We start from the raw sequence: 144,179 nt of genomic DNA on the forward strand, positions 1-144,179 counted from the left end.
TAACATCACACATTACTTACAAAATGTTATCAACTCCGGTAATAAACAAAAACTGATGAGAAACTTCTCCTGTGGTAGAAAACACAAGTGAGTGGGGTGCCTAGCTGGCTCAGTCGGTTAAGTGTCTGACTTTGGCTCAGGTCATGATCTCACAGTTCGTGGGTTCGAGCCCCACATTGGGCTCTGTGCTGAACACTTTCTCAGAGCCTGAAGCCTGCTTCGGATTCTGTCTCCTTCTCTGTCTCTGCCCCTCCTCCACTCGCACTCTGCCTCACTCTGTCTCTCAAAAATAAATAAATGTAAAAAATAAAAAAAAATTTTAAAGAAAACACAAGTGAGTTGGAACAAGTTTAAAGAGACATGTAGAACAAGAACCACCTCTCCGGTCTTAGGTAAGTTATTCCAAGCTTCAGCTTGCTCCTATATAAGAGTTAGCCTAGAGTAATGGTTTTCATGAGGGAGCAATTTTGTCCCCAGAGGGTATTTTGCAATATGTGAAGATATTTTTGGTTACTGCAACTGGGTGGGGTGGGGTTTGCTACTGGCACCTAGTGGGTAGAGGACAGGGATGCTGCTAAACATCCTACGATGCAGAGAGCCAACAATAGTTACTCAGCCCAAAATGTCAACAGTGTTGCTGCTGAAAAAACTTATTGTAACAGAGCCTTGCTCTTCAAAGTAAGGTCCTAAACCAACAGCATCAGTACTACCACTGGAGAACCTGCTAGAAATGCAGAATCTCAGGCCTTGGGGCACCTGGGTGGCTCAGTTAAGCGTCTGACTCTTGGTTTCAGCTCAGGTCATGATCTCACGATTCATGGGTTCAAGCCTTGCATCAGGCTCTGTGTTGGCAGCATGGAGCCTGCTTGGGATTCATTCTCTCGCCCTCTTTCTGCCCCTTCCCTCCTCGTGCTCTCTCAAAATAAATAAATATTAAAAAAAAAAAAAAAAAAAGAATATCAGGCCTTAGCCAGGCCCTACTAAACTGATCTGTAAATACCCAGGTGATTCATATGCACATCAAAGTCTGAGAAGCATTACTGATACACAGTTTGTATCTACAGAAATTTCAAGTCAAGTTAACGATCAGCACTTTGGGATTTTTTTTAAAGCTCCCCAGGTGAATTCTAATGTGGAGCCAAATTTGAGAACTCCTACTCTACAGGATTACTAACGTCTCTCCCATGCCACCATTATATATACTACGTGAAAATATAAAAATATAAACCAACAAGGTAGATCTACATTAATTTTTTTTCCTACTGTATTTTAATAAACACTTAATGGGGCTAAATTAAGGAATATTAATTACCCTTTATTCATTAAAAATTATAATGATAAAGTTATACAGACCTTACTTTCTAGACTAAGAACAAAACCAACTACTGATGAGACATCTAATTTAATCTTGAAAATCATCCCCCCCAACAACTAATCTTCCAAAATATTGTTATGATGGCTATGTAAATCTTCCACATTGGGTAATTTAGCCTTCAAAGGCATAAGTGAGAGAGTTCACTGAAGAAGACGTAAGCAATGATAAGAATGCCAACTCAAAGAGTAAACACCAACACCCAAATAGTAGACAGTAACAGAAACTTTAAAGCATGAAACATATAAAGAAAAGTTATACAAACTGTACAGCATTCCTTACCTGGGTATTTTGGAAGTAATGCCTCCAGAGAGGCCTAATTTTATCTTGACCACCAACATCCCATACCGTGAAACAAATGTTCTTATATTCTACTGTTTCCACATTAAAACCTACAAAGAAAAAAAAGACAGTGGTGCAAAATGTCATAAAGAAAACAGACCCCTTTATTGTGAATTGCCTCAGAATTGCTTTTTTAAAGTCCTACTAGATAATTAACAAACTTAAAAAGAATCTAAGCCAGTTATAATGATAGATATATGCCACAGGACATTTATCCAAACCCACAGAATGCACAAAACCAAAAGTTAACCGTAAGGTAGACCATGGACTTTAGATGATTATAATGTGTCAGTGGGGTTCATCAATTATAACAAATGTACCACTCAAATGAGTGATGTTGATAAAGGGAGAAACTATATATACATGAGGGTAGGGAGTATATGGGAAATCTCTGTACCCTCCTCTCAATTTATCTGCAAACATAAAGCTGCTCTAAAAAATAAACCTTAAAAAACTGTTTCAAAATTAAACCATATTCTATTTCACTTTATAACATACTACTATGATATAAATTAAACTCATCTGTAAACTTTCTTACCAATGGTAGGAATGGTGGTGACTATCTCCCCTAACTTCAGTTTATACAGAATGGTCGTCTTGCCAGCAGCATCCAATCCAACTAGAAAAAGACATTATAGATTTTAAATCTAGACTAAAAGCACATACTAAGAATTAATTCTACAATAAATTCATAGTTTGAAAGCAAAAGTCAACTGGACAAGGCACAAATGAGTTAGAAATGAAATTACTTCATTTCTGATCCCCAAGAGCAACATTTGCTACACAAAGCCTTTCCGTTTTTCTTTCTAGACCTAGAGAGACAACATGTAGTAGTGAAAAGAAAAGAGTATCAGGCTGACTCAGGCTCTAGTCTCTAGATTTGCTTTGCCACAAACTAGTTAACTGCCTTTAAACAAGTCACTCTAGAAAACGGAGACCAGAGAAATTAGGTATAAAACAAGGAGAGACTGAATCATTTAATCTAAGATCTTTTCCAATTCAAGTTCTTATTAATTCTACGAACTACTCTCATTTTTAAAAACACAAGTCACAAACTGAATCGGAAAACACACAAAAACAAGTGAATAAAGGAGCGCCTGGGTGGCTTAGTCTGTTAAACATCCGACTCTTGATATCGGCTCAGATCATGATACCAGGGTGGTGGGGATTGAGTCCTACTTGGACTCTCTCTCTCCCTCTGCCCTGTTCCCTCATTTGCATGCTCACCCTAAAAAAACCTTTTTTTTTAATTAAAAAATTCAAAAAATGGGGGTGCGTGAGCAGTTCAATCGGTTAAGCATCCAACCTCAGCTCAGGTCACGATCTCACTGTTCGTGGGTTCAAGCCCCACGTCAGGCTCTGTGCTGACAGCTGAAGAGCCTGGAGCCTGCTTTGGATTCTGTGTCTCCCTCTCTCTCTCTCTCTGCCCCTCCCCCACTCATGCTCTCTGTCTCTTAAAAAAATGAATAAACATTAAAAAACATTAAAAAATATTAAAAAATAAAAAAATTAAAAAGTGAATAAAAATTATCTTTAAAAAATATATAACCATGCCCTAGTATCCAAAGGAAGATGGGGCCAATTTTACCCCTATTTATATCCATTCCTACATCAAATGCACAGAAATGAGAACACAAGATTGGTTAATTTGGGTAACCAAATAGCCCTATTATATTCACCTCCAATGTAACTAATGTCTAAATTCTTTAAATGACTCCTTTGAGGCAGATACAAGTAGGGAAGAATGCGCTTATTTCTGAAGAAAAAAAATCCATACTGGAACAAGATGGTATATTTCTTTATTACACTGATAGTAATGAGCAAATTAAATGTTCATTCTAAGTATGAATCTCTCAAAACCTGCATATTCTACATTGTTTGCTAAACCCTTCCAAATGAAAGGCCAATATCTAATAGCCTCATCGAATTTATCACTATTCCAAGGACATCACATTTGCCCACCTAGATTTACACTATCCCAGATTTTGAAATGAGTTCAACTGAGTATTGATTTAAGCAAGGATGCTTTCTAAATATTTAAATCAAAGCATGACTTGGCACATTAACAAATGCTATTAAGTTGAAAAAACAGAGAAATCACCCCACTTACCTAAAACAGACCTAAAGGCCACAGGCAATTTCAGACCTCCTGTACCCATGTAACAACCGTTTCTTTTTTTAAAAAAAAATTTTTTTTAACGTTTATTCACTTTTGAGAGACAGAGAGACAGAGCACGAGCAGAGCAAGATCATAACGTGAGCCAAAGTCGACGCTCAACCAACTGAGCCACCCAGGTGCCCCGTAACAACCGTTTCTGCTCTATACCCTACAAAGGTAGCTTTAAGATCTCTCTGGACACTCAAGCAATTTATATCTTTATATCTTGTGTCCTCTAATCAAATGGTGTTCCCTACTTCTTCATACTCAGATATTCAGGTTTATTCTTTCCAAAATACTATGACACTTACTAGTCAGAGTGAGCAGCCAAGCCCTCACTCACAGGCATAAGAAAAACCACTGGCACCAGGAGGGGTTTTGTTTTTTGAGTATGGGACAGTATCAAAAAAAATCAGGAAACCTAATTCTAAAATATACACAAAGAAACAAAAGAAACTGCCTCAAATTTGACACCTTCAGTAAAAATACAGAAAATGAAGAGTAGAACAAAATGATGGGTTCCTTGTTCAAAAAAGCGGTCTCTTGGAAGAGTCCTTCTCAGGTGATTTTGATAAAAAAAAAAAAAGTTTTTAAATGTTTATTTTTAACAGAGAGAGAGACACACACACATGCACACACAGCACAAGTGGGGGAGGGGCAGAGAGAGAGGGAGACACAGAATCCAAAGCAGGGTCCAGGCTCTGAGCTTGATGGTGGGGCTCGCATCAAACTCACGAGCTGTTAGATCATGACCTGAGCCTTAAGTCGGACACTTAACCGACTGAGCCACCCAGACACCCCTTAATCAAATTTTAAAATAAAGCAAAATTCACCCTTAAGTAACTGAGTCAAAATATGATTAAACCCAAGTCAGAAGAAGTGAAACTGAGATACTGATTAGAAAAAACACGAGGGGCACCTGAGTGGCTCAGTTGGTTAAGCATCAGACTCTTGATCTCAGCTCAGGTCTTGATCTCAGGGTTATGAGTTCAAGTCCCAAGTTGGGCTTCATGCCCAACGTAAAATAATAATAATAATATTTAAAAATACATTTATTTAAAAGAAAGAACAAACGAACATGAGTTAGGTTTCAGAACTATGGCACATGCCAATCAAACTGAGTCAAACTGAACCTCACACCATCACTGAAACAATTTAAATACAAAAATACTAACAAGGAATGGAAGAAACCCAAGACAAATTATGATTATATAACTATCTTAAGTTCTAGAAAAGCAGAGGTAACCCAATTTTTTTAAATGAAAGCGTTACACCCACTCATGTACATAACTAATATTCTTCTATTTCTACAGTTAGAATTTTACACAATAAACATGCGTTACTTTCATTTAAAAAAAATCCCAAATAGCAGATTTCCTTTATTAATATGTTGGACTGGTTACATTTCCTAATGAATCTATCAGGAAGATGACTGCTTTAAGAGCCTTGAATATATTTTTTATGACTATTTTTAATAAAAAAAATAAGGGAAGGAGTATTTACAAAATAATGCAACCATAAGGCTTTTTCAGCAAGTTATTTTTATTTTATTTTTTTAATTTTTTTTTTTTTGAGACAGAGAGAGACAGAGCATGAACAGGGGAGGGGCAGAGAGAGGGAGACACAGAATCCAAAACAGGCTCCAGGCTCCAAGCTGTCAGCACAGAGCCCGACACGGGGTCTCGAACTCATGGACGGTGAGATCATGACCTGAGCCGAAGTCGGACGCTCAACCGACCAAGCCACCCAGGCGCCCCTCAGCAAGTTATTTTTAAAATAAAAATTGTGGGGTGCCTGAGTGGCTCAGGCAGTTAAGTGGCCAGCTCTTGGTTTCAGCTCAGGTCACAATATCAAGGTTCATGGGATTGAGCCCCAAATCATGCTTTGTCCTGACAGTAGGGAGACTGCTTGGGATTCTTTCTTTCCTTCTTCCCTTCCTTCCTTCCTTCCTTCCTTCCTTCCTTCCTTCCTCTCTCTTTCTCTCCCCCCCCCCGCCGCCCTTCCCCAACTTGCACCATGCTCTCTCTCAAAATAAGTAAAACTTTAAAAACTGTAGACAACAATTAAATGGCTCACAGCCACATATAAGATTTTTAAATCACCAGAGTTTCTTTTGAGTTGCACCCAAAATAATAGTGTTGTAATAAATGCAAAGCAGAAGTTTTTAAAAAGAAATTTCTACTGCGAGATTAAAGATGCATAAATTAATGTGCTCCATCACTTAAAACTCACTGTACAGTTCTTTACTCAAAAATGTGTTGATCTAACAATTTTGCACTACTTTAGTCATTTCTTAGGTATTTCCTTAATGTGGCAATATTTGGCAATGAGATTTCTCCACAAAATGAAACTATAACCAATTCTCAACTAGCCAAGATAAGACTCTAATCTGTACATTCCAGTAATGTCCTCCCTCCCTTCCACCCCCATAAACAAGTCACTGTATTGAAAGATATACTGGAATTACTTGTTCTCCTTAACTGAACCTGCACTTTGACCAAAGTATTAACAGCAGCAAAACTACCCCCAAAATCTTTACCAATCGTTAAAAAGTATGTCTACTAAAATGTAGCAGCAAAAAATATTCTAAGTTAAAGAAGCTAGATCCCAGTGATCTTTACTTAAGGAAAAAAAATGCAAAAAAGAGACTTAGATGAAAAAAGTGTATTTTCAGATGGGTAAAATTTCACATAGGATTATTTCTTCTTCATGTTTTCTTTTATCTTGAAAATTTTCTACACGAAAGCTTGAAATCAACTTCACAATTATTTTAAAATAATTTAAATTGAGTGCTTACTGTGTTTTGAGCACAACATTGGGTGGATTCCACACATTTTTATAATATAAATCTCACAACTATCCTCCATTTTTCACACACAGCATCTAAGGTTCAGAAATGTCCCCAGAATCACAGGAGTAGAACAGGTATGCAATACCACAAGTCTTATAGAGAAATTAGATCTCTCATTCAAAGCTGATGGGAATGTAAATGGTGTAGCTGATTTGGAAAAGTTTTGTCAGCTCCTCAAAATGTTAAATATAGTTAACACAGAACCCGACAATTAAAATCATATGCCCATACAAAAACTTGTTTTCAAACGTTCACAGCAGCATTACTCATAAGAGCCAAAACGTGGAAACGATCAAACTTCCATCAAATGATGAATGGATAAACAAAATGTGGTATGTTCATATTATGGAATTACTCTTCAGCCATAAAAAGGAATGAAGTACTGAAACATGCTATGAGCTTTGAAAACATTATGCTAAGTGAAAGAAGCTAGATACTAAAGGACATATATTGTATGGTAACATTATGTTAACTATCATGGACACACAAATCCATAGAAACTAAAAGTACATGACTGGTTGCAGAAAGAACTGGGGAAGAAGGGGAACAGTAACTGCTAACGGGTATAGAGTGTCTTTCTAGGCTGATTAAAATGTTCTAGAATTAAAACTGGTGGTGGTGACACAAGTTTGTGAATACAGTAAAACCTCTGAATTGTATACTTTAAAGGGATAAATTTTATGTTACATGAATTGCATCTCAACTTTTTAATTAAAAGAAAAACAAAAAAACCCCCGAAGTATAGGCCAAAGCTCTCAAAAGATATTTATATATTGCTACCCTGCCTTTAGTTTTCTCTGATGGACACACTGTATCTTAAAAGGTATTTTATCTAATTCCTCAGAAGTTTGACCATCAAACCTGAAAGCGAGGCTGCCAGGTGAAAAGAAAAATTATAATAAGCTTAAGTTTTACTTCTATCCAATACATCAGAAGTATGTGCACTTTGATCAATGTGTTAATTAGCAGCAAATTATCAGTTGAAAGCCATTTGCAATAATGCCAGAAGGTGCATCTAAAAATTGTTGTATCAACTTCTAGTGGCATCAAACTAAAGACTTTTGCCTTTTCTGTTTCCTTAAATCACATAACTAATCAAAAGGGCTTTTTTTTTAAGCCTGATAATTATGTGTTCAACCAATGACCTGAGAAAATGCTAATATGCTAAGTCAAAAAGAGAGAACAGAAATATCCTCTCAAAAGCCTGAAAGTAAATATAATAAATGTTAACAACAGTGAAATGGTGGAATTATAGTTATCACTTTATTCTTTTCTCATATTTTTAAAATTTAACAAAAAGGACATGTTGTTTTTATTTATTTATTTTTTAACGTTTATTTTTGAGAGAGAGAGACAGAGAGACAGAGTGTGAGCAGTGGAGGGGCAGAGAGAAAGGGAGACACAGAATCCGAAGCAGGATCTGAGCTGCCAGCAGAGCCCGACGCGGGGCTCAAACTCATGAGCTGTGAGATATGACCTGAGCCAAAGTCGGATGCTCAACCAAATAAGCAACCCAGGTGCCCCAGGACATGTTATTTCTAGAATGAGGACAAAAAAAAATTAAAAATCACACAAGAAGTGTATTTACAAAATATGCTAGGGAAAAAGCATGAAATGCCACTCCTCAGCTTGAAGCCTCATTTAAAATATTAGTAACATTTTTCAAATTGGCAAATAGAGGAACCTCCCGTGCCACCCCCAAAAAAACAGTCACAGTCACATATAAGGCAATACAAAATTATACCGTAATTAGCAATCTTTTAGAAAGCAACATTTTTTCCACCTTTTCAATAGCAAGAAACTTTCAAGTTCAAAGAGTGCAGGATTAATAATTCCTCTATAGAACCTACATTAGTGTTTTCCAATGTAAACAAAACTTGGGGGAGTCATCTACAAAAGTACATCTTACCACAGATCAAGACACTGGAGATCAGTCTAAAAATAAGATAATGCAGGGCTACATGAGAAATCTAAGATGGAAATTGGTCATCTTTGAATTTAAGCTCAATAATATAATTCACGAGTGATTTCCCCAAACAAAAAAAAACTATACAATTTCTGCCAATCTATACATTACATTTGAAACACTGTATTGGTTTTTAATTACTTAACTACAAGCTGTAACTTCAAACATCTTTTAAAATTACTTGAACTTTCTGGGAGAACACGTGTAGGAATAAAATTTTAAACTTAACAGTAATTTGGCAAACCAGACTCATGAGCTAACTACTACCATCTTTCAATAACACTTTAAAATGATAAAGTCTGAAAGTCACTTACTCAAGAAGGTATGAATTTCATGTGAACCTTATAAAGGAAAACAAAGCCCACATACCTGCCAGCGAACATTAATATGAAAACAAACAACAAAAAAACCCAATTAACTCCTAATTCTTAAACTTGAGTGGGGCCTGCCCCATTCACCTTAAGAGTGATTATTTATGCAGACACTCATAAAGCTAGACCAAAAAAAAAAAAAAAAATCATTTATCAAACTTCCAAATCACCTCTTTCCCTACCCACACACATATCCTTCCAAGGTTATGCTTCATCTGCTGAGTTACTATAAAAGTTGACCTTGTGACTGAAGTGTTTTTAATCAAGGAAATCTGATTATCCCAAAACTAAACTGCAAAACAAGTATAGGAAACCTGAGCAATAAAACATTTAACATAAAATGAGTCCATTCCAAATCATGACTTCGATCCCTTGCAAAGTTAAATACTTTTTCATTTTCTTTCAGTCATTATTTTTTAGGGGTAGGGGGAGAAATGCTCCTCTAATATAGTAAATTTAGGAAAGTTCTTAGAGCATAATTCTACCTTTCTTCTCCCTCTGAAACTTTTAGCCATCACAGAAAACTTAGAATGTGAAACAGCAATTGGTTTAGAATGTATCTTAAGTAAAAGGACCAACTTAGTACATTTCCAGGAACACAACTAGGTACTAATTTCTTTAAGGAACAGCCTGGAAATTCATTTATCACAGTCCAAAGTCCTCCCAATGACTTCAGATCTTTTTCAGACTGTCAATTTTCAGCCACCTTAAAAACTTAATATGCTTGTCCTCCTTTAAAAAATTGTCTCTAAAAAATGAAATCTAAGAAACTTTTAAAGAGAAAACATTTGGACATCTTTCTGAATGAATTATTAACAATTGTTCCACGAACTGTGAAGAAGCTGGAATAACAGTTAAGTGAAAAAAGACCTAAATGTGTATGTCCTTAACCTTCATACACCTCCAATTACTGAATCTTGCTTTGGAAAACTTTCAGTGGTAGGAGAACTAGAAAATAAAACTTCCTCCCCACTGTGGAAAATCTAACGAACCGACAAGTTTCAACGTTTAAAGTTAGAGGGCTCCTTGTGGCATTACTCAGGCCCACACAGCTTAGCTGTGATGTAGAGACTACTCACAGCAATATGGGGGAGGGGTTGCTCCTATCACCCAAGTGACATGCAAGCCTCTTCTCCCTCAGCTGGAATAACTAAAAACAGAAAAGCTGGCACCGAAAAGCAGTGTTTTAAAAGCCTATTTCCCAAACAATTAAAAAAAAAACAAAAACCCGCTTTGTAACTGTTATTTAACAAGGCTACCCTAAAGTTGAGTGTCGGGATGTTCAGTTACTGGAAATTTGTTACCGGCTTAAAAAAAAAAAATAGCTTTAAAAGTTTTTTTTTCATTAAACCTTAGTCAGCTAGATAAAAATCAATTGAAAACCAAAGAGCATAAACCAAATATATTTAGTTTTTGAGAATGGCCAAAAGATAAGGGGACATTAATAAGGAAAAGAAATAAATACGAAATGGAATCCAGCGCGAAGTTTGGCGAAGTGAGCGCTGAGGACTCCGGACTCTTCTGAAACCTTGGGTGCTCCCTGACCACCGCTCTGGGCCTGGTCACTTCCTGGCCCGGCCGGCTCCGGGCTCCTGGCGACGGCTCGCTCACATACCACTGGAGTGTGCAGAGTGTGTACACGGTGCAGAAAGGGGGAGGAGGAAGGCTAGAGTTGTTCTGCCTCACTTCGGACCGCTGCCCACACCGGAGAAGAGACGAGCCAGACCGCACTCTCAGAATGGGCCTCGCCAGTGTCTTCCGGGCTTAGCGAGATGGGAGTTCGCTTTCCCCACATCTGCGCCCGATCTTGTGTAGCTTTCAGTAAGATCAAGTAGAGAAAACCACAGCCACAAGGAAGAAACCTTGCCCCGCGGCCCTGTCCAGTCCTGGGGCGACCGCCCACCTTTCGCCCCATTGTTCCCCGTTAAGAATTCCTCCTGACCCCGAGCCCGCCGCCCCTCCCCCACCACCGCGGGCGGAGGGGCAAACAGGCCCCAAGGCGGCCCCTAGCACCCAGACCCGGCCTTACCCGATCCCTGCTGGGGCCTGCCCTCGGTTCTCGGCCCCTCACTCACCCATCAAAATGCGCATCTGCTTCTTGCCGAAGAGGCGGGAGAAAAGGGAGGAGATGGTGAGGCCCATGGCAGTAGTGGCACTTGCGATGGGCAGGAGCAGAAGGGGTTTTGGGGCGTCCCCGGGCCTTCTCTTTTCACTCTCCCGACAAACTGAGCGAAGGAAGACGGGCTGAAGGAGAAAGAAGGCGACAGACACGGCTCGCTGGCCGGCGTGTCGGACGAAGCTCCAGAGCAAGAATTAACGGGGCGAGGACCTGCTCGACGACTGGCGCGGCAGCTCCGGTTCTGGCGTTTTAGGCTTTTGCTATGCCACGTCACGCGGTAGCCGCGGCTACTCCGGCGGCGGCCCGGCCCCTCCAACGCGGACAGAATCGCGTCACCGCCGCCCCAACCCCCTGCGCTTCCGGTGCTGCCTGAACCACTGCGCCTGCGCACGAAAGGGATTGGCCAACTTCGGGGACGCGATTCTCTGGCAGTTGTCTCCTCCCGGACGTGGACCATCGGGGCGACGCCAGTTAGCACATGCGTACTGGGAGACGGACAAAGTCCCACAATGCCCTGGCTGGTCACTTCCAATCAGAGTCTAGGCGAGACGCTTCCGCCCGGATAAATACTTTCAGGAGGCTGTTGTCCTTACTTCCGGAAAGGCGCTCTGTGCATTGTGGGTTAGGAAGTGAACCTTTTCTTCCTGCCTTTGAGCGACCTACTCTTAAACTGAATGCCCGCTGCGGACTCCCCCGTCCACGAAAGTACACGTTTCGTGCGCAGCACTAGGCACTTCCCCTAGTGGAGAAGTGAAGACGGGCCCTGCTTTTCCAGGAGATAAGTGGTTAAAAGCTGTCCTGCAGAGATAGAGGCTGTGGCCTAGACGCATTGACCTCTCCGCTCCAGGTCGTAATGAACATCCCCTAATCTTATGTCAAGATGAGATAGCTGTGAGACATTTTCATCGACTAGTGCAGCTTTTTAAAGAGAAGCCAACGAGGAAGGATTGTTTTTCGTGTACCTTTTCTCTCTCTGAACCCTGGAAAGCTTATTTCTTATTTTGAGAAAGTGGAAAGCCTTCTCACTTTGAAAAATATTTCTGATCTTGGGGCACCTAGGTGGCTCAGTCGGTTAAGCCTCGACTTACTTCCGACTTGTCTTGGGTCATGATCTCTCTCCCGGTCTGTGGGTTGGAGCTGTGCTGATGGCTCAGAGCCTGGAGCCTGCTTCAGATTCTGTGTCTCCCTCTCTCTCTGCCCCTCCCCACCTTTCGTTCTGTCTCTCAAAAATAAACATTAAAAAAATTAATATTTATAAAATTAATGTTTTCCTGATTACAAAATAAGGTATATATCTTATAAAATTTTTTTTAAAAGCACGTTCCCCATAATCTTCGCCACATCACCATTTCCTCTACACCGTTTTGCAGTTTAGGATTAGTAGCTCCTCCTACCTACACCTCTGTACCTTAGTTAAGTCCCCATCACCAGCCCTTCAGATCTGTTTAACTCCCTTGGAAAATATTTTATTGATCTCACTAGATGAATTACTCAGGCTCAAAGAATCATAGCCTCTCTTCATTGTTACGATTTCACACTTAATATTATTGACAAACTTCCTCCCTTTCCTCCACCCTTGTCTGAAAGCGCTGAGAAGCCAGGACCCTAGTCCGTTTTTATGTATCATTGTATTCCCCGGAGTTGGCACACCATGACACTCAAATATGGTTGAGTGATAGAGGGATGGCTGAATACACTGTTATAGCCATACTATGTAATACTATCAGAAGTTAGAATAATACAGAATTATATATTCTAATGAAAAGGTCTCCAAGACACAGCTAGTGGAAAATACCAAATGATGACTAAGCAGTGTGAAACAATATAAAAGTGTGGATTTCCCCTGTGTGTGTGTGTGTGTGTGTGTGTGTGTGTGTGTGTGTGTGTAAATGCAGAATAAGAATTTTGAAGTGGAATCTGTTGTGGTGATAGAGGTTACCTGTTTATCCTGTTTGGAGGGAGGAGGGGATCATTCCCAGAAGTGAGGGAACCTGGTTTTGCTGTAGTAGTCAAAAGAGAGCTTAGTCTGTACTTTAACATTTTTGCTTTATTGAAATATAATTTGTACATGCAATAAAATTCACCAATTTTAACTGTACAATTGTATGAATATAAACATGTATACAGTAGCAGAGCCAATACCATTATCATATCAATCATTTTTAATACCCCCAAAAGTTCCCTCATACTCCTTTATACTCATCCTCTTCCCTTACCTTCAGCCCTTGGCCAAACACTGGTCCTTCCCCAAATTTCATATAAATGAAACCATACAGTATGTATGTAGTCTTTTGTGTATGGCTTTTTTCTCCTAGCATAATGATTTTGAGATTGATCTATGTTATAGTGTGTATCAATAGTTTGTTCTTTTTCACTGCTGAGTGGTATTCCACTGTGGATATACAATTTCTTTATCCGTTCACCAAGTGATAGGCTTTGGGTCATTTAAAGTATTGAGATTTAAGGAATAAGACTGAACACTTGAGTACAAGTGTTTGTATATCTGTATTAATTTATTTTTACAAGAAGTATCCATGCATTGCTTTCATAATTTAAAAAGTAATCTTTGAATTTGATTAATGAGTCAACCACTGTTTGACATAAGTTCTTCCACATTTTCCTCCATGAAATACTAACATGTCTACATAAATGTTAATGGGATTTTATACTGCTAAGCAACCCCTTTTTTGTTTAACAAAATACTATGGGCATTTAAAAATATCAGTACTTGGGGTGCCTGGGTGGTCAGTCAGTTGAGAATCTGACTCTTGATTTTGGCTCAGGTCATGATCCCAGAGTTGTGGGATCAAACCACATGTCAGGCTCTGTGCTGAGCATGGAGCCTGCTTAAGATTCTCTCTCTCTCCCCTGCCCCTATCCCAGCTCACAATCTCTCTCTGAAAGAAAGAAAAAACGACAAAAGAAAAAGAAACAAAACAGTAATTATAGACTTAACTCATTCTTTTTAATAGCTGCATTCCATTGTAGGTACATAAAATAACTTACTTAACTGATCTAGAAGATTATAAAACATGCATACTCTTGGATCTTCGAGGAATTTATGGTAATGAAAGTTTCCCTCAAATCTGTTGTCTTCAAACAATGTTTATTACATCATTGTTTGTAATGGAGGAAACTGGAAATATCAATTTTTTAAAAAAAGAAATATTTAGGGGTGCCTGTCGGTTAAGCATCCGACTTCGGCTCAGATCATGATCTCTCGCTTCTCTGGGTTTGAGCCCTGCGTCGGGCTCTGTGCTGACAGCTCAGAGCCTGGAGCCTGCTTCAGATTCTGTGTCTCCCTCTCTCTCTGCCCCTCTCCCACTCATGCTCTGTTTCTGTCTTAAGTTTAAACAAAATTTTTAAGAATAAAAAAAAAATATTTAAATCGCCCTCTGTTTCTTTCTCTTGCTGATCACTAGTCCAGATACTCCAATTTTGCTTTTTCTAACAGTGCTATCCTAGGAGGTTCTGTAGATGCTTATTTCAAACAGTACATTCTGCCAGGTGGGGTTGAATAAGAAAAATCTGCAGGGTTTGAAAAAGAGGAAGATATTTTGTATTCTTGAAGGTCTGCTGAGGAAAGCTCCATTTGGTAGAACTACCCTCCAGAAGCTGTCATTTCTCATAATGACCCTGAGCAGTCAAAAGCAAAAACTTTAGTGGATAATAAGGTAAAGCCATTTTATCTACAATGGATTTATTCTGCCCTTTTTAAAAATTTCCAGATAATTCCAGAAATAACAATGTTAAGTAAGGTGAAATTAAATGTAATTAAATACACAATATTTAAAGAGCACCAGAGAAATGCAAAGAGAAAGCAATTGGTTTTTACACTCAGACTTTTAAACTCTTTAAGCAATTTAACAGAAATGTTTATTAATTTCTGGTGTGAAGCAAAATACTATTTAATTTGTAATAACTGAAAGTCTATATAATTACCTGAGAGATCCACACATATTCCTAGAATTTAACTTAAGCAGAATTAAAGACTATATCTCCCTTGAAAAGAACCTTACTTTGCACTGGAAATACATGTAATGAGTTGCTTAGCAGTTGAGTAACTTAAAATTACATTTTGGAAGCTTGTTAGATTAAGTAGACTTATGTCTGTTTTGCATTTTATATAGAATTCTGTAAAACAATGTTCACCTGATTCTAAGGTTCCTCCCAAGTTGACTCTCTGAATTTCTCAAGACAAATGAAAATGGGTTCCCTTCCTCATACCTTCTTCCAAATCTTTTTTTTTTTTTTTACATTTTTTAATGTTTATTTATTTTTGAGAGAAAGATAGACAAAGTGCAACTGGGGAGGGGCAGAGAGAGAGGAAGACACAGAATTTGAAGCAGGTTCCAGGCTCTGAGCTGTACAACGTGGGGCTCAAACTCATGAACCAGGAGATCATGACCTGAGCCAAAGTCAGACACTTAACCAACTGAGCCACCCAGATGCCCCACTTCTTAATCCAGGTTTTTGGTTTAATTAAGCAAAACAGATGGAAAGAATTCTGATGTCCATCTCTAGCATCTAAAACCTAAAACAAACAAACAAAAAAAAACCAAAAAACAAATGAAGATGTCAGAGTAGAATTTTCAGATTTCCATTTAAAATATGCTATACAGGGGCGCCTGGGTGGCTCAGTCGGTTAAGCGGCCGACTTCGGCTCAGGTCATGATCTCGCGGTCCGTGAGTTCAAGCCCCGCGTCAGGCTCTGTGCTGACAGCTCAGAGCCTGGAGCCTGTTTCAGATTCTGTGTCTCCCTCTCTCTGACCCTCCCCCGTTCATGCTCTGTCTCTCTCTGTCTCAAAAATAAATAAACGTTAAAAAAAAAAATTAAAAAAAAAGCTATACATCAAGTAGCTAATAGAGGTAACACAACAGGATGTCAATGGCCTACTGAAATGTCTCTATTGTAAAGATAAGGATAATCAGGATCAGAGAGGTTAAGTAACGTGCCAAAGGCCTCACAGCTAATAAGCAGTAGAATTACATATAAGAGGGGCACCTGGGTGGCTCAGTCAGTTAGGCGTCCGACTTCGGCTCAGGTCATGATCTCCCAGTTTGTGTTTGAGCCCCATGTTCGTCCCTGTGCTGACAGCTTGGAGCCTGGAGCCTACTTCAGATTCCTTGTCTCCCTCTCTCTCTGCCCCTTCCCCTCTCATACTCTGTCTCTCTCCCAAAAATAAACATAAATTTTTTTTTTTTTTTTTAGAATTGCAGATAAGAACCCATTTCTTCTGATGTCAATACCCTTTTTTCTTTCCTTTCTTTCCTTTCCTTTCCTTTCCTGGAATGAGTGCATGACCAGGGGAGAGGGGGCAGAGGGAGACAAGAGAATCTTAAGCAGGCTCCACACTCAGTGCAGAGCCCAACTTGGGACTTGATCTTATGACCCTGGGATCATGACCTGAGCTGAAACCAAGAGTCAGACTAGGCCACCCAGAAGCCCCTGATGTCAACACTCTCTCTCTTTTTTGAAAAAAAAAAAAATGTTTATTTAGAGAGAGAGAGAGAGAGAGAGAGAGAGAGAACAAGTGCCGGAGGGACAGAGAGAAAGAGGGAGAGACACAGAATCTGAAGCAGGCTCCAGGCTCCAAGCTGTCAGCACAGAGCCCGATGCAGGGCTCAAACCCACCAATTGTGAAATAATGACCTGAGCCGATGTCAGACGCTCAACCGACTGAGCCACCCAGGTGCCCCACAACACTCTTAACCACTATTCTCACTGCCTTCTTTTTGAAAATGAGAAAATTGAGCCCCAAAGGGAGAAACTGCTATTGTTTATTAATCATTTACCATGTAGCAAGTCCTATACTTCATTTAATTTAACAACTATGAGGAAGGTGTTATGAGGTTGCCCCAACTCTAAAGTGTGTATTAAAAAACAACATACTACATTATATATGTTTTCCTCACCTCTGATTTTTTTTAAGATTTTATTTTTCAAAGTAATCTTTACACCCAACTTGGAGCTTGAACTCACCACCCTGAGATCAAGAGTCACACATTCTATGACTGAGTCAGCCAGGTGCCCTGATTTATGTGTATGTATACATATGTATACATATGTGTACATATATATATTCGTTCCAGTTCTTTAGGTTTAATAATGTAATTACTTTTGCTGATTGTTGTCTATATTCCATTAGAATGCCAGTTTCTTGGGGCACATGGGTGGCTCAGTTGGTTGAGTGTCCGACTTTGGCTCAGGTCATGATCTCACAGTTCATGATCTCACAGTTCATGAGTTCAAGCCCCGCATTGGGCTCACTGCTGTCAGCACAGAGCCTGCTTCGGATCCTCTGTCCTCCTCTCTCTGCCACTCCCCCACTTGCTTGCACACGCTCTCTCTCTCAAAAATAAACATTAAAAAAAATGCAAGCTTCTTAAAGAAACCATATCCTTTGAAATTTTCAAAGCACTTGAGACTATATATTATATAAATAGTGCTAATATATTTATTTAATAGCACTCACTATATGCCAAACATCATGCTTAATATACGTTATCCCATTATTCTTTTTTTTAATGTTCTATTTATTTTTGAGAGAGACAGAATGAGCAGGGGAGAAGCGGGGTGGGGAGGGGAGGGTGGGAGCTAGGATCTGAAGTGGCCTCCGCACTGACAGCAGTGAGCCCAATATGGGGCTTGAACCCACCAACCACAAGATCATGACCCAAGCAGAAGTCGGACGCTCAACCGAGCCACCCAGGTGCCCCTCCCGATATTCAACAGTTTAATCCATGTCATTCACTCTGTTCTCTGCAAGAATGACTCAGCTCTGTTTCTAGTCCACTTGTTAGTAGCACAATAGTATAATTTTCTTTTCACCTCATTTCCTCCCAACCTATGTAAACTCCATTTTGATATCATTTCTGACTGTAATTCATCACTGATCTTGCTTAAAGCTCACATTCTCTGAACACTGTTATTTATCTGCACCAGTGGAAGAGTATAGAGTATCTGTACTTCTACAAAGAATCTTGCCCACCCACTTTCTCTTCCAAAGGGGAGTGGCATGTGAACTCCCAGAGTCTTTGGATAGTTTGGCCAAACCTGTTACCTCTCAGCATCTCAAAGCTTCTGCCATGTAGTTAAGAACTTTCCTTAATTTCAGTGCCTTTTATTCAGTCTTCTTTTAAAAAAGTTTTATTGATTCTATTTGTTTTTGTGGGAAGGCTTGTATATCTGGATCTATGCCCTCGTCTTTCCTAGGAGCCAGAGTTTTGTTTGTTTTTTAACAATTTTGGTAAATCTTATTAAAGTCAACACTTACCTACTTCCCCAATTTAAAATACTTATGCTTTATCTGTTTCATAATGGTGGCATAAATTTTATACATATCTTAAAAGTTTCTTACAGGAAACTTTAAAAATAAGGAATGAACTACTTGATTAGTTTCCTTCCAAGTATTTACAGTAGTCACATTCCTGACTTCCAGAAGAACTGGTACTCTGGTTTTCTGTATGCTTTAAGCAGAGTGATTTTATAGTAGGTACATAGCCTGAGGCCACGAATTCTACTTAAATTTGTATTTACTATTTAACATATAAAAATTTCACATTTAGCTTAAAACTATATGTCTGACAACTATGTACCATAGCAACATTAAGAAGTACGTTATTTCACAAAACCTTCCTCTTCTTGCCCAAGTCTCTGTCTCTCCTGACTATATAAATATTTCAAATATCTCATAATTACTGACGTATCTTTCATGCTACAAAGCATAGAAATGAGTGAATTTCCTTGCAAAATTTTTTCCTCCAAATATTAGATTTACTGACTCACGTAATCCTGTCTTTGTGGTTTATGATGGTTGAGAGTCTTAGTGAAATAATCACCTAACGGTCAATTCATATATCTATCTGGTTATCAAATTTTAACATCCACCAGAATTCTTTGGAGGGCTGTTAAAATCAGATTGCTGAGACTCTTGCTTCTAGTCAAAAGTAAGTAACAAGGACCAGATCTACCCTCTCACCTAAAATAATAATTTTTTTTAAGGTAGCAAAATATACAAAACAATGGTTTTCAAGACACTAGATGCCAGGCAGTGAAGGATAGTGATTCTTGAGAGACCAAAAACAAATGCTATGAGCCCTGAACCTGAGACTGCCCCAGTTTACTATCTTGAGGGTATTTTTAGGCCACAGTATAGAAAGGAGAATAGAGGGTAACCTGGTGAACTCTGAGCTGTAAGTCTGGGGAAACCAAACTTTAGGATGGAATTCCAGAGAGAAAGGAGCAGCACAGAAGGAAAAAAACAAAACAAAACAAAAAACCCTTATACAAAACCCTTGTACAGATCTGCAGAAGGTTCACTGGAGTATCCAGCAGAGTACTGATCAGCAAATGCATGTGAAGAATGACCCAAAGCCCAGGAAAGAACCATCAGAAAGGAGATTAAAAGGGAAAAGTGCCCAGGGTTCGTTGGAAACAATGCCTGTTCCTATTAGCCAGATTGGAAAAACTCATAAGATAGTGGCTAGATTCAAGAAGGTCTTGCCTCAGTAGCAAAGAATAATTACTTCTACGCTGAGCACTGGTTGGTGGGAATGCAAACTGATTCAGCCACTCTGGGAAACAGAATGCAGGTTCCTCAAAAAGTTAAAAATAGGACTACCTATGACTCAGCAATTGCAATACTAGGTATTTACCAAAAAACCACAAAACCACTAATTTGGAGGGATACATGCACCCCTATGTTTATAGCAGCATTATCAACAATAGTCAAATTATGGAAAGAGCCCACATGTCCAACGACAGGTGAAAGGATAAAGATGTAGTATCTATATACAATAGAATTTTACTCATCCATAAAAAAAATGAAATCTTGCCATTTGCAACAACATGGATGAAGCTAGAGAGTGCTAGGCTAAGTGAAACAAGTCATTCAGATTTTCTGTCTCCCTCTCTCTTTACTCCTCTCCCACTCATGCTCTCTCTCAAATATTAAAAAAATTTTATAAAAAATGTTAAATAAACAAACTGAGTGCTTCTTTGGGCCTACTCAACAAATCATAAAAAACTGAAAAGGACCAAGTTATTTTCAAGTAACTGATTTCTAGAACAAAGCTCAAGCAAATTTGTAAGAACACAAAAATATCCAACACTCAACAAGGTAAAATTCTGACATTTAACCTAAGATTCTCAGGCATGCAGAGTCAGGAACACATGACCCATAATAATGAGATAACCAGTTGAAACCAATTTAGAACAGACACAATGTTATCTTAAATATAAGTAGAGACACGGAAGACATAAGACAAACCAAGCTTCTAGAAATAAAAACTACAATGTCCAAGATGAAAAATGGACTAGATGGAATTTAACAGATTGGACAATACAGAAAACTAATGAGCCTAAAGGCATAGCAGTAGAAACTATCCAAAATGAAATACAGAGAGATACAAGAGTAACAAAACAAAGCATGAAGAGTATCTGTGAACTGTAGGACAACCTCATACAGACTAACACATGAGTAATTGAAGTCCCTGAAAGAAAGTAAGGGGGACAGAAAAAATACTTAAAGAACTATGCCCCCAAATTTTCCAAATTTGATGACAACTATAAAGCCACATATACAAGAAGATCAACTACCCCCAAGAACAAGAAACATGAATAAAACTACATCAAAGCATATCATTATTAAATAACAAAAAAACAGCAATAAAATCTTTTTATTTAAAAAACATTTTTTAAAGCTTATTTATTTATTTTGAGAGAGAAAGAGAGCGTGCAAGTGGGGTAGGGGCAGAGAGGGAGAGAGAATCCCAAGCAGGCTCCTGCTGTCAGCACAGAGCCCTATGCGGGGCTTGATCCCATGAACTGCGAGATCATGACCTGAGCTGAGATCAAGAGCTGGCCACCCAACCAAGTGAGCCACCCAGGTGCCCCAAAATTTAAAAGCAGCCAAAGAAAGAGACTTATTAACTACATAAGAACAAAGATAAAGATTATGGTCACATTTCTCACTGGAAATAATGCAAATAAGAAACAATGGTGTAACATTTTAAGATACTGAAAGAAAAAAATGCCAATTTACAGATCTATACATAGTAAAAACATCTTTTTTAGTCACATATCTCACTGGCAATAATGCAAATAAGAAACAATGGTATAACATTTTAAAATACTGTAAGAAAGAAATGACAACTTACAAATCTACATATAGTAAAACCATCTTTTTTTTCCCCAAAGATTTTAAACTCTACACCCAACATGGGGTTGAACTCACAACCCTGAGATCAAGAGTCCCATGCTCTACCAACTGAGCCACCCAGCCACCCCCACAGTAAAAACATCTTTTAAGGATATTCAAAATAAAGATATTTTCAGACATATGAAAGTTGAATTAATTCATTTTAGGGTGCCTGGGTGGCTCCAGTATCAGGAATGAGAGAGCCTCTCATATCTAAAGTTTATACAGATAGTAAAAGAATAATGAGAGACTATTATGAACGATTTTATGCCCATAAATGTGACAGTTTAAATAAAACTGGCAACTTTCTTGAAAGACACAAACTACCAAAGGTCATTCAAGAAGGAATAGATAACCTTAACAGCTTTATATCTACTCTTTAAAAATTGAGTATAAAAGCCTTTCCACAAAGAAAACTCAAGGCCCTAATGACTTCACTGGTGAGTATCACCAAACTAAGAAATACAGAATACCATTTTTTTTTAAATTTTTTTTTTTTAACGTTTATTTATTTTTGAGACAGAGAGAGACAGAGCATGAACAGGGGAGGGTCAGAGAGAGGGAGACACAGAATCTGAAACAGGCTCCAGGCTCTGAGCTGTCAGCACAGAGCCCGACGCGGGGCTCGAACTCACGGACCGTGAGATCATGACCTGAGCCGAAGTCGGACGCTTAACCGACCGAGCCACCCAGGCGCCCCCCTTTTTTTTTTTTAGAATACCATTTTTTTTAATTTTTAATTTTATAGACAGAGTGTGAGTGGGAGAGGAGCTGGGGGAGAGGGAGAATTTTAAGCAGGCTTCACACTCAGCATAGAGCCCAACATGGGGCTCAATCCCATGACTCTGGCATCGTGACCTGAGCCAAAATCAAGAATCAGACTCAACCAACTGAGCCACCCAGGTGCCCCTACAATACCGTCTTGATACAACTCTTCTAAATCACTCTGTGAAGTCTGATACCCAAACCAGACAAAGGCATTACAAAGAAACCACAAACCAATACCCACCATGAACACAAAAGCAAAAATTCTAAACAAAATTTTAGCAACTCAAATCCAAAACTGTATTAAAAGGATAACACATCAAGACCAAGTGGGGTTAATTCCAGGAATACAGTTGGTCTAACTTTGAAAAGTCAATGTTGGGGAAAGATGGCGGCGTAGGAGGATGCTGGGCTCACTGTGTCCTGCTGATCACTTAGAGTCCACCCACATCTGCCTAAATAACCCAGAAAACCACCAGAAGACTAGCAATGGACTCTCCAGAGCCAAGCATAGACAAGAGGCCCACGGAAGAGAGTAGGAAGGCCAGAGAGGCAGTGCGGGCTACACGGACTGGCAGGAGGGAGCCGGGGAAGTGGAGGGGCAGCCCGCCTGGCAAGGCAAAGGCCCTGAGTCTGGCTTACAAAAGTGGAGGGGCCGGACTGCGTGAGTTCTGACAGCCAGCAGGACTTAACATCTGGAATGTTATAAGTCAACATCTCTGCTCGCAAAGTGGGAGGGTGAGAGGACAACTGGAGGGAGAGGTGTTGAGCCCCGGAAGACAGAGCTCAGCTCCGTGGGTAGCAAAGGTGCTGGGAAGCGCCATCTCCCTCTCCCGTTCCCCAGCCGAAATCCCAAAGGGAACTAGTTCCCCTCACAGAACTTGCTTGCACCACACAAACATCCAACGCTGTGCTTCTGTGGATCCATTGCTCCTACGGATCTGCCTGCCTCCTTCCCAGTGCTGCAGGGCCCTTCCCACAGGGGACCACCAATGGCAAACCGAGCTAAGCTTGCCCCTCCCACCCCTGTGCACCTTGCGGATCCACCCCGGCTAATACGCCAGATCCCATCAAAGAAGCACCACACGCCTGCCAGTATGGAAGTAGCCCAGACAAGGGCCACACCACTCCACAGTGAGTCCTGCCCCTGGGAAAGGGGGAGATAAGGTACACACCAGTCTGACTGTGGCCCCAGTGGTGGGCTGGGGACAGACATCGGGTCTAACTGCAGCCCCGCCCACCAACACAAGTTACTCCAGACAGCACAGAGGTAGACCCCTGCAGTTCCGCGCCACTCCAGGGACTATCCAAAATGACAAAACAGAAGGATTCTACTCAAAAGAAACTCCAGGAAGTAGCAACAGCTAATGAATTGATCAAAAACGATTTAAGCAATATAACAGAACAAGAATTTAGAATAATAGTCATAAAATTAATCGCTGGGCTTAATAAAGTATAGAGGACATCTAAGAACCTATTGCTACAGAGATCAAGGGACTAAAAAATAGTCATAAGGAGCTAAAAAATGCTATAAATGAGGTGCAAAATAAAATGGAGGTGACCACAGCTAGGATTGAAGAGGCAGAGGAGAGAATAGGTGAATTAGAAGATAAAATTATGGAAAAAGAGGAAGCTGAGAAAAAGAGAGATAAAAAAAATCCAGGAGTATGAGGGGAGAATTAGAGAACTAAGTGATGCAATGTAACGAAACAATATCCGTATCATAGGAATTCCATAAGAGGAAGAGACAGAGAAAGGGGCTAAAGGTGTACTTGAAAAAATCATAGCTGAGAACTTCCCTGATCTGGGGAAGGAAAAAGGCATTGAAATCCAAGAGGCACAGAGAACTCCCTTCAGACATAACTTGAATCAATCTTCTGCACGACATATCATAGTGAAACTGGCAAAATACAAGGATAAAGAGAAAATTCTGAAAGCAGCTAGGGATAAACACGCTCTAACATATAAAGGGAGATTGATAAGACTAGTGACAGATCTATCTACTGAAACTTGATAGGCCAGAAAGGAATGGCAGGAAATCTTCAATGTGATGAACAGAAAAAATATGCAGCCGAGAATCCTTTATCAAGTCTGTCATTCAGAATAGAAGGAGAGGTAAAGGTCTTCCCAAACAAACAAAAACTGAAGGAATTCATCACCACTAAACCAGCCCTACAAGAGCTCCTAAGGGGGATCCTGTGAGGAAAATGTTGCAAGGACCACAAAGTACCAGAGGCACCACTACAAGCATGAAACCTACAGACATCACAATGACTCTAAACCCATATCTTTCAATAATAACACTGAATGTAAATGGACTAGATGCTCTAACCAAAAGACATAGGGTATCAGAATGGATAAAAAAACAAGACCTATCTATTTGCTGTCTACAAGAGACTCATTTTAGACCTCAGGACACCTTCAGATTGAATGTGAGGGGATGGAGAACTATCTATCATGCTACTGGAAGTCAAAAGAAAGCTGGAGTAGCCACACTAGACAAACTAGACTTTAAATTAAAGGTTGTAACAAGAGATGAAGAACAAATTATATCAGACAAACTAGACTTTAAATTAAAGGTTGTAACAAGAGATGAAGAAGGGCATTATATAATAATTATAGGGTCTATCCATCAGGAAGAGCTAACAATTATAAATGTCTATGCACCAAATACGGGAGCCCCCAAATACATAAAACAAGTAATCACAAACATAAGCAACATTATTGATAAGAATGTGGTAATTGCAGGGGACTTTAGTACTCCACTTAAAGCAATGGATAGATCATCTAGACACAGGATCAATAAAGAAATGAGGGCCCTGAATGATACATTGGATCAGATGGACTTGACAGATACGTTTAGAACTCTGCATCCCAAAGCAACAGAATATACTTTCTTCTCGAGTGCACATGGAACATTCTCCAAGATAGACCACATACTGGGTCACAAAACAGCCCTTTATAAGTATAAAAGAATTGAGATCATACCATGCATACTTTCAGACCACAATGCTATGAAGCTTGAAATCAACCACAGGAAAAAGTCTGGAAAACCTCCAAAAGCATGCAGGTTAAAGAACACCCTACTAAAGAATGAATGGGTCAACCAGACAATTAGAGAAGAAATTTAAAAAATATATGGAAGCAAATGAAAATGAAAATACAACAATCCAAATGCTTTTGGATGCAGCGAAGGCAGTCCTGAGAGGAAAATACATTGCAATCCAGGCCTATCTCAAGAAACAAGAAAAATCCCAAATACAAAATCTAACAGCACACCTAAAGGAAATAGAAGCAGAACAGCAAAGACACCCCAAACCCAGCAGAAGAGAAATAATAAAAATCAGAGCAGAAATAAACAATATAGAATCTAAAAAACTGTAGAGTAGACCAATGAAACCAAGAGTTTGTTTATTGAAAAAGTAAACAAAATTGATAAACCTCTAGCCAGGCTTCCCAAAAAGAAAAGGGAGATGACCCAAATAGATAAAATCATGAATGAAAATGGAATTATTACAACCAATCCCTCAGAAATACAAGCAATTATCAGGGAATACTATGAAAAATTATATGCCAACAAACTGGACAACTTGGAAGAAATGGACAAATTCCTCAGCACCCACACACTTCCAAAACTCAAACAGGAAGAAAAGGAAAACTTGAACAGACTCATAACCAGTGATGAAATTGAATCAGTTATCAAAAATCTCCCAACAAATAGGAGTCCAGGACCAGATGACTTCCCTGGAGAATTCTACCAGACATTTAAAGCAGAGATAATACCTATCCTTCTCAAACTATTACAAAAAATAGAAAGGGAAGGAAAACTTCCAGACTCATTCTACGAAGCCAGCATTACTTTCATTCCTAAATCAGAGACCCAGCAAAAAAAAAAAAGAGAACTACAGGCCAATATCCCTGATGAATATGGATGCAAAAACTCTCAATAAGATACTAGCAAATCAAATTCAACAGCATATAAAAAGAATTATACACCATGATCAAGTGGGATTCATTCCTGGGCTGCAGGGCTTGTTCAACTTTCGCAAATCAATCAATATGACACATCACATTAATAAAAGAAAAGAATCGTATGATCCTGGCAATCGATGCAGAAAAAGCATTTGACAAAATTCAGCATCCTTTCTTAATAAAAACCCTCGAGAAAGTCGGGATAGAAGGAATATACTTAAACACATAAAAGCCATTTATGAAAAGCCCACAGCTAACATCATCCTCAATGGAGAAAAACTGAGAGCTTTCCCCCTGAGACCAGGAACACGACAGGGATGTCCACTCTCACTGCTATTGTTTAACATAGTGTTGGAAGTGCTAGCATCAGCAATCAGACAACAAAAGGAAATCAAAGGCATCAAAATTGGCAAAGATGAAGTCAAGCTTTCACTTTTTGCAGATGACATGATACTATACATGGAAACCCCGATAGACTCCACCAAAAGTCTGCTAGAACTGATATATTAATTCAGCAAAGTCGCAGGATACAAAATCAATGTACAGAAATCAGTTGCATTCTTATACACTAATAATGAAGCAACAGAAAGACAAATAAAGAAACTGATCCCATTCACACTTGCACCAAGAATCATAAAATACCTAGGAATAAACCTAACCAAAGATGTAAAAGATCTGTATGCTGAAAACTATAGAAAGCTTATAAAGGAAATTGAAGAAGATATAAAGAAATGGAAAAACATTCCGTGCTCATGGATTGGAAGAATAAATATTGTTAAAATGTCAGTACTACCCAAAGCAGTCTACACATTCAATGCAATCCCAATCAAAATTGCACAGCATTCTTCTCGAAGCTAGAACAAGCAATCCTAAAATTCACATGGAACCACAAAAGGCCCCGAATAGCCAAAGTAATTTTGAAGAAGAAGACCAAAGCAGGAGGCATCACAATCCCAGACTTTAGCCTCTACTACAAAGCTGTAATCATCAAGACAGCATGGTATTGGCACAAAAACAGACACATAGACCAATGGAATAGAATAGAAACCCCAGAACTAGACACACAAAAGTATGGCCAACTAATCTTTGACAAAGCAGGAAAGAATATCCAATGGAAAAAAGACAGTCTCTTTAAAAAATGGTGCTGGGAGAACTGGACAGCAACATGCAGAAGGATGAAACTAGACCACTTTCTTACACCATTCACAAAAATAAACTCAAAATGGATAAAGGACCTGAATGTGAGACAGGAAACCATCAAAACCCTAGAGGAGAAAGCAAGAAAAAACCTCTCTGACCTCAGCTGCAGCAACTTCTTACTTGACACATCTCCAAAGGCAAGGGAATTAAAAGCAAACATGAACTATTGGGACCTCATGAAGATAAAAAGCTTCTGCACTGCAAAGGAAACAACCAACAAAACTAAAAGGCAACCAACGGAATGGGAAAAGATATTTGCAAATGACATATTGGACAAAGGGCTAGTATCCAAAATCTATAAAGAGCTCACCAAACTCCACACCCAAAAAACAAATAATCCAGTGAAGAAATGGGCAGAAAACATGAATAGACACTTCTCTAAAGAAGATATCCAGATGGCCAACAGGTACATGAAAAGATGCTCAACGTCGCTCCTCATCAGGGAAATACAAATCAAAACCACACTCAGATATCACCTCACGCCAGTCAGAGTGGCTCAAATGAACAAATCAGGAGACTATAGATGCTGGCAAGGATGTGGAGAAACGGGAACCCTCTTGCACTGTTGGTAGGAATGCAAACTGGTGCAGCTGCTCTGGAAAACAGTGTGGAGGTTCCTCAAAAAATTAAAAATAGATCTACCCTATGACCCAGCAATAGCACTGCTAGGAATTTACCCAAGGGATACAGGAGTGCTGATGCATAGGGGCACTTGTACGCCAATGTTTATAGCAGCATTTTCAACAATAGTCAAATTATGGAAAGAGCCTAAATGTCCATCAACTGATGAATGGATAAAGAAATTGTGGTTTATATACACAATGGAATACTACGTGGCAATGAGAAAGAATGAAATACAGCCCTTTGTAGCAATGTGGATGGAACTGGAGAGTGTTATGCTAAGTGAAATAAGCCATACAGAGAAAGACAGATACCATGTTTTCACTCTTATGTGGATCTTGTGAAACTTAACAGAAGGCCATAGGGGAGGGGAAGGAAAAAAAAAAAAGAGGTTAGAGAGGGAGGGAGCCAAACCAAAAGAGACTCTTAAAAACTGACAATAAACTGAGGGTTGATGGGGGGTGGGAAGGAGGGGAGGGTGGGTGATGGGTATTGAGGAGGGCACCTGTTGGGATGAGCACTGGGTGTTGTATGGAAACCAATTTGACAATAGATTTCATATTTAAAAAAAAAAGTCAATGTTAACATGCCATTCACATTCATATACTCAAAAAGCAAAGCCATATAAAGCATCTTGACAGGTTCAGAAAAAGCATTTAACAAAATCCAAAGCCCATTCCTGATTTTTAAAAAATCTCAGCAAACTAGGAAGAGAAGAGGCCTTCATTGGGGCACATGGGTGGCTCAGTCAGTTAAGCGTCCAACTTCGACTCAGGTCATGATTTCACCGTCCATGGGTTCAAGCCCCACGCTGGGCTTTGTGCTGACAGCTCAGAGCCTGCAGCCTGCTTCGAATTCTGTGTCTCCCTCTCTTTCTCTGCTGCTCCCCACTTGCTGTCTCTCTCACTCAAAAATGAATAAACGTTCAAAAAAATTAAAAATTATTAAAAAAAAAAAGAGGCCTTCATCAACTTGATAAAGGACATCTACCAAAAAAAAAACAAAACGCACAGCTAATATCATACTTAATTATTAAATGCTGAATGCTATCCTTTTAGATCAGGAACAAAACAGTGATGTCCTTCCTCACCAGCACTATTCAACATTGTACTGGAGGTTCTAGCCAGTGCAATCAGGCAAGAAAAATTAAATTCATCTACTGGAAAGAAGTAAAATAGTCAATATTCATAGGTGTAATAATCTTCTAAAAATATGATGGAATCTATAAAAAGAAAGCTACTAGAACTAGTAAATGAATTTATCAAGGTTATGGGATACAATATCACTATACAAAAATCAACTATATAGGAGTATTTTGAACTAAGCTTTTGAATGAAAAACTGAAAATTGAATTTTAAAACTGGTATCATTACATCAAAAATAAGACCGGCTTAGTGATAAATGTGACAGATGTAAAACATTTGTACCCTGAAAACCACAAAATATTGCTGAAATTAAAGAAGACATAAGTAATGGACAGATATATTTTGTTCATGGATCAGGGGGCAAAATTATTAAGGTATCACTTCTCTACCAATTTATCTATAGATTTAATACAACTGCAATCAAAATCCCATGAAGATTTTGTGTAGAAATTCACAAACTTGCTTCTTCAAAAGATGTTGCTATGAAAATGAAAAGACCCGTCACAAAGTAGGGGGAGGGGAGGGGAAATGTTTGCAAACCATATATCTGAAAAAGAACTTGTATCAAGAATATAGAAAGAACTCTCAAAACTCAACCATTAGAAATTAAACAACTCGTTTTAAAAAGAGCAAAAGAATTTAGCAGAAACTTTACCAAAAAAAAAAAAAAAAGTATGTAGATGAATAAAAAGAACAAAGATAGATGTTCAATGTCATAGATCATCAGGGAAATGCAAATTAAAATCCCAATGAGATAAGAATATAAACCAATTAGAATGGCTAAAATTAAAAAGGCTGCCATACTACGTGCTGGGTAGGACGTGCAGAGAATGGAAATCATACACAGCTGGTGGAAGCAAATTGGTACAACCACTTCAGAAAAGTTTGGCAGTTTCTTAAAAAGGTAACCATTCACCTCATCATTCAAGTCCTAGGTGTTTACCCAAGAAGAAAGGATATATATGTCTATACAAAATGCTTATACATGAATGTTTATAGCAGCTTTATTTGTAATAGTCAAAAACTAGAAATGACCCAAATGTCCATCAACAGTTGAGTAGATAAGACTTTTTTGTTAGAGCCATATAATACTACTCAGCAATAAAAGGAATGAACTATCAATACATGTAACATGAACAAATCTCAAAACAATTATGCTGAGTAAAAGAAGTTAGATCCCTCTCTGCACAAGGAGCACGTCTCCTGCCACAGCCCCTTACTCTCTGAAAATGTACATGCATACCAAATTTGTCTTGACCCCTTCACTAGTCAGGAGCACGTCTCAGCTGCTAAGTTGACCACTTTTTGCAGCAGTGCTAAAACAACCAGAGAAACTGCCAATGAGACCCTCAGGAACTGGGCAGCCTCACGTATCCCTAGTCACAAATTCTAAATGAGTGCCATTTCAAGGGACATTGACACAGCAGCTAAATTCAGTGGGGTTGCAGCTGCCACAGCCAAATGGCTGGCTCTGGGGCTGGGATTTGGACTGTGTTCGGGAGCCTTATCACTGGTTATGTCAGGAACTTTTCTTTGAAGCAACAGCTCTTCTTGTATGTCATTCTGGGCTTTGCCCTCTCAGAGGCCATGGGGCTCTTTTGCCTGATGGTAGCCTTTTTCATCCTCTTCACCATGTTAAGGAGTCCCCTCCACCACCCAGTTCTTTCTCCCATGTCTCATCTGCTCTGTATATTCCTTTTCCTGTATATCACCAGGCAGGCTGGGGAAAGTGGTTGGCTCAGGGTTTGACAGAGGGAAGACAAATACCGTATTAATAACATGTTAAGAAAAAAAAAGTCAGATCAAAAAAAGAAGTACATACTATATAATTCCATTATATCAAACTCTAGAAATACAAACCAACATATAGTGACAGAACACACATCAGTGGTTTGGGGAGAGGGGCATGAAGGAGTGCGAAGGAGCTTGAGGGAACTTTGGGAGGTGATGGGTATGTTCCTATCTCGACTGTGGTGATGGTTTTATGGGTGTATTCAAATGTCAAAACTTATCAAATTGTACACTTTAAATTTTAGTCTTCAGTTTATTATATGTCAATTATACTTCAATAAAGCTGTTTTTTTAAAAACACAAATTGCTGGGTTCTATCACCAGAGCCTCTGGCTATAAAAATATTTACCCATTTCATTAGATCAAAATCAATCATTTCAATAGTTTCCTACTGAAGTCTAAAAATCTATTCGCTTAATGGCAAGTGTGACAACTCTGGAATGTAAAGTTAACTATTTTTCTAAAGTACCTCAATCATTCTAGAAGTAATTTATGCTACAATGTATTCATACTGGTTAGTATGGGGAAACATGAGGAACAGGAAAAAAATGAAGGATCTATGAAGGTTAGCTTTTTACTGGCTAAACAGAAATGATATTACGATGACACAGAGAATGGGGAGGCAAAAACAAACAAACCCAAAAGACAAAAAACAAAACCAGAAGAACCAAAGCCGAGTGGTGACACCAGTAAAATGGAATGAGAGCTCTGATTATTAGAAAACAATAATCTTAATTTGATTAGGCACAGCATAGCATTCAAGTAATGGGTAACAGAGAAAGGCTGGTATTCAAAAGTGGAAGTAAACCTGCAGAACAGGATATAGCTGAATTCTCCTGCCATCCTTTAACTATTTCAAACAAACTGGGAAGTGTAATTGAAAAAAAAATTTAGGAGCTCTATTTTATTAACAAGTACTAACTTCTATTGGCACAATAATAAATACCACAATTCAGCCAAGTTGTAGATGGCATATAAATATTATATCTTGGATACATGGAAAGATATTAAATTCTTAATGATAATTTAGTTACTAATACGAGTTAACATATTTTGTTATTTAGATATTTATCCATAGTTAGAGACTTTTTTTGTCTTCCTAAACTGTTTTTAGAAAACTAATATTGGGAAGTTAGTAATTAAGTTTTTCCCCAAGTTCTGTTAAAAGGAGAAAGTTAGTAAAATTCGGTTGTATACAAACAAATGAATTAAGTTATGAGCAAATGAAAACAAAAGGACAGATTTTAATGGAATTTCTTTTAAATGAACTGAAATATTTCATAGTGTACGTTCAAGATATTACCTAGTAACTTCAAAAAAGAATAACATCCAATATATTTTATTAATAAATTAAAATCCAAAGAATAGTATCATATACTTTAAAAAAAGAGATGAAGAAATAAGTAATTTGAGATTAAAAAAGAAAAGGTTAAAAAAAAAGGTAGTAAATAAGGGAGAATCTAACAATAACTATGTAGATTACTAAGCTAAAATTTTTTCATCAGAACATTTCATGAAATCAATACACTACCACGAAGGATATGAAATCACTTAATTATCTGTTATTACACTGGACTGTCCACTTGCTCATAGTAAACAGAAGAAGGTTTTCATTTGAATTTTTAAAAATAAGTTAGGAAGTAAAAGAAATCTCGTATGCACAAGTTTCATTTATTATGTGTTTTTTCAAGCATTCCAACCTTACTCAGAAATAACACAAGATATCCAAGTGCTTTAAAATCCAAGGCCTTTAATTCACTTTTCAGTAATGGCCATAAATGCCTTCATAAAACCTCTTTTCCACTGAAAACAGAAGGCACTAGGCATTACATAACACCCTGAAAGCAGTGATTCCTTCTGATGCTGGTGGAGATAAACATTAAACGGTAGGTTTTAGATCTTAACAATGTCTCCTCAAAAAAAAAAAAAAAAAAAAAAGGCAACACTGAAAATCACACAAAAAATTGTTACTAGTCAGTCTTTCTCAGGTTCCCAATCCAATTTTAAGTTATTTTTACAAATACATAATTTGAAATTAATAAACCAGGTAAGTATGATAATGGTTTTCAACATGTGTTAGGTTTTAGTTAAATATGAAGATACTGTTATTGTGCTACTTGGCATCCTTTGTTACTCATTAGCTGTGCAAAATAAACTTGAAATGATACATCCTGTAGTGGTATAATTTAAAAGATCCTTGATATGACACTAAGGACTTCCAAATTCTGGCCACAAACTGTATATAAATTGTAAGATTATTAAAATACCCCTTTTTGAAAAATAATAAGATGACGATTTATACCTAAATAAGGTTTCCCAGAAAGATATGAAATACTTTAGCATATAAAAGTAGTTGCCCCTTTTCCATAAAGACAATGTTGTTTCACAAAATAACTCATATGGATCCAAGGCAAATGATTTCTTTCAAATGCCATATTCTCTCTATGACTTTGAGGTATGCTTCAAGAGACTGTATCCATGAGAAAAGGGCACATTTGGGTATAAGACCACAGTTACAAACACAAGGAGGCTTTCTGGGTCAAAAGTGCCCTTAAGAGTTGCATTAACAGAAAACAAGAGATAGCTTCTGAAGTCATTTCTATTACAAACACATAACAACTAAATTTGGTTACTTAGAGGGTAATTCAAGACACAGCTATTTACATATGTGCTATGTCATGTGTGGCTATTTTAAATAGTGGCTTCTGGAGGACACTCCTACTCAAACACAAACCAAACAACTGTACTCTACCAAACCACAATCTTCTATTTTTGGCAAGGTATTACAGTTTAAACAAAACAAAACAAAAACACACAAAACAACAACAACAACAACAAACTAGCTCTAACAGCGATTTAGGCAAAATTCCCCAAGTCTAACAACAGTAGGGAAAGTGTTCAGAGAAATATGAATTTGGGGGGAAAAAAGTTCCATACTAAACAAATAATGCTGAAAATTAATCTTATAATCACCCAAATGACTATAACATAAAAGGTTTATGAATGCCTTTGAAATAAGAATAGTTCAGTTTTAAAAATAGCTGATTATGAGTTTTACAATTAGAGTGTCTCTGAAAAACATACAAGCTAATTAACTTAAACAGGTCCAACCAGTAAATGATAAGAGGAAATAAACCCTTCCATAATTAATGCCAGATGCTTTCTTGCCTTTGGAGAAAGTGGTAAGATTAAATTTGAAATGGTATAGAATATACTGAAATGAAACTTACATGACCACTGAAAAAAATCACCCACCAGGGCACTAACAATAAACATGATGGGAGGCAAGAAATGTATTTTTAAGCAATGATTACTCAGAAGAATGCCTTATAAAATTATGTATCATAATCAAGAAAAAGCTTCAAGAGTAGCAGCTGGGCTTTGTGAAACATGTAGGACAACAGAAGGCACTACAAAAGCATTAATCACTTCTAACTACAGTTGGACAGTTCAGTATTTTCCTTCTTCTTAAGAAGAGAGCCAGTGTGAATGTTATTTTTATATATCCCCCTGAGTTTTAACATGATTGGGCAAAGCAGCACCAATTTAAAAAAATATCTGCAGTGCCAGCACTGCAGTTTGGAATCACTTATACTGATGGCCCCACAGGTCTCTCATAAGAGCACTTTAGAACATGATTAAAAATATAGAAATGCCTCTCGGTGTTTCAATATTAAAGTGGAACCACCACAGATGTCCATTTTTAAAAATAATGCACTAAGAAGGTCTGTTTAGTCAGTATAGTCTTTCCACCCTGTAGCTAGCATTCACGGCTATTTTCCACGCTGAGACATCTCTTTTGCGCGTCGGGTTGAAATGTCAGTATGCTTCATGGTGCACAATCCTTTTCGGCTGGAAAATCCTGGCAAATATCATGTCATGCCCGTTTTGAGCAGTATGCCTTGTAGGTCCTCTGGCAACGCTAAGATAATTGCATCTATGTGTGTCCGTAACTTTTCCATAGTGTCAGGTTTCACAGGTAAATGTTCTCGATCAGCCTGCAACTACATAAGGAACATTTGGAAGCATTTAAATTATCCTCTGAGTCTGTACTAGGACATTATATTCCCTAAATGAACAGTTTTATGATCTAATGATTGGAAGATTCAAACTTATACCAGAATTTATAGAAACTGTAAAAAAGCAAAGAATATGCCATTTAAACAATATATTGCTGGCTCAATAAAAGACTTCTATGTAAATTAATAGATAATACCTATAAGTACAATGTGGTATTAAATATAAATGACAATTTTTTTTTCTTAAGTTTACTTATTTATTGAGAGAGAGAGAGAGAGAGAGAGAGAGAGAGAGAGAGAGAGAATCCCGAGCAGGCTCCATGCTGTCAGCACAGAATCCGATGTGGGGCTTGATCTCAGAAATTGTGAGATCATGACCTGAGCGTAAATCAAGAGTTGGATGGATGCTTAACCAACTGAGCCACCCAAGGCGCCCTGACGATGTTTCTTGTAGAGCTCAGTAGACCCCTTATAAATATTTTTTAAAATAATATGGCACCATTATGATCTGTTTGAGTGACCAAGTATTTTCACTCAGATCTACCATCAATTGACCAATCTTAAGTCCTCTCATTTAAAAAGCTACTTTGGCAACGTATCATGAACTATCACCTCAGCTGTGAGAAAAATATCGTCATGGATCTTTGCTGTTTTGGCTACGTACCAGCTTGTTTTTTAGCTTCAATACAAGGTCAACTGTTTCTACCTCTGTGTGTTTCTGGGTCCAGAGAAGTAAGTCCTAGAAGAATAAACAAATCCCAAATCAACAAATAACCAAATGACTTCTCAAACTGCTCTATTTTAACAGGCAAGGCTACTGACAAGGAAGGATAGGAAGGAAAAGGAGAACAGAGTATATAAATCAGATATAGCATTACAGTACAAGAATAATTCTGTAGATAATATTCTAACAACACTAATTAGATCATTTTTGGCATTAGCTAGAACTGTCTAATACTTTCAAGTAAAACAAAATATAAAACTCGTGTCTGAGATAGCCCTTTTAGATCAATAAAGAAAAAACTGCAATTCAAAGTATAATACTAACGCCCATCCCTACTAAGTAGTGCATATTTCAATTTATAAGGAACAAATTAAGATACTTGTGAACATGAATATATTACTGGATATAAGCTTTTTATCTACAAATAAGTTCCTCCTGGGCTTCTCTGTAGTTGTCTTCATTGTATTCCTTCTCTCAACCACAGTCACTGGGAGTTCACTCCAAGACTAGCCCACCTCAAGCTAAATAAAAATTAGACTATCCTTTATATTTTCACAAGTAGCTTAATTTAAAATAGTCTGGTAACAAACTATAGATTATAAACAGTCAAAATACAGGAAAAAATTGTTAGTAATAAAAATAAAAAACTGTTAATAAAGGTGCTCAGATCTGAATCTTGATTCTATCCAGTGGCATGCTGGTAAATATTTAACCACCAGTTCTCCAGGAAAAGTCTCTGGTTTGTAGCATTTGCCAGTGTGGTGTAATACTCCCACTATAGCCAGTTTCAATCTACCAACCTGGGATCACCGAATGCAAAGCTGGGAAGAGATGTACACAGTCAGCTCCTGTGGGTCAGTGCAAGTGGACTCTAGCTCACTGCTGACTCCACCACTTAGCAGTGATATGATCTGAAGCAAGTCACTTAACTTACAATCTTTGGGGATCTCATAATGAAGATCATAGCACACCCACTTCAATTAATTATTGTGTGGACTAAAAGACATTATTCATATAAAACACCTATACAGTCCTTGGCACATAGCACATGATCCAGAAAAGTTAGTTATTATTATTTACAAAGTAGTGGATATGGGTATAATCTCCCAGCTTCTAAGGATAATGTTATCTTTATTTTCAATAATTGTTAATCATCACACAAACATACTGTCTTCTAACCTCTTCACAAAGAACTTCTAAATGGAGTGCCTCCAATTTCTGGGTCATTTCCTTCCGCCGGGTCTTGAACCAACCATCAAAATTCGGAGATTTTAGAAAATGCCTATAAAAACAAATTTTAAAAATGCAAAGTTTGATTATGACTTACTTGTTCTCTTCAATACCTTTCCGAAACTACAGCTTGGATAACTGAAACAATGGAATTTTTTTTTTAAATATAAGTTTAAAGCCAGTTTTTTGTTTTTATTTTTTTAATGCTTATTTATTTTGAGAGAGAGAGAGAGAGAGAGAGAGAGAGAGTGTGCATGCAGCAGAGAAGGGGCAGACAGCAAGGGATAGAGAGAATCCCAAGTAGGCTCTGTGCTGACAGCAGAGCTCGATCCCATGAACCATGAGATCATGACCTGAGCTGAAATCAAGAGTCAGATGCTTAACCGACTGAGCCACTTCAGGTGCTCCTTTGTTTTGTTTTTATTTTAATTTAATTTATTTATTTTTTAACATTTATTTATTTTTGAGAGACAGAGAGAGACAGAGTATGAGCAGGGGAGGGACAGAGAGACAGGGAGACACAGAATCCGAAGCAGGCTCCAGGCTCCTAGCTGTCAGCACAGAGCCCGACGCAGGGCTCGGACTCACAAACCACGAGATCATGACCTGAGCTGAAGTCGGACACTTAACCGACTGAGCCATCCAGGCGCCCCTGTTTTGTTTTTAAATAAAGCTCTACAGATGGGTGAAAAAGAAGGAAAAAAAAGGACCAACCGGTAAAGTCCAATCCAATCGCCTTTTATTCTAGAGGTCAGCTGAGGTCCTGTTTTCTCAAGTGTTTTCATAAATTCTTCTGGAAGGAATTGTCTTAACTGGGGTGGACTCTAGAAATTAGGACATACTGATTTAAAAATCAGAAATAGATATATTCACAAAAGTTAATTACAGTTAGAGAACTCAAATAGGAATTTAACTGAATAAGTTATACCTTCCATGGAGAGATGCTTTTCTGCAAAGGCATCAAGCTTGCCACGTATCTTTCCTAAAACCAAGAAAAAAATTAATCAAAGTTAGGCATTCTTACCTAGAGAGTCTTCAAAACCATTTAAACAGACCGACCTGAAAGAAATGGGTTTCTAAGTTTTCCATCATGTGCTCTTTCAATGGACAGCAGCAGTGCCATCACAGCCCACGACAGACATAGCAAAACTTAGACTGAATTGAGAAGTCAGACTTTCAGTAAGAATTTAACTAAATCTTAGATAATCCAAGGGTCTGCATAATCATTAGCCTTATTGGGGGAGTATGTGCCAGAAAATGTATTCAACATTTTACATGCATGATCTCTTTTAATCCTTGCAAACATCCCATGTGGCAGTAATTACTGGAAAACAGGCTTTGAAAGGCTGAATAACCTGCTCATGGTCACACAGCCTGAACCTGAATTCCGGTGTATTGACTTTAGCCCATGCCTTTAAGGACTGCAGTAAAGTTCATTTTACTTAGACAGACAGATTTAAATGGAACAAAATTAATTAACACGCATAGAACAAGAAAGACTATTTCATCTCAAAATGTAATACCAAAGATCTCCATGTTGCTCCCATATAATATCACAGATAGATTATGTTAGTAACTACATGGAATCTCTCTCTGATGCAGTATCCAGACTAGGACCACATTATGGTACTGTCGGATACTGTGAATCATCTTTTAGTATTTTAATACGTTATTCCACTAAATTTCAGAGAATACCCATATCATCTAGCCATTTATTCCATATTGAGTGCTATCAGATGCCAGACTGAGGAAAAGATAATGAACAAGACAGACAAGGCCCCTGTCATCATGGAGCTACCAGTCTCATGGATATCATACCAAACTGTGCTCAAGAAAATAATATCAGAGAAAGAAGCTCCAGGTTAACTTTCTTTTAAGGTGCAAATGCAATAATCATATAACATTTCACAATTATCTCATTTAAGATTCACAACAACCCTGAAAGATATTTAGGAAAAGTGGAATTAGTCACTTTTACAGTAAAAGAAAATGAGTGTCAGTGAAAGGAAGTGACTTGCCAAAGTCACAAAGTTAATATTAGAACAGAGTCCAGGTCTCCTGCAAATCACTCTATTTTTAATCACCAAACATATGAGCAAGCCAAACAACTTAAGGTTTTTGTGAATGGGAAAAACATGCATATAGCCCTCAACAAATCATTAAACAAAAATATATGTTAACTTACTAATGGAATGATGAAACTTTGTGTCAGTTCCAAAAAATAGCGACGGAGAATAACACTTTGAGCCTCAGAAGGACGTTTCTGTTGTACGCCCTTAAAAGAAAAAGCAATGAGAACATAGATTCTAGTGTAAGGGAATATAAAACAGTGGATAATTATAGTAGCTCAACTGATATGTAAACATGTATTTTACTTGATTAAAAAAAAACAAAACCAGAACTTCACCTTGAAGTAATTTAACCTAAAGTTCATTATGCAATATCCTGTGGAAAAAAATCCTTAGAGTAAAATATCACATGTTCATCCTGTGATATTTACTTAAAGTATCAGTTTACAATGAATGGTCTTTACTTCATACTTGCTGTATTAGTATTATTTACATTTCCCAAAAAAATGGTAACTATCTCCTGTTAGGTGCTAAACTACCTCATGGAAGAAGAGTACATTACTTTTTCACTGTAACTCCCAAGTTTCTAGAAAGACTGGCACTATTTGGTAACTGCAGCCCCACATTTCAAGCCCATAACTTTTGCTGCTTTAGTCTCCTGATTTTTATGAAGCTTTGGTTCAAAAGAAAGACCTCATTTCATATCATTACACCTAACTCACATGCTGCCTAACTGGATATTGCATACCTGAACAAGGAAATTTAAATTAATAATATGAGCAAGTAATTACCTTCTGTAATTGTTTTATGATCTCTTCATCTCTATTTAGATATGGCTTATAAGAAGTATAAACTCCTAAGAAGTAAATGAAAGAAAATAAGGTGAACAGTAAGACCCAGGTACTCATTTAAGTATATATTTAAAAATAATTTAAAAAAAATAAAAATTAATACCAGGTTTAGAATCCAGAGTCTTTAGGTTCTTCAATTTTTTCACTTTAACCTGCTTAGGAATTTCACCTGAAGGAAACATCATAAAGATTCTTACACTATTCAAGTTTTACACATTATAAAACTGGAATTTTATCAGATTAAGAATTGTCTTTTTATTACTTAGGGATCTTGTAGCTAAAGCATTCTTTAGAGTTTTATTTTATTATTTATTTATTTTTAAGAGAGTTAGCAAGCAGAGGAGAGGGGCAGAGGGAAAGAAAGAGAGAACCTTAAGGAGGCTCCAAGCTCAGCACAGAGCCCAACACAGGGCTTGATCTCATGACCCCAGAATCATGACCTGAGTCGAAATCAAGAGTCAGATGCTCACTCAACTGACTGAGCCACCCAGGCGCCCCATGAAGTATTGTTAATATCAAATAGTATTGAAGAGTTTATTCCTGGTACTTTAAAACTGGATAAAGGGAATGTGGGATTATTATAGTATTACAGAAACAATGTGTGTAAATTACATAAAATGGGTATTTGATCTTTCATTAATATCTATCATTACTCAAAATTTTTCCTTTTGTCACTCAACTTATAATTTAAAATCTTTGTGCCAAATACATGAAATTGAAAATCTATGTGGCAAATATTAATAAAATACCCCTTGAAGAGTAAATGGAATTATAAGGAACTCCTTAGTATGCAGATATAGTATTCAAAAGTGTTTTTCAGACACCTCCCCAAATTGTTTTTGCACTGTAGAAACTTACACTGCCACCAAGTGGTGACAGTGTATGCCACAACCACAGGTCTGAGGCACAGATGGACAGGACTCCTGAGCAGGACTGCTGTGACAACTTGCACAGCATATGCTGTGGTTCTGGTTTTGGGGTCAAGGGAAGCTGCAATCTAAATAACTCTCTCATCAGCAGAAAAATGCCTCAAGTTAAGTACTTAGAAGCATCAACAGCACACTAGACTTATCAGACTTTTTCTTTTCCTTTCTCTGTCCTCCTCTCTGCCTAACAGTAAGACCTAAAAACTGAAAGACAACCTAGAGATTACCTAATTCAAGGCTCTAAATTGACACAATATTTTTGTTTACATTGTTATGTACATCAAACTGCTATCTAAAGTTATCTCTGGGGTTGAAATTACAGGAACACAGAGCATTTGCGCTTGTAATCTTATATCATTAAAGAATTTTAAGACCACGTACTGTGGTAAAACAGGTATTCTATAAACTCTCTACTTTGAAATGATTTCAATTTTACAGAAAAGCTGCAGTATGATAAAGGTGATACTCTAATTTTATCAATTGTCCCAATAATAACTTTAAACAGACCCTTGTTATAGAAGTCAATATCATGGATACACAGGCTAATTTTTTTTCATTGATTCAGTAAATGTCAGTAAACGCAAGATACTGGAAATAAAAAATAAAACAACTAGTTCCTGGCATCAAATATTCACAATCTAATGGCAAAGTAAGATAAATCGACACACATGACAATACGAAAGGATATACACTTGGATAAAATTATGAACAAGATACTATGGAAACACAAAAGAGTGTTTTGGCCAAACAGGAGCAAAAAAATTATCGAGGTTTCCTAAAGGAAGTGATATGTAAGCAGTCTTATAAGAGAAATAAAAAGTTATCCAAGGGAAAAAGACTTTTTTAGGTAGAGTTAAGTCCAGAAGCATAAAGAGCATGTTGCCTTTATAAAGAGTTATACATATGGTAAGGATAGTAATAGCCACCATTTACTCAATCTTATCTGTGCCAGTCCTGGGCTCTGAATACTGTACGAATGATTGCATTTAACCTTCACAAAGAAGTATATTTTATCATGACCATTTCACAGATGAAAAAACTAAGGCATGGATAAAACAAACTTGGTAGGCCACCAACACTGGCTCTTTATTGCCATTATCCACCCTCATTGGTCAATGTCCCATTTAGACAGGTTGTTAGCTCTAGAGGAACAACTTGTCCAAGGACACACAGATAACATGCTTGAACCGGGATATGAAATAAAGCAGTCTAACCCCCTGAGCCATCACTCTTATCCACTACACTACAAAGGTAGGAATGGAGAGTATGCTAAGAAGGGCAAGAGATAAAGCTAGAGAGGTATTCAAAGGTCAGATCAAGAGGAACTATAAAGATGTCTGACATCTAAGGTGACTGAGAGATTGAAAGCATGGGCGCGGGGGATGGTGGTTAGGGACAATGAGCTGACAGGATCAAATCTGCACTTAACATACTCCCTGACACCAGGTGGTGATAATGTAAGCCACACTGCAGATCTGAGCCACAGATGGACAGAACTCCTGAGCAGGGCTGCTGTGTTGCACAAAGGAGTTTGAGGTGGAAGAGAAAAGCCTATAGGATAAAATAGAAGCATTGTGGAGTACTGCTCCTGGGTAGAAACAGAACCTGAAGCAAGACACGTGCAGCAAGGAAAGAAAAGAGAGGGAGCTACTGGAGCTCCGTGGAGGAGGTAAAACAAGAGGCTATGGGGACAGCCTGAGAGAACAGCACTGTCCAGAAACGCCCAGGTTTCCAGAATATTTTTGATTCATTAGCCCATAGTTTTTACTTTGTCAACATATTTTATCTATTCCCATGTACTAATTCTTATGAGAATGTCTCTCATCTTGAATCTTGTGGTTGTGCTTTCCAGAGTTCAGAGTAGCTTCTTACCACAAGATCTGTAAAACTTTTTTCCCCGTAATAAGTGCAGAATACTATTTAACTATACAGATAACTACTTTCAAGTCATTTATCTGCCTCTGACCCCAAGAACCCAAAGAATAATAGCATGTATAAAACCACAATGGTTTGACTAAGTCTAAGTATTTCTGTACTTATTTTCTGTTTCTTTCTGCTCTAATTCACAAAGTACTTGCAATTCCTCTATCCACCAACACTATTTATTAACATATTATTTCCTGAAACTCACTGTGCAAAAAGAACTGAGTATCAGAGGGGGAGAAAAGTTCAGCATCAGGTTTTGTACATTCTTTATATTCAGTACATTCCGGCTAATAATGAAGATAGGTAGTAGCATCCTTATCCATTTTTTTAAAAAGGTAAAAGACAAAAATAAACCCATGCAGCAATCTTCACTCACACGATTCCCCTCTGATTCATTGGACCTCATCAGGTGTAAGATGCATACTGATCTCTAACCCTAGCCACCATAATTCTTACACTGTAGTATGTAATAGATGAAAAGAACATTCATCATGAAGATACATTGCCTTTACAAAAAAAAAAAAAAATTTTTTTAATGGATATTTGTCAGATGGCTTTGGGGAAAAAAAAGTGTCTGAAAATGAATTAAAGTCCTATAATTACAGACATTTATTTATTTATTTTTAAAGTTTTTTTTTATTTTTGACAGAGAGAGAGAGAGAGACAGAGCATGAGCTGGGGAGGGGCAGAGAGAGAGAGATACAGAACCCAAAGCAGGCTCCAGGCTATGAGCTGTCAGCACAGAGCCCGACGCGGGGCTCAGACTCACAGACCGCGAGATCATGACCTGAGCCAAAGTCAGACGCTCAACCGACTGAGCCACCCAGGCGCCCCACAAATATTTAATTAAAAATACTTATTCAGTATCTGTTATGTACAATGCACATTAGAGAGGGGTTTAACATTATTAAAGTAATAGTCATCAATGCTGCACCTCTGTATATTGGCATGAGAATCTTTAACCACACCTAATGTCTGCTTAGAAATCATCAGTTTATAACCTGATCCAATATACACTAATAGAATTACTTTCTCTTTGAGGAATATTTGTAAAGTACCACCACCTTAACATTACGTTTCTCTATTTGACAGGATTTAGGTGAACTAAAACTAGGTATAAACCAGAAGAAATAATCCTTTTGCATCAGGAGGAATGATCCCTCTATAGGGTTAAAACTAAATGTATGTTTCTGGTAAAGCTGTCTCAGTTTTGCTGTGCCTTCCCTGCAAAAGAAAAGTTTTTCTGCAGTTTTACTGACCCTTTCAGATAGTGTGTTTCATAACTTGTGCAGCATATGCAGTGGTCCTGGTCTTCATATCAATGAGCAGAAAAATGCCCCAATATATATACCCAACACTCATAAATTAAAAGATAAATGGATTTTCATGAATATGATACCAAAAGCAAGGGCAATAAAAGAACATACAGATAAACTGGACTCCATCAAAATTTAAAACTTTTGTGCATCAAAGGACACTATAAATGAAAGAATGACAAGGCAAATCACAGAAAGGAGAAAACATTTAAAAAGCATTTATCTGATAACGGATTGGTATCCAGAATATATAAAGAACTACAACTCAACAACAACACAGCAACCTGATTAAAAATCAGGCTAAGAACTTGAAAAGATAATTCTCCAAGGAAGATATACGGTTAGCTGGTAAACGCATGAAAAGGTGCTCAACATTACTAATCACTAGGGAAATGCAAATCAGAACCACAATAAGATACCACCTCACTCCCATTAGGATGGCTACCATCAAAAAATAACAAGTGTTGGCAAGGATGTGGTGAAATTGACATCTTTGTGCATTATTGGTGAGAACGGAAAGTAAAAAAAAAAAAAAAAAGGCAGTTTCTCAAAAAAATTAAACACACATGACTACATGGTCTAACAAACCCACTTTGTGTTTATACTCAAACGAAGTTAAAAGTAGAGACTCAAAGAGATATTTGTACATCTATGTTCATAGAAGTATTGTTTGCAATAACTCAAAAGTAGAAGTAACCTAAGTGTCCACTGACAGATAAATGGATAAATAAAATGTGGTATGTATATATACACAATGGAATATTATTTGGTCTTAAAGAAGTAAATTCTGACACATGCTACAATACCTGAGTAGTCAAATTCTTATCGACACAAAGTTACTAAAGGCTGGGGCATGGTGGCAGAGAGAGAAGTGGATGGCAAATTATTGTTTAATGGGTATAGAGTTTCAACTTTACAAGATAAAAAGGGCATTTGAGTATATGGTGGTGACTATAGTTCAACAATGCGAATGTACTTAATGCCACTAGACTATATACTTAAAAAATGGTTAAGATGGTAAATTTCATGTTATATTCATTTTACTTTTTTTTTTTTAAAAAAGGAATGCAATTCTTATGCACACTACAACATAAATGAACCCTGAAACAGTGAAATAGGTCAGACACCAAAGGGCAAAAGTCAACTTCACAGAAACAGTAATTAGAATAGAAGTTACCAGGGGTTGGGGGATGCGTTAACTGGGGAGTTATTGTTTAACAGATTTTGGATTTGGGTGAACTAAATCCAAATCCTTCTGTCTGAGATTATGAAGAAGTTCTGGAAATGGACAGTGGCAATGGCTGCACAGTATGAATATACTTAATGCCACTATATTATTTTTAAATGAATTACATACTTAAAAATAGTTACGATGGTAAATTTTATGTTATGTTTATTTTACCCACAAAAACAACTTTTAGGGTAAGTGGGGGAAAGTATCATAAACACTCTAAACGTAATGAAATTTTGCACTTCTGTTAAGACTTGTGCTTCTATACTGGGGCGCCTGGGTGGCTCAGTTAAGCGTTTGACTTTGGTTCAGGTCATGATCTTGTGGTCTGTGGGTTTGAGCCCCGTGTCGGGGCTCAAATAAATAAACATTAAAAAATATAAAAATAAAAATAAAAAAACAGAAAAGACTTGTGCTCATATAAGACCTATGAGTCCCAGAAACAGTCAGACACTAAAGTCTTGACCCAAATCATTGAACTACCTCTGGTGTCTTTGTCCACAACATATTTTCTCTACTAATTGAACAAGGACCAAACTGAGGACACTGACAACCTCTAGCATTCACTCCTCACTGACCACTAAGGATCTATAAAGCATATGTTTCCACACACTGCCATCACTTTCTACAGAAAAAATGATACCTGATGAAGTGGTCCAAATAAGCTCATGATAGAAATAATGAGAAAGAATACATCAGCTCTTCTCTAAAGTACGCTGCTTAAAATAAAGTCTAATATTCCATACCTGCCCTCATCCCCACTTTGAAAAATAAATTCAAGAATTGTCCCCTCCCCTACCTTGGTCCTAGGTCTTACTTTTATTTTTATTTATTTTAGTTTTTTTAGAAGTTGATATGTTTAAAAAAATTTTTTTTAAATGTTTACTTATTTTTGACAGAAACAGAGCATGAGCAGGGGAGGGGCAGAGACAGAGAGGGAGACACAGAATCTGAAGCAGGCTCCAGGCTCTGAGCTGTCAGCATAGAGCCCGATGTGGGGCTTGAACTCACGAACTGTGAGATCATGAACTGATCCAAAGTCGGATACTTAACCAACTGAGCCACCCAGGTGCCCAATTTTTTTTAATGTTTATTTAGTTTTGAGAGAGAGAGAAGGGGGGGTGGCGTAGAGAGAGAGGGAGACAGAATCAGAAGCAGGTTCCAGGCTCTTGGCTGAGGGCACAGAGCCCAATGTGGGGCTTGAACTCACAATCTGTGAGATTGTGACCTGAGCTGACGTGGGATGCTTAACCAACTGAGCCACCCAGGCACCCTGGTCCTAGGTCTTGCTTTTAAATGGTTAACTTGAGGGGCGCCAGGGTGACTCAGTCGGTTAAAGCATCTGACCTCGGCTCATGTCATGATCTCACGGTTTGTGAGTTTGACCCTTCCTTGCATCAGGCTCTCTGCTCTCAGCACAGAGCCTGCTTTGGATCTTCGTCTCCCTCCCTCTCTCTCTGCCCCTCCCTTACTGGCTCTCTCTGTCTCAAAAACAAACATTAAAAAAAATTTTTTTAATTAAAAAAAATGGTGATTTCACTTGCCTGAAGAGGATTCTCAGAGTAGCAAGAATATTAGCTGGCAAGATATCACAAGAAAAGAAAACTACAGACTGCTATCCCTCAAGACTATAGATGTAAAAATCCTCAACAAAAATGTAAACAAATCAAATCTATCAACAGAAAAAAGGACTATATACCATAACCAAATGGGCTTTGTCCAAGGAATGTTAAGGTTGGTTTAACATCGAAAATGCAATTAATATGCCATATTAATAATGAACAAAAACCACATGACAATCTCCATAGATACAGGAAAAGCATTTAACAAAATTTAACACCAATTCATGATAACCATTCTCAACAAACTAGGAATAGAAAGGCACTTGTCAATCTAATGAATGACATCTATGAAAAACTACATCTAACATCATAATTAGACCTATATGTTGAAAACTACAAAACCTTGCTGTGAGAAAAATTAAAGAAGACCTAAACAATGGAGAGATGTCCCAAGTCCTGGATTGGAAGACACACAAAAAACCCCAAACTAACTGCATATTAACATAATCCCTATCAAAATCCCAGCTAGCTGTCCGCAGAAACTGACAAAGTGATCCTAAAATTATATAGAAATGCAAAAGACCAAAGAATAGCCAAAACAACTTTGGATAAGAACAAAATTAGAGGGGCGCCTGGGTGGTTACGTTGGTTAAGCATCCAACTCTCTCTCTCAAAATAAATAAATAAATAAATAAACTTTAAACAAACAAAAAAAGACTTATACTTCCTGATATCAAAACCTGCTATAAAACTACAGTAGGGGCAACTGGGTGCTCAGTTGGTTAAGCATCCAACTCTTGATTTCAGCTCAGGTCATGACCTCACGGTTCGTGGGATAGAGCCCTGCATTGGGCCTCTGACAGCACAGAGCCTGCTTGGGATTCTCTCTTTCCTTCTCTCTCCTTCTCTCTCTGCCCGACTCATGCACACTTGCATATGCTTGCTCTCAAAATAAATAAACATAAAAAAAAAAAAACCCTACAGTAATCAAGACACTGTATTAGTGTTGATTTTCCACAAAGGTACCAAGGCAATTCAATAGAAAAAAGACAGTCTTTAATAAATAGTGCTAGAGCAAATGAGTTGTCAACATGCACAAAAGATTATTTTGGACTCTTAACCCATATCATACACAAAGAATAACTAAAGTGGTTCATAGACTTAAATGTAGGTGGTAACATAATAAAACTTTTAGAAAAAAACATAGAAAATCTTTGTGACCTTGGGTTGGGCAATGAGTTCTTAGACACAACATCAAAAGGTCAATCCATAAAAGAAAAAAACTGATAGGCTAGACTTCACCAAAATTAACACATGTTTATGGTTATCAGAGGTTAGGAGTAGGAGAAATGGATGAAAGTGGTCAAAAGGTAGAAACTTCTACTTATAAGATAAATTAAGTATTGGGGATTCAGTGCATAACATGATGACGCTCATTAACACTGTTGTATAGTATATTTGAAAATTGTTAAGAGGGTAAATCCCAAGAGTTCTCATTACAAAAAACAACATTGTTTTCCTTTTTTTCTGGTATCTGTATGAAGTGATAGATATTAACTAAACTTATTGTGGTAATCATTTGACAATATATGTAAGTCAAGTCATTATGCTATAAACCCTAAACTTACACAGTGCTGTTTGTCAATTATATCTCAATAAAACTTGTGGGGAAAAACACTTTCACACTTCAAAGATACCATTAAGAAAACAAAAAAAAAAGAAGCCAAATACTGTGATAAAATATCTGTAAATCATATATCTAAAACCAGACTTGTGTCCAAAATACATAAAGATCTCTACAACTAAATAAGACAAGTAACCTAATGAAAAATTGGCAAAAGATTTAAATCAACATTTCATCCAAGAAGATATATGAACGACTAATAAGTAGATGAAAAGATGCTCAGCGCGACTGGGTGGCTTAGTCAGTTAAGCATCTGACTCTTGTTCTTGGGCCAGGTCGTGATCTCATAGTTCATTGAACTATGAACCTCATGTGGGGCCCTGTGCTAGTGATGTAGAGCCTGCTTGGAATTTACTCTCCCTCTCTCTCTCCCTACCCCACTCGTGCTGTCTCTTTCTCAAAATAAATAAACTTAAAAAAAATTAAAAAAAATAAAAAGATGCTCAACATCAATTATTCATGAGGGCAAAGCAAATGAAAACCACCATTTCAAACCCACTAAATGGTTATATTAAAAAAGACAGTATCAACTCCTGGGACGGAGATGAAGAAATAGGAACCCTCATACACTGTTGGTGAGAATGTAAAATGAGGGGCACCTGGCTGGCTTAGAAGAGTCTGTGACTCTTGATCTTGGGGTTGTGGGTTCAAGGCCCACGCTGTGGGTAGAGAGTACTGTGCTAAGCGAAATAAGTCAGTCAGAGAAAGACAAATACCATATGATTTCATTCATATGTGGACTTTAAGAAACAAAACAAATGAGCACAGGGAAAAAAGAGAGAGAGGCAAACCAACAAATGGACTCTTAACTATAGAGAACATACCGATGGTACGAGAGAGGAGGTGGGTTGGGGAATGAGTGAAATAGGTGGTGGGGATTAAAGAGTAAACTTGTGATGAGCACCAGGTGTTGGTGCTGAATCACTATATTGTACACCCAAAACTAATAGTACACTGAACATTAACTGGAACTTAAAAACAAATAAATAAACTTAAAAAAAATTTTCTTAATGTAAAATGGTGGGCCACTTTGGAAAACAGTTTGGCAGTGTCTTAAAAAGTTAAACAGGCATTATCAATTCACACTACTTTACCAATGATTTTATGCAAAAGTTCCTCTACTTAAAGCCCCAACAAAGAGACTTTTTCATTGGAAAAAGACAATAAACAGTAGTCAACAATATTACAGTTAATCAAATAGTCTAGATTAATAGGACAAAACCATGAAAATAAATATCAATATTAAATTAAGATTTTAAAAAACTCTGTATCTTCTCAAAGTTAAGACTCTGGTGACTGCTGTGTTCTAAATTATCATTAAATCAGAGAGGACACCAATGAAATGGCAGGTGACTATGACATTTACAGAGTGCCATGAGTCAGGAACTGTTTAATCTCTCAGCAAACAAAGAATTTGAGGCTTAAATAGTCTGTTCTGCCTAAGAACCCTAAGATCTGACTGCCAAGGTAAAGCTATTTACTCTTTCCTCTATTTCTTAAGGCTTCTAAGGATTTCAGTATAAGACTAATATTTGTAAATAGTATGATTTGAACTGTTATTGCTTGAGTCTAACATATCTATTTAGATTTAGGTATATCCCCAAAGGCACAGTTCATAAAATAATATTATTAAACAATAGTTCAAATATACCTGTGTAGGGGCACCCGGTGGCTCAGTGGGTTAAGCGGCCGACTCTTGATCTCTGCTCAGGTCATGATCTCACAGTTAGTGGGATCAGAGCCCTGTGTCGGGCTCCATGCTGACAGTGCAGAGCCTGCTTGAGATTCTTTCTCTCTCCTTTCTCTCTGGCCCTCTCTGCTCTCTCTTGCTCTCTCTCTCTCAAAATAAATACATAAACTTAAAAAATTAAAAAAAAAACCCACACCTGTGTATACTAAAAGAAGTCTTTAAAAGTAACACATCATAACATTATTTAAAAATATTTTCAGGCTTTCTCCCTGAGGTCGGGAACAAGACAGGGGATATCCACTCTTGCCACTGGTATTCAACATATTATTGGAAGTCTTAGCTTCAGCAATTAGACAACACAAAGAAATAAAAGGCATCCATATCAGCCAGGAGGAGGTCAAACTTTCACTCTTTGCAGATGATATGATACTCTATATGGAAAACCCAAAAGATTCCACCAAAAAATGCTAGAACTGATCCATGAATTCAGCAAAGTCACAGGCTATAAAATCAATGCACAGAAATCAGTTGCATTCCTATACACCAATAATGAAGCGACAGAAAGAGAAATCAAGGAATTGATCCCCTTTACAATTGCATCCAAAACCATAAAATATAGGGGCGCCTGGGTGGCGCAGTCGGTTAAGCGTCCGACTTCAGCCAGGTCACGATCTCGCGGTCTGTGAGTTCGAGCCCCGCGTCAGGCTCTGGGCTGATGGCTCGGAGCCTGGAGCCTGTTTCCGATTCTGTGTCTCCCTCTCTCTCTGCCCCTCCCCCATTCATGCTCTGTCTCTCTCTGTCCCAAAAATAAATAAAAAACGTTGGAAAAAAAAAAAAATTTACAAAACCATAAAATATCTAGGAATAAATCTAACCAAAGAGGTGAAAAATGTATACACTGAAAACTTATGAAAGCTTATGAAAGCTTATAGAAAGCTTATGAAAGAAATTGAAGAGGACACAAAAAAATGGAAAAATATTCCATACTCCTGGATAGGAAGAACAAATGTTAAAATGTCAATACTACCCGAAGCAATCTACATATTCAATGTAATACCTATTAAGATAACACCAGCATTCTTCACAGAGCTAGAACAAACAATCCTAAAATTTGTATGGAACCAGAAAAGACCTCGAACAGCCAAAGCAATCTTGAAAAAGAAAACCAAAGCTGGAGGATCACAATCCTGGACTTCAGGATATATTACAAAGATTTAATCATCAAGACAGTATGGTACTGGCACAAAAACAGACACTCAGATCAATGGAACAGAACAGAGAACCCAGAAATGGACCCACAAAGGTATGGCCAACTAATCTTTGACAAACCAGGAAGAATATCCAATGGAATAAAGACAGTCTCTTCAGCAAATGGTGCTGGGAAAACAGGACAGCGACATGCAGAAAAAAGTGAACCTGGACCACTTTCTTACACCATACACAAAAATAAGCTCAAAGTGGATGAAAGACCTCAATGTAAGACAGGAAGCCATCAAAATCCTCAAGGAGAAAGCAGGCAAAAACCTCTTTGACCTCGGCCGCAGCAACTTCTTACTCAACACATCTCCGGAGGCAAGGGAAACAAAAGCAAAAATGAACTATTGGGACCTCATCAAAATAAAAAGCTTCTGCACAGCGAAGGAAACAATCAGCAAAACTAAAAGGCAACCAACGGAATGGGAGAAGATATTTGCAAACGACATATCAGATAAAGGGTTAGTACCCAAAATCTATGAAGAACTTATCAAACTCAACACGCAAATAACAAATAATCCAGTGAAGAAATGGGCAAAAGACATGAATAGACACTTCTCCAAGGAAGACATTCAGATGGCCAACCGACACATGAAAAAATGCTCAGCATCACTCATCACCAGGGAAATACAAATCAAAACCACAATGAGATACCACCTCACACCTGTCAGAATGGCTAACATTAACAACTCAGGCAACAACAGATGTTGGTGAGGATGCGGAGACAGAGGATCTCTTTGGCACTGCTGGTAGGAATGCAAACTGGTGCAGCCACTCTGGAAAACAGTATGGAGTTCCCTCAAAAAATTAAAAATAGAACTACCCTACGACCCAGCAACTTCACTACTAGGTATTTATCCAAGGGATACAGGTATACTGTTTCGAAGGGGCACATGTACTCCAATGTTTATAGCAGTGCAGTCAACAATAGCCAAAGTATGGAAAGAGCCCACATGTCCATCGATGGAAGAATGGATAAAGAAGATATGGTATATATACACAATGGAGTATTACTTGGCAATCAAAAAGAATGAAATCTTGCCATTCACAGCTATGTGGATGGAACTAGACGGTATTATGCCAAGTGAAATTAGTCAGAGAAAGACATCATATGACTTCACTCATCTGAGGACTTTAAGAGACAAAACAGATGAACATAAGGGAAGGGAAGCAAAAATAATTAAAAACAGGGAGAGGGACAAAACATAAGAGACTCTTAAATATAGAGAACAGAGGGTTACTGGAGGGGTTGTGGGAGGAGGATGGGCTAAATGGGCAAGGGGCATTAAGGAATCTACTCCTGAAATTATTGTTGCACCATGTGCTAACTAACTTGGATGTAAATTATAATAAATAAATAAATTATAGAAAGTAAAAAAAAAAAATAAACCTTAAAAAAAAAAAAAGAGAGACCCAGCTCTCTACTATCAACTCAACATTGGCAATGTAGGTCCAGCTTACACCCTTCCAATAAATTAACACTGTTCCTTTAAAAAATAATAATAATAAAAGAAATACAGTTACTAAATTGTTACCATTAGCAAAATACTATATATCTTTTCCTCAAGGAAGGCACCTTTGACCACTTCCTTAATTAGTACCAGTGCCACAGAAATTGTATAATACTGGTTTTGAAACCTAGCAGAGAATTTTGTGCCAAGTTGAATAATTCAAGCTTCTACAAGGTTTTATTCAAACAGTATTGGAAATCCCCATTTAATTGGGTTTATATGTATACAAAAAGTAGCTCAAATTTTTAAGATTTCATTTTGTTATAATTCATTCCACGTTTATAACACTAGAAGTACATTTGTTAATAGGAGAACATGATGGGTTACATAATTTTAGTGGGAAGTTACTACGCTCTTCTCTTAAGGCCTTTATGCAGTCTGCCTCCAAAAAGGTTACCATAAACATAACTAAAAAGTAATCAAGAGTTTATAAACAAAGAGGAAGAAATTATCCTGCTTAGCCACATTACATAGTAAAAACAGAACACTGAGTTTATACTTTACCTGCAGGTTTAAGGTCTCCTATTCGAATAATGTGTGGCCAATGCTGGAGTGTTTTTGCAAAAAAAGGGTTGGTTACTCCTAATATGACTGAGGGCCTACATAAAAACAAAACAGAAACAAAGTGAGAAAAAGACAAATGCTCCATCAGTGAAGAATAGTTTATAATTTCTTTAGATTGAACAACAGATTATCTTTTCCTTCACTCCATGCATTACATAACAACTAGATGCCAGGCACCATGTTTAGCCCTACTAGACAAGTAAAGATGGAAAGACATGGTCTTCCTAAAAGCATACAGGAAGAAACGTATGCATACCCAATCACAATGCCACAGATTAGAAAATGGTGATGGGGGTATCAAACATACAATAATTACAAAGGAGAAACTGTATCTATCAAGAGGATTAAAAGACAGCTTCACTAAAGAGATGACATTTGCACAAAGATATGAAAGATGCACAGAAGTTCTTTCCCAAATGGATAAGGGAGGTAAAGGTGATGCAGGAGAATAACTAATATGTGCAAAGCAATGAAATGAGATGGTGGAGTGCCTGAAGAACTACAAATAGCTCAGTATTTCTACAGCACAAAGCAAGAATGATGAGTGAGTTAGAAATGAAGGTAGATGGCTGGATGCTGGCCAGATTATTAAGTACCAAGTTAATATGCTAAGAAGTTTAGAAATCTTGTAGGCAAACAAAAGCTAATAGAGAACCAAGCGGAAGGATGCCACATGAATGAAAATGTAGGAAGATCACTCTAGGAAATCTGGAAGGTGTCCTACAAAGACAGTAAGAGATTTAGGAAAAGCAACAGCAGACATGACAAAGACTGGAGACAGTTAGGCTGAGAATAGACTTTTGGAAGAAGATAACAAATGTTATTATGAGAGATATTTTATGGTGTTAAATTGACAGAATTTGGTAAAATTTGATGTGGGGCATATAAAGAAGGAGAAATTTATGACAATTTTACCATTCATGAAAATAGGAAGGAGCATGGGTTTAGGGAAGAAAACAAGAAGACAGAAAGAATTCAGTTTGTACATGTTAAGTTTCAGTTGCCATTAATATACCTAGGTGGTAAAGTGATAAAAAACAACAACAAAACCCTGGACATATAGGTCTGCACCTTGCAAAGATCTGGGCTAGGCAGATAAATTTCAGTCATTGGTATACAGGTGTTAACAGAGTCTGTGGGTAGAGATAAGATAGCTCAGAAAGAATCATCAGTGTGAAATCAGATCCCAGAACACAGTGCTGGAGAACACCAACACTTAACATGCTGGCAGAGACAGAGACATCTGCACAGGGGACTGAGATGCACCACCAGGCAGACAGGTGAGAGTGGTGTCAAAGATTAAAATGCTTTCAAGTTCAACAGCTTAAATGTTATTAAGAAAGAGAAGGCAGGGAAAATAGGACAATAATGTGCGCACAGGGTTGGGCAGTGAGAGGGTCTTGATGACTCTGACTTCAGTGGAAGTGGAGAAATCAACCTGTGGGTGCCTGGGTGGCTCAGTCAGTTAAGTGTCTGACTCCTGGTATTGGCTCAAGTCATAATCTCACAATTGTGAGATCGAGCCCCACGTTTGGCTCCACACTGACAGCACAGAGCCTGCTTGGGATTCTTTCTCTCTCCCTCTCTCTCTGTCCCTCTCCCACTCACACAAGCATGTGCACTCTCTCTCAAAGTAAATACATAAACTTGAAAAATAAAAAAGAAATCAACCTGCAATGGACTGAGAAGTAACCAGAAAGCCAAGAAGTAGAGACAGTATGTGGAGATTTCTTGTTGTTGTTGTTATTCTAGAAATTTCACTATGAAAAGAAGGTAAGCAATAGAGCAGGAGCTAAGGGGGAAAGGGTAAGATAATTTTTTCCCTTTAATATAGTGGGAAGAATTTTGATGTTTCCATGCCAATTCAACGAAGAAGAAGGAAAAGGAAGTTATAGAGCAACAAGAGATAACAGAAGGCAAGAAAACAGAATTCAAAGTATAATCAGATGGCTATTGATGACAATACATCCTCCACTAATAAATAAAATCATTGAAAAGAAAACAAGTTTGACCCTTGACATGTAGAAGTATTACAAGCAGTTCCTCAAACCTTCCTTTACAAAATCAAGATGCCAATGAGTTCAAAATTTAATTTTACATAATTTGGTTATATAGGAAATACTTGGTCAATAAAAATTATTTTGTTTACTCACGGGGCTTGAGTACGAGTAGTATATTCTTTGAATTCGCTATCATGAATAGTGAAGTAAGGTCGGAAGTCACTGAAGTACTTTAATGGAGAAATACAGCTGTGGAGGAAAGAAGAACATTTTAAACAAAGGACACAGAAATTAAAGGCCCTACTCAATAACTATAAAACATCAATAACACACAGTATACCCACATGGGATTACTTATTTCAGTAAACAGCAAACTTATTTCAGGAAATCAGAAAGACAAATGGAAATACATAATAATATGGAATGGAGTATTGAAAGAACACAGGACTTGGGGCAGAAGATGGGTTGAAATTCTGGCATTACCATTCCCTAGTTACATGTCTTTTACTAGACACTGACCATTCATGCAAAGTTGTCAGGTACCAACTTTGCATAAGTGAATGAATGTTTCTTGTTCAATCAATCAAAGCAAAAAAACCCCCCATGGTTCCAGCCCTCCTAGAGCATGAATTACTTATCTCATCCATGAAACGGGGCTATAATGAGCACCCTTCTTATAAGAGAGGTGTTGTCTGGATCAGTACAATGAGTGTGCAAACATAACACAGATGGAAAAATGCTGCAACTATCACCATCAGGAACCAAATATACTCACTTCACAAGTGCCAATACAGTCTCTGACGACTCTGATGGTGACGGTGCCATGACCACGAGGGGCTCCCCCAACAGGACCAGCTCCCAAAGCATCTGACTATGAAGGAAAACTGGGCAGAAACACCTAAAAGGTGTTTATATGGTAGAAGTATTATTTTCCAACCCTGTTTTTTAAGTTCTTAATCATTCTAAAAACTTCATACTGATATAAATTCTTCCAGCTATTTGTACCTTGTTGTGACATACAAATTCATTTAGAATACGGTGATGCATAAGTCTCTTTAGTCCACATAAAAAAACATTATCAATTTGACTCATTCCAAGTTTTAGAAAATGAAATGTGATATACTGACACAGAATGGCTGACAAATAATAAAAGCACATAAAATAATTATTAAATTATACCATATGGTAGATTTATTTCATCAATATTGCTTTCTTACATTTGAATTTCTGTTGTAAAATTTTGAAGAAAACAAGAAAAATCAATTTTCCAAAGGATATTTATTGGATGTAATTAATTTAAGAGCCAAGGCATTCAATGTTAAAAAATGATAGAAACAAATCACAAGGGGGAGTTTGAAGGCCAAACAACAGAATGATTTCCTGGGCAGATCCTTCCCTTACAGAAATGCTGCATATTTTTATAGTAGCCCTGGAACTAAATGGAAGCCTATCAGAACAGAGCTCTGGCACACTACTCAGCTTCAGACATTTGGTAACTTTTACTTATTTAGTAATTTCTTCCATTAGGGTAACAACTTTTCCTACTAGATTGGAGGAAAAAATACTTATCTATTTATAAAAATCATAATCAATCTACCCAATTAAAAACATATATACACACAAGAAACAAAGAAAGGCAGAAAGAAAGTCTCTTTTGTCCACATTAAAAACCATATCAATTTGACTGATTCCAATTTTTAGAAAATGAAATGCAACATATTGACACACAGAATGACTGACAAATAATAAAAGCATATAAAGTAATTATTAAATTGTACCATATGGTAGACCTATTTCATTAATATTGCTTTCTTGCATCTGAATTTCTAGTGTAAATATTTTGAAGAAAACAAAAAAAATTAAACAAGAAGGAAAGAAAGAAAAAGAAAAAAGCTTACATGCAAAAATATAAAACAGATTTGTGGAATGGAAATTAGGGAAATTTAGTTTTAACTATTCAAAGGCAAGAATACAAATGTGAAGGAAGTGCAAAAACACCCAAAGCAAAATAATAAACAGTTCAAGGATAAGAGCTCTTCTTCCTCTTCCTTTCCTAAACAATTCAATCCTAAAACAGAACATGGTGCATGGTAGGCATCTCTGCCAGGAGAGAAACGAAGACATGATGGCTCAGAGCAAGGTGTGAGGGCTTATGTGAGATAAGGGAGACGTTCACATGGAGAAGGTGACTTGCTGTGGGGCTGCTGGAACCCAAACGTGGTGAGGAAGGTGTACATGTGTGAAGGTGATCTGGTTTGAGATGACAGGCCAAGAAGTGTGAGGGGCCTGGAGGGGCAGCCTGGTATGAAGTGTCAGAGCCAGAGTGTGTTGAAGTTGTCCACGGTAGAATGTAAGAGCAGGGGGAATAGGGTGTGTGCATGGAGAGGTGGTCTGGGATGAGGTATAGGAGCACTGTAGGGTAAGGAGGGCTTTCCTCTGGGGGTTGGCCTAACATCGGGAGCCAGAGCACAAGCAAGCATATGGATAGGGGGCCTAAATGTGCAATACAGAAGCCTAACTGGGGTAGGAGCATAACCACGTGGGGGGAATCTGGCATGGAGCACAGCCTGAGAAGGTTGAGGAAGGGTATCTATGAAGGGCAGGTGGGTGTGGAGTGTCAGAGCCCAAGTTGGGTAAGAAAGTCATCTGCACGGAGGAGAGGGTTTAAGCAGCGATGAGATACTGGTTACTAACAAGGACTGATCAAATAAGTAAATAAATTAAGAATAATAGGAGGTAGTTCCTCACAAAGGGAAAAGAAATACCAATATAGAAAGAAAACTAGAGTGAACCTTGTCTTGTAGGATTGGAATTGGGGGTACTGGTGTGACTTTAGGGTTTTCAATATATACAGATATAGAAATACATACGCAAAAATGTATACGTATTATATATGAGTAGGTACATATGCATCCCTTTACAAATATATATGTATGTATGTGTATATATATATATGTATACTCCCTAGCTCTGTCCACTGAGAGGGCCTAAAATCAGTGATATTCCAATAGCAATGAGCTCAACCAGTACCCAGATTTTGGCTTCTGAATCCTATTCTCCACTAAAAAAAGTGAAGGCTTTTCGAAGAAATGGGTGATTCCAGGGCTAAGGAAGAAAAAATACAAGAAAATCTTGGCACCCAAGAAAACATAGGTCCACGCAAAAGCTTATATACAAATGTTCGTAGTAGCATCATATGTAACAGCCAAAAAGTAGAAACCATCCAAATATCCTTCAGTGAATTAATGGATAAATAAAATGTGGTATCCACACAACAGAACATCATAAAGTGAATCAAATAATGATTCAGGCTACTGCATGGATAAACCATGGAAATGATTTGCTAAGTGTAAGCAGACACAAAAAGCTACGTATTTTAGGATTCTATTTATATGGTATGCCCCAAAGAGGCTAATCGATGGAGATAGAAAGTAGATTAGTGGTTCCCAGAGGCTGGTAGGGGAGAGAGAATGGGGAATTAACTGCCACTGGGTACAGGGTTACTTTCTGAAGTGATGAAAATGTTCTAGAACTAGATAGCAGTAATGATTGCACAACTTTGTGAAATACAGTAAAAACCAGTGAATTGTATATTTTAAAAGAGCGAATACTATGGTATGTGAATTATATATCTTTTTTTAATTTAAAAAAAAAAGATAAGCTTGGCACATTTTATACTAGAAAGCAAGGAAGTGTTTCAGGGTGCCTGGGTGGCTCAGTCAGTTAAGTGTCCAGCTCTTTGTTTCGGCTCCGGTCACGGTCTCATGGTTCATGAATTTGAGCCTACATCAGGCTCTGTGCTGACAGTGCAGAGCCTGCTTAGGATTCTCTCTCTCTCTCTCTCTCTCTCTCTCTCTCTCTGCCCTCACCCCACCCCCACTTGTGCTCTCTCTCTCTCTCAAAAATAAATGAATAGACTTTAAAAAAAAAAAAGAAGGAAATGTTTAAAGAATGACAAGGATATGTAAAAAAACAAAACAAAACAAAACAGAGGCCAACTTGAAGACAAGTGTCATTGGCCAAACTGGGGACAACTGGAACACCAAATGAGAATAATGGATTTTAATAACCTATTGAATAAAACAGAAAAAAACAACAGCCCATAAAATATACACAATGTAATGATTTAAAATATTTCTACAAATTCTTTGACACTCCTTTTAAAACATGGAAGCCTAGCGGCTCAGTTGGTTAAGTGGTTAAGCATCCAACTTCAGCTCAGGTCATGATCTTGCAGTTCATGGGTTAGAGCCCTGTGTCAGGTTCTGAGCTGACACCTCAGGGCCTGGAGCCTACTTTGGATTCTGTGTCTCCCTCTCTTTCTGCCCCTCCCCCAACCCTGCTCTGTCTCCCTCCCCACCCCCCTCAAAAATAAACATTTAAAAAACAACAACAACAACAACAACAAAAAAACATGGGAGCCCAATCCTCCCCCTCTTAGCTGTGGGCTACGTTATTGGTTTACATGTAACAAACAGAATAAGGTAAAGCAACAATGTGCAATTTTGAAGGCTGGGTCATAAAAGACATTTTGGCTTCTGCCTTCTCTCAGATCACCTGCCCAATACTGTGAGAACATTCAACTTGCCCTATGGGCCGGTCCACATGGCTAGAAATGAGGCTCCTGCTAAAATCCACAAGAAACGGTGACCTCCACCCAGGAGCCAAGTAAGCCTTTTAGGGAAACAGATCCTCATGCCCCATTTGTCCAAATCACTAAAACCCTAGCTGGTATCTTGACTGCAACTTCATAAGAGATTTAGAGCTAGAACCATCTAGCTAAGCCATCCCCAGATTCCTAACCCTCAGAAAGTGTGTGAAGTACTATTTGTTCTCTCAAGCCTCTAAATATTGGGGTAATTTATTACACAGCAATAAATAACTCATATACATAGTTTCAAAGTGCCTCCCCACAAAATACTTATTCACAAAAAGAAAACGAGTAACTACCAATCAAGAAGCTCGGAGAATACCACAAAGTAAACGTCACCAGTAATAACGCAAGCTACCTCCATGTCAAACATGCAGAGCTTGAATCTAATTTTGAGTAAATCCCAGACAGACCTAAACTCAGGGATTTCCTGCAAAATAACTGTCTTGTAACCACAAGAAGCTTAGGTGTATGAAAAGAAGACTTGAAGATCTATTCCAGACTGAAAGAGAGACAGAAGAGACAGGACAAGGAAATGCAACAGAAAATTCTGAACTAGTATTGTGACAACTGGTGACATCTGAATTAAATAATATTATCAATGTTAACTTCCCAATTTTGATGGCTGCATTATATCCTTATTTGTAGGAAATAGACTCTAAAGTATTCAGAGATGATGGGAACATCAGGTCTTCAAATGACTATCCACTGGTTCAAGGAAGAAAGTTTTCTATATTATACTTACTACTTTTCTGTAAATTTATGATTGTTTCAACTATCTATATGCATGTATACACATATACATTTATAAATATAAACATATTTATATATATATATATAATTTTGAAACAATCACAAATTTACAGAAAAGTGGCAAGTGTGTGTATGTGGGTAAGTATACATTTAATAGTGGGATGCCCTTAAGGCATTAAAGCTAGAAATTATGTTTTCTCACAAGCATTGTAATATATTCTCAGTAAGGGCAAAAACAGACAGCAAGTACAGTTATAAGATGAAGCATTCTATGAAATTATAGTACATTAGAAATATCTATTATATAAAGTACTTTTATTAGGGGAGATAAGTATTAAATATTCAAGAAAGAAACCTATCTCCAGCTCGAACTTTAATAAATATTGATGGTATGTGTCTAATTAACTGCAGTGTAAAATTACTAAAATGAGAGTTCTGTAGGAAAATCATAGGATATTTTTTCAGTATTATTTTTGTATCTCCACTCTGGAGTGGCATGCTTTATGCTAAGCTCTACTGCTCCCCACCCCTGCCAAAAGCCATCCTCTGGCAAAAATGAGAAACTTACTCCAAATAGATAAATAAATGAATAAATAGATACATACATAAATAACTAGATAAAGGTTTCAACCTTTTTCAGAAAGATATACCATGTTCTTATAATCTTGAAAATTAAACTAACATCTATCAAAGAGCATCAGACACATCAGATTTTATGTAGTAATAGTAATAGACTTTTACATTCTTTGAAACACAAAAACACTCATAACTGTTATCTATCCTGCCAGTGGGGTAGAAAGCCAAGACGGCTCATTCTCAAGATGAGGGCAAAGAGGAAGATGACAACACATCACTGATATGCCTCCTGCTGCGTGAAGAACCAACAGCAGGTATCATTAGGTAAAACGTCCTTGACTCCAGGCAAGAGAATGTCCATTTCTTTCAACAGAAAACCATTCCTCAATTCTAAGCCCAACTTAAAAACTGAATGAGAAGACTATGTACATGATTGAGAGGGCTGAAACAAAAGCCATGGTCCATGGATACGTGGTAGTTTAACAAGCCTTGACTTGGTAGAAGGAGGGGGACAAGTCCTTACACTCAACTGCATCTCTGGCACTCAGCTCCAAACATCTTTCCAGGTCTCTTTCCTTTGCTCTCAAGCTAATGGTGGGTATAAAAATATCACCTTCAATCTAATGATAAACATTTAAACTCTTATTCACAGGAATAAATGTACAATGTAAGCTCTCCACAAACAAAGTGAAGAGTGCCATCATGGACGAAGCACTAATCTGAACATCAGATGTTAAATGCTCGGTGCAGTGCTGTCTCTGTGTGGGACTATTATTGTTCAAGTTTCCATTTTCTCACCTCCTGAGCAACAAGAATTAAAAGAACAACACACTAACTTGTCCTACTTTAAAAACAATAACATGTCATTCATAATCAGGAGAAAAGATATATGCTAATAAAAAGTGTTAGTGGTAGGAATAATTAATTGCCATGAAAGCAAAGATAACTGATAAACTCAGCAGTTCAAAAGAAAACAAGTCTGGTAATCAAATTCTATATCAACTTGTGCCAGTTCTTCACTTATTCCTAAACGAATGAAGTATCAAAACTACTAACAGTATGGATCCTTCTTAGTGTATTTTTCCTGTAATAATTATTCATGTATTTGGGGGCACTTCTCCTCTTTATTCTAAGAATGCTACAACATTTAATTTTTTAAAAGAAAATCAATTTGAGGGTGCCTGGGTAGCTCAGTTGGTTGAGAGTCCGACTTGTGAGTTTGAGCCCTGGATCCGGGTTTGCGCTGACAGTGCAGAGCCTGCTTTGGATTTTCTGTCTCCCTCTCTCTCTGCCCCTACTCCGCTTGCATGTTTTTTCTCTCTCTCTCTCAAAATAAATAAACATTAAAAATGTTTTAAAAGAAAATCAATTTGTTTTTAAGATTTATCATTTACGGGGGTGCCTGGGTGGCTTAGTCGGTTAAACGCCAGACATCAGCTCAGGTCATGATCTCACGGTTCGTGAGTTCGAGCCCCGCATCGGGCTCTGTGCTGACAGCTCACAGCCTGGAGCCTGCTTCAGATTCCTTGTCTCCCTCTCTCTCTGCCCCTTCTCACTCTGTCTCTCTCTCAAAAATAAATTTAAAAAAATTAAAAAAAAAGATTTATCATTTACATACAGAAACATTTACACTTAGCAAAGATATAAAACACTTCCATCACTCCAAAAATTCCCTCAGCCCCTTTTACTCAATTTCCCTCTCCCACCCTCCAGGCAACCACTGAGCTGATTTCTGTCCCTTTTCTAGAATATCTATAAATGGAGTCACTGAGTAAGTAGCTCTTTAAAATCTGGTTCCTTTTGCCAAACATAACACTTCTGAGAGTCACCTATGTTGCTGGCTGTATCAATAGTGCTGTCTTTTTTTAACTGCTAAGTAGTATTCCACACACATGTAAGAATCACATTTGTTTATCCATTTACCAGCTTATGGACAAATGCAGTTTCTGGTTTTAGGCTGGTATGAATAGAGCTGCTATAAACATTTGCGTATAGGTCTTTGTGAGGATGTATGCTTTCATTTTTACAGGATAAATTCCTAGAAGTGGGATTAATAGGCTGTGCTAGGGCCAAGTGTATAAAACAAATCAAGCATATAGAACTAATCATCCTCTGAAGTAGTATTCCACGTAGTTTAAAGGTCACACATACACAAAATTCCACATACACCCCAAACCAAAAATCCCATTCTAAGCCTTTCACATGACTCCCAATTGCATGTATTACTATTTAATAACTGCTCTGCAACAGCAGTGGTTTCTCAAGCCAAGCAGATCTACCCAGGAGCTGGAACTTGGGCACTAATCCAGAGATTTCTATTCAGCTGCCCTGGGTAAGGCACAGGCATTGGTACTTTTCCCTATTCTTTTTTATGTGCTAGATTCTTTTTTTATTTTGCATTTTAAAAAGCTTCAAACATACAGAAAAACAAAGGCAGTAGTGTAAGAACCCCCATTTACCTATCATCTAGAGTTAACAATATTTTACCATTTTTACTTCATTAATTTTTTTCTTACGGACGTATTTTAAGTCTCAGGCTCTACCAACTAAGCTAGCTGGACATTTCCTAGTAAATATTTAAAAAAAATTTTTTTAATGTTTATTTATTGTTTTTGAGAGAGAGAGAGAGAGAGAGAGAGAGAGAGACAGAGCACGAGCAGGGGAGGGGCAGAAAGAAGAGTGAGACACAGAATCCGAAGCAGGCTCCAGGCTCCAAGCTGTCATCACAGAGCCCAACACAGGGCTTGAACCCACGGACCGTGAGATCGTGACCTGAGCCGAAGTCAGACACTTAACCAACTGAGCCACCCAGGCACCCCTTACTGAAGTATTTTAAAATAAAACACAAATCTCATGACATTTCACTTCAAAATAGTTAAAAATTCATCTTTAAAAATCAAGTCTATTTTCTTACATCATTACAATACCATTCTCACACCAAACCAAACAAAAAATAATTTGTTTCTACCACGTAATAGCCAATCCACATCCAAATTTCCCTAATCATCAAAGTTCGTAACATGCATTAGGGATGAACCATTGATTTATAACCTGTGAAACATAATGACTATTTTTTTCCAGTTTTTTCCACATTTAAGAACATTCATTTTCTAAAGAAATTAAAAACAATATCACAAAGCAAAGGAGGAAAGGCACTTAATAAAATTTACCTGAAAAGATCCACCTCATGAACAGTAGGTAAAATAACAGATATATGTGTGTCTGCCTGAGATAAAAGAGAAAAAATACAGAAGATATCACTAAAATTTACAGAAATTCATTTTTTAAAAATGCCTATCTATCTTGTGATCAATAAGCCATATTGCCCTATCTTTTAAGATTCTCTTCCTCCAGGAGCAGCCACAAAGAGATTGGGCCTTAGCAATCTCTCCTAACACAGCAGAAGCTCAAGGATGACAGATTCCTTGGATAAAACATTAATCTAAGAGTCAGAGGACAGATTAATTCACAACTGCATTATACCAGTTGATATATGTATATAACAGGAAAAATTAGTTTTCCTACTGCTTTCTATTTAAATTCAATTCAAACAATGGGAGTGTTGATATACCAGTTAAAACATTTCAAATAAAAACTTCAACCGGGGCGCCTGGGTGGCTCAGTCGGTTGAGAGGCTGACTTCAGCTCGGGTCATAACCTCACAATCCGTGAGTTCAAGCCCCACGTCTGGCTCTGTGCTGACAGCTCAGAGCCTGGAGCCTGCTTCAGGTTCTGTGTCTCCCTCTCTCTCTGCCCCTCCCCTGCTCATGCTCTCTCTCTCTCTGTCTCAAAAATAAATAAAAACATTTAAAAAAAATTTTTAAAAAACCAAAAACTTCAACCCTACCCATGAACAGATGTGACTGTGGGGGAAATGAAAAGCAATCATAACTAAAGAATCCTTTGACTGAGTTTCCTAAAAACAAAAGCCTGTTGACCATTCTTCTAAGAAGGTAAGAGGTTTTATGTACTTTCCCCTAGTCCTCACAGTTACATTATAAATTGAGTTCTCCAGTGTCTGCTAGATAACAAACAAGAAAAACAATCTGAGAAACATTAGAAAGTTTATTATCAATTTATTACAAAATTATTTAATGGGATATTTCAGTAATATTCAGAAATATATCATAAACCCAAGAAGCTCTATAGTTGCTAGTTTAAGAATTCTGTTAAAGAGACTATATATGCTGGATTATTCTACCACAGTACCACACTACCTGCTGAGTTAACTGTGCTATTTGAGTTGTCCCAGGCTTGTCATGACATGTGGGAATCCGTACCTTGAAGAGACAGAGAAGAAATTAACTTTGGCTATAAAAGAATGTCCTTTATATGGTTTGCGACTCCCACTACAACGAGGGATCAGAAACACTCTTACCACTAAAACAGTACACTCAGCAATGCATAAAAATCCATAAAAACAAAGTATTTATATTAGATTTTAAAACTACAGTCTTATTTATCTTTAGTCACAGCAGAAGGTAAGTGAACCAATGTCTCCATATTCCCATACACATGGAAATCACTAACTCACTGAGAAGCAAATGTGCTGAAAAACAGAAAAAGAGCATCAACTTCATACTGCTTCCTATTTATTGTTCCATTCTTTGCTTCATTAATATACACACACCCAAACACACCCTCTCAAGCTTGCCAAATTATGGGATAAATCTCACAGGAAACCATGAGAACTCACAACCCAGAGCTAAGAGTACCACTTTGATAATCTCCCAGGGAAAAAAACAGAACACATCCTACAGAAGTAAGTACATCTAAAAACACAGCATTGCCAAAAATAAGTCCAATTTGAAAATGAATTGCAAAAGCACTACAGCACATTCATACAAAGCCTGAGAGCAAAATGCTATTTCATTTTTAAAAAAAGAAAAGAAAACTGAATAAAAGCACCATATCCTGGGATGGACATGTTTGGTCTGACATCACACATGAAGAAATTTATTACTAAGAACGAATGGCTTTCCTAATTTCTTCCCATTTTTACTAATTCATACTTGACTCTACAAGTATTCTGCAATGCCACCCATCTCTGGAGGGCCATGGAGTTGCAGAAGTCTCAAAGGCTGCATTTACAGTCACATGTATTATACAAGAATGACACCCTTGTGTAAAACTCTAAGGATGAAATGGGAGAGGTAGCCCCTGGTGTTGTGTAACTAATGGTTCTGTATAGCAGGATGAACTGTGGGATCTCTAACTCCTCACATACAAATGACAGCAATATTGACATTGAACATTATTAGGAAGTTAAAAAGCAAAACTCATCTATGAACTTCCTAGAGTTCTCTAGAAAAGGAGACAAATGAAATAAAAGCGATTACCTTCATTACAACCCCCATAATAGGCAGGTGTAATGTCTTCCCTGGCACTGGGGCAGGCCATCGATCAACATCATTACAAGCTGAAAAAATAATACAATCTTTCCTTAGTATAAGTTCAAATTGCAAAATATGAAAAAAGAAACATTAGACATTAGAACTCCAGGGGCGCCTGTGTGGCTCAGTCAGTTGAGCATCTGACTCTTGATTTTGGCTCAAGTCATGATCCTAGGGTCGTGGGATCAAGCCCTGTATCACACTCTGCACTTAGCATGGAGCCTGCTTCAATTTCTCTCTTTCTCTTTCTCTCCCTCTGTCCCTCTCCCCACTTACGTGTTCTTGCTCTAAAATAAAATAAAAACTAAAAAAAGAAAAAATTAAAAAGGTAACAGAAAAGTAAAAGTGGTGAAAATATCTTGTATTTCACCAGAAATACACCTGTGTTCTTTTTTTTTTTTATTAAGTTTATTTGTTTTATTTTGAGAGAGAGAAAGAGAGAGGGAGGGACAGAGTGAGACGGAGAGAGAAACCCCAAGCAGGCTCCGCACTGTCAGCCCAGGGCCCAACATGGGGCTTGAATTCATGAACCATGCATGAGATCATGACCTGAGCCGAAATCAAGAGTCAGACATTTAACCAACTGAGCCACCCAGGCACCCTGAAATATACCTATGTTCTAAGATACAAACTAGTTCATAAATTTTTTGAAAGGGAGTTTTCCTATTCACTCATCACTACCCAAATTAGCAACAAAAACATAACACTCAATAGAGGCCTCTGCATTGAGTGACATAAAGATTTGTTTAAACACTACTCTGAGAAGCAGAGCTGTCAACTTCATATTTGTTCATCATTAACCTAATAAATAGGCATCATCTATGCTGCAAAAGGAGATAATAAAAGATACGGTCTTTTGTGTTTGTAGGTAAAGATGAAGAATAGCTTTTCATCTCTCTCCTACCATATAGCCCTTACAATTCTTCTTTTTTAAAACAATTTTTAAGAGATATTTTTTTAAGTTTATTTATTTATTTTGAGAGAGAGGGAGAGAGAGTGGGTGAGGGGCAGAGAGAAAGGGACAGAGGATCCCAAACAGGTTCTGTGGTGTCAGCTCAGAGCCCATCATGGGGCTCGAATTCATGAACTGTGAGATCATGACCTGAGGTGAAATCAAGAGTCAGATGCTTAATTGACTGAGCCACCCAGGTGTCCCTAGCCCTTAAAATTCTTAACTAAATTTTTTAGAAAGTCAACTTTATATTTATCAGCCATTTCCAGGAAAATTTTTAAAACTCCTTCATAACGTATCTAAGTCACACAATATTTAACTTACCTGCTTCCAAATAAGGTTCACTCTTTTCAAAATACTCTGGTGCTATCTGTTTGAGCACGGTATGAAAAAAATGAATGTAAGGTAGTTTGCTGATCAAAACCAAGGACTGGAGAGAAAAAAGAAACATGATTTTTTATTTTCCTGATGATTATAATTTAAATTTGTCATTTCTTATAAAATCAATTACTAACAAGCTAAATTCAGCAAAGAGTGTGGATTTTGAAAAAAAGTTTTTGCAGTAAACGGTTAAAAGAAAAACTACATAAAACTACAGTAGCAGAATGCAAGACCTTTAACCTTATTATTACACCTTAAGAGCATAAGGGCATATTCACAGATTCTCCTGCTCTCCAGGAAAAAGAATTTCCTATAAAGAGACAAATATTATGGATAATTTCCAAGGCCTCGCTACTACTGTCATTAGCAAAGCAGTTCTACCAGGAATTAGTGAGATGAACTCTTCCTAATATAGGAAGAGCAAATTGTGATGCTTTTTCAAACTAAGACCTATGATTGCTGTTATTTTAGTTTTCAATGATCATAACCATATACTTAGAAACTCTGACTTTATAGTTGGGCCAATTCAGATATGGATTATGCCAATTTTTTCATCTATTTCTCTTGAAAACTACTTTTTACCTTTTCATCCAATATCAATTAGTGGTCAAGGCACATTCTAGTTACAAAAGGTAAAGGTGTGTCCCTGTTAGCTGTAATTAAATCAGAACCAATTATTATTTTTAATGATGATTGGGATTTTTTAATTAACTAATTAATCAATTTAAGTAATTTCTACACCCAATGTGGGGCTCAAACTAACAAACCCAACATCAAGAGTTGCATGCTCTTCTGACTGAGCCAGCCAGGTGCCCCTAATTTTTTTTTTAAAGAAAATAAAATGACTGTACATTTAGAATGGAAATACTAATGATTAAGATGTTGCTAAGATGTATTTAGTGACTCTTAGCTGTTCAAAAAAAGATACTGCAGACTTTTATTAGTTGTAACAATATTAAAAATCATCTGTTCATTCTTTTCCTCATCCCAAAATGTGGAAATTAAGCAGATTCATTTGGCTTTTAACAATTTCATACAATATGTATAACTGTCAGGAATCTAGCACAGAGATAGCAGAAAGGCAAAATTCAATCCCAGTTAAAAATCTAGGGACAGGGGCATCTGGGTAGCTCAGTTGGTTAAGCATCCAACTCTTGATTCTCAGCTCACATCTTAATCTCAGGGTCCTGGGCATGAGACCTACTTTAAAAAAATAAATAAATAAATAAATCTAGGGACAGGTATCTATAATCTAAAAAAACAAAAAAAAAATGTAAGTTCTAGTATGTTTAAAGATAAAATATCAAAGACTTTAAAGACTATTCATCCCTACAGTTTCTATTTTTCTAGCCACAATATAAAAACAATTTCCCTATTAGTGCATATGAAATTTACCTTCTGGAAGTAGCCTCTTTTTAGACTTTTATCTCGAACTTGTCGGAAATACACATATCCATAAAAATAAGCAGGATCCTTCTATGAAAGAAGTGACAAATAAAAAAAAATACATATTGCCATCCTTTTGTTATTATTAACATCACATTCCTTTACAAACCTGAACTGAGATATGAAATATACACAAAGATCTAGTTATGCTTTTCCACCAACACAATCATGACAGTAACTGGCAGATATAAACTTGGAGCTTGCCCAAAGGTGAAATCATTTCAACTAAAGTACTAAAATCAGATTTTTCCCATTATAACCTCCTCAGCTTATGTTGTTTATTCATGTCTGTACTAGTTAATGGACGTCAGGAAACAATCAAATTCTACATTTTCTCCAATGCTACATGTATATTTTTAAATTGTGCCTACAAGTATGAGTTAGGGGTCAGTCTTAATAAAATGAAGTATCCTAATGTAAAATTTTGAGAGAGAAAAAAAGGAGTTAAATGCCAATCTGAATGTTACATAATCAGTTCTATTTTTACCTAATAAAAATGAAACACCGAAATATTTATCAAAATATAATTTGAAAGTAAATACATTCCAAAAAACATAAGAAGTTTTTACATCCTAATGAAATAAACTTTAACCCAGTTCCTAACTGATTATTCTTTGCACAAATATTTATTGACCATCTACTTTGAACAAGGCATTGTGTTACAGAAGTTAAAAGATGCATCAGATATAGTTCCTTAAGAAGACCACAATCTATGAGGGACAAAAACAAACCTCAAGGTAGGTACTATGAAGAAACCACAAAGTGTTACAGGGAGGCCAAGAGGGAAGAGATTACTTCTGTCTATGGGGATCAGTAAAGATTTCATAGAGGCAGCTGTTTTCGAATGGGGCATTGAAGGATGCATAGGAGTTAAACAAAGACAAAAACATCCCAGGTTTAGAGAGCCAGGAGTTTGAGCAAAAACAAACACACAGAGACTGAAAAATACAAGCTACCTCAGGAAAAAGCACATAGTTCAGTTTGGTTAAAATGTGGCACATGTACAGAAAGGAGATAAAGTTGGAAACTGGAAACGTAAAGGTCTTATCTTGGAAGGCCCAAAAAGTGAGGACAAGGAAATAGCACTATCATTGCCTCTTTATTCATTAAGCAACAGATAGCCATTTTGTATTTATTTTTATATAATATATACATGTACTTTAGCTGACAACTCTGTATACAATATATTACATTGAAAAAAACCCAAAAGATGGGATGTCTAGGCAAAATTATTATCCTCATCAGCCCTCAATTCCCTCATTTACAAAAGAAACTCTCAGAACACTATGAGGACTGATGAGATAACACAAGCTTATTAATACAGTGCCTAGAATATAAGCACCAGTCAATAGTAACTATTATTATCAGTTGAAAGAATATGTTGATAGCGAAAGCAAAAGGTCATGGAAAGGAGTAGATGGCTATAAGACATTTCAAAGGTAATAGCTTTGCTAACTGGGAAAGGGTTACTGTCATTACTGGAACCAGGGAGGTTAACTGTAAATGCTGATTTTAGGCAATGAGGTCATACTGGATGTGCTGATAGGACATCCAGACGGAAATGTTCCTCACACAGTCAGAGATGTAAATATGGAATACCAAACAGAAGCCTATACTCTGAAATCATCTAAATTATTAAAATTGTTTTTAACAAATAACTGGAAAACAAAGCTCAAAAAGAGACAACTACAATTCTACCATAAAGTAGGGAATCTTCAACTCTAAGTGATATTTACTGGTATGGTACCACCCCAACTCCACATCTAAACAAAGAGGTATTAACAAATGAAAGAAAACCACCTCAACATTCTAATTGATTTCTAAAATTCACAGTGGCATTATATGCTTCAAGAACAGTAACTTTGTAAAGTTTCTTTCTTTCACATGCTGAATCCTTATGAATTAGACTCACTTAGGAAATCTAACAGTATAACATAGTAATAACACAAAAGTAAAATATTTCTGAATGCTTTAGAGGTAACTGAGTTCTAAAGTTTCCTCTCACATGGACATTTTTCTATTGCTACTTTTCCAACCTTTAAGTAAACTGGTAAATCTTTGTCATAATGATCCAGGAGACAATGCAGTGACACCCTCCTCCCAGAAGATTGTCGAAATCTAAAACAAAACTGGGTATCTCCAAGACAACCTAATGAAAACAAAAATGAAAGTAATTAAGAATAGCATAGCATAACATTTATTTACCCAGATTCATCAAATGTTAGAGCTAATAAGGTCCTATCAACCGTTTAAACCCATTCTATCACGTTTTAGAAGAGAACAAGGAGATCCTGAGAATTCAAGTGACTTGTCCAAAGCTACCTTTGCTGGTTAGAGGCAAAGCCATTAGCAAATAATGCATCTTAACTCCTATGTCTCCTTACTATTTTCCTATTCCATTTTCCCCAAGTAATTAAAAAAAATTTTTAACTGTTTGCATGTAATGTTGACTCACAGACATAATAATGAGAAAAGGAAGCCAAATACAAAAGGACGTATACAGTTCAAATCCATTTATATAGTTTTTGTTATTTTTTTTTAAAGCAGGCAAAACTAAACTATAGTGTTTAGGGATGCATAATTGGGTGATAAAAGTATAAAGAAAAGCAAGACACTTATCACTGTAAGAATCAGAATTGTGGTTGTATTTGGAGGGAGGAAGGAAACAGAGTTTAGGAGGGGACATGAGGGAATATGAGGGGGCTTTTAAGGCACTGGCAAGTTCTATTTCTATACCTTGTATGTGTTTTGTATTTCACAATGAGAAGTTTTTTTTAAAAAGACATAATATAGCAAACTCAGGAAGAGCCCAAGTAATAGATTCACTATTTTCCTCATTTTAACTTAAAAGGTTTTTGATTAGGAACGGTTGGGTGGCTCAGTCGGTTAGGCATCTGGCTCAGGTCACAATCTCGCATTTCGTGGGTTCAAGCTCCGCACTGGGACCTGTGCTGACAGCTGGGGGCCTAAGCCTGCATTTTGTGTCTCCCTCTCTCTCTGCCCCTCCCATGCTCATGCTCTTGTCTCTCGCTCTCTCTCAAAAAATAAACATTAGAAATAAAAATAAAAATTAAATAAAAGGTTTTTGATTAATAAAGTTTTTAAACATTAATCATTTCTACCAAACCTCTTAAAACATGTAAAATTTACCTAAACTATCTGGCAAAAATTACAAAAAAAAAAACATAAATAGTCTAAAAAGTCAAAGACATATTAAGTAGCTTATCACTGAAATTCTTCCTGGTTATTATATTTAAGAACTAATAAGATTATATTAAATATGAAATGTGCTCAAGATTTTATTATTTACTATTACACACTGAAGTACTTATATTTTCTTAGCACGTGAAGTTCTCAACAAAGGAGGTAGAAACTTGTTAATGTTTAAGTTTTTTAAAAAAACAACATACCTAAATGCAGTTATAGAAACTAATATTTCTTATTTATTTTTAATTTTTTTAAATGTTTATTTATTTTCAGAGAGAGCACACGTGGGGAAAGGGGAGGGTAAAAGGGAGAGGAAGAGAATCCCAAGCAGACTCCACGCTGTCAGCACAGAGCCCAGTGTGGAGCTTGATCTCCTAAACCATGAGACCATGACCTAAGCCAAAACCAAGAGTTAGCTGCTTAACTGACTGAGCTACCCAGGCGCCCCTAGAAATTAATATTTCTTTGGTGATGAAGTGGGCAGGGTACTGGAGGATGGGTCAAGTCAATTTCTTTACTTGTTACAATAGATAGTTTAAAAATAAGGAAAACACATGAAACTTGAAATAATGGAAAACACTCCTAGCATTGTTTTAGTTCAAGAGATTTATAAATTGATGGTTCAGTTTTTCCCTTTATTAGACATTTAAATATTGTGTTTTTTTTTTTAAAGGGAAGAAAGAGCCAACAGACATGAACAGATGCTCAACATCACTCATCATAGCAAAATGCAAATCAAAACTACTATGAGATACCATTTCATTCCTGTCAGAATGGCTAAAATCAAAAATACAAGAAATAAGTGTTGATGAGGATGTGGAGAAAAAGGAACCTTCATGCACTGCTGGGGGGAATGCAAACTGGTGCAGTCACTTTGGAAAGCAATATGGAGATGCCTCAAAAAAATTAGAAGTTGATCTACCCTGTGATCTAGTAATCACACTACTGGGTATTTAGCCAAAGAATACAAAACCTAATTCAAAAGAATATATACACCCCTATGTTTATTGCACCATTATTTACAATAGGCAAATTATGGAAGCTGTCCAAAGGTCCATCGATAGATGAGTGGATAATATATACACAATATATATACACACAATGGATTATTATTCAGCCATAAAAAAGAATGAAATTTTGCCACATGCAACAACAAAAATGGATCTAGAGAGTGCAATGCTAAGTGAAAAAAGTCAGAGAAAGACAAATACCACATGACTTCACTCACATGTGGAATTTAAAAAGCAAAACAAAGGAAAAAGAGAAACACAAACCAAGAAATAGACTCAACGATAGAGAACAAACTGATGGTTGCCAGTGGGGGGTGGGTGAAATAGGTGATAGGGATTAAAAGAGTGAACTTGTGATGAGCACTGAGTAACGTATAGAATTGTTTAATCACTATATTGTACACCTGAAACTAATATAACACTGTATGTTAAAACATATTTAAAAAAAAAAAAGAAAATGCCACTAAGAAGTACACATTAATTTCTCTGATACACATAATAGGATAGAGCAGGAAAAGATAATGGATTTTAAGAAACAGATACGTAGCATCTGGAAAATGCAAAGAATGCTGAATTTTGTGAAAGGGAAGTAATGAAGCTCCCATAGCCTTAACTCCCTACCCATCCAGCTCCATTCTCAAATCATGGGCATGCTGTGAGAACTTTCCAGTAATCAGCTGCACCCACAAGCTGTACAGAATTGGTCAGGAAGACAGTTCACCAAGTCAAAAAGCTTTAGCCATGTTATCCTTGTCAACTGAGGTAAATGGTTCCTGTTTTATGTTTCAGAGGTCTGTCCCTTCACACACTGAAGATTACTAAAGAAATATCAACTCTTGGGGCACCTTGGGTGGCTCAGTCAGTTAAGCGTCTGACTCTTGATCTCAGCTCAGGTCTTGATTTCAGGGTCATGAGTTCAAGCCCGTGTGGGGCTCCACACCAGGCATGAAGCCTGAGAAAGAAAGGAAGAAAGGAAGAAATATCAACTCCTTATCTTGCTAGACCTGTGTTCCCCATTCTGACCTCATCATTATGATGAGAAAGGAGACATTACAGATTGACGATCAGATTTTTTGCATTTACTATGCAGAAAATGATACCTAGAAAGAGCAAGGAAATCCTGACACCCTACAACCTCATCAAAAATAAATCTCTACTGTTAGTACGAGCCATTCAGTTTGTCAGTGTAACAAGAGACTGCAGCTCTACACAAGCAACATAACAATTACATGTGAAAAACGGTTACATGAATGTGATTGTGGGGGAAAAGTTGGGACCTGAGGACAAAGGCACCACAATCAATGGAATCTAGTCCCAGGTCTGTCTATAATTAGTGTTCTAGAAGTCACTTAACCTAAGATTCTCAATTTCCTTGTCAACAAAAATGGTATCATAAGATACTCTCTAAAGTCACTTCTAGTGGCTATGTTCAATTATTCTAAAACTCCACAACTGACCTATAATTGTACTGAATTCCAAGCATCCTTTACCCAACATATTCACTAAGCTCTACAAAACTCCAAAAAGACCTAAAAGTTATGCTATTTGCACCACACCTTTCTGATTATTAACATTAAAAATGAGAAAACATTTTAATGGAAATCATTTTTTCCTTATATAAACCAAGGTATAGGGATTAACTTACACAAGTTTTAAGATCAAGTGACAGCTCTCCAAGGAAAATAAACCTTAATATGGGTTCTTGATCAAGAGCAACATAAACCCTTTCCTTTGATAAAATAGCAAGTATTAAGAAAGCAGCAGATTTGCTCAGTAAAACCCCACAGCTTTAAGGTAAGTTCCAGTTTAACTAATCAAGACCATGGTTACTAGCCTAGAAAACAGAACTAATAAACCAACACTCTTTAAACAAAGAAAATTGCTGTGACCTTTCCCCACCATCCTTTTCCAAATAACTAAGTTCTTACAACAGAAATCAAACACAATCCCAGGTCAAAATTATTTTCATTATATTTTGTCACTATTTTGGAAGTGATTTTTCCCTTTCAATATATGAGTTGAACACTACTATTTAATGAGTGCTTATCCTGTTCCAGGCACTGTTCTAAATGCTTTAGATATATTAACTCATTTGGTCTTCATGCTTCTCAGGTACATCCCATTATCATTCCTGTTTATGAAGAGGAAACCAAGGCATAAAAAGGTCATAAACACCCAATAAAATAAATCTCCTAAATGGCAGAGCAAGAATTTAAATCCAAGAAGTTTGACTCTGGAGCTGGTACTCCTGACCACTGCATCATACTGGCTCTTTCAAGTCAAGACCTAAAAAACACTCCTATTGATATGAAATATCCAGAGTATATAAATCCATACAGGAAGTAGACAGGTGGTTGCCTAGGACTGGTGGGGGGTGAAGTAGGTGGAAGGGAAATGGAGAATGGAGTTTCTTTCTGGGGGACAAAAGTTTTCTAGAATTGATCGTGGTGATAGTTGCATAACTCTATGGATATACTAAAAATCATTGAATTATACACTTTATATGGGTGAATCATATCTCAATAAAACATTTTTAACGCGAATTTATTGCCAATTGGAGCAGAGATCAAAAGCTTCTTCACTCAAAAAAAAAGTCCTTCTTTGGGGCACCTGGGTAGCTCAGTCAGTTGAGCATCTGACTTTGGCTCAGGTCATGATCTCGTGGTCTGTGAGTTCGAGCCCCACTTTGGGCTCTGTGCTGACAGCTCAGTGCCTGGAGCCTGCTTCGGATTCTGTGTCTCCCTCTCTCTCTGTCCCTCCCCCGCTCATGCTCTGTCTCTCTCTCTCTGTCAAAAATTAATAAACATTAAAAAAAAAAAAGTCCTTCTGGGTGCCTGGCTGGTTCAGTCTGCACAGTATGCAACTCTTGATGCTGGGAGTTGGGAGTTCAAGCCGCATGTTGGGTTCAGAGGTTACTTAAATAAAAAAAAAAAAAGGTTAGAAAAAAAAGTCCTTCTGAAAAACACCCTTCAGATCACACTTCTTGAACTCACTGGTCTCTGTGCCACACAGTTCATTCAAGTAAGGAGCCGGTTCTTTCAGTCATGGCTCTTCCTACATAAATGTCACATGGAATACCAAGAAGAGCTTTCCCTCCATATGGTCAACTAATCTTCGACAAAGTAGGAAAGACTGTACAATGGAAAAAAGACGGTCTCTTCAACAAATGGTGTTGGGAAAATTGGATGGTGACATGCAGAAGAATGAAGCTGGACCACTTTCTTACACCACACACAAAAATAAATTCTAAATGGATGAAAGACCTAAATATGAGACAGGAAACCATCAAAATCCTAGAGGAGAACACAGGCTGAAACCTCTTTGACCTTGGCTGGAAGCAGCGTAATAGACACGTTGCAGAAGGCAAGGGAAACAAAAGGAAACATGAACTATTGGACTTCATTAAGATAAAAAGCTTCTGCCCAGCAAAGGAAACAATCAACAAAACTAAAAGGCAGCCTGCAGAAAAGATATTTGCAAATGACATATCTGATAAAGGATTAGTATCCAAAATCTATAAATAACATCAAACTCAACACCCCCCCCCAAAAAAAAACCCAGTTAAGAAATGGGCAGAAGACATGAATAGATAGTTTTCCATAGGAGACATCCAGATGGCTAACAGACACATGAAAAGGTGTTCAACATCACTCATTATCAGGGAAATACAAATCAAAACCATGATGAGATACCATCTCCCACCTGTCAGAATGGCTAAAATTAGCAACACAAGAAACAACAGGTGTTGGTGAGGAGGCAGAGAAAGGGGAACCCTACTGCACTGTTGGTGGGAATGCAAACTGGTGCAGCCACTCAGGAGAACAGTATAGAAATTCCTCAAGAAACTAAAAATAGAACTACCCTACAATCCAGCAATTGCACTATTAGGTATTTAGCCAAAGGATACAAAAATACAGATTTGCAGAGAGTCCAAATGTCCAACAACTGATGAATGGGGTAAGGAAGATGTGATACACACACACACACACACACACACACACACACACACTGGAATATTACTCAGCCATAAAAAAGAATGAAATCTTGCCATTTGCAATGAAATGAATGGAGCTAGAACGTATTATGCTAAGCAAAATAAGTCAACCAGAGAAAGACAAATACTATATGATTTCACTCATATGTGGAATTTAAGAAACAAAAGAGATGAACATATGGGAAGTTGGGGGAAGAAAAGAGAAGGAAACAAACCACAAGAGACTCTTAATGATAGAGAACAAAGTATGGGTAGATGGAGGGAAGTGGGTAGGAAATGGGCTACATGGGTGATGGGCACTAAGGAGGGCACTTGTGATAAGCACTGGGTGTTGTATGTAAGTGATGAATCACTGAATTCTACTCCTGAAACCAATATTGCACCATATTGTAACTAACTAAAATTTAAATGAAGAAAAAAAAATACCTGGAAAAAAAAAAAAGGACTCTCCTCCCATTTTAAATTCTCAAGGGCATAGACTATTTTCCAAGCCTCTTTCACATCTGCCAATCAAACCAAGACGGCAAAGCTAAACAGAGGAAACCTTCTTGTACCAAAAATATCACTTAAAGATTCGAGATAAAAGCTTAAATACTATTCCCACAGGGAACAGACAACTTTAAAGATTATTTCTATATTAGCACAAACACAGCTATAGAGTAGATCAGAATGCATAAGACTAAGATAAAACACGAGACTTCAAGAGCTAGGCTGGCTCTATGTAGTCACTCTCCCTGTGATTAAGAGTGGATGAGTTGGAGTTGCAGAGAAGCAGGACTTTAGACCAGAGCTTCTCAAAGTATAGTCCGCAGACTGATGCCAGTCCACAAACTCTTGTTACTAATCCATGACAAAATAAATATCCAACTTGAGAATAATTATTTAGAAAGTCTTACAGAAATCTGATACTGCCATAACAAATTTGGACTTTTATTTTGCATTTCTTTCATTTTTCTCCCGTTCATTTTTCTAAATATGCATTTAGATTGCATTTCATAAAAGCATGGTCCACAACAGATTGGAATTTTTTAAAAATCCAACTGGCCCTTCAATACAGATAGTGTGTGAAGTACTGCTCTCACCACTGGGAAGGGTAAAATACATGATGATGTCCCTGTTGTTTACAGAGAAGAAATCTGTTGAGACAAATACTGTCTGCATATCTAATCCATCCAGATCAAGAATTAATCTTTCCAACGGCACCTGGGTGGCTCAGTCGGTTAAGTGTCCCAACTCTTGATTTCCGGCTCAGGTCACAATCTCATGATTGTGAGACAGAATCCTGCATCTGCTGGTGCTGCTGTCTCCCTCTCTCTCTGCCCCTCCCCTGCTCTCTCTCTCTCTCTCTCTCTCAAAAATAAACATTAAGAAAAAAAAAGAATTAATCTTTCCCTTGGATTCATCCTTATTTGAAACTTCCTCTACTGGGGCGCCTGGGTGGCTCAGTCGGTTAAGCGTCCGACTTCAGCTCAGGTCACGATCTCACGGTCCGTGAGTTCGAGCCCCGCGTCGGGCTCTGGGCTGATGGCTCAGAGCCTGGAGCCTGCTTCCGATTCTGTGTCTCCCTCTCTCTCTGCCCCTCCCCTGTTCATGCTCTATCTCTCTCTGTCTCAAAAATAAATAAACGTTAAAAAAAAATTAAAAAAAAAAAAAAAAAGAAACTTCCTCTACTAATACTGAATTTTCATTCTGGACATATTTAAAATATAGTGATTATAGTCCTTGGGTACCCATCATAGCTTAAGCCTCAGAAACACCTACATACAGATGATATTAATGGTAATCAACACAGAGAAAAAAAATCTGACAAATATTTATGAGAGAGAAGGCACACTTTAAATTTAGGCTCCTAAAGATAAAAGTCACTCAAATGGAACAAAAGAAACTGAAACCTAAAAACAAACTAAACAAAAAATCTTCTTCTAAAGTCACAGGATCTAAGGTATGTGTGGCTGTTAACTAACTTGGATTTAAATTTTATTATTATTAAATATAATTTATTGTCAAATTGGTTTCCATACAACACCCAGTGCTCATCCCCACAGGTGCCCTCCTCAATGCCCATCACCCACTTCCCCTCTCCCCCAGCCCTGACCAACCCTCAGTTTGTTCTCAGTATTTAAGAGTCTCTTATGGTTTGCCTCCCTCCCTCCCACTCTGTAACTTTTTTTTCCCCCTTCCCCTCACTCATGGTCTTTTGTTAAGTTTCTCAGGATCCACCTATGAGTGAAAACATACAGTATCTGTCTATCTCTGCCAGCCTTATTTCACTTAGCATAATACCCTGCAGTTCCATCCACATTGCTACAAATGGCCAGATTTCATTCTTTCTCATTGCCAAGTAGTATTCCATTGTATATATAAACTACATCTTCTTTAACTTGGATTTAAATTTTATAAATAAATAAATAAATCCAAGATGCTACCACTGAGCTTTTATATAAATTAATTTATTATTATAAATTAATAATATTATAAATTAATAATAAATTTATAAATTAATAAATATATATTTATATATTTATATTATCTATTTATATATTATATAAAATTATAAAAATATGTATAATATATATTATATACTTATATATTATATAAAATTATAAGAATATATATGTATTTTATATATAACATATATATTTATGATGAATATATATAAATTAATAAATTAAAAGTAAAAATAAATTATAAATAATTAATTTATTTATATAAATATAAATTATATTTAATATAATTAAAAAATAAATAAATGTATTAATATTGTCAAAAAATAAGGTATGTATGGATAGCAGCTGGAGGAAGTGGAGGAATGGCAAATCATTCCTTTGGGAATCCCAAAAGCACTCTTCTTTACCTATACACTCTTGATTCTGAATCTTGTTTCACTGTTTTTATTTTTTTTTCTTTGATATTTATTTATTTATTTAATATATGAAATTTACTGTCAAATTGGTTTCCATACAACACCCAGTGCTCATCCCAAAAGGTGCCCTCCTCAATATTGTTTCACTGTTTTTAAGTGTGCACGATGGAAACAAAACTTAGATTATGATTCTTTCCTAAAGACTGTTCTACTGTGCCTGGATTTCCTTCCAAAACAAGAAAAGCTATTTTGAGAAAAATTCAAATCCATTTCAAAGTTAGCACAGCAATCCCAACTTGCATTTCATAAACATATAAGTGAAACAAATTGTTTGGATAATCACAACTAAGAATAGAACTCTCAAATACATAAAAACTCACAGCCTATTGCTATCTAGATTAATACTCATCTCTTAGGATGACAAGGTGTCACCTTTTAAGACCTTTTGTCAATTTCACTTCTAAGTATCAACCGTACTTTAACGTTTTATTTATTTTTGAGACAGAGAGAGACAAAGCATGAACGGGGGAGGGGCAGAGAGAGAGGGAGACACAGAATCAGAAGCAGGCTCCAGGCTCTGAGCCATCAGCCCAGAGCCCGACGCGGGGCTCGAACTCACGGACCGCGAGATCGTGACCTGAGCTGAAGTCGGACGTTTAACCGACTGAGCCACCCAGGCGCCCCTCAACCGTACTTTAAATAAAACAAACCCTACTTCATTTGATGTGCAGCTTTTAAAAAAGGCATTACAAAACACCTGTAGGTCACTCAAGTGACTAAAATACTGAACAAATTCTGATTTACATTTGAGTTTAACTTCTAACAAGACAGGGATACATGGAGTGACTGACTAAAAGAAAAACTATAATAAAAACTAAAAATAAAAAAGGCTATCCAAATTATCTTCTTAGCCTTGAAACTCATGCAGAAAGGTGAAAAAGAGAGCCATGAAAACCAGCTATAATCTCAAAAAGAAGAGTGTGCAGTGTAATGCACCAGGACTCCAATAACAACAAGTCAGTTTATCCTGTAATGCAGCTTACCCTGAGACCTGGAAGTCCAATCCAACACTCACTACATTCAGAACTGCATGTGTAGACTTTGTAAGGAAAATATTAACTGAAATGAGGAAAAATCCTATAAGACCCCTCTATCATTTATTTCATTAATGGACAAACATACTAAGAAATTCCAATAATTCCAAGTTAGAACAAAAGTCCTACTGGGATTTCTCAAAAGCATTTTCTTTTAACCAAGATACCATTTCTTTTTTATACAATTCATGAAGGCTGACTTGCAAATGTATAGAAAAGAACTCTGGAAACATTTACAAGGAAAGGAGAAAATGCTTTTACAAATTAAAATGTCAAATCTCCCAAATCAGATTAACTAAACTAAATTAAAAGGATATTAGAAGTAACCACTAAAGGAAAGGGAATAATGGAGTGCCTTTGCTTCATAGGGTTCTAACTGTGTGTGGTCTAAGATGTTGAATGTTCTGGTCACTACAAGTCTGAAAAGCTGTTTTGAAAGTGAAACAAAAGAGGCAACCTGAAAAATTTCAACAATTAGGACCACACAAAGGGAAAGTTTGAAAGAGACCAGAAAAACCAAATTTAATAATAATAGCAAACACTTACATAGTGTTTACTATACACCAGGCACTATTCCAAGTCTTTACATATATTAACTCACACAAACTATTACAAGTAATTGATGGCCATGCTTCATAACCAGATTCACTCTATTGTATTTTTTTTTTAAGTCACTGCTTTTACAGTTCTTGGTAAGCTTTCAAATCCCAAACTGAAAGTAAACTACTTACTATAAATCCCCAAACATACCAACGTTGCTGGTTTTCACTCTTTTCACTATCTCAACAGTTTATTGCTCCTTGATGTTTTACCTCATTACAACATAACAGTTATTTTATTTTTTATAATTTTTTAAAAAAAATTTTTAATGCTTATTTATTTTCGAGACAGGGAGAGACAGAACATGAACGGGGGAGGGTCAGAGAGAGAGAGGAAGACACAGAATCCAAAACAGGCTCCAGGCTCTGAGCTGTCAGCACAGAGCCCGACGCGGGGCTCGAACTCACAGGCCGCGAGATCATGACCTGAGCTGAAGTCGGACGCCCAACCGACTAAGCCACCCAGGCGCTCCCATAACAGTTATTTTAACAATTGAACCAACTAAAATCAAAAAAGACATGGCTGGCATCGCAAAACTAAGAATCACAATCACTGACTTGCTAGGCTGAAACTGAGTTTGCATTCTAAAATTCTATTTCAATCCATTTTCATATATTAAGAGTATAATCAATATTCTCAGTATAAAATTCAACAAAAACACCACATGAAAAATAGTTACCTGAATTTGAATCTGGAAAAGACAAATAGCAAATATTGGTTTTCTGAAAAAGAAAACAAAAGCTATATATGTTGATACACATACACCAATAAAAACAAACAGAAACACCACAGTAGACTATACAGAGCAACATTGTTACTTACTTCCTTATCAGTAAGTTTGGAATGTTGAGGATAAATTACCTGGAAGAAAAAGAATTAAATTTTGTTAGACAAATATATTGAGTGTATATTATAAACATTAGCAGGTACTTCTATTACTAGTTGGCTATGGTCAAATAGTTTTAAGACATAGTTCACCAGGGGCGCCTGGGTGGCTCAGTCGGTTAAGCGTCCAAACCTTGATTTTGGCTCAGGTCATGATCTCACGCTTCATGAGATCAAGCGTCTCACATCGGGCTCTGTGCTGAAAGTGCAAAGCCTGCTTGGGATTCTCTCTTGCCCTCTTTTTGCCCCTCTTCTGCTTGCTCTCACTCTCTCTCTCAAAATAAATAAATAAACATTAAAGAAATAGTTCACAAACTCCAATAATGAAACATGAAAGAAGCTTGGGAGAATTGAGTAGGATTTACACTAGGGAAAAAAAAAAAGTTCTGAGTCAAAGTTATCTCTAACAGATTGGTGAAGTCTTGGGTTATCAAGAATAATTTAGGGGCAACTGGATGGCTCAGTTGGTTAAGTGTCTGACTTCAGCTCAGGTCATGATGTCACAGTTCGTGAGTTCGAGCCCCGCGTCGGGTTCTGTGCTGACAGCTCGGAGCCTGGAGCCTGCTTTGGATTCTGTGTCTCCCTCTCCCTCTGCCCCTCCCATACTCATGCTCTGTCTCTCTCGCTCTCAAAAATAAATAAACATTAAAATTTTATTTTTAAAAAAAGAAGAATTTACCAACTGAATTACTAATAACTCAAAGCTTACTGAGTCTTTTCTTTGGAAGCCTAAAATCTAAAAAGAATTGGATCTATCAGCTGGTAACGACTTCAAGAAGTAATGATTTTCAATCAATTCCAAGAAGTACTGCAAATCACCAGATACCAAAGAAAAATGAAAGGAGAAAATAATAATCCATAGTTTAAGAAATCTCAAAGACCATCTCCCACCATAAAGTCTATCCTAATTTCCTTCAATCCCTTTAAATAATCATTGCATTTCTTAGGATAGGTCAGTTTAGTGTCTGCAGTGATCACAGCCACCTTCTGAGGGAAACTCCTGCCCTATAGCCACTGCAAAGCAAGCAAGAATAAGCCAAAACAGCTACTGTCAGAATAAGCACTAGTGAACACCAGATCCAAGAACAACTCTACAGGCCAGTCAATCAACTGCCTAGATGTGGCTGGGTGTGAAAATTCTGCCCAAAAGAACACCAGTGCTCAAGTGGGCCTATTCAGACTCTCTTGGGAATGTGAAGAGATGAGATTAGGAGCAGCAGGTTAGCTAGTGGCTGATAACAAAAAGAAGAGAAAACAACAGAGTAAATTATGTTAATGTTGGGCTGCTAATGTGGGGATCCAAGACTTCCCACTTCTGGAAGAATTCATGAATTCTTCCATTCCCCAGCTGCCGCCCAAAAGCCTAAAAATCTTCCATTTTCAGATAAAACATCCATTTCCAGATATCACATTATAAACCATATTAAAGTGATTTCACATATTTACTTCACTGATTTAGTTCTCACAATAACAGACAAGCCCAGTATCCCCACTGTAGATATAAGAAAACTAAGGTAAGAAAAAAGATGGGGAGAACCAGTATTACATGAGTATCTTCCAGAGTTTTTAATTTTCACAATAATTCTGTCAATTCTGCCTATCTTTACAGAAGAAGAGACAAGTTCATAGCAGTTAAAATAACTCTTCTAAAATTTACTTGTTTACTAAGTGCCAGAGGTAGGGGCTGAATTTAGGCCTGATTCCAAAGTACACAAGCCACCATTCTTCACTCCATGCCTAGAAGCGATCGTTGTATGAATCACAGCCCTCTTTCCCCCCTAGCAAGAATGTGGCATATAATCCTTCTCAATCCAGGGTTAAGGGAAGGGTCTAGAGAGCTGGTATACAACATGAAAACCACGCACCATTCCTGGATAGAGAATGATACCAAAGCCAATATTTCTCTCTACATACTCTGCTTTGTATCCCACATTTTGACCAATCTGATTTAACCCCTGTCTCCATAATTCATGAAGGCAAGAATCTGGTCTGTTTTGTTCACAACTCTATCTTTACACCTAGAACAGTCTCTGCTGCATAGTAAACACTAAAAATATATTTCTTCAACCAGTGGATATACCTTCAAATTAGTTCCATCCAACAACCTAGTATTTAATTTGTACTTCTTTTTTATGCATACATACATCTCCCTTGCTTAACCCTGAAACCATTTTGCTCGTTACTTTTAAAGCAGAAATGGCAAACTTATAACCAAGTTAGCCCTATTTTATGAAAATCTCATTACATATAAATTATACCAGAGTTATCATACTGGTAAATTTAGTGGTCCATAATAGCTTTATCTTAGACTTTAAACTCAGTTTTATGTGAGTGCCCTTCAGATTTTTATTTCCTGCAATTAAAATATAAATGCAAAAGCAAATATACATAGTGGTTTCTTAGGACTTTGGTTTCCTATGGTTTAAAACACCATCATGACAATATAGAAAAAATTTTGGTATGTTTTACCCATACATATGAGTACCTTAAATATACATGTGTGTATATATCTCTGTGTGTGTATGTGTATTTCAGGGGCTTATGTATGCTATATATATTTAAGTAAACTAAAAAGATGTAAGAACTACATAAACTATCAAGTATACCTTTTAAAAACTCTGACTGTACTAGTCAAATATTCTAGAATTTCATTTTAATGTATTCTGTTACGACTACCCAGTGTTAGATCATATTGGAATAGATATGATATTCAAAAAAAATAATGCATGTTTATATGCTATAGGTTTCCAATGTCTACTATGTACTTAAGATCAAAATATAGAAAAAAAATTTAATTTTAAAACCTCAATTAAACTCCATAAAAATCAAGAAAAGTAACCATTGCCAAGTATCTCAAACTGCCACAGTTTGAGTATCTCAAACTAATTGCCACAGTTACTAGATTATCCTTGTACATACTTTATCTTGTAAAAAAAAAAAAAAAAAAAAAAAAGTATAAATATAAGCTTGGGCAATCAATGTTAGTCAGTTAGCTCCTGATAACTATACAGGCATTAATCAACTGTGGATTGGCCCCAGTACCTGGAGACGCCTCTCTCTTGAAGTTTCCTCTCTCCACAGCTCAAGTCCAGGCATCTCTGTCCCCCAGGCCACTGGCATTCCTGGGAGGCATCAAAGGGGGACAGAGAGCATCAGCTAATGTCACCCTGGTTCTGTTACCTATGTTAAGATCTTCCATGTTATAAGAAATAAGGGAGAGGTGGCCAGGTAATAAGCCAAGAAAAACATAAATTTTATTTGATATAATTACTAAGGCCTAAAAATGATGGTATAGCATAAATATTTCACATCATGATGTAATAGGAAAAATGCACCCCAGAAAAAATATTAATATATATACTGGAAAATAGTATTACAAAATGTTTTAAATCAGGTTATTCTCATTAAAGGTATATCTATCTGCCACTTGCCCCTGCACACCCTAATGGGGATGACATTCCCATTTCAGTGTGGGAGTAATTATGGTCCCAGGAGAAAGAAAATTAGGAACACCAGTTAACTTATTGCTAGTAACACTTGGACATGGGAAAAATTCATGCCTGCCATGAATCTCAGTGATCTGTGAACAGGCGTCTGCCTGTTGCCATGTCACTCAGTATCTATCTCCATTTCACAATCCTACCTAGCATCTCAGGCCTGGTAGAGATTACATCCTAGGCCATCCCAGGCCTGCCTTGACCTCCTACATAAACATTAATTCACATACAAACATCACCAAAACCTTAAAAAGAGGATCAATTCTAAACTCAGTAAGAGTTATGTCTTCAGGGGCACCTGGGTGGCTCAGTTGGTTGAGTGTCCGACTTTGGCTCAGGTCATGACCTCACGGTTTGTGGGTTCAAGCCCCGCATTGGGCTCTGTGCTGACAGCTCAGAGCCTGGAGCCTGCTTCAGATTCTGTGTCTCCCTCTCTCTCTGCCCCTCCCCTGCTCATGCTCTTTGTCTCTCTGTCAAAAATAAATAAACATTAAAAAAAAAAAAAGTTATGTCTTCAGAGGCACCTGACCGGCTCGGATGGTGGAGCATGTAACTCTTGATCTCGGGGTTGTAAGTATGAGACCCGCGTTGGGTGCAGAGATTATGTAAAATAAAATCTTTAAAAAAAATTATGTCTTCAATATTAGACAATAACATTTATTCAAAACCGAAACGGAAACTGCTTACAAGCAAAAAACAAGTCTACCTTTTTCATGTAATTTTTAAAAACTGGCTGGAAAATAGTTTAAGATCTATTAAACACTATATAATGTCTCCTTTAAAAGGCCTTTTAATGTGAAAAAATAAAGCAATGACACCTCAGCAGCAGTGAGTACACCTAACACCGAGATGTTGATTGTTAAATACTGTTCTGCAATAAAAAAGAATCAGGGCTTCTGAGGGAGGTAGCTGATTACAGGGCTAGCACAGGAAAAACGCAAGATGAGCATGGGGCATCTTGTGATGCCAGAAAGGAAGTGCTCAAAAGGAGGGTGGGGGTGGGGGGGGGGCATGTCTAAAGGACATAGGAGCCAACCTAAAAAGGCACCAATGTTCAAATTTGTAATGATTTGGTTAATAAAGTAAATAATGATAGTACTAGATTATAACCCAAATAATAAGTATCCTTGAGTTCCCATTGATATAGATAGGTGGATGGATGAGCAAGAAGGGACAACTTTTCCTTATAAAAGAATTCTAACTAATAAATACAAAAGGAGTGAGGAAAATGAAAAATCACTATTAGAACACCAGAATAATTGCTGCAGGTAAGATACACTTATGGATGCTAAATTAGCAGGCAAAGTATGGAAAACAAGATACTGCACAGTCTCAGTCTCTAACAAAATAAACACTTACTTATTAATTACAAAGAGAAAAATAGTAACTTTATAGTGTATTAGCCTGGGAGACATCATCTTAACCAAGTGATCAAGGTTTAAATCACCAATAATGCGACATTTTAATTTTAACATCCTGTACTCCCTAATACGATGTACTGAGAAGGACGCGTCATATCTGGGGTATTCTTCCCAGTAATTCATAACCTCAGGCTAATTATGATAACACACCAGAAAAAACAAAATTGAAAGGCATACTACAAAATATATGAACAGTATTCTTCCAAAGTATCAAGGACATGAAATACAAGAAAAGATTGAGGAACTTCCACAGATTGAAGAGGACTATGGAGATATGATATCTACATGCAACGTAGAAACTGGATTGGATCTTGAAACAGAAAAAGCACATTAGTAGAAAAACTGGTGAATCCCAATAAACTCTGTGGTCTAGTAAATAGTATCATACCAATATCTATTCTTGTTTTGGATTATTGTACTATGTTTATGTAAAATGTTAACTTTTGACAAAGCTAAATGAATGACTTTTCTAACTATGTAAGCCAAAAAATGTATCAAAATAAGGTTAAAAAAGTAACATCTCTACTTCATATCATATATAAAAAGTAACCCAAAGTGGACTAAAGACCTAAGTGTAAAAGTTAAAACTACAAGTTTTTTTTTTTAATGTTTATTTATTTTGAAAGTTCACAGGAGTGGGGGAGTGGCACAGAGGAGGAGAGAATCCAAAGCAGGCTCCACACCTTCAGCTCAATGACATGGGGCTTGATCTAACAAACCATGAGATTATGACCTGAGCTGAAACCAAGAGTCAGATGCTTAACCGACTGAGCCACCCAAGCACCCAAAAACTACAAAAGTCTTAGAAGAACACATAGGAATAAATCTTTATGACTGTGCATTAGCCAATGGTTTCTCAGATATAACAAAAGCATAAGCAACCAAAGAAACATAAAGTGGACTTCATCAAAATTTAAAACTTTTGTGCTTCAGGGCACCTGGGTGGCTCAGTCAGTTAAGCATTTGATTTTGGCTCAGGTCACAATTTCACAGTCATGAGACTGAGCCCTATAATGGGCTCCGTGCTGGGCGTGGAGCCTGCTTAAGATTCTTTCTTTCAATCTCTCCCTCTGCCCCTCCCTCTCTCACATGCATGTGCTCTCTCTAAATGAATGAATGAATGAATGAATGAATGAATAAAAATAGAGAACTAAAACATAAAAAACAAAACAAAAACTAAAAAACTTTTGTGCTTCAAAGAACACTACCAAGAAAGTGAAGACAACCCACAAAACGGAAGGAACTACTTGCAAACATGTATCTGATAAGGATCTAATATACAGACTGTATAAAGAATTCTTACAATTCAACAAAAAAGTCAAATAACCCAATTTTTTAAATGGATAAAGGATCTAATTAGACATTTCTCCAAAAAGATATACAAATGGCCAATAAGCACATAAAAGGCCACTCGACACCGTTAGTCATCAGGGAAATGCAAATAAAATTAAAATAAGATACCACCTCAAATCCACTAGGATGGCTGTAATCACAGACAGACAGTAACAAGTGCTTACAAGATATGGAGAAATTAGAACCCTCACACATTACTAATGGAAATGTGAAAATACAGTCACCCTGGAAAACAGTTTAGTAGTTTCTCAAAAAAAGTAAACATAGAGAGTTACTTTATGACACAACAATTTCACTTCACTCTAAGACAAGTGAAAGCATATGTTCATACAAAAACTTACAAGTGAATATTCATAGCAGCATTATTTATAATAGCCAAAACTGGAAAAAAATCCAAATTTCCATTGAATGATGAATGGATAAACCAAATGTTATATTTCCATATACTGATATAAAATTCAAAAAATGATAGAAAATTCAGCCATAAAAGGAATGAAATACTGATATATGCTACAACATGGATGAACCTTGAAAAAATTATACTAAGTGAAAGAAGCCAGACAAAAAAATGCCATAGGTTGTGATTCCATGCATATGAAATGTACAGAATAGGAGAATCCAGAGAGACAGAAAGTAGATTAGTGGTTGCCAGGGTCTGGAGCAGGGTGGGGGGAGCGGCAATAGATCATGACTGAAAGAGGACATAAGGGAAATTTCTGGGGCAGTGATAATATTTCTATTTCTTGATCTCTATGGTAGTGAATGGTATGCTCACTTAATGTAAATTCACAGAACTTAGGATTTATATGCTTTCCTACATGTATGTTATACTGCAATAAAAAATGTTTACTTATTTTAAAAAGTAGAAAAAATGGCCTGACATCACAGTATCAAAACAGGATGGACCTAAGTCTAAGATTCCAGCTCATTCAAGACCTAAACTATGTTACTGGGAATGTGATCAGTTTGCCCATGGAATAGACAGTGAAGCATTTCTCTCTAATAAGAGTAAAGTTAGATACAATTGTTCATGTTTCACATCATTCATCACCAAGTACTTGTGAATGGACTAGATGGCATGGGAACATCCCAGATAATCTCCATATTGAAATTCTACAATTTCATAACAGAACCAGAGCTTAGTAACACTGAAGAAGCCTCTGTAAAATCTCGGAGCCTAAGCTCAGGAGGCCACTAAAGCTCTAACTCTCAAACCAGAGACCTACATCAAGCTACTATGAAGTGCTACAAGTTCACAAGGAAATGTACAGGCCATTATTGGTACCTGAAAACCATCCTATTATAACCCTCACTGTTTAATGGCCTACTATCCATGATACACTGTAAGCAAGTTGAGGGAGGGTTGATCAAGGTTTTATCTCCAGAACACAATGGTGTCTGGATGTGGTAGTTGCCCAATATCTGATGAATAGACAGTTCAATGAGACGGTCCAGCAACATACAATTAAATGTAACACCCATTTTTATTAAAACAGTAAACTTGCTGAGGATCAAATACTGAGGTTATGGAACACCCAGTTTAAGAGGGAAAGAAAGGAAACAACCCTTCACACAACTGCCTTTCACTCTTCTCACAAAAATAAACAAGAAACTTTGCTAGGATAAAGTAAACTATGGTGACTACTTCTGGCTCCACCTTGCTAAGGCATAAAGGGGAATAACTCAAAAAAGCAGAAGTGAAAAAGAAAGGGGAGTCAATTCTTTCACTGCTTTAAAAAAAAAATGACATAGAAGTTTGCCTTCACTCCAGAGCAGAGCTTTATCTTCAATGTGTTTTTTTAAAAATTTGGTGCAGGGGGCACCTGGGTGGCTCAGTCGGCTGAGCGTCCAACTTCAGCTCAGGTCATGATCTCGTGGTTTGTGAGTTCGAGAGTTCAAGCCTCACATCAGGTTTGCTGCTATCAGTGCAGAGCCCACTTCAGATCTTTTGTCCCCCTCTCTCTGACCCACCCCTATTTGCGCTCTCTCAAAAGTAAATAAACATTTTTTTTAATCTTTAAAAAAAGACTGGGGTTCCTGGGTGGCTGAGTCAGTTGAGCAATTAACTCTTGATTTCAGCTCAGGTCATGATCTCACAGTTCATGAATTGAAGCCGCGCACTGGGCTCTGGACTGATGGTGCAGAGCCTTCTTGGGATTCTGTCTCTCCTCTCTGCCCCTTCCCGGCTTGTGCTCCCATGCATGCATGCACTCTCTCTCTCTCTCTCAAAATAATAAACTTAATTTACAAAATTAAAAAAAAAAAAAAAAGAGTTGCATGCTCTTCAGCTAAGCCAGCCTGGTGCCCCCCTACAAAGTGCTTAAAATACTTGTGATACACATCCAAAACCATGAGGTTTTCTTTTTTAAATCAATTTAAGGCAAAATAAGAGGTGTGAAAGAACAGCCAAAAATAGTCCTACACTGATTATTGAATATGCAAGGACACTAACTATAAAAAGGGATCAACATTTGGGCATGCATTAAATGACAGGCATTAATTCTTACATGCATTATCTCTCTTCGTATTTCCAACAACACTCTTGGATATTATTTTTCCACTTAAATTGAAGAAACTGGCCAAAAATCAGCAACTAGCAGATGTTCAAAACCCCAAAGCTTGTGCTCTTTTCACTAGTTTAAAATTGTCCAAAGAGTTCATAGGTAAAGACTTCAAGAGGGGAAAACCACCAAGGATACCTCAATTCTTATAAAATCAGAAACTAGAGAGCTTGAGGAAGTGACTTCAAATTATAGAAATGCAACTTCCTAGGACATTCTAGAAGTTCACATGATTTAAAGGCTCTCAAAAATGCAAAACATCTCTAAGATGTATGTACAGGCAATACGTAGCTTTCTACAGTGTGAAGAAAAAAGAAACTATTAAATATCCAAATTAAGGAAAATGGTTAAATAAATTATGGTTCATAAAATTGTATTTATGAAGAGTCTTTAATGATCTGGCAAATCATTTATGAGAATGTTTATCAATAAAAGCAGACTCTTGCAGTAGACCTGTTTGGGGGACTGCTGTCCAGCCCATGCTTTGGAAATTGTCCCCTCCTCCTTTTACAAGGGTGAGCCTAAGTGGTCACTGTTGTTACAGAAACCCTGTCTCCTAACACAGCTGACTGAACAAAAGGGAGCATCTGACCCATGCTGAGCCAATCAGATACTCCGTATTTATATTAAGCTTCAGTCTGGTTCCAGAATACAAAAGTAAAGTTTGGCCAAAATCAGAACTACAATAGTCCAAAGTCAAGAGAAATGGGGGAGCAGAAACTGAGACCCTTGCAGGAGAAACCAGCCTCAGTACGGAAAAGGGAACAGAATTGCAAAGAGAAGCAGAGACAAAAGACCACACAGCTCCCAAGAAACAAAGACAAAAAAGCCTAGGGCTTTCCAGATCCCAGGAGGTTCGTTCCCCTTCCAGCAACTGGGTTCCAAGAGACTCCTTACAATCATTTTTCTTAAACTTTTTTGAGAGAGTTTCTGTTCCTAACAAATTAATTCTTGACAGATATGAAATTATGTAAAGAAGAAAAAGCATTAACAAAAATGTCAAATATTAATAGTACTTGTTTCTCAATATAATTACGAGTGATGCTTCTAGTGTTCATAATTTTCTTTCTTGCCAAGTTTTCAACAATGAGCATATTATTACTCAATCAGGGAAAAATTCTGAATAAATGAGGCAATTCTGGATTCAGATAATTAAGGCTTTACTACATAATCAGGTAATTTCAGAGCTAGAAGTGATATAAAGTATATAAAACCCAGAGGATTTCAAACCTTGTTCCAGAGGACACTGGGATTCTGTGGTGATGTTTCAGGGCCACTTCAGGGGAAAAGGAAGAAGCTGAGCATACCTCCTATAGTCAACACATTTTACAGTCTCTTTCCAACTTAAAAGATACCCTTCCCTGTCCCCTTTACTTGAGAATAGGACCTAACAGACATTTTATGCAACATGGACCACTCCCCTAACCACACAGGTCTTCAGCTCATTGTTTGCCCCAAACCAGGCCTGAGTACATTCCTCTGGTGTGTCTCTTCATTAAAGTGGCTGAAAAGCACAACTTGTCCACCATAAAGATTATAGAAGCAGAGAATAGAAGTTTCAGGGAGCATTATCCCAAATATGGGATTTATGAACAAATCCCATAAAACAAGAGCATAAGACAGAGGCTTCCCAGTTCCAGGCTCAGCCATTTCATGAAGCCCCACTAGGTTTGTACCTTGGAGACGTTGGAAAATCTGTTGCCTTACAGCAAGTTCCTTTTCTGCTTGAGGTATAGCTTAGTTTCTGCTGTCTGCAACCAAATATACACAACATAGGCCCCATCTCAACCAAGTAAGCCACTGAGGTCCTATATTAGATTTTTATTTATACAGGGAAAAAAGTTTCCCTGCTTTAAAATAAAAGTACTGATTCTACTTCCTCAACTTCATATTACTACTGAGAAAATTAAGGCTCAAAGGCCTCATGTTTACAATCAAGTTAAGGATTCTCTCCATTGAAAATTAAAAAGGTTGGGGGGATACTTGGGTGGCTCAGTCAGTTAAGCATCAGACTCTTGCTTTCTGCTGAGGTCATCTCACAGTTTGTGAGATCAAGCCCTGTGTCAGGTTCTGCACTGTTGGCATGGAGCCTGCTTGGGATTCTCTCTCTCCCTCCCTCCCTCTCCCCCACTCTCTCTCTGAAAATAAATATTAAAAAAAAAAAAAAAAAAAGGATTTCAATACTTCCCAAATACACACTGACATAGGTCTGAGTCATAGGTACTGTTCCAAATGTTTCACCAACATTATCTAATTATCACAGCAATGCCATGATGCAGATTGTTAACAGAGAAGTGTAAGGCAAGCTAATATGCCCCAAATCACAGACTCAAACCTAGGCAGTCCAGCTCTGGAGTCTGAGTCCTTGATCGATGTCATATATGTTGTCTCTTTGTTAAGGATTTAAGCTTAACTAAGTGGCACTGTTTATGCATTTGTAAATGGTACTTTCTGTCATGGCACAACAGATTCTTAGTCTCTTTCAACTGTACAATTCAAAGATGGTGATGTCACAGGTTGCTTCTAGGACTAAGTTTTTACCTATTCTTTAATTTTTACCTACTCTTTAATTGATTTCCCTTTTGAGTCTTCATGGTTGTGCATCATAGGAATTAGGGCTGGAACTACTATATTCACTTCTCCAACATGATTCTACGTTCACTTTCTTGTCCTATTTTTGGCCTGGATATGGTCATAATACACAAGTGAACTACATTTCTCAACTATTTCATTATATTCATTACTAATTTGTGTTCCTTTTTCTTCTTTTAAAAGTGGCAAGGTGCAATATTCTACATTTCTTAGGAAAACAAAACAAAATTAAGTTGTGTTGCAATTCATTTAATGTATTTATCTTTCTTTGGATCCTTTATTAGAGAATCTTCCCCACCCTCATCCTATGCCTTCTAAAATCAGTGATTCTTGGGTAACCTGGATGGCTCAGTCAGTTAAGCGTCCAACTTTGGCTCTCATCATGATCTTGTGGTTCGTGAGTTTGAGCTCTGCGTCAGGCTCTGTGCCGACAACTCAAGAGCCTGGAGCCTGCTTCGGATTGTGTGCGTCTCTCTCTCCCTCCCACTCCCCCACTCGCACTGTCTCTCTCTCTCTCTCTGTCAAAAATAAATAAACATTAAAAACGTTTTTTTATAAAATGAGTGATTCTTAATCTGGGGACAATGAAATAGAAGATCCACAGATGACCCCCAGATAGTCCACAGAAGCATATACCTAATTTTGTATCAGTAAGCATTTTTGTAATGGAGTTCATATTTTTTTGAATTAAAAAAATTTTTTTAATGTTCATTTATTTTTGAGATAGAGACAGAGCATGAATGAGGGAGGGTCAGAGAGAGAGCAGAATCTGAAGCAGGCTCCAGGCTCCGAGCTGTCAGCACAGAGCCCGACATGGGGCTCGAACCCACAGACTGTGAGATCATGACCTGAGCTGAAGTCAGATGCTTAACCGACTGAGCCACCCAGGCGCCCCTGGAGTTCATATTTTTTAAAAGGTCCAGGATGCACAAAAAGAACCACTGACCTAAAGAAAACTCTGTTGAGTAGCATATCCCATTGGAAATGAAATTCAAAATAAGTCCTTTAATTCACATTTTTGTAGCACGTCAATTACGCTAAATGTTGCTTATTTGGTCAAAAAAAATCCTTAAAAATAATGTCCCAAATGACGAGAGTCCACAAGGATCTCATTTAGCTATTTTAAAATGCAATCAACTATAACAACCCAATCCTACACTTTCTGGTTAAATTGTATTTTGCTACACATACAACTTCAGGTTAACATGTCAATGTAAACAATAGATGACCTCTAAATCTCTGAAGTCTTTGGAAACTGTTGTTTCTGTCATAGTAAGATACAGAATTGCTCATGTATCCGCTCATTCTATCAACAAATATGTATGGAACACCACTATGTGCCAGTCATGGCATTTGGCCCTATCTCCTGCTGTGATTAATTCTTGGTTCCCCTCTAAATTGTAGTCTAAACCTACTAATACAGGTTGAAGCATTTGGTTCATATTTGGATGCCCAGCAACCAGCATAATGCCTAGATCTTAGCAGAAACTTAATGTGTGTATTGAACTGTGTAATGATAAAACAGAAGATAGGTTGAATACAAAAGCAGTAGCTTTGCTTTAAGAAAAACCTCTCTGGCCAATTTTCATAGCCAACTCATGCCACTAAAGTCTGAATGAGATGTTTTCTTAAAATCTGCCATCGTCACCAAAACAAACAGACAAAAATTTTCTAAACATACCTCCTTCTGATAACGTTTTCCTTGTACACAAAGACAAGCAATGTCTTATGCTACAAAAGGGATCCTAAACAATGTCAAGAATAAATAACACTGGAAGGCCTTTCAATAAGGTGACATATAAATGGAAAACTTGACAGATTCACAAGCAAAGGATTTTCCCTATGTTCATCTTGATAGTAGCTTTCAAGCCAACTGTTTCAGAAGCAACATCAAGAAAGAACAGTAAAGGGAAAAAAAAACACAAATAATAGAAATGAGGAACAAAAGGGGGAAATGGAGAAAATCCTGCTGAAATAAGCATTTCGGCTCAAGTTGGGTGGTCTAAAGTAACTATAAGTTACTGGAAATGACCGAAACGTCTAGGAGTCTAAAAAAAGTTGGCTGTGTGAGGTTTGGCTATTATAGTTCACCCTATGTCAGGGGCATTGTTCGTTTCTTCAAAAAGTCGCCAACATCCTGCCTGCAGCCTTCTCGGGGTGCCGCTACCCATTTTAGTCACTCCTGTGACACCGGGTTAAAAACACAAACAACAACGAACCTCGGCAAGTATTTAGGAGGGGCCTAGAAAGAACTTTTCACCCCTAGCCGCAGCCCACGATCCTCCCACGGGAACTGCCAATGGACCGCAGCCCGGCCGACCCGCGGAGGGACGGCCAGCCACGCCCGGATGCGCAGCGGCCGGGGTCCAGACCCGTCGGCCCGTGGGCCACACGCCCTGCTGGAGCCGCCCGGGCGCGGGAACCCGAACGAGGCGCGGGGGCAAGGTGCGGCCGGGCCTCACCTCCACGGCTTGGCCCAGCTCCAGGTCGAAGCCCACCACACACACGCAGTGCAACCAGGCCGAGAAGCCGTCCCAGCGCAGCAGGCCCCGGCCGCGGCCCTCATCTTCTTCATCGTCCTCCGGCGCGCCTCCCGACGCCAGCACGGCCGGCGCCCCGCGCTCCTCGGCCGCAGCCACGGCCTCGTCCAACGGCCCGCGGGAGCTGGGCCCCGAGGCTGCCAAGCCCCGCAGAGCCATCCGCCGCCCCCTTGCTGTTCGCGCCGCCTCCACTGCGGACCGCGCAGCAGAGCGCGCCCAGCCCCGCGCAGGCGCAGCCGCCGCTGCCGCAGCGGCGGAGGACGGGCTCGGCCGGGGCGGGGCCATGGCCCACGTGACCCTGGGAGCTGGGCTCGGAGCTGGTTCTCCCTTGCCACCGCGCAGACGTGGAGTCGTAGTGCTTAAGCTGGAATTGTGAATACCGCCCTGGCATTCTTGCCTTAAAGCTCTTCAAGAGTAGTTTATGAATCCTGACACTCTTCTTCGCAGTTCAACGATCTGGGGAGGAATTATGCTTGGTAGGACAAGGTTCATAACTATAAGGTATTATTAAAATTATTACACATAATGATTACGGTGGCTAACATTTACTGAACACTTACTCTGTGCCAGTTGATGTGCCAGCAAGTACTTTACAAACATTACTCCATTGAATCTTTACATCATGACTAGTAGGTAGACTTCATTATTTATTTCTTTTCACGAATAAGGAAATTGAGATTCTGAGAAGTTACATGACTAGACCAGCAAGTATTACTACAACTCAAATGCCGGCTTTCAGTTCGCTCTCTGCTCTCTCGCCTCCTGATTAAGAGATCTGTTCCCTTCACTTAACTGTTCCCTTCCACCAAGGTCCCACCCACCTTTCTTGGCCTGGTTGCCTGTGACTCATTCAACACTCACACAACATCTGCAGTGCTTTCTGAAACACCAGGTTGGCCTCCACAGCAACCTGTGGATCACTCTCTCTTAGCAAGGGTCTAGTCTCAGGCAGCTTTATTGTTGTTTAGATTTTATTTTTAAGTAATCTCTACACTGGACATGGGGCTCAAACTCACAACCCTGAGATCAAGAGTTGCATGCTTTAGGGACTGAGCCAGCCAGGCACCCCAAGCCGCTTTGCATCCCGTGCCAAGAAGGCACTTGATCTATTGAATTATTACTGATTATTGGCCCAGTAGGATACTACTGATTAGGATTTATTCAGCACCCTGAGTATAAACAGCATGGTGAAAGTAAATAGGAAGCACACAACAATACTCTAATAGAAAAATGAGTAAAAGACAATGGATAATAACTCACAACAAACATTTTTAAAAAACAACAACACGGTTTTCATGCTTTTACACACATTATCTCATCTGATCCTCCTAGCAACCCAAAAAGGCAGGTCTTATTATTATTCCCATTTTTCCGGTAAGGATTCTGAGGCTCCGTGAGATGATAATGATGTCACAGCCAATAATAGGTGGCAGAACAAAGATTTAAACCCAGATCTCTGACTCAGCCAAAGCTCCTAAGCATTTTGCTGCACTACCCAGTCAAATCTACCCTAGTTGACAAACATTGTTCTGTATACATTCTTATGATTTTTATTTGGAGTGTTAGCATCAATACTTCAAGGAAAGGGTCAATTATCATCAGACATCAATAGTGATGTTTGCTAAAGACTATTTTTAGGAAGTAAGATGAACTAGGGACAGCATTCAAGTTAAAAGCCAAATTTGTGGCCAAATCAATCTGCCCTCCTACTCTAGAGAACCACTGTAGTTAAGAGAGAAAAACAATGTTCTGCATTTAAGTAAGTCTTTAAACCCACTATTAGGAAAGCACAATAGCCTTTATTATTAAAAACAGAATTACGAAGAGCACTGGACTAGCAGTCAGAAGTTCTGGATTCTAGTGCCAGCTCCACCCATGATCATGGTAGGCACGCTGCTCTAAGACTCAGTTTCTGCATTGATGAAATAAGAATGATCAGTCCCAGCCTACTCACCTCACTGATTGTGGGGAAGAGCCAAGCTATCTCAACGCACACATTTTACTGGGTGCTACCACATTATTAATGATTAATAAGCTCTAAACACCAGTTGTTCCACAGGGCTGGTTCTTTGACATGTGGACACAGGCTGCCATTCCCTGAAGTTCTGCTTCATAATTTGAATTAAAAGTAACTGCAAAATATAGTATCCTGAAAACAACATACTAAGAAGACTGTAAGTTTGATGAGAAAGAAAGCACACCAGGGCTCTAAAGAATCTTAAAGGTAGAAAAAATAATCATTTGGTTAGCTTTGGAAAAAACTAACCAACACTACAAAACTTTTTTTCTTTACCTTTTTTTTTTTAATATTTATATATTTTTGAGAGAGAGAGGCAGAGCACAAATGGGGGAGGGGCAGAGAGAGAGGGAGACACCAAACTGGAAGCAGTCTTCAGGCTCTGTGCTGACAGCTCAGAGCCCCCAACATGGGGCTCAAACTCACAAATGGAGAGATCATGACCTGAGCCAAAGCTGTATGCTTAACTGACTGAGCCACCCAGGCGCCCCTAACAAACACTACTAAATTTTTTTTCACAAAATCCACAACCACTAGGAAAACAGAATGTTCCTATGGTTTTCTTTTTTTACCCTCATAGCTTTGATTTTTAGCCTTAGCTCCAATTTTAACCTAGTTTCTGTGGCGAATACTTATATGGGTGCTAGGGGAAAAGTACTAATAATACTTCCTTTCTTCTTAAGGTTCTGTCATTAGAACCTTTGAATCTGAAAGGATCTTGGATCAGCTCATCTCTCCAAACTTCTCATCCTATTCATGAATCTTCTGATGTTTGGTCAGCCAGCTGCCATTCCAACACCCCGTATGAAGGTAAAGTATCTTGCAAAGCTGCTATGTTCTGGATGTTTATAAGGGCTAGGAAATTCTTCCTTTTATGGAGACAAGATCAGCCACTTTGTAATATATACCCTTTGGTCTAAGTTGTGCTTGCTGAGATTACACAGAAGTGTTCAACTCTTCTACACAATAGCCCTCCATATATTTGAAAATGGTTATCCCACATCCACATGTCTTCTAGTTTCCAGGGTAAACTACCCCAGTTCCTCCTACTATTCCTCAAAGGATGTAGTTTGTAGGCCATTCATCAACCTGTTTCACAACTGGGGCATACTCCAATTTATCAACATCATTCTTAGAATGTGGTGCCCAGGAGGAAACACCATCCTCCAGGTGTGATCTGACTACTGCCGAGTGTACTCTGGGACTATTACCTTACTTGTCCCAGCCACCAGCCTTCTATTAATGCTGGTTCAGATCACATTTGCTTCTTTTGGCAGCCAGGTCATATCGCTGGCTCAGGTTGCATTCACTGTCAACTAATGTGAGGAGTACATAAGTCAGGGTAGGCTGCTTTAGCCAAGAGTATGACTGTATTCATGGCTCTGCTGCTCTTCTAATATTACCAACAACACTGAGGACAGGATTAAAAACATTCCAAACTTCCCTATTTACCCCAACCAAACTCTTGGCATTTCAGCAATTTTATAGTAAAAAAAAAAAAAAAAAAAAAAAAAAAAGAAGAAGAAGAAGAAGAAGAAGAAAGAAAAAAATTAAAAGAAAGCGTGAGCTTTAGATAATGGTGTAAATTGCAATGCCAAATATCTGGACTTAATTTTACTAAAAGGGAGGGAGCCCAGATGCCCCAGATATCCACCTACGTAGGCAGCTAGAGGACTTCCCTCTTGCTTTTGAGCTAAATACTGCTGCAGCTGCCACAGCATAATTCCACTTGTGGTGGTAAGAAAATACACGGAGAAATACACAGAGGCTCAAGTGCCAGTGTGTTACCGACGGAGAATGGAGTTTATTGCCACACATCTCTGGGAGACAAAATGCTTAACTGCAGGTTTATAAAGGAGAATCCAGGCAAAGAAGACAATGAAATACACTGTTGGGTGCTTCCTAAATAGTATTTATGAAAGCTTAAAAAGAAGATGAAGAGCTTTCGGCTTTTATCTTTACATTCCCAATATCTCTATGATGTCTTGTATATGACAGGCACTCAGTAAATATTTACTGAATGGATGAATGCACTTTAAAAAATCTCTAATTGATCATCTCCTATTTTAGAGTTTTCCTTTCATGGTCAGTTGTAGGAACACATGAAAAGTTAATATGAAAATGTTTCTTTTTTTAATTTATTTCATATATTTGCTTTGAGAGAGAGAATGAGCTGGAGAGGGGCAGAAAGAGAGACAGAGAGAGAATCCCAAGCAGGCTCCACACTGCCAGCATGGAGCCCACTGCGGGGCTTAAACTCACGAACTGCAAGATCATGACCTGAGCCTGAATCTAGAGTTGGACGCTTAACTGCCTGAGCCACGCAGGTGCCCCAATATAAAAATGTTTTTTTAAATGTGGCTTCCTCTTAGTTTATGAGAAGCAAAGATAGTAACACCTCACTTATTTGAAAATTTACTTTTCCAACTGCCTGACCCAGTTTGTACCAGGAGACAGGTTCAGAGGCCTATTAGCAGTCAACATGCAAATCAGAAAAGGTAACCCGTAAATTTCATGCTCTTTAATCAGAGGTGTGAGGCCTTCACTTGCAAATTATTTTGTCTAAATTCACACATAATTCTAAAGATATGCTTGTCTGGCTTCCCAGGCAGGGTAAGCAGCAAATAAGGAAAGTGGGGAGGCTTGAGGCTGAGCATGAAAAGAACAGAAAACAAAAGGCTGCAGGTTAATAGAACGGAAGGAAAAGGAAAAAAGGAATCAGAGAACAGAGGAGTTCAGAAGGACATAGTGAACTGTTAATAGTGGTTGCCTCATGGGGAATAGGAAAGGTGGGAAATAGAAGCACTGGTGAATAGAAATGGGGAACTTTGCTTTCTATTTTACACAAGTCTGTATTGTTTTAGTTATTGAGAGAGAGCATATATTGCTTTGTAACTAAACATTAAGAAATAACAAGAGTGTAATAAGAGTTGCTTACAATAGTGAAAAAATGGAAACCACCTAAATGTCCAACAATAGGGGATTGACTGAAAAATATCCTATATCCAGTCAACAGACTATTATACAGTCATTTAAAATGTCATAGAAGAATATTTTGTAGCATAAAGATGTTCAACATACATATTTTAAGTAAAAAAGTAGATCACAAAATAACATATAGTGAATAATCCTGTTTTGATGGACTATATGCAAAAAAAAAAAAAGGCACTAGGGATGATACGAAATATCTTGATGTAGAAATTTTTTGTTTGGAATTAAACATTTTATTCTTCATCTGTGTAATATCTATATAACTAAAAGCTATTCTTTTAAGTTTATTTATTTTGAGAGACAGAGAGAGAGCGTGTTCACATGAGCATGCACATGGGGGAGGGGCAGAGAGAGAGAGAGAGAGAGAGAGAGAGAGAGAGAGAATCCTAAGCAGGCTCTGTGCTGTCAGCTCAGAGCCAGACATGGGGCTCAAACCAATGAACTGTGAGATCATGACCTGAGCCAAAACAAAGAGTCAGCTGCTTAACCAACTGAGCCATCCACACACCCCTAAATGCTTTTTTTTAAATATGTATGATGAGAAATCAGCTAAAATACAAGGGAAAAAAATTAAATTACAATGTTTTCACTTATATCTTTGTGGCAGAAACTGCTATGCCACTGTGATGATTAATTGTATGTGTTAAACTTGACTGGGCGATGAATGTCCAGATATTTGGTTAAATATTATTCTGGGTGTGTCTATGAGGGTGTTTCTAGATGAGATTAACATTTCAAGTGGTAGACTTGAGTAAAGCAGAGTGCCCTTCCCAGTATGGGTGGGCCTCATCCAATCCCTTAACAGGCTGAGTAGGGAAGAATTTGCTCTCTGCATCACTGTCTTTGACTTGGGACATCAGTCTTCTCTTGCCTTCTGACTCAGACTGAAATTGGAACTTATAGCATCAACTCTCCTGGTGCTTAGGTCTTTGACTAGGATAGAAACTATACCACTGACTTTCCTGGGTCTCCAGCTTGCCACTGCAGATGTTGGGACTTCTCAGCCTACACAACCACACAAGCCAATCCTATATAATAAATACACCCCCTCCCCGCCTCCCACCCCATCCACCCATCCAGTATAATTCTCCATCTTACTGGTTCTGTTTCTCTGGAGCCTAATACAGACTTTGGTACTGAGAGTGGAATGCTACTATAACAAATACCTAAAAATATGGAATGGCTTTGGAACCGAATACTGGAGAAGAAGCTTCTGTCTTTTTAGAGAATACATAAATAATCATCAAAAGACTGTTAATAAAATATGCATGGTAAAGGCCATTCTGGTGACATCTCAGAAGGAAATGAGGAACATGATTTTGGACAATGAAGGAAGGTGATCCTTCTTATAAAATGACAAGCTAACTTGGCTGAACTATATTTTTAGTGTTTTGTGGAAGGTAAAACTTGCAAGCTATGAATTGGATAGTTACTGAGGAGATTTCTGAGCAAAGTATTTAAGGGGATGTTTGGTTCCTCCTAACTGCTTACAGTAAAATCCAAGATAGAAATGAGTCAAAGAAGGAATTATTAAGCAAAAATTAACCAGAAAATTGTCAGCCTATTCATAATGAAAAAATAAAAAGAGAGAGAGAGAGAGAAAGATTGGTCTGAAGAGAACACTAGGATGTGGCCAAACAACCGTTTGATGAGGAGATTAGCATGGATGTGAATCACAGAACTAATAGCCACCCCAACACAAAATGTAGGAAGGCTGTCAGACTTCTTAGATCCCACAGGGCTAGACCATGGAGCTATGCAGGTGCGAACTTGCGCTATTCTTCAAGACAAAGGAAGAATAACCACAGAGGTGATTCAGAGGTCATCAGGGCTGTCTCCTCAGTTCAGTGTGTGTGTGTTGTTGGGGGTGGCGGGTGTGGGAGTAATAGCTGTTGTTTCCGTTCATTGTGCCAGACAGCAGCCACCTGGAGCCTGGGCGCCAGGGCCACCCAGAACTTAGGGAGTGTGACCCCCCACCTGGCAAAGCTGCAGAAGCAGGACTACCACCTCACTGAGTCCAAAAGCAGAGCATCCAACAAAAAAAAGTATTATTCTCAAGCCTCAAGATCTAATGTTATCTGCCTTACTGGCTTTCCAAAGTACTTGGTATCTGACACCCTTTTCTTCCTTCCAATTTCTCTCTTTTAGAATGGGAATGCTTATCCTATGCCTGTCCCACTGTCATATTTTGGAAGCATTATAACTTATCTGGTTTTGTATGTTGACAGCTAGAGAGGAAGAGGAATTTTACCTCAAGATGAATCATATCTCACCCATATCTAATTTAGATGATATGTAAATGCATCTTTGAAGTTTAGACTTTAGGATTGATGCTAGAATAAGTTATGACCTTGGGGACTATTAAGATTGAATAAGCAGATTTTGCACGCAAGAAGAACATGAATTTGGGGGCACGGCTGAGGGTAGAATATTATGGGCTGAATGTGTGTCCCCAAAATTCATATATTGAAGCTCTAATTACCAGTGTAATGGTATTTGGAGCTGGAAGATAATTAGGTTTAGAAGAGGTCATGATGCAGGGGCCCCATGATTTGATAAGTGTCCTTATAAGAAGAGACCAGAGCTCTCTCTCTGCCACGTGAGAACCCAACAAGAAGGGGGGCATGTACACGCCCTGAAGGGAGCCCTCACCAAGGAACTAAATCATTCAGCATCTTGATCTTGGACTTCTCAGCATCCAGTACTGTGAGAAGTAAAAAACTACTGTTTAAGCCACCCAGGCTATGGTATTTTGTTATAGCAGCCCAAGGTGACTAACATAGCTATCCAATATCCATTATCCCCCTTTTCGTTAGTAATGTGGCCTGTTTTAATTTGGGGTGGCACTGAACACAAGTCAAATGCTGTATTTCTCAGCCTCCATAGAAAAATATATGTGACCATGTGATGAATAAAATGTTGCAAAAGTGGTCATTCATTGGAACATCTGGCTATACTCTTTAAAAAGCACGCAGAAAAAAGTAAATAAACACAGCAAGCAGTTCTTGCCCTTTTGTACTCTTTACCTTCCTCCTCCTGCCAACCTAGATATAAAGGTCAAAATTCCAGCAGCCATTTTGGGACCGTGAAGAAAATATCAAGAGACTTGTATCCATAAGGAACGAAACCAATGCCAGCAATAACCTACCTCTGGACTTCTTAAAAATTAACCCTTATCCATTTAAGCCTCTGTAGTTAGAACTATCACTTGCAACTAAATGTAATTAATAACTGACATGAGTCAGAGTTTACATTAAAACTATTACAATGTACAATTACATCAGAAAACTCAAATGGTAGGCAGAAGTTAGAACAAATTTGTACTTAGAGTTCACTTCTCAGTTAATTACTTTTATACAAAAACAGATCGAAAAAATAGTTTTGTTTTGCAGAACTAGGATTTGGTTTTTGTTAGCTTTTTTTTTTTTTTCTGGATTCCCACTGCTCTTATTTGCCCATCATCCATTGTATCTTCTTCTGCCTAAGAGTCCTCAGTTTTTCAACAGGAAGTCACCCTCCCATCATTCTCAATCCATGAGATTCAGGAGGAGGTAAATGCTATCTCTGAACTCCAGTGTGGGCACCTAACCAAGTCCTAGCCAGTCAGTGTATTCCATATACCTAGAACAATGATGGGTACGGATACATCCTCAGCATGACCCAATCAAAGAGTGCAACTTAACTCTGGAAGTCATTTGAACTATTCTGAAAGAGGCACTGTCCTAACATCAGGATTGCAGAGAGGATAGAATGTAAGCTTGGAGCTCTTTGCAGCCTTATCACTATAAAGGAAGAGCTAGACCCAGAATGGAGCCAACAGAGAAAAAAACAAGAAATGCAAAGAGTAAGATTAAGTCCTAATGACATCATTCAGTACTGGATTCAGCCAAGTCTGAACTTTTCAGATACATGAGTCAAATATACTTTCTTTTTTGGTTGAACCAGTTTGAGCTAGATCTTCTGACATTTGCAACTATGAGAGTCCTGACTAATATAGTTACACATGATAAATAATCCAGATTCATCATATTAGCCTTTTACCATATCAAGTGCTCATGGGAAATCTTCCCTGAGAGTTTATTTACCAAAAAAGCAGTATTATAGAATACTAATATAATGCATTGCTTATAGGTCTTTATATTATAAAATAATCCACAAATTATTTTTAATTCGAAAAAAATATTATCATTAGTATGATATAGTCATTATACCTAGCCAAAGGATATTTATCTCACTAAAAAGTAAAAAAAAAAAAAAAAAAGAAAAAGAAAAAGAAAAAGAAAAAGAAAAGAAAAGAAAGAATTATCATTGGCAAGTGACCTTCAGAACAAAAAAAGAAAACTCATTCTCCCTTCCTTCTTCAAATATTTATTTAATTTATGAAACTTATAGTGCTGAATTGTAAGGGATAGCAAACTGAATGTGATTTCTAGGACCTTATAATTTAGCAGAGCAGACAAAACATTAATGCTAATAACAGTTATATACAACATGCTCTGAAAATTAGAGAATATTAAGAAATAATATCTAGGGAGGTAAAAAAAAAAATTTGTAATATTATTATAGCCGCTAGAGTTCTTAGAGATCCAAGAATTCTTTCAACACATGGTTGAGGAAACTGAAACTCAAAGAGCCAGTGACTTAGTTCCCATGGCAAAATCCCTCTAGAAGCCAGACCTCCTCAGACACAGTCCAACATTCTTTCTTACCACCCCACCCTACCTCTGTTAGGAGAACAGCAAAACACCAAGAAGTTTCTCCAACTGTAATTTTTCTTCTGTTTAACTTAAAATGGAGAATCTTAAAGACCACACTAAAATAAGTTTGACTCTCTTTTTATCATTTACAGAGGCAAAATAGTAAAGCTGTGCCTCAGTTATCAGAGATTGCCTTCAATTTCTGTAATGGTTTTTGTCCCATTGACTTTTGTTTTTTATTAGACTAACCTTGAATGTGTAGCATCCCTGCCTGGAAAAAAATCCCAAACAGCTTGTTTTGAACAAGCTAGACAAGATAATGGAGTCTGATAGCCCAAACTAAAAGAGTTAGCTAAGTTAAACTTAATACAGAAAGTCTTCCTGGCTGATTTCCCAACGAGGCAGTGCCAGCCTGCAGAAAATACTAGAACACTGCAAATTCTAATTCTGTTGTGAGTAAGACTTGTGTCTAAGGAAATAAAGGAAATGCAATGATTCCAAACTGGTACTGCTGTTCCTAGATGCCTTGATGTTAAGCATTTACAAAGACTAGTTCTCATTAGAAATAATTGCTATGAAGAGCACCTGGGTGGCTGAGTCAGTTAAGCATCTGACTCTTGATTTCAGCTTAGGTCATGATCTCCTGGTTCGTGAGATTGAGTGTCAGGCTCTGTGCTGACAGCACAGATAAATAAATAAATAAACATTGTAAAAAAAAAGAAAGAAAGAATTGCTATGAAGTATGTATTTTTGCAGTGTCACTGAGGTGGGAACCCCCATGAATAATCTGAGAAAGTGGATTAAAAATCTTGTTACAAAGAAGAACAAAGTCAGAGGGCACACTTTCTGATTACAAACCTTGCTGTAAAGCTATAGTTACATCAACAGTATAGTACTGACTTAAGGACAGACATGTAGACCAATGGAATAGAATAGAGAGCCTTGAAATAAACTGTTGGGTGTATGGTCAAGTGATTTTTCCATGTGGAAAGAATGGTCTTTTCGACAAATGGTGCTTGAAAAATTGGATACCCATGTGCAAAAAGATGACGTTGTACCCTTATACCATATACAAAAATACAGCTGACCCTTGAACAACACAGGCTTGAGCTGCATGGGTCCATTTATGTGTGGATTTTTTTTTTATAAATACAGTACACTACTATAAATGTATTTTCCTTAAGATTTTATTAATAACATTTTCTTTAGCTTATTTTATTGTAAGAATACAGTATATAATGCATGTAACATACAAAATATGTGTTAACTGTTTATGTTATTTGTAAAGCTTCTGGTCAATAGTAGGCTATTAGTAGTTAAGTTTTGGGGGAGTCAAAAGTTACATGTGGATTTTCAACTGTGCCAGGGACTGGTGCTCCTAACCCCTGTGTTGTTCAAAAGCCAACTGTAATTCAAGATGAATCAAAGACTTAAGCATAAGAGCTAAACCCTATAAAGCTCTTAGAAGAAAACACAAGAAAAAGGCTTCATGACATTGCATTTGGCAATGATTTTTTTGATATGACATCAAAAGCACAGGCAACAGGGGCGCCTGGGTGGCGCAGTCGGTTAAGCGTCCGACTTCAGCCAGGTCACGATCTCATGGTCCGTGAGTTTGAGCCCCGCGTCAGGCTCTGGGCTGATGGCTCAGAGCCTGGAGCCTGTTTCCGATTCTGTGTCTCCCTCTCTCTCTGTCCCTCCCCCGTTCATGCTCTGTCTCTCTCTGTCCTAAAAATCAATAAACGTTGAAAAAAAAAAAAATTAAAAAAAAAAAAAAAAAGCACAGGCAACAAAAGAAAAAAATAAGTAAATTGGGCTTCATCAAAATTGAGAACTTTTGCGCATCAAAGGACACCATCTACAGAGTGAAAAGGCAACCTACAGAATGAGAGATGTTTGCAAATAATTTACCTGATGCGAGATTAATATCTAAGAATAAATATATGAAGAAGAACTCCCACAACTTGAACAATGACAAAAAACAACACAATTCAAAAATGCACCAAGGACTTGAATAGACATTTCTCCAAATAAGATGTACAGATGGCCAATAAGCACATGAAAAGATGCTCAAAAACATCTTTTTTAGGGGAATTTCTATACTCTTTTCTACAGCAGCTATAGAATTAGGGGAATGCAAATAAAAAACAGTGAGAAACCACTTCACACTCATTAGGATAGCTATTATGAAAAACAAACAAAACCCAGAAAATAACAAGTGTTAGTTTTGGAATCCTTGTATGGTGCTAGTGGGAATGTAAAATGATACAGCCACAGTAGAAATATATAGAAATTCCTCAAAAAAATTAAACATAGCATTACCAGATAACCCAGCAGCCCCATTTCTGGATATACACTCAAAAGAATTGAAAGCAGGACTCAAACAAATATTTGTCCTTCAGTATTCATAGCAGCATTATTCACAATAGCCAAAATGTGGAAGCAACCCAAAAGTCCATCTATATGTGGATATGCAAAATGTGTTTATACACACACACACACTGAAATATTATTCAGCCTTAAAAGAATAAAATTCTGGGACATGTTACAGCATAGATGAACCTTGAAGATATTATGCTAAGTGAAATTAAGCTAGACACAAAAAGCAATGATTGTATGATTTCACTTAATATGAGGTACCTAGATTCATGGGGTCACAAAGTAGAGGCTGGGAGAAGGAGGGAACAAGGAAGTTGTTCAGTGGGCACAAAGTTTCAGTTTGGGATGACGAAAAAGTTCTAGACATAGATAGGAATAGGTTGCACAACAACGTGAATGGACTTAACGGCACTGAACTGTATGCTTAAAAATGGTTAAAAGGGTAAGGTTTATGTTATGTGTATTTTACCACAATAAAAGAAATTAGGGCTTTAGGCATATAAGTACATGAAGATAATTTTTAAGAGCCAGACTTGCTGATTTGTAGAATTTTTTTTTTTTTTTGGTCAAACATTAATATGTTCTTTGGAGTTTCATTCATTCATTTTCAGCATGAGCTTTGACGTTCCACTTATAAATATTCATTGACACCTTGCTGAGGTTACAAAAATGAGCAAAACAGGCATTGTTACAGCCATAGCAAGCTTACAGTTTATTGGGGAAAATGGGTTCAAGCAAATAATTAAAATAATGATGAATTATGTTAAGTGTGAAGAAGTAAATATCATAGTAAGAAGCAGATTAACAGGAGCAGGGAAGACTTACTTTAGATGGATCTGGTAGATAGTGTATTTGCCTGCTAGTGCTGAGTAATATAATGAAAGTAAGCATGTGGTCTTTGTCCCGAGTTCCTGGCACACTGCTCCTAAAACCCTTGGAATCTCTGGAGAGATAAGAGGATCTTTTGTGTGCTAATGAGATGACTGGTGGCTGGGGTCCCTAGATAGCTTCAGGATGGGGGCTGGTTGCCAGAAGGAAGGAGGCATGATTACAGGGTTGAACTTTCAGTCCCACTCCATGACCTCCCAGAGAGAAGAATATTGGGTTAACTACCAATGGCCAGTGATCTAATCAATCATGCCTCCATAATGAAACCTCCATAAAAACTCCTACGTTGTGGAATTTGGAGAGTGTCTGAGTTGGTGAACACAAGGAGATAATGAGAGGGTGGTGCACCCAGAGAGAGCATGGAATCTCTACTCTTCCCCTGTACTTTGCCCTAAGCCTCTCTTCCATGTGGCTGTTCCTATGATGTATCTTTTTTTTAATGTTTATTTACTTATTTTGGGAAAGAGACAGAGAGAGTGTGAGCAGGAGAGGAACAGAGAGAGAGAGAGAGAGAATACCAGTCAACCTCTGCATTGACAACATGGAGCTCGATTTCATGAACTGTGAGATCATGACCTGAGCTGCAATTAAGAGTCTGAGGCTTAACCAACGGAGCCACCCAGGTGCCCATGTTGTATCTTTTATAATAAAATGGGAAGAGTAAATAAAGGGTTTCCTTGAGTTCTGTGAACTGTTCTAGCAAATTATTAAACCTGAGGAAAGGGTTGTAGGAACCCCTGATTTATCACCAGTCAGAAGTGCAGGTGTCAGCCTGGGACTTCCAAATGACATCTGAAGACAGGGAAGTCTTATGGGACTGGGCCCTTTAATTTGAGGGATCTGATGCTAACTCTAGGTAGATAGTGTCAAAATTGAATTGTTGAACACACAGTTGATATCTGGAGAGATGGAGAATAGGTTGATGTAAGGAAAAAACCCACACGTTTGGTGTCGAAAGTATTAGTAAAAACAGTTCAAAGGCTGACTTAACAAAATACTATAGACCAGAAGTATCTGGCATCTCTTCTTCCTTTAAGGATACCAAGTATTCCTATAGGACTATGACTCCACACTTGTGACCTCATTTAACCATAATTACCTTTCTAAAGACTCTGCCACCAAAAATAGCCACATTAGGTTTAGGACTTCACCTATGAATATGGCCAGGGGTGTAGGGGACACAATTCAGTCTCTAACAGAAGGGTGATCAGAGAAGGCCTTTCAGAGAAGTTGACATTTCCACTGAGACCTAAAGGCTATAGGAGCCTGTTATGGGATGAGCCAGAGGAAGGTCACTCTACAAAGAAGAAACAGGCAGAGGTATAATGTGCATTTGTTATACTGTTAGAGAATATTGACTTATGATACAGAGGAAAAGAAAAAACGCAGGATAGATGAAACTCATGAGATGTGTTAAATATAGAGAAGTAGCCAGTGGGTAGAACACATGTGTGTTAAATGTGGATAGAGATTAAAGGACCATGAGTAATACTTGAGGGGCACTAAATATACATGAAGCACCTAAGCACTAAATATTCATGACAAATTAAATATATACGAGATATTTAATGTCCAGAATGCACTAAATATACATGAGCACTTAATATTTATGAGGTCATGATCCAGTAACTCATTGGTAATATCTATTCTGGTCCATGTGTCCTCTGCCTAAAACACATAAACCCTTGGCTCAAATAAAACCCATAGCTGTTTAGCAGGTTAACTGGCAAGCTACAGCTATTGGCAAGGTATACTTGGCCCCATGTCTTGCTGGTAGAGCAAATGTATGTCATTGGCCTAGGACACCTTCTGTCTGTGGACTCCCTTGCTTGAACTTCAACTCTGGTTGAAGTTAGCAGAGAAGGCTAATGCAGCAGAGAGATGTAGGACATACAAATATTATGTAATCTAGGATTTAAGTAGCAAGATCTTTCGCTTCTTTTGCACCCTTTCCTAATAATGTGTTAACTTAACCCTGCATCTCTTTTCCGTTGGTTTTCACTGTATTTTAAATAAATAAACTGTGTGACTCAAGCATTTTTTTAAGTTTTTTTTTTAAGTTTATTGTCACTGAAGCATTTTAATTTTATCTGTGAGTACTTCTGTTCTATAATATTTGGGACACCCTGCCTAATAATATAATTGATGTTTACCATTGCTATCAAGGTAATTTCCCATACAACAAAAGGCCTTAAAATGGGAAAAGCTCAGTGTGTTCTAGAACTGCACTGCTCAATATTGTGGCCACTAGCCACATGTGGCTATTTAAATTTAAAATAAGTAAAATAAAATAAAATTTAAAATTCATTTCCTTAGTTACACCAGCCATATTTCAAGTGCTCAATAGCTACATGTAGTCCAACAGCAACTGGACATTGCAGAAGAATATTTCCAGTATCATAGAATGTTCTGTTGGGTGGTAATGTTTTAGAAACTTAGAGGAGGCTAATAAGGTCAGAGGGTGATGATGAGGAAGGTAGCTGGAGATGAATTTGTGGGGGAAGGAGCTGTCAACATCATGCAGGGTCTTATGGATCATGTTAGAACTTGAACTATAGTCTAAGTACAATATACATAATTTGGTTTATATTTTAAGAAGATTCCTTCTGGCTATTGACTAGAGAATGGGTTGGAAGATGTGCAGAAGAGAGTTAGCATAGCTGGCCTGACTGCTATCTTTTGAAAGTATGGCTTACAAATTGGTGTTTAGCTCATGTTTGGCAACTCAGATTTTGGAAGGGTTCTCACCACGCAAATGTATGAATTGCTCACTTTCTCAAACTGAACACCCGCATAAAGTTGAACACCTGCCTTCCTTTGAGGACTCTGGAATTTTGGTACCTGCTAGGCAGAGGATGCCTATATGACTAACCCCCTATAAAATCCTTGGTTACTGAGTTTTAAACAAGCTTCCCTGATTAACATTTCACATGTGTTGTCATAACCCATTGCTAGGGGGAATTAACCACATCCTGTATGACTACAATGGGAGAAGACTCTTAGAAGCTTGGGTCTGGTTTCCCCAGGACTTTGCCCCATGTGCCTTTTCCCATTGGAGATTGCTTTGACTTTTTGCTGTAATAAATTATGGATAGCCATGAGTACACTATACTCTGAGTCCTGTGAGTCTTCCTAGCATATCATTGAATATGGGGGTGCGTAGTCTTAGGGACCCCTAACAAAGAGGAGGCGGAGATAACAATGAAGGGGGAAGACCATTTAAGGAGCAATTTCAATCATCCAACCAGGTGAGACATAATGATGACTTGGACTGGAACAGTGGCAATTAAGATGGAGAGAGACAAATCAAAATTTTCAAAATAGTGTCTTCACTGCAGACATACAGACTTAAAGAGGGAATCCTAGGCTGATATAGTGTTGGGAAATTTGGTCTTTCTCCCAAGTTCCCCACTTCTTTTTGTGTTTTAACTTGGATTCAAGAAGTATGTATATATCTGCCTATAACTTTCAGAGAGTGAAAGCAGCTATATGTAACTCATGCAGGTTTTTCATTATCCATGTGCTCCAAAATTTGTAAGTTTTTCCCTTTAAACAGATTTCATTTCTGTCCCTTCTGTCTCTGCTTTCCCATTGCTGATCTCACCATTGTACCTCTTGATTCCATATTAATGCATCAACTTACGGAATCATTCTTCCTTAATGTTTATTTATTTTTGAGAGAGAGAGAGAGAGAGCAAGAGAGCGGGGGAAGGGGCAGATGGAGACACAGAATCCAAAACAGCCTCCAGGCTCTGAGCTGTCAGCACAGAGCCTGATGCAGGGCTCAAACCCATGAGTGGTGAGATCATGACCTGAGCCTAAGTCAGACACTTAACCGATGGAGCCACCCAGGGGCCCTAGGGAATCAGTCTTAATATCAGGTTCACCCACATAATCTAATCTTCCTTAATCACCAACCCTTCCCTAGTCTCATTACATTAAATTCCTTTATCTCAGTTTTATAACTCCCATAACCTATCCCCACACTATCTGGCTTAACTTCCCATCCAGATCCTCTCTGACACTTGTCCTCCTCTCCTTAGGGCTCCAGTGGCCCAATGTGCTCATTTCTAGTCCAAGGCTTTAGTTAGGCACTTTCTCTATTTTCTCTCTCCTTATCTCTTTCAGTCATAAAGACTTCCCTGATTGGCCCTGCCCCAATTGTACTTCTTAGTCCCTCTCAACCAAAACATTTAGAGTAGGTACCCCGTAATTTAGAATGTATGTATATATCAATTAGGACCTTTTTGTTTGGAAGTGACAGAAAACCCAACTCAGGCGGATTTATTAAACAATAAAAGAAAATTTAGTAATTCATGTCACTTAAGTTTTAGGTATATCTTCCTTTATTGGAGTTCTATCCAAAGATTCCAACAATGTCATCAGGATTTGGTTCTTCTCCATTTTTGGGTTCTACCTCCCATTAAGTTGACTTTATTCTTGAGCTTTATCTATGTAATTTAATCTCATCCCCCAACACACCTCAAACCTCCAACTTCGCATCTTCCCAGGTTCAAGTCCAATGGAAACATAGCATTTCTTCCTGGAAATTTTTAAGCAACTCTTGGAACTCACCTTCTCTGTCTTGAATTGGTCATACCCATCCCAGTACCAACATTGTGGTAAATAGAATTCTGGGTGGTGGCTGGTCAGACCTGGGTCACATGTTCCACCGCCCCGAACTAGAAGAAGAGCCCTATCTGAATCAAGTGGACTCAGAATGAAATAAGGAGCGTTTCTAAAGGAAAGTTAAGATAGGGTTATCAGAAGGGACACTGGGAGGCAAAACCAACAATTATGATCACCATAATTCATGTAATCTTATGAACTGCTTCATAACTTGCAGAAATTTCACCCTTTTTATTTTTCTAAATTGAATTAAATTTGGCACTGGCTAATATTAATGACCAATCTTCATGTGTCCTTCCCCACTTGAACATAATAAATCCTGGAAATTATGGAATTCAGGAAAATTGAACCAAGAGCTTTGGCCTAGGTTCATCATATTAGATAATAGCTTGGAGATATTCACTGCCCTCATTTTCCATTTGTTTTTTGTTTTATTTTGAGAGAGAGAGCAATAGAGAACATGTGAGCAGGGGAGAAGGACAGAGGAGGGGAGAGAGAGGGATAGAGGGAGAGACAATCCCAAACAGGCTCCATGCTCAGCACAGAGCCTGATGCTGCAGGACTCTAAACCCATGACCCTGGGATCATGACCTGAGCCGAAATCAAGAATCGGATGCTCAACCAACTGAGCCATCCAGGTGTCCTCATTTTCCATTTAAATATAAGCAGCTCTACTGAGGTCCTCTACTCTTTCTAGACCACTGGGATTTTTACTGTAGATCCTAAGGCTAAACTGCATAGTGTTGGACATCCATACTCCTCTTCAGTGGTTTTTGCACCTCCCTAGACAGACCTGTATGGTATCAAAACTCACATCTCTATTAGTCATATACTTATATGCTTTCAGAGTAATTGCTACAGTTTTACATAGGTAATATTTTCCTTCCAGGCTAAACTATTTGTTTTCTAATTTATGCTTTTGTGTGCCTCACTTTGCTGAGCATAGAGAACACAGCAAATACTTGTTGATAGGTACAAAGAGGAAAATACATAGTTTTTCCTAAGAGAATTTACAACTGGCCAAGGGGATACAACCCAGAAGAAGAAACCCAGATAAGACCACAAATCAAGGAAGAATAGGAGATTTAGAAAATGAGAAATGGAAGCACTATAGGGACTCTAGGAGTATAAGATTAGATCTTACTGGGGGTTTAGGACAGGTTACATAAAGATAGACTCATTAAAGAATGCTTCTGAAGTCTTGAACCCTTTTGAGAGAGGAAAGAGACTTTTGTTTTTGATTTTCTAATATTTTGAAAGAAGGATTTTTTTAAATCTAAAACAACACTGTTGGAGATGGATGCAGAAGTCTGGAATACAAATTATTCTCTCTGTCTCTCTGTCTCTGTCTCCAGATCCCTCTTCATTAAGATTCAGACTTCATTTAAATTTAATTTGCAAGAGGTGTCATTTTTATTAATTTAATATTTAATATCTATTAATGTGGATTCAATCTGTGTAATTTGATTTCATAATGGTTATGCAACTAGTGCTACCAATCTTTCACCCACTCTTTTCAACTTTCATGTCAGTGGTAGGAGCCCTTGATCTGGTCTGGAGGGATAAGAAGGTAGACCAGCAAACCGCAGGCACTGTTGTAGCATTTGTCTGCCCCTCAACTCCCAGGCCCTGAAGAGTAGTATAGTGTTTAGGTATATAATAACACTAACTGGTGAAAAATATATCTGATATTCCCCTCTTGCTTTTCCCAGACACTTTTCTAATAGAATTGACAATGAAACTAGGTGGCCTAATATAAGATATTGGTGAAGAGGAACACAGTGACTTAAAGCATCAGACACAAGAAAAGCATCCTCTTTTATTATAAGAAAATGCCAAGAAGCAGAGAAATAAACATTAAGTTTTTTAATAGGAATATCTACATCTCATTTGTCTGTGAGTGACTGATAACCAATAAAAAATGAGGGGTGCCTGGGTGGCTCAGTCAGTTGAGTGTCCAACTTTGGCTCAGGTCATGATCTCATGGTTCATGGGTGCAAGCCCTGTGTTGGGCTCTGTGCTGACAGCTCAGAGCCTGGAGCTTGCTTCAGATTCTGTCTCCCTCTCTTTCTGCTCCTCCCCTGTTCACGCTTTGTCTCTCTCTCAAAAATAAATAAATATTTGTAAAAAATGAAATTCTGGAATGCTATTTGCATACTTTTGAAAAAAGAGGTACCAGAATAACATTTGTGTGCGCTCTTTTACAAAATAGTACTAACAATAGGGTCATTACTGTATTTCAAATAACCCACTACAGGACTGGATAAGAGAGTGGGGTCAAAGCTGGAAAGATAATTTAGTATGGAGAAGGGGGAGCTAGTATATTCAGAAACTGCTTTTGTTTCTGCCACCAGAGTTCTCTAATTGTTCTTTGATGGTTATTATGTATCAGATGTTAGATGAAAAAGTGGTTTGCACTTCCCTTAAAGAGTCCCTTAAAGATGGGGGCAGGAATCTGCATTTTTAACAAACCCTGTAGGATTCAAATGTAGGTGATCTGAGGATTGTACCTTGAGAAACACTGCACATTCAGAGCATTCAGTGCTTCAAATTTCTATGCAGAAAGTAAAGTGTAGAAAGCTCTCTAGTTGGAGAGAGTGGTTAGGGGGACTCATCCAGAAAGTTTGTTTAGAAGACAAACACCCTGGGGACACCTAGGTGGCTCAGACTGTTAAGTGATTCTTGATTTTGGTGCAGGTCATGATCTCATGGCTTGATTCATGAAATTGAGCCCTGAGTCAGGATCTGCACTGACAGCTGGAACCTGCTTGGGATTCTTTTTCTCCCTATCTCTCTGCCTCTCCCCCACCTGCATGCTTGTTCTCTCTCTCTCTCTCTTTCTCTCTCTCAAAATAAATAAATAGACTTCAAAAAAAAAAAAAAAGAAAGAAAGAAAAAGAAAACAGACACCTTGTATGTTTATTTAAGATGATGGGGGGCTCTTGAGGGACACTGGTACAGGCGTTGGTTAAGAAATGCTTAAGAAGAGCGCTTCTTAAACTTCAATGTGCACACAAATCACCAGGGATCTTATTAAAATGTGGATTCTAATTCAATGGGACTGGGTGGGTCCTGAGGATTCTGTATGTCTAACAAGCTCCCAGGTGATGCCAATGCTGGTGGTCCCAGGACCGCCCTTTGGTAAGATTTTAACTGAAAGTGGGGTTATGTAATGGAGAGAGGCATGGTCAGAAATTGTATGCAAAGTGAAAAACTAAGACATGAAACATAGCCAAGGTCTGAAGAAGACTTAATAACCAAAGGTTAAACAAATCAGAATCAGGAAAGAGGAGGTAGCTGGTTAATTCAGACAGGCTAAGAGTGAATCACCAAGGTTTTTTTTTTCTCCTACACGGAGCATGTTTAATGTGTACACGAAAAAAGGGTGGTCACAGATAGGGTCACAGACCAGGTCTAATCAGCCTATACCCAAAAAAATCCAGCCAAGTTTCTTAAAGAAACTTCATTGTTCTCTCTGATTAAAAAACCCACCTCCCACAAGCTAGAAAATGCAACTTTGCAACACAGGATAACTGATCATCACCACAGAAGTTTCAAAAACCAAGATCGCATATCTTTCTTTGCTGAAAATCTTGGATGGTTTCCCCTGTTAGGGACAAATCTAGGCTTCTGAGCTCTTAGTTCAGTTTCTTCCACTTCCTTTAAAAAAAAAAAGAATTTAATGTTTATTCATTTTTGAGAGAGAGAGAGAGACAGAGGGTGAGTGGGGGAGGGGCAGAGAGAAAGGGAGACACAGAATCTGAAGCAGGCTCCAGGCTCTGAGCTGTCAGCACAGAGCCTGACACGGAGCTCGAACTCACAGACCAGGAGATCATGACCTGAGCCAAAGTCGGATGCTTAACCGACTGAGTCACCCAGGTGCCCCTAATTTCTTCCACTTCTGCCCTAGCCCTGCATTTCCAGCCCTATATCTCACCAATATCCAGTTTTCTCCAGGGTATTTCCTACTTGTAGGCCTCTGCTCTAGTCAGTTTTTTGTTTGTTTTTGTTTTTGTTTTTTTGCTGGAATGCCTTTTTTCTAATATATTATTCAAAGCTTTGTTTAAACATAATGATGATGATTATGTTTAACAATCTCTATTTGTCTGCTCTGTACTGTTTGGTAGGCACTACATTATCAGAATGAATTCCTACTATGACTCTGAAAGGTAATGATGATTATGATTGTCCATTCATTCACTCAGCAAATATTTATTGTGCCCCTGAGGTGTTCCAGGAACTTAAAACTAAATAGACAACTCCCTTCCTTCAACAGGTTTACATTGCAGTTTAAGAGACAGATAATAGACACAGTGATAAACGCTATGGGGGAAAAAAAAATGAAGCAGAGTATGGGGATACTGGTAAAGGGAATGATTTGAGCCTGAATAACAACAACTGCTACCCTAAAGGATTACTGGAGGCAGAGAAAAAAATAAATGCAAAAGGTCTGCTTGACATGTTTTGGCAAGGAGAGGGTGACTGAAGAAGAGGATGGTTGGAGTTGAGAAGAGGTGGGGCTAAATCCTTAGGAGGGCCTTATAAGGTAAGGCCTCTCCCTCTAAGTTAGATGTGAAGCCAGGGGTCCTTTTTAAAGGAGTTAGGAGTGATTGCCTTGACAATTGATTATAGGGGAACAAGAGCAGAGTCGGAGATGTGTTAGGAGTCTGCTGCAAAGATCCAGGTGAGACATGATGGAGGCATGGCCCAAGTTAGAAGCAGTGGAGTCAGGGAGTAGTGGTCAGATTCTGCATCTATTTAGAAGGTTCAGGAGGCAGGATGTAGGCGGCAGTGAGAGAATGAGAATAGCTAAAGACAGCTGAGTGTTTTGGCCTCTACAATTAGTGGGATGGAGTTGCTATTTGTTGTTATCTTATAGATAAAGAATTTGAGGTTTAAGATGGTGTCATAACTCCTCCAAAGTCAACTGTCTAGTTGTCTGTTACAGGTTTATCTGGAAAGATTGAGTAGTAGTTTGCCTTTTTCCCATCTCCTCAAGAAATAGCCTTCTTATGTAAAGACAGCACTGAATCCAGGAAGAGTTTGTGGGATTTTAGGACTTCCAGATGTCTCCCTCTCCCAGAGCATCCAGCAAAGGACAGTTCCTAGGCTGGGATGGCTGCAGGATGCTTGCAAAACAGGTTACTAAGCACTAAGACCCTAAGTGCCATAAGAGTGCTGGGCTGTTTTGCTCCCCAGAATGGAGAAGACCTCTGGGGTCTTCTGAGGACTGTCTCTGGCCAGACAAAGGAGAATCAATAGCATAACCGCAATTCAGAGTCTCAGGACCACTCAAACCCTAGAGGTTTTGTACAGTTCACTGCAATGGGTAAGAGTCCCAGAAATAATTCTTGCCCACATCAATGAGTGGGAGCTCTGAGCCACATTTTATTTGAAGGAAGGGAAAGAAGGAGGGAAGGAAGAAAGGAAGGAAGGAAGGAAGGAAAGCTTGGGAATGCAAACTGGTGCAGCCACTCTGGAAAACAGTATGGAGGTTCCTCAAAAAATTAAAAATAGAACTACCCTATGACCCAGCAATTGCACTACTAGGTATTTATCCAAGGGATACAGGTATACTGTTTTGAAGGAGCACATGCACCCCCATGTTTATAGCAGCGCTATCAACAATAGCCAAGTATGGAAAGAGCCATATGTCCATTGATGGATGAATGGATAAAGTATCTCACATCTTCTTTATGTGATTAAAGAATGTATATGTATATATATATATACATACAATGGAGTATTACTTGGCAATCAAAAAGGATGAAATCTTGCCATTTGTAACCATGTGGATGGAACTAGAGAGTATTATGCTAAGTGAAACTAGTCGGATTAAGACAAATACATGATTTCACTTATATGAGGACCTTAAGATAGTAAACAGATGAACATAAGGGAAGGGAAGCAAAAATAATATCAAACAGGGAGGGGGACAAAACATAAGAGGCTCTTAAATATGGAGAACAAACAGAGGGTTACTGGAGGGGTTGTGGAAGGGGGGATGGGTTAAATGGGCAAGGGGCGTTAAGGAATCTACTCCTGAAATCATTGTTGCACCATGTGCTAATTAACTTGGATGTAAATTAAAAAATAAAGAAATAATTTTTAAAAAAAGAAAGAAAGAAAGCTGATAGCAGTGTTCATTATGGCATTGCTAATTAAAGGAAAACCTTGGGAACAAACTAAATGTTCAACAATGTGGGAATAACTGATTAAATTATGGTATTTATATAGAGTATAATACTATGTATCTGTTTAGAAAGCTGGAGCAGATCTGTATTTACAGATATGGAAAGGTGTCCACAATGTGTTACAGAATGAAAGGATCAATTTACAGAACAGAATGTAGAGTGTGATTCTGTGCAAGTGAAACCATGTGCGTATGTATGCATATACAAATATATATGTGAAGAGACGGTTGGAAGCAAGTTCACAAAATGTTAATAATGCTTATCTGTGGCTAGTGAGGTTTATGTAATTTAACTTATTTCCTGCTTTTCTGGATTAACTGAATTTTTTAAATGAGCATGTCTCAATTATATAATCAGAAAAAAACATTTTCATCTTAGGAAGAACATCTATTAGAATTTTGCAATTTTGTCTTTAATTGTGCTATAAAACAGTTTTATCTAAAGCTAAATTTAAAATATTAGACATTTGTGCCTTAGAAAATTTTTATTAAGCCTCCATTTTTATCAATTAAATGTTGAAACATTAGATACATTAAGTGGTGTCTCTTTATGCTAACCGCTAAGCACTTTGGTAAAAACACTCAGCTCCATTTACTAATTTTTAGCATTACTTTCCTTGGGCTTTCTTCCTAACAAAAATTAAGTGGTTATTTTTTTTAAACCACAGTTATTTCCACCAATAATATGACGTGAATTCCACTGATATTCATTTTTTTACTGAGGCAGAAATAGTTTTGAAACAACCAAAGAAAAAAGTACTGTTCAAAGGCTGAGATTTTAGCACATTTTTCACAATAATTCTTTCTTTCCAGTTGATTACAAGACTATATGATCTGCAAGTTACTTTTTCTATAATCATTAAAATGCTAATGCTATGGACACTACATTTATCTTTATGATATTTCTAAATACATGGTTCTTGGATAAGTAGATGAGGTCAAATCAGGTGATAGGTTAAATTCCAACTCTTGGAGTGTTAGGTTCAAGACCATTATTAGGTATTAAAGATGAAAATCACCAAATTAGTTGAAAGACAATTTCAAAGAATTATAAGGCCATTGACAATGACATCAAGACCTGTACCATGCCTGGAAAATACTGAATAAAGGAAATCAAGCTAGACTTGTTTTATATTCAAGAAAAGGAGACATCTTATTTTCTTTTGTTCACTAAAAAGTAGGAATGGGAAAAAGAGAAAAAGAAAAATGAGGTAGAAGATCATGAAACTACAAATTTGCTGGAAAATAGGCAAAGTAAACAGAAGCATAATTAAATTTGAAAAAAGTAGATCAGTGATAATAGAAATGGGGCATAGACCATAAGATGTTAGAGGTGATGAAACAAGTAGATCTAAATAAAAAGGAAACTTATTTGGATGGGTGAATAATAATTTATTAGACTTTGCCCTATCCTTCATTTCTATATCTAATCAGTCACCAGGTTCTGCTGATGCTTGAATTCCCAGCAAAACTGGTAGATATTAAAAAATGGTCTTCAAGTGGCACCTGGCTTGCTCACTTGGTAGCGCATGTGACTCTTGATCTTGGGGTCATGAGTTTGAGTCCCACATTGGGTGAAGAGTTCTCTTAAAAAAAATAATGGTCTTTGGGGTGCCTGGGTGGCCCAGTCGGTTAAGCGTCCGACTTCAGTTCAGGTCATGATCTCACAGTTCTTGAGTTCGAGCCCTGTGTTGGGCTCTGTGCTGACAGCTCAGAGCCTGGAGCCTGTTTCAGATTCTGTGTCTCCCTCTCTCTCTGACCCTCCCCTGTTCATGCTCTGTCTCTGTCTCAAAACTAAGTAAACATTAAAAATAATAATAATAAGGGGCGCCTGGGTGGCTCAGTTGGTTAAGCGTCCAACTTCTTCGACTCAGGTCATGATCTCACGGTTCGTGAGTTCGAGCCCCATGTCAGGCTCTGTGCTGACAGCTCAGAGCCTGGAGCCAGCTTTGGATTCTGTGTCTCCTTCTCTCTCTGCCCCTTCCCAGCTCATGCTCTGTCTCTGTCTCAAAAATACATAAAAAAAAAATTTTTTTTTAATTAAAAAAAAATAATAATAATGGTCTTTGAGTTAACTCACTACCTGTTCCTAGTTCTAATTCTCTTCCTTCAATCCTATCCCAGGTTCTTTCTGTAAATCTGGTTTCTAAACGGCTTTACTATCAGTGAAAGATAAACCTAAAACTCTAAATCTTATTCAGATTTCATTCCACCCATGAGCTTATTTACATTTTTATTAAGGGATGCTTGCATGAAAAAGCCTTCAAAACTTGTGTCCATCTTCAGCCTGACCTTGCCCTCTTTTGGGTTCCATGCCAGACCAGTGTTTTTAGTGGCCCACAATACTGCTGGACTACGGACCACTCAAACGCACTGCCTCAAAACTTGCTCCTCCTCCTGGATTCCACATCTTCCCTTTCCCTCATCCCTCACATTCTAAAAATTGGTCCTCCTAAAAGCCCTCTGAATCAATTCCCCCTTCTCTGTTCACAATGCTAAGGCCTTAGTTCAGGCGCTAATCACTTAGCGACTGGACTTGCAATAGCTTTTTAAATGGCCTTTCTGTAAATATAAAAACAGGGAGGGGGACAAAGCATAAGAGACCTTAAATATGGAGAGCAAACAGTGTTACTGGAGGGGTTGTGGGAGGGGGGATGGGCTAAATGAGTAAGGGGCATTAAGCAATCTACTCCTGAAATCATTGTTGCACTATACACTAATTTGGTTGTAAATTAAAAAAATAAAATTAAAATTAAAAAAATAGTAAAAAAATATATAAAGAAAAAATAATAATAAATGGCCTTTCTACCTCCAATCCACTTTCCATTTGGCCATCACTCTAAAATGTACAATTAAGAATTGTAAATTTAGAGGCACCTGGGTGGCTCAGTCAGTTAGGCGTCTGACTTTGGCTCTGGTCATGATCTCATGGTTCGTGGGTTTGAGCCCTGTGTCAGGCCCTGTGCTGACAGCTCAGAGCCTGGAGCCCGCTTCGGATTCTGTGTCTCCCTGTCTCTGACCCTCCCCTGCTCATGCTGTGTCTCTTTCTACCTCTCTCAAAATAAAGAAACATTAAAAAAAAGTTTATACTTCTAAAAAAAAAAAAAGAATTGTAAATTTAAAAGTGATCATGTCAGTTGCCTGCTAAAAAAATTCTTCAATGGCCTTTCATTGCTTTCAGGATTAAAAAAACAAACACCTGGGCATAGCATATAAGATTTTTTGTGAACTGGTTGCTGTCTACTCTTCTAATCTCTCTCTTCCTCATTCTTTAAACACACTGCACCCCATTCATGCTGAAATGATTGTTGTTTTTCAAACAAGTCATGTCCTCTTACCTCCGGCCCTGTAGTCAAGCTGTTCCTTCAGCCTGAAATGACTCCCCTTTACCCTACATCCATCTGCAAGCTCCTACTCGTGCTTGAAGACTCACCTCATGTCCCCTTTTCTGAAGACTTTTCTGACCTATTTAGGCAGAGTTTCAGATAGACATTTATTCCATAGAATCTATGGTAGTATAGTGTTTTATTTATTGTTGCACAACAAATTATTCCAAAACTTAGTGGCTTAAAAAATAATAAACATTTATTATCTTTCATAGTTTTTATGGGTCAGGAATATGGGAGCCACTTGACTGGGAAGATCTGGTGAGGGGTTTCTCATGAGGTTCAGTCAGATGTCAGCTGAGGCTGCAGTCACCTGAGGGCTTGAAAGGGGCTGGAATATCCACTTCCAATGGCTTACTCACATGGCTGGCAAGTTGGTGCTGGATGTTGGTGGAGGCCTCAGTGTCTCCTCTTGTGGGCCACTCCACAGAGCTGCTTAAGAGTCTTCATATGATGATTGCTGTCTTCCCCCGAATCAGGCAATCCAAGAGGCCAAAGCAGAAGTTACAAGTCCTTTATGACTTACTCTTGGAAGTCACCTACTATAACTTCTGCCATAGTCTGTTGTTTACATAGACCAGCCCCGATTCACTGTGGGAGGAGACCACATAAGGACATGAATACAAAAAAGTGAGGATCATTGGGAGCCATCTTGGAGACTGGCTAAGACATACAGAGTAACAAATATACATCATATCTCACTAGCCAGTGATGACAAAATATCATACATACTTTAGTGTTCATATTATGATGGCATAAGCCTTCATGGCCTATTTCCTAGAACTAGAAACCTCTTTCTCTTCTGTATTTCTCATGTGGTTCTTACTACAGGATCTTTCTCAGGATCAATCCCTTTCATTCTTATGCCCCAACTTTCTGGATCTGGTCTAGCCCTGCCATCTCTCACCCTTATGAGGATGCAGCCCCACTGGGTACCACTGTCTTGCACAGATGACTGTCACCATTGTTTCTACCACTGACTTTAGCAAGTACTTGATATTCCTCCAAGAAAGTGGAACAAGCTCAGGAGCACAACTAAGGCCAGGATGTGACATTAACACACCTTTTTAGAAGGCTTAGGAAATACTTGAAATGTAATAGAGTAACTTACACTGCTATTAGCCGTAGTTACTCTGAGAGGTCCACTGTCTGCACTTACCCTCAAATAGCATAAACATAGGTCCTCTGGAAACTCCATCACTGCCAGATGATATTCTTTTGCTGTATGTCCTACAAAAGACAAAGTACAACATAATCTGTCATCACTCCAATTCCTAAGGTCTTGGATTTTCAGTCTTTAAATAACACCACAGATGGAACTCAACAATCCACACCATGGCATGCTGGGCCAAGCACTCTTTATTTTTTGTTCACAGCCTCTCCCCTAGCACTGGCTAAAGGAAGTAAGCCTGTGCTCTCTCCAAGCGTTCCTTCCTATCCCACTTCCATGATGCTTACAAACAATTACCCAAAGAGTAGTTCCTCAGCTCTGCAAATATATTCAGTGATGCATAAGCATAGGACAGTCTAAATTCACACTTATAGTACTAATTATCCATAGTGGCAGAAAACTACTAAGATGTGTCTTATTAACATCTCAAAGCATCTCCATTTGCTTTACCTTAATTATTTGGGGCCTTCTCCAAGAACTAGAGATGGGTGATTGCTTTACATTTACATAGCCCAAGAGATCATTTCAAGGTGTTTCCCAGAGCTAAAGAAGAGTTAGTACCAAAAGGAAATTGGATCCTTTGCTTTTAGATGGTAGTGTTTCCAGCTGCTTTACTCACCAAGGTTAAAAAATAAAACCCTGGCTACAGCCAGCCTGGTTATGTCACCTGCTGTAATTACTTCTTGGAAAGCATGCCTCCCTTCATTAGAGAGCCCCGAGGTCAGACAGCAAAAATAGGAGCTGAAAGAGATACTAAAGGAATAAGTGGTGCCTAGAGATCGAAAATAATGTTGAGCAGATTGTCATGTGGAAACAGTGGGCTGCAGTGAAGTGACCGGAGATTTTGGAGTCAGGCAAATGTTGGGCACAGTGATGCTTTCCCTGTAGGGGTAACTCAGACTTCACTTCTTTGGCCTTGGTTTCTTCTCCTGTAAAATGATGGTAATAATCTATACCTCATAGGATTGAAGATTAAATGAGAAACTAACAAGAAAGAAAGAAAGAAAGAAAGAAAGAAAAGAAAGAAAGAAGAAAACATATAATCAAACTTTGGCAGGTAGTTAGGCTGTGCTCCAGGTACAGCAGTGGGTGCTGGGGATAGAGTGGTGAACACACAAAAATGAGCCACTGTCTTCACTTAGATTCCAGTTCCAGAAGCGAAAACTGGCATTAGTTAAACCAAGAACTACCTAATTACATGTGTGGTGAATGCTATAAAGAAGAAGGCTTGGGTATTATAAAAGGATACCTGACCTAAATTAGGGTGTCAGTGAATGTGGCCTTGAGGTAGTATTGCCAAAGATGGGGACTGTGGGGTAGGGAAGAACATGTCAGGTTTCAGTAAGAGCAATCTAGGCTCAATAAATGGAAACCATTATTAGTATTATTTATTCAATAAATATTGAACATCTACCATGTGTACTGCACTACTATGCATCATGAAGGTACAATAAATCTGTGAACTTGAGCAAATAGCTTAATTTCTTTGAGCCTCAGTATGTTCATCTGTAAAATGGGGATATTAATATCATCTACCTCCTTAGTCCTTTTTTGAGGATTCAATGAGATAATGTATGTAAAGTGATTAACACAGTGGTTGGCATAGGAATAAGATAATTTGTGTTAATGATATTATTTTTGTTCATTAGTCAAGACTGGCTACATAATTTGCAGGGCCCAGTGCAAAATGAAAATGTAAGGTCTGATGTTAAAAAATTATTAAGAATTCCAAAACAGCAATAGCACACAGCATTAAACTAAGTGTGGGGCCCTGGGTAACTGTACAGTGAACACACTCACAAAAATAGTCCTATCACTAATTATGTCATATGTACACGTATGTGTTTATATAGCTTATCTATCCAAAAAGGTTGAGTTTTTCTTGGGGGCAACTTCCAGAACTCAAATTGCTGAATTTACTTTACAAGGATAAAATATATACCTATTCAGTATATCAATGGATGATTGGTGCTTACATTTTTCTCAACTTTTTATTATGAAAAATGTTCAAACAGCAAAATTATAAGAATTTTATTATGAACACATGTATACACCCCACCTAGATTCTACAACTAATGTTCTATTGTATTTGCTTTATTACCATCCATTCTTCAAATCATCTATTAATCTGTCTTGTTTTTAGTGCATTTCAAACTAAATTCCAGACATCAATATCACTAACTAAAATCCAATTTACTTAGTTTTTTTCTTTTGATGTAAAATTGACATACAGAGGAGTGTACAGTTCTGAAGAGTGAATTTGCTAAGTTTCGACAAATGCATATACCTCTGTAAACCAGACCTCTAGAACATCACCATTACCCTAACACGTTCCTTCATAACCCTTCCCAATCAGTCTCCATCCCAACCTCCCTCAGAGATAGCTATTATTCTGATTTTTTTTTTCTGATCCTTAAGTTTTTAAAACTTAAAGCTAAGTTTAATAAGTACTTAACTTCAATGTTTTCTCACATGGGCACATGGAAAATTCTGCAGACTGTAAAATAAGAGAGATAAAGCTAGGATACTCTGATGTACTCAACAAATATTTGTTGAAACAAAGAGTAAAACTAGGGAAATCACTAGAGTACTTTTTGTTTTTAATAGTTTCAGTTTTTGGTAAAAGTGATACAATGTGTACTCCAGAAAAAATGTAAGTGATATTAAAAAATACAGAGAGAAAATTAAAAATCACTCATCATACAGGGGTAAACATTTTTAATATTGTGATAGAATTTCTCCCATGTATTTATTTATATATACATATTGTGATCTATGTAATTTGATAAAAATGGGGTCATACACGTACACAATCTGTTTCTGTCACTTAACAATATGCTATAGATATCTTTCCTCATCGATAAATATAGAGTGGAATCCTCATTTTTAATGGGCAGAGTAGATGGACATATTCTTTAATTAGCCACTTATCTACCCATGAACATGTAAGATTGTTTCCAAGTTTTCAATATTATCAGCAACACTGCAATGGACATCCTTGTACATACATCTTTTTCTGAATTATGTAATTATTTCCTTAGGATAAATTGCTAACGATAGGATTACTAGGGTAAGGATGAGATTACTAGGGATTACTAGGGTTACAACCTGAACATGTTTTTACATTCTGGTTTATGATACCAAAATGCCTGCCAGAAAGGAGGTAGAAATTTACATCTATTGACTGGCTAAGCTTTAAATTTTTAAGAAGACAAAATGAATATTTTATCTTTTTTTCCTTTAGGATAGAAAAGAGGGAAACACACGAAGGGTTAATATACCTAGATTTAAACCAGCAAATGAGAATGTATACAGAAGTGCCTCTAAAAGTGGCCTGGCTGGCTCAGTCGGTAGAACATGGGACTCCTGATGTCAAGGTTGTGAGTTCAAGCCCCGTGATGGGTTTGGAGCCTACTTAGAAAAAAAAAAAAAAAGGTGGGGCACGTCTGTGGTTCAGTTGGTTAAGCGGCCGACTTCGACTCAGATCCCGATGTCACAGTTCAAGTTCATGAGTTTGAGCCCCCTGTCGGGCTCTGTGTTGACAAGCACAGAGCTTGGAGCCTGCTTCGGAATCTGTGTTTCCGTCTCTCTCTGCCCCTCCTCCACTCATGCTCTGTCTCTGTCTCTGTTTCTCTCTCAAAAATAAATAAATGTTAAAAACAAAAAAAAAACAAAAAAAAACCCCCAAGTGCCTCTAAAAGCACTGCAGATCAATCCAGTTGAGCTCAATTCAGTAAAAAAAAAAAAAAAAAAAAAAAAAAAAAAAATTACGTGACTACCACGTGCAAAGATAAGGCTAGCTGGTAGGAGCAAAAAGATGAGAAGCCATGAACTCAGTATCCAGAATACTCACACCACCCTAATAGCACAAATTCCTCAGCTACAGTGATTTATCTTTTACTTAAGCTTATATGATAAGAAAGGACCCTGAGGATTTACTCTTAAAGGGGCAATGACTCCTGCTTTAAATTTGGTAAAAAACTCAAAAGATTTAAGTGAAAAGTAAGTCTCTCTCTCAGCCTTGTTCCCCAGCTCTGTACCTTCACCGATTGCTCCACTCTCTAGAGGTCACCACTGCTACTTATTTCCTGTATATCTTCCCAGAAAATGCTTTGCATATGTGTATACAGGCATATGCTGAGCAGGCAAAAAATTGTCCACTCATGGCTTACTCATACAAGCAGTTTTTAAATACAATAGTTTTATACTTACACATGATTTCACACGTTGCTTTTAAAATTATGCCTCGGGGATTATTCCATATGTATTCATATAGAGTTGCTTCATTTATTTTTAACTTGGAGATTGTTCCATAGCCGTTTTAGGAAGCTGCTTCATTCTTTTTTACCATCTACACAATTTTTCATTGCGTGAATGTATTTAACCAGTATTCTGTTAATGGACCACTAGGTTGTTTCCAACATTTTGCTAATATAATCCTGCAATGAATACCCCTCTAGATACTGAAATCATTTTGGAGTAAGAAATGACTTGGGGCGCCTGGGTGGCTCAGTCGGTTGAGCGTCCGACTTCGGCTCAGGTCATGATCTCACAGTCTGTGGGTTCGAGCCCCGCGTCGGGCTCTGTGCTGACAGCTCAGAGCCTGGAGCCTGTTTCCAATCCTGTGTCTCCCTCTCTCTCTGCCCCTCCCCCAGTCTCACTTTGTCTCACTCTGTCTCTCAAAAATAAATAAATATAAAAGAAAAATTAAAAAAAAAAAAGAAATGACTGTGGGAAGGTAGTCATATTTGGCTTCAAATCAAATTAATAAGTACTTGGTAGAGACATTTGTTGGCTTATAGATGAGCACTAAAAGAACAAATCATTAAAGATGCTGTATCTGAAATACGTTCCCCCAAACAACCATTAAAACAAAAGAAAAGCATAAAAGCCAACAGGAAATCTCCACCCACTTAGTCAGACTCCTCAGGAAGAGTAAATAGGCCTTATCCAGTGTCTTCCAGGTCCACAGTGGAGCTTTGTCACACTAATAGTGAGAACGCATTGTAGAATCCATGCCTTGGCACTAACAACTTCCCCTAGAGAATTTGGATCTAGTAATCTGGACATACAAATATTCATTTGTCACACAAATATTCATCAAAAGGCCTTTGGACATGCAAGTGAAGGAGCAGATTTCCTTTTGCCCTTCCTTTTGACTTTTTGTTTTTAACTTATTTTTAAATAATTACAGTTAGAGAAAAGTTTCAAGAATAGCACAAAGAACTCCCACTTTATTCAAGTTTACTATTTTTACTTTCTATTATGATTTTTTGATTTTTTTAACATTTATTCATTTTTGAGAGACAGAGGATGACAGAGTGCGAGTGGGGGAGGGGCAGAGAGAGAGGGAGACACAGAATCTGAAGCAAGCTGTCAGCACAGAGCCCCATGGGGGGCTCTAACTCAGGGACTGAGAGATCATGACCTGAGCTGAAGTTGGACATCCAATCAATTGAGCCACCCAGGCCCCCCTCAAATTTACTATTTTTAAAAGGTTTGGCCACATTTTCCTCTTTTTACATATATATGGGTTTTTTTCTGAATTATTTAAAAGTAGGTTACATATATCATGCTCCTTTACCCCTTAATACTTCAGTGTGTGTTTCCTGAAAACAAAGGTATCCCATTGATTTTGGGGTGGGGGAAACTGACCTGGCTACTTCCATCTAAGAGCTAGAAGGAAGCTTAAGGTGTCTACTTTATTTTACACACAGGGAAACCCAGAATTTGGCAAGTGAGTCAGCCAAGGTCACATTGCCAGTATCTGAGATGAGATCCTCTCTTCTGGCTTTTTCCACTCTATAAGCCATTAGGAATCATCTGGTCCAAACAGTTCAATAAATTTTAAAAAGTGTTTTTTTCTTTAAGTTTATTGATTTTTGAGAGAGACAGAGAGAGACACACAGAGAGAGAGAGAGAGAGAGAGCGTGAGTTGGGGAGGGGCAGAGAGAGGGGGAGATAGAAAATCCCAAGCAGGCTCCACATAGTCAGCATGGAGCCTGATGTGGGGCTTGAACTCACAGACCGTGAGGTCATGATGTTAGCCAAAATCTAGAGTCAGACGTTTAGCCAAATGAGCCACTCAGGTACTCCCAAACTGCTCAATAAATTTTATAAATGAGGAAAGTACAGCTCAGAGAGGGTTTGTGATTTGTCTAAGGTCACATAGAAGGTTCTTGGCCTGGATTCCATAGGTAGCTAAACCTCTTTGCTAAGGTGCTCAAGGAGAAGACGAATTTTCCTGAATGCACACTCGGTGAGTAAGCTGATAAGTGGACATCTAGAGCTTTTGCCTGCCCAGAAATAACTTCTCCTTCTCCTGACAACAGCTTTGGAAAACCATCCCTCTTTCATTGCATACAGAGTTAGTGGGATGGTCCTTCAAAGTGCCCCACCCTTCTGGCCATGAAATGGACATGTAACCCAACCTAGGTCAGTGGTCTCTGTGGCATTTGAATCTCAAGGAGAGGGACTCAGGACTGAAAAAGGGTGAGGTGATTTCTCCTGAAGTTGGTGCTGAAGAGGCCTCCTGAAGAGGCTGCTTATTGGCTCTTGTTGCTCATCAGCTTTGCTTCCCATCCTTCCTGAGATTTGCTTCTTCAGCATTTATTTCCATTCTCTGAGCTACCCCCATATCTTTCCGATGATTTCCATAGGCTTAGGTTGGCCGGGTTAGTTAACAGCTGACAAAAAAAAAAAAAGAAAAGAAAAAAATGTTGCTTTCAGAAACACTTGCCCAAACAGAACTGTGACTTAGGTTGCATTAAAAAAAGTTGGGCCTGGGTATACCCTTCCTTCCTCAAAGCTTAGTGTGGAAGTGCTTTCCAGGCTCATCACACTGCTGTTCAGTCTAATGATGCTTTACTTTCACAGCTCCCAGAAATGAGTTCCTGGAAAAACAGAGCAACCTTTTTGTTAGGTGTGGCTCTTAGAAATGTCCCTGGCAAGGGGGCACCTCTTAGTCAGTGGTTATTTTAACTCCATTGCCCCAAAACTGCTCCATATGGGTGTTTAGAATGGTAAAATACAATCTGATTTGAGCACAATAGTCCAGGGTGGGCTCCCTGCCTGATTGACTCTAGGGCCTGCTGCCAGCCGGAAGTGAAGGCATCGCTCTTTGTCTTTCCTGACAATCTGTTCCTGACCTCCTGAAAGAACTTTTGGAAGGAACTCACACATATACAAGAACACATTGATGTCTCCAGAATGACATTTAGATATTGTAGTCTGAATCTGTATCCAGGAAAGAAGTCTCCTTAAAAGCATAGTCATCTGCAAAGAAGTTCCCAAGCTCTTGTTTAAACACGACATTTTTGGGGCGCCTGGGTGGCTCAGTCGGTTAAGCATCTGACTTCAGCTCAGGTCATGATCTTGCCATCCGTGAGTTTGAGCCCCGTGTCAGGCTCTGTGCTGATGGTTCAGTGCCTGGAGCCTGTTTCAGATTCTGTGTCTCCCTCTCTCTCTGACCCTCCCCCCGTTTATGCTCTGTCTCTCTTTGTCTCAAAAATAAATAAATGTTGGGGCGCCTGGGTGGCGCAGTCAGTTAAGCGTCCGACTTCAGCCAGGTCACGATCTCGCGGTCCGTGAGTTCGAGCCCCGCGTCGGGCTCTGGGCTGATGGCTCGGAGCCTGGAGCCTGTTTCCGATTCTGTGTCTCCCTCTCTCTCTGCCCCTCCCCCGTTCATGCTTTGTCTCTCTCTGTCCCAAAAATAAATAAAAAAAACATTGAAAAAAAAAAATTAAAAAAAAAAAATAAATGTTAAAAAAATTTTTTTAAACACAGCTTTTTCTTTCTTTCTTAAAAAAAAGTTATGTTAATGTTATATATAATTTAACGTTATTTTAAATATTATTATGTTGCACAGTTTAGTTTCTCAATAGCCACTCAAGAACTAGATCTTTGTATGGCCAAAGATCCAATCATTTCACAAATATTTTCATGCTACTATGTGCCAGGCACTGTGCTAGGTGCTGAAGAAACAACAGAAAGCAAAACCAGACAGATCCTTACTCTTAAAATGTTTACAGTCCAGAGGAAAAGCGAACGTTAATGAAGATGTTATAGTCATACCACATTACAAATTGTTACAAGTGCTATGAAAGACAAATACAAAGATCCATGAAAGAGATTAAGAGTAAACTGTTTTCCTCAAAATAAAGTTTCCATAGTTCCAAGTGATTTTTTTTTTTAAGTTAACTCTCTACCCAATGTGGGGTTTGGACTCACAAGTGTGAGGTCAAGAGTCACATGCTCTACCAACTGAGCCGACCAGGTGCCCCTCCAAGTGAATTTCTTCAAAGGACTATAGGGCAATCCCTCCCCCTACTGCATTAGTCTGTAAATGTACCAGCCCAGCCCTAGTCAGAAAGACAATAGGAGATCTAGTGGTTTTCTCAGAGCAAAACCAAGAGGTTCTGCCTTTATTTTTCCATTGTGTTCATCGTTATCATTTTCAAAGCTAAATGGAAGAGGAAAATCATTCAGACAAAAACATCCTAAAGAGTAAAAGATTACCATTTGTAAGGCAAATACAAATGCGGATGTATTCCTTTCCTACTGCTGCTATAATGAATTACCACAAATTCAGTAGCTTAAATCAACACAAACTTATTATCTTAAATTCTGTAGGTCAGAAGTCCACCTGTGTCTCCCTAGGCTAAAGCACAGTGTTGGCAGAACTGAGTTCCCTTCTGGGGGCTCTAGGAGAGTATCCGTTTCCTTGTCTTTTTCCAGCTCCTTGAGGCTTCCTTCATTTCTCGGTTCATGGCCCCCCTTTCTCCGTCTTCAAAGCCAGCAAGAGGGTTACTTCTCATGTCACATCTCTCTCACCTACTCTCTGCCTCCCTCTCTACTTTTAGGACTCATGTGATTAAAAGTAGATCCACCCAGATAATCCAGAATAATCTCCCCAGCTCAAGTTCTGTACCCTTCATCATACCTGCAAAGTCTCCTTTGTCATGTACTGTAACATATTCATAAATTCTGGGGACTAGGACATGGATATCTTTGAAGGGCCATTATACTGCCTACTACAGAAAGCATGAAAAATGTTCTTGTTAAGGATGAAAAAAAAATAGAGGTGCTTCATTCTGTGTGGACAAAGCAATGGGTACAAGATGATGCTATTTTTCTGGATAGTACCAAATTGCTTATGGTAGTTATCTCTGGGCACTGGAATTATGGGTGGTTTTCTTTATGCTTATCTGTTTTCCAACTTTTCTACATTAAAAATAAGATGCTAAACAACAACAACAACAACAACAACAAAAAGCACAACCCAAACCCAACCTCACATATTGTGATTACTTAGGAGAATGTCTGAATTGTTAGGAAAGGCATGCTGATCTGTTTCAGAGTAAAGTATATTGGTGTCTGCAACTTAACTGCCAAAAAGTCCAGAAAACACGTAAATAGATATGGCTAAATGGTAACAACTTTGAACCAAGAAGGGGTATATATGTGTGTTCATTGCAATTTTATTTCAATTTTCCAGTACATTTGAAAATTTTTATAATAAAAAGTTATAATAAAATGCAAAATTTTAATGGGAAGAGATTCTATATTGATTCTATATTATTCTCGTTATCATTTCCAAGAATAACTTAAGAGTCTAATCTAGAGTGAGAAGATGTTATGAAATCAAGGCAAGTTCTCTTCTGCAACCATCTTTGCCACTGATACCAAGTTACATAATTAGATCTCAGGAAATGGGGAAATGGACCTGTCTGGTTTCACCTAACAAGATCTCATTTCCATACAGATGCCTCTTCACTAATTTCTCCTACAGCATTTCATGTGTTGTGCTTGTCAACATACTAGACTTGTACAGAGGAGACTGGGAAGAGGACCAGCTCCATAATGTGAAGGGCCTAGTGCAAAATGAAAATGAAGGCCCCCTTTGTTAAAAAAAAAAAAAAAGAAAAAAAAAGTATGAAGAATTTCAAGACTGCAGAGTCCTTCCAAGTGCTGTCCCCATGTAAGGCTACACCAACCATGAAATTGGCCCTGTACAAAGCTCAGGGGACTCCACCAATGACCTCCCCACCAAGCCTCATACCTGGGCATGCTTGGTGGGGATGAGAGTGGAAGAGGAGCAGGCACTTCAGACTCATCTTACTGCGTAGGTCTCTTCACTCCATTTCAACCAGTCTTCATAGGGATGCTGAAGACCAAAGATCCCTGGGAAATCTATCAATTCTCCAAATGATAGCGATTTGGTAAGATGCTATTGACTATTATATGTGACAGTGTTGTACAGTAGCAGGAACAATGTATTTATCTAAAACAAAAGCTCTAATGGAATTTGTTAAAAGGAAACACAAATAATTATGTTAAAAAATGATTCAAAATGTCATAGTTTTCCCAGAATAAAGGATATACTTAAAACATTTTCTTTTTAAATCACTAGATGTGGGCTTTGGTGGCTCAGTTGGTTACACATCCAACTTCAGCTTACGTCATGATCTCGTGGTTTGTGAATTTGAGCCCCACGTTGGGCTCTGTGCTGACAGCTCAGAGCCTGGAGCCTGTTTCAGAGTCTGTGTCTCCCTCTCTTTCTGCCCTTCCCCTACTCATACTCTGTCTCTCTCTCTCTCTCAAAAGTAAATAAACATTAAAAATTTTTTTTAAGAAATCAATAGATGAAATAAACCACCACATAGAAACAATATCTGATATTTTAATTGGTAATTAAGTTATTTAAAAACAAACCCAAATATACGAATAAAAAAAATCATAAAAAATGCCGTATGTGGCTTTCTGACCCATCTCTTTTATTCTTTTTTTTTTTTTTTAATTTTTTTTTTTCAACGTTTTTTAATTTATTTTTGGGACAGAGAGAGACATAGCATGAACGGGGGAGGGGCAGAGAGAGAGGGAGACACAGAATCGGAAACAGGCTCCAGGCTCCGAGCCATCAGCCCAGAGCCTGACGCGGGGCTCGAACTCACGGACCGTGAGATCGTAACCTGGCTGAAGTCGGACGCTTAACCGACTGCGCCACCCAGGCGCCCCATGACCTATCTCTTTTATTCTTAAGCATTTGCTGCATTCCAAGTAATGTTCTTAAGTTGATTATAAAAAGCAAGAGAACACTTGAAGTAATCAAAAGGGAACTGACACAGGATTGACAAAAATGAACATAATTTCTTCCCCTCCTTACCCCCCTCTCCCCAATACAGGCTTTTTGCTATTGATAAAGCATTGATCACTTTTAGGGATAAGGCTTCTGGTGTTGATTTTCCCATTTCTAGTAAATTATATGGTACTTTTAAAAGGGCATGCCTCATGTGGCTTAGAAAAACATCTGGAAGGATATAGCTAACAAACCGTTAACAGTAGTTGGCTATAGACTGAAGATTTGTGATGAGACTGGAAAGGATTTTATTTTCCTTACTTTGCTTATTTGAATATATGCAATGAATATGTATCAGTTTTATATAGCCAAAAAAATAAGTAAAGATATTTTTAAAAAGAAGGAAAAAAACCCAGCATGTACTTTACATCTAGTATGCTGATTTAGGATCAGTCACTTAATCTTTTTGAGCCTCAGTTTCCCTATTTATAAAATGAGATTAGTATCACACAAAGATGTCATAAGGAAAATGCCTTCCCACGTGGTAAATACATACTCAATAAAAGTTCCTTTTCTGAGCCTCAGGTTCTTTGCCTGCAAAATGAGGGAGCTGGATTAGTTGTCCATGATCCTTTTGAGAGTTAATATTCTGATTCCTTCTATTTATGTTCACAGAAAAAGATTGCTAAATGAAAAATAAATGTCTTTACTTGTCTTCAGGTAATTAGTTTTCTCCTATTTCCTGAAGAACCAGGAAACCAAAAACAGATGAGTAGTTCCTCTGGAATGTCTGAGCCACTCCACCCTGGGCACCTGGGAAATGATAGGGTATTTCCACTCATTAGCATCTCCCTAATGAGGAGAGGCTTCTTTATTGAAAAAAGGATGAAACTTTAGTTTTAATAAGCTATTGTGTGTCATAAAAAATATTATATACTCTCAATTTTAATTTTTGACTACTGCAGACCTCTTTAATTAGTTTGCCTACCGATATTTGAATCCAGATACTCTGCTTAAGCAGTTATGCAAAATTTCCATAATTCATTATAAACTATGTCATTGGTTAAAGTCCAATTAAATCAGTATCATTTAGGGGGGTTGTATATTAAGTGTGAGTTTACAGAGTTGTCTCCTACACATCTGAAATATTAATAATGGCCTATCTTTTATGGTACCAGGGTACCGATTTTACAGTTCTCTCTTTGCTTTTCTGAGATTGAAAACAAGCATGGATCATAACAGTGGTAGTAGTTATCAGTCTACTAAAAAGGTAAACATTTTAAAAAGGAGAGAAAGTTACAACAGTGGGAATATTACCATTGCAAATTTCTCAAAATGTGACACATATACATATATATATTTTTTTGAGTAGGCTCCATGCCCAAGATGGGGCTTGAACTCACAACTCTGAGATCAAGGGTTGTATGCTCTACCAACTGAGCCAGCCAAGCACCCCAAAACATGCCACATTTTTTTATTTAATTAAAATATTGTATGGATACAGAATCATAGAGAGGAACACCCACATGGCTTAGAATTCAAAATATCTCATGTATGAGATTTCTTAATTTAAGCCTTTTCTGTGCCTGCCGAATACCAGTGGGTGAAGAACGCCTTCAGTGCCATTTTGGCATTTCTAGCACCCCGCATAACTTGGTCAGATTCTTTACCCTTCCAGGTTATAGCAATCCCAGATTTTCTCACAGGAAAAAAAAAAAAAAAAAAAAGCCTTATTCTGTTTGTTGTAAGAGATAGTGTAGTAAAACTCAACATAAGGAGATACTTTTTATTTCCACATTTATGAACAAATTTCTCCATATATGAATTAGGATAACACAACTTGCTCTTTACTGTGGAAGGCTGAGGGAATTCTTACTGTTAGTAAGAAGAAAAAAACCTAACATTGTCTGAGTATCTACTATTTTTTGGGCATCATGGAAGGAAGGCACTTTGTCTTGCATTATGTTACTTAATCCTAACAAAACTCTGTGAGGTATTATCTACTTTTTTCAAATAAGGAAACAGACTTAGAGAAGCTAAATAATTTACTGTTTACAGTGTTGGTAAATGGTGATGCAATGTCTGATTCTGACACCTTGATTTTCATTACTCTGATCTTCTAGGAGGAAGATGAAAATGTTCTGAAGTCTGTTGTTTGCCCTCAAGTCTTTCAGCCATTGAAACTCATTTCTGTGCCCCTCTCCTTGACCAACTCCTACCCTTATGTTTCATTCAGTAACATAGGCCTACTTATAATTCTCTTAAAGTCTTGTTCTCTCAACTTTTTTGGTCTTTGTTTATGATGTTTTCTTGGCCTAAAATTTCATTATCCCACTACTACCAGACTAACTGCCCTACTTCTACTCATTTTTCAAGTCTCAGTTTAAATTACTCCACAGTGTTGTATGGTCAATTAAGCTTCGACAAAGGAGGCCAGAATATGCAATGGGAAAAAGCCTCTTCAATAAATGGTGTTGGGAAAACTGGACAGTTACATGCAAAAGAATAAAACTGGACCACTCTCTTATATCATATAAAAAAAACCCCAAAACTTCAAATGGATTAAGACCTAACTGTGAGACCTGAAACCATAAAAATCCTAGAAGAAAGTGCAGGCAGAATTTCTCCGACATCAGCCTTAGCAACATTTTTCTAGATAAATCTCCTGAGGCAAGGGAGACAAAAGCAAACAAACTGTAGGGACCACATCAAAATAAAAAGCTTCTGCACAACAAAGGAAACAATTAACAAAACTAAAAGACAACCTATTGAATGGGAGAAGATATTTGCAAATGACATAGCCAATACAAATTTAAACATTTAAAATGTATAAATAACATATAATTCAACACCACAAAAACAAGTGATTCAATTAAAAAATAGGGAGACAATATGGACAGACATTTCTCCAAAGAAGACATACAGGTGGCCAACAGATACATGAAGAGATGCTCAGCATCACTCATCTTCAGGGAAATGCAAATTGAAACCACAATGAGATATCACTGCACACTTGTCAGAATGGCTAAAATAAAAAACACAAGAAACAAATATTGATGAGGATGAGGAGAAAAAGGAACCCTCGTGCACTATTGGTAGGAATGCAAACTGGTACAACCACTGTGGAAAACAGAATAGAGACTCCTCAAAAAATTAAAATAGAATTACCCTACAATTCAGTAATCGTACTACTGGGTATTTACCCAAAGCAAAGGAAAACACTAATTCGTAGGGATATGTGCACCCCTATGTTTATTGCAGCATTATTTACAATGGCCAAATTATGGAAGCAGCCCAAGTTCCATCAATTTATGGATGAATGGATAAAGAAGGGGTGGTACACATATATACAACAGAATATTATTCAGCCATAAAAAAAGAATAGAATCTTGACATTTGCAACAACATGGATGGATCTAGAGAGTATAATGCTGAGCAAAATAAGTCAGTCAGAGAAAGACAAATACCATATGATTTCACTCATCTCTGGAATTTAAGAAATAAACAAAGAAAGGAGACAAGCTAAAAACCAGACTTTTAACTATAAAGAACAAACAGATGGTTACCAGAAGGGAGGTGGTGGGTGGGGCGGATGGGTGAAATAGGTGAAGGGGATTAAAGAGCACACTTATCATGATAAGCACTGAGTAATATGTAGAATTATTGAATCATATTGTATGCCTGAAACATATTAATATAACACTGTGTGTTAACTATACTGGAATTAAATTTTTTAAAATTTATTTATATTTTTAAATTTATTTTTAAAGTTTATTTATTTATTTTGAGAGAGAGAGAGACAAGCAGGGGAGGGGCAGAGAGAAAGGGAGAGAGAGAATCCCAAGCAGGCTCTGCACTATCACATCATGGGCTCGAGCTCACAAACTGTGAGATCATGACCTGAACTGAAACCAAGAGTTGGATACTTAACTGACTGAGCCACCCAGGTGACCCTGGAATTAAAAATTTTTAAATAAAATAAAATAAACTACTCTGCCATGCTCCCATTACTCTTGATATACTCTTGATATACTCATAACAGCAAGTTTCTTACTATATCATCATCTGCATTATGAGCAGCTTGAGGGAGTTGGGTTTTTTTTTCACTGTTGTAGGGCTTTTCAAAAGTAGCTATTTCCCAGTAGGCAGTCAATTAAATATTTCTAGAATGAACTAATGAAATCATGTACAAGTAACTTATAAATTCATGCCCAGAACGCATCAGAGATTTGTGGAGGGACCTGTATTACTTTATTCCACATAAGCCTAAAAGTTACCAGAAATGAAAACTTTTTACCCTCTTATATTAAAACTTTTCAACATATCTTTATTTTTTCCCAGAATAAAGTACCTGGAACGCTGTAGTAGTTCAATACATATTTGCTGAATTAGTGAAGAGTCCTAGAAAAGTACACAAATACCCAGTATCTTTATAATCTAATGCATATTCTTTTCTCCAGACTCATTTTGTGCCACTCCTTCTTTATCCTGTAATAATGAGTAACAGTATGTAATTTTCATTCATGCATCAAATATTTATTTCACTATTATGCGCCAGGCACATTGGTCCACTGTTTCAAATAGCTTTGTTCCTTTCTTGCTATTCTCTTTTACTGGACATTTAAGAAGCCATTCAATAAATACTGTATTTATTGTGGTTTTCCTACCTTCCTTCATTCAGTTCAGTTACCTCCCTCAGAAGGCAGTCCCTGACACCTTTAGCACTCACTGTTTGCTTCCATCTTAGCCCTCATTACATCAAAGTGAAATATCTATGCGTTTGTCTCCTCCCCACCGCCCTTCCTATCCCACAGTGTCCAGGTGTGCTTTCAGAGGACAGGGATTGAGGTTTTGTTCAACTGTGTCTCCAGGGCCCAGCACAGAACTTGGGACAGGTAGGACAGGGCGGAACTCCTATATGTAAGTATTGAAATGAATTCTCCCAATAACAGGTGAGTTATGTATCATCTCCAAGTAATAGATGAGAAAAAGAGGCTTGAAAGGGTTTAGAAAAGTTTTAGATAAACTCAAGGTCACACAGTGGTAGAGCCTGTTGTCAAAGGAATTTGAAGAATGAAGCCACCATTGGTTCCAAATGAATAAAACTCCTTCCCACCATCTTTTCTTGAAATTTTCTTTTAGGTTTTGTATTTTTTCCTTCTACAGACTCGTCATCTACCATAATATTATGAATGGGGACTATACCCTCTTTTTTTTCATATTGGAAATTGTTTGACCTTTCTCTGGAAACAGGGTGATTTTAAATTTTCTGAAGTCACACTCTTTCCGGGGTAGAATCTGCACTGGAGCCCTGGGGGACGTGATAGGTCCCAAGAGAAGAATGGTCATTCGAAATGGAATGCGGAGACTAAGAGTTTTTCTCTGGGCAGGGTTCTCAGAAGACTTTTGCAGGGGGAGGAGGGATCTCATTTTAGATGCACAAATCCTGAGACTTGTGGGAATCTGGTTGGCCCCACCTAAGGCGGCTGTAGGCGGACTGTGTTGCCCACAGCTAAGATGACTGCAAATGAACATCTCCTTCGGATGTGTCTGTTCTCTTCGCTCGTTGGTATCTTCAACGAGAAGTATGATGACTAAAATTTAGTAAAAGCTGGTGTCTTCTTACCAAGATGGTAACGCAGGAAGCTGTCACGTTTTGTTTGGAAAGCCTTCAACAGGTCAAATTTTCTCTTGCCCTTAACCAAAATGGTTATAAAGGTTGTCCCATGGTTTGAAGCTTCCAGCCCTTAACTAACATGGCGCCTGGAGGCTCCTTAAAAATTAGCGTGCCCTCTTCTCTGCCCTTGACCATCATGGCTTCCACGGCGTCGAACACGTGACAACCCTGGACTACGGCGCGGGAGAGGGGGTAGGAGGGCCCTTGAAGGGTGCGCGTTCCCGTGGCGGTGCACCGGGTAGGTTTCAGTCAGAGTCACTATGGCGGCCGGCGCTGGCAAGGTAAGCTGAGGCGGTGGTGGCGGCGGCGAGGGAGGCTGGACCCGTCGTGGCTTTCGGGCTCTAAATCCCCGCAGCTCGTCCGCGGAGAGGTCGGCCGAGGTCTTGGCCAGTCGTGGGGACTGACAAGGGGCGGGTTGAAGGGGGTGCGGGCTGAGGCGGGCGGGCACCGGCGCCTGACGGCCGTTTGTTTTGATGTTTTCCCCACCAGGTCGGAAAGTTTCCTGCCTTGTCGGGCACAGCCTGAGCGTGTTCCACCGGCCGCGAGTGGTGGAGGCTGCGGCGGACCCAGCCCGGGGCCTCCAGGCCTCTCCCCCAATCTCTGGGCCAGCCTCCCTCCCCCACCTCCTCGTCCGCTGGGAGCTGCGGCTGCCGTCCCTGAGATGCGACCCTCGTGGGGGCGACCCTGAAGGAAGGCTGCCCGTGTGCTGAGCAGCAGCCAGGAGCTCAGACGTCCAGGGACCAACTTCCTGCGGGCCGAGACCCCCCAAGCCTCCCCGGGGTTGCGCCTCGCTCGGTCCGCACCGGCCTGCCGAGCCGGATCCCCGCCCTGGGCGCGGGGACGCCCGCCAGGTGCCCGGGAGTCCCCACTCGGCCGCTGCCCGCGCCTCTGCCTGTCCCCGTTCCTCGAGCCAAGGACCCCAGCCACCGCTGCCTCGGCTCGTGCCAGGGACCCCGTGCCACCTCCCGGGTGGCCTCCGTGCAGCAAGAGCAATGCAGACTGTCCCGCTGGCCGTCTAGACCCCTTCACCGACCCCCTCGCCCCTGCCCTTCCACTCTCGAGGCCCTCGAAGACGGGCGGTGGCTGCCCAGAGGTGCTCGGCTACACCTTCCTTCGGCCCAAAAGGACCTTCCTGGCCGCACGGAACCGACCCTTCCTTCATGCTGCAGTGCTGCAACATTTCCGCCACCGAGGGGGAAAAGCGGCCGCGATCCCAAACAAAACACAAGAATTGGTGTGTGACTCATCTGCTTGGATACCTCCAGTCCCTGAACTGTCTTCCAGGAGTTTTCTTAGCCGGAGCTGACCGATGTTTGAGCCTTTTCTTCCCAGGGAAGAGGATGGACTGAAAGCTGCCAGTCGGGGACTTTGTCTGATCAGGGCGCTGCTGGGTTTTAAAGGAGGTGATGGGGCTTGCGCTGGCTTGTCTTCCCACTCAAGTGAAGAGTTGTTGATGTTCACTGGTTATGCTTAGACAATGCGCAGTTTGTTTTAATTTAAAATTTTGGGGGGGATAGGGGTATAAGCTTGTGAAGGGCAGTCCGGATCCGGTGGAACTCCTCTTTGTCCCTTGGTAGGAGAGACACCCCAGTCTGTCCTCGATGCCGTCAGCCTTGGCCATCTTCACTTGCCGCCCGAACTCGCACCCATTTCAGGAGCGCCATGTCTACCTGGACGAACCTATTAAAATCGGCCGCTCCGTGGCCCGCTGTCGACCAGCTCAGAATAATGCTACCTTTGATTGCAAAGTGCTGTCAAGGAACCACGCTCTCGTCTGGTTTGATCACAAGACGGGCAAGGTAATGTCACCACGTTATCTAACAATCTTTACTTTTCGTTTCCCTTTGCCCTTTCTGCGTAATATATGCAGGAT

General features: G+C 38.3%; 3 protein-coding genes and 1 pseudogene across 30 annotated transcripts in view; 2 read left to right on the forward strand and 2 right to left on the reverse strand.

Annotated features, from left to right (window-relative positions):
- The window catches only part of ARF4 (ADP ribosylation factor 4), a 21,533-nt gene extending 9,994 nt beyond the window's left edge, over window positions 1–11,539 (reverse strand). Inside the window, exons 1-3 of the mRNA XM_049640768.1 lie at window positions 11,136–11,539; window positions 2,253–2,333; window positions 1,655–1,764 (exon numbers count right to left, since the gene is read on the reverse strand). Coding sequence (XP_049496725.1) covers window positions 1,655–1,764; window positions 2,253–2,333; window positions 11,136–11,202 — 258 coding nt within the window. The 5' untranslated portion in view covers window positions 11,203–11,539. The remainder of the gene's footprint in view (window positions 1–1,654; window positions 1,765–2,252; window positions 2,334–11,135) is intronic.
- An 18,750-nt stretch (window positions 11,540–30,289) lies between these two features.
- On the forward strand, window positions 30,290–30,833 carry LOC125930360 (ATP synthase F(0) complex subunit C2, mitochondrial-like; annotated as a pseudogene).
- Window positions 30,834–32,531: 1,698 nt separating this feature from the next.
- DENND6A (DENN domain containing 6A) lies at window positions 32,532–97,441 on the reverse strand. 3 transcript variants are annotated; one of them, XM_049640804.1, is made up of 21 exons: window positions 93,746–97,218; window positions 86,280–86,359; window positions 83,175–83,213; window positions 83,032–83,074; window positions 71,621–71,733; window positions 69,534–69,614; window positions 68,082–68,187; window positions 66,752–66,831; window positions 65,630–65,692; window positions 64,583–64,638; window positions 56,208–56,330; window positions 55,586–55,681; window positions 53,373–53,467; window positions 39,872–39,937; window positions 39,709–39,773; window positions 39,034–39,123; window positions 37,777–37,830; window positions 37,563–37,672; window positions 36,798–36,900; window positions 35,559–35,633; window positions 32,532–34,879 (listed from the first exon to the last, which is right to left on the reverse strand). In XM_049640804.1, exons 2-21 carry the CDS (start codon window positions 86,355–86,357, stop codon window positions 34,748–34,750), a joined length of 1,668 nt encoding a protein of 555 aa, XP_049496761.1. In that variant the 5' UTR covers window positions 86,358–86,359; window positions 93,746–97,218; the 3' UTR covers window positions 32,532–34,747. The 3 variants fall into 3 exon arrangements, with proteins under 3 accessions (XP_049496761.1, XP_049496760.1, XP_049496759.1); XM_049640803.1 differs by lacking the exon at window positions 86,280–86,359 and having other exon boundaries at window positions 69,534–69,611; window positions 97,124–97,441; XM_049640802.1 differs by lacking the exon at window positions 86,280–86,359 and having other exon boundaries at window positions 97,124–97,441.
- Window positions 97,442–142,496: 45,055 nt separating this feature from the next.
- Window positions 142,497–144,179, forward strand: part of SLMAP (sarcolemma associated protein) — a 149,720-nt gene continuing 148,037 nt past the window's right edge. For 13 of the 26 annotated variants that reach the window (XM_049640773.1, XM_049640787.1, XM_049640780.1 and 10 more), the window contains exons 1-2: window positions 142,497–142,587; window positions 142,796–144,105. In XM_049640773.1, the coding sequence (XP_049496730.1) occupies window positions 143,908–144,105 (198 nt within the window). In that variant the 5' untranslated portion in view covers window positions 142,497–142,587; window positions 142,796–143,907. The other 13 variants (XM_049640794.1, XM_049640789.1, XM_049640797.1 and 10 more) reach the window with 3 other exon arrangements.

Source organism: Panthera uncia, chromosome A2 (assembly GCF_023721935.1).
Source record: "Panthera uncia isolate 11264 chromosome A2, Puncia_PCG_1.0, whole genome shotgun sequence".
NCBI classification, from domain to species: Eukaryota; Metazoa; Chordata; class Mammalia; order Carnivora; family Felidae; genus Panthera; species Panthera uncia.

Excerpts from the sequence above, each read along its gene's own strand:
- DENND6A (XM_049640802.1), bottom strand. The coding sequence starts at position 97,360 with ATGGCTCTGCGGGGCTTGGCAGCCTCGGGGCCCAGCTCCCGCGGGCCG. Across the intron at positions 39,938-53,372 it reads AGGAGACCTTAAACCTGCAG|GTGAAATTCCTAAGCAGGTT; the intron begins GTAAAGTATAAA and ends TGTTTCCTTCAG. Across the intron at positions 35,634-36,797 it reads TAGAAGTTCTTTGTGAAGAG|GACTTACTTCTCTGGACCCA; the intron begins GTTAGAAGACAG and ends TTATTCTTCTAG.